The sequence below is a fragment of the Rhinolophus sinicus genome, linkage group LG11 (assembly GCF_036562045.2).
Source record: "Rhinolophus sinicus isolate RSC01 linkage group LG11, ASM3656204v1, whole genome shotgun sequence".
Taxonomy (NCBI): Eukaryota; Metazoa; Chordata; class Mammalia; order Chiroptera; family Rhinolophidae; genus Rhinolophus; species Rhinolophus sinicus.
The window spans coordinates 59,437,453-59,581,273 of NC_133760.1; the positions used below are offsets into that span (position 1 = coordinate 59,437,453).

Genomic DNA, 143,821 nt, shown 5'->3' on the forward strand with positions numbered 1-143,821 from the left:
TGCGAGGGTCCTGTCCACTAGGTGATGGGGCCAGGATGCAAATTCTGGTGTGTAATTCTTTGAACCGGTGCTCTCAGCTGCCATAACATCCTGCCTGCCCTCTATGACTGAGATGAAAAACAAGAAAATGAGGGCACTTGCTTAGCCCTGTCAATGAGAACTGATGAGATATTCTCCTGTGTTTGGCTTCATGGTCACTGGTGTTGAGCATAGAAAAAAAGGATCTGGTTCTCTTTCTCTCCCCTCCCCCCGCCCCACCCCATATTCTGTTGCTATGTATTTTAAGGCTTTCATTAGATTCTCATTAAAAGAGAATTTCTTGTACTTCTGCTTGGTAGACACTTGAACTTCCACCCCCCCAACCCCCACACCCCCACTACTCCCTGAGAGCCACCAAAAGCAATCAACAGGTCAGAGGTCAATGACAGGAGTCAAAGGACACCAGCCTGCTTCCCTGAACAATGGTTGAGGGTCAGACAATTGAAAACTGAAAGGGTAATAAAAACTTCTGTGCCTGTGAACCAATGAACTGGACTCCTCTCCCTGTAAAATGAGTACAAGCCACCTCAGATCCGGTGTGGGCAGAGCCGATGAAACACTTTGCTAAGGTAAAACCATCACAGAGAGACAAAGCTTTCCAGAAGGAGATTTGGCTTTTCGGAGACCTTCTATTACCTTAGTCATACTTCCATTCACCACTGCAAGCAATGCTCGTGGTCTGCCGTCTGTGAGCAGGGCGCAAGGAGAGGAAGGAAGGACATTTTATCCCTGAAGTCAGGAAACTGTGGTTGTTCCTTTCTCCACCTCGCCTCAGCAGGGCTGAGTACCTGTGACCTCTCAGGTCTGTTCTCCCATTGGCAGAGACCCACCAGCCAGTTCGGACTAAACTCACTTAGCATCCAACCAGACACCCTCTGTACCTTCCTTTCCTGGATAGGGAGTAAGTTCTGTTCTGGAAAGAGAGGCTTTGGGGCCTGCCAACTTAGGGCAACTCACACCTCAAAAGCTGATCAGGTTTGGGCTTTATAGTCAGACTCTGGTAGCTCAAACTTTGTAGGACCCCCGGAAAAAGGGCCGCCCTTGTCAAGCCCCTGCCTCTACCCACTCAGCGGCCATTTGCTTCCCACGGAGGAGTGAAAGGGGTTCTCTGAGAATCTATGTGGGTGTCCCTGACTTGAGCACCGATTCACCGGTCTTCATGCAAAAGTGTTTACCAAGTTAATAACAGTACTACTACTAATAAATATTCATCAAGAGAAGAACATACATATGCATAAAGAGGGGAAGACTCTACAACCGAAGGTAGGAGGTTATGCGTGAACGGGTTTTTTCCCCAAAGTTAAAACATTTTTTGTGATAAACTGATTAATTTTAAAACCAGAAAATACAAATGCTATTTTATAATATTATTGATCACTTGGATGGCCAAAGCAGTCTTCATGGCATGATGTGGAGACACACTTCTGCTTCTGGCCATAATAGAACCACAGGAACCATGATTACCTTCCCAAGTAAAACAATTGAAAAACCAGCAAAATATAGGAAAGTAGAGTCTTCAGACGTTGGACAGCAGGCAATGCAAGACAGTGGTACGTGAAACACTAGAAACAAATGAGGGGCCGTGAAATTCCCCCAGATGACTACCTGGAGAGAGTTTTGAGCTGCGGTGCAGGAAGGAGGAACTGAGATGGAGCCAGTTGCTGTCTGAGTTGAGGCAGCTGACGTCAGAGTTTGGAGAGGCTATGATGGTTAATCTCGTGTGTCAACTTGGCCGGGCCACAATGCCCAAATATTTTAGAGGTTTCTGTGAAGGTATTTGCTATGGAGTGAATGTTTGTGTCCCCCCACATTCATATGTTGAAGCCCTAATCCCCAGAGTGGTAGTGTTTGGAGGTGGGCCTCTGAGAGGTCATTAGGTCAGGAGGGTGGAGCCCTCATGATGGAATTACTGCCTTATAAGAAGAGACATGAGAGAGATGATTTCTGTCTCTCTGCCTTGTGAGGATACAGCAAGAAGGCATCTATCTGCCAGCCAGAAAGTGGGCCCTCACCAGGAACTAGCCTGGCCAGCACCTTGATCTTGGACTTCCCAGCCTCCAGAACTGTGAGAAGTAAATGTCTGTTGTGTAAGACACCCAGCCTGTGGTATTTGATATAGCAGCATAAGCCAACTAAGGCAGTACTTTTTAGATGGGATTGACACTGAAATGGGTGGACTTTGAGAAAGCAGATTGTCCTCCATTCTGTGGGGGAGCCTGACGCAATCAGTTGAAGGCTTCAGGACAGAGACTGACCTCTCTGCAGGAAGAGGGACTGGGCCAGCAGGCTGTCTTTGGGCTCACGCTGCAGCAGCAAAGACAGCCTGCCGGTCGACCCTGCAGATTTTTGGATTTGTCAACAAAACAAAACATTGTTTTATTCAGGGGAGGATGAAGACCCACTGAAGTGTCATGAGCAGGGCGATAGGATCAGTGAGGAGCTATGGGAAGGTGCCTCAAGCAGAATTGGAGGTGTGAGAGGCTGAAACTTGGGAGACAGTTCCGGGGGTGGGACTGCAAGACTCCAGGTGTGTGGTAGGAAGGAGGAGGGGATGGGAGGGATGGGGTCTATGAGGAAAAATAATCTTAAACACAGAATTCCCAGGGCCTGGTAGAGACTGTTTCCTATTCATCGGACTGAGGATGAGGGTGTCGAAGGTGGGGTGGCAAGGCCTAAATAAAAATCACAGAAGACAGAGGGCTGATGATTGCAATAGGAATAAGGAAGCGAAGTGGCCAAGGTTGGGAGCAAAGAGGAACACCTGAGGTTGGCAGGAGGCGCTGGAGGCTGGAGGCAGCGGAGATGGAGCTGGGAGCTGAGGGTTGGGGCATTCGCTGTACCAGGTGAGGGGCTTGAAGGCTCCAAAGGGGGCTCTTGGGGGGGCGGTCTGCAGTATTTCGAGGGTGGAAAGAAAGGAATCAGCAAAGAAGAGCAGACCAAGGAGAAGGCAATGCAGGGAAAGAGCTGTGCAGACATTCGATGGTATAATGGCTGCGGAAACCAGGGTCGCCACAGCAGGTGAAGAAGAGTCATCTTTAGACAGAGGGTCACCATCGCTGTCCCGTGCTGCAGAGATTGTGCAGAACGAAGATGGGAAAGGACCCCTCATTGGGCATCAAGAGGCCATTGGTGCCATTCCGGGAGCCATTTCAGTAATGTCCTTGTGGTACAGACCAGAATATGAGGGATGGAGAGTGATGGATAATGAGGAAATGGAGGCACTAGAGTTCCTTGTGGAAGAAGGGGACAGCTAAGTTGGTTCCTTTAGGAGTGACAAGCTCAGGAGCCGCTTGTTTAGAATTGCTTGTGGTTCCGTTGTCATTTTCTCTGGATCAGACATTTCTTGAACGCAGTTATTGCCATCAGACACTCTGCTTGGCCGTGCACAGGGAAAACTGGGCTTGTAGAAAGAGAGAGAAAGGGGTAAATGGGGAGCAGGAGAGAAGGATGCACAAGCCAGGAAGAGGGATAGGGCATAGACGGGGCTGGCAAGATGGGGGTGGGGGGGGGTGGGCTTCAAGGGTTATATAATCACAGGGGTGGGGAGGGCTAGGCTGCTGCTTCTGAGTCTAGAAAGACAGAGAAGGTCTGGGAGATGAAGGGAACTCAGAGGGCGGATGAGGTGTGGCCTCCCCTGTGGGGCATGAGGGTCCCTAGGAAGCCTTTCTCGCCCTTGGTCCCAGGCTGTTTTTCCTTCACCTGGGGACTGTTTATCGGGTCCTAATCACTGATCCCTGACCTTGTGGCTGTGCCCTGCCAATTTGTTCTCATGGGAAGAGGGCAATTTCTTGCCCTAGGTATTTCAGGGTGTGAAGAAAAGGTATGTTTGGGGCTGTAAAGAACTCGTTGCAAAACTTCCCTTAGGATGTGGAATTTAAACTTTTGTCACTGATGGGACTTTGCTCCTCATTTTCCTGAATGACTCAAATGTTTGCTTCAGACAATGGCAGAGTGTAGCTTGCTTGAATCATTGGATTTCTGTTATTTTTGTAAGCTGTGGGTGGGCAGTATGACTCAGTATTATTCCAAAAGATGTGAAAATTATATTGCCTATTTTGGATCATTTCATGCTGAGATCTGGAACATTTTTTCTTGAATTTCAAATCTTGGAGCTTTGGGAATTTTTTTTTAAATTTTTTTTGCCTTTCAGTCATTTCAGATCTTTTCCAGATACAATTTTAAAAGGAAAATTACGTAGCAATAGCTCCAAGTTATAAAGTATATTTTGAATTATAACTTGCTCTACGTTTTTACAGTAAAAGACTTGTTAAATCTAGCGGTGTGTTTGCCATCGTGATTGTGAGAAAATTGGAGACTGTGGGGTTAGCGGAGTCTTGAAAATCATTTAATTCAAAACCTTATCTGGTTTTCCAGATTCTCTGACAACTGAGTTCTGTTTGAATGTCATCAGGTGATGGAGACTCTTTGGGTACCAGGCAGTACCGCTTCTACACAGCACTTTCACACGAAACTAAAACCTGCTTCCCTGTAGCTCTCCTTTGGCTCCCTAGTCTCTATGAATCTCTATTGAATAATTACGTAACAGAATGGCAGTTTTTAAAAAATACTTAACGCTCTACTTTCCATTTTGATAAATCAGTCCTTTTCTAGTAGTCTTCTTACTGTTGATGTTAGGAGAAGAGGCTGAGGCTTAGTTTCTCTAGAAAGGATATTCTCATATATTGACGTCCTAACCACCAGTCCCTCAGAATGTGACTGTATTTGGAGATGAGGTCTTTAAAGAGATGATTATGTTAAAACGAGTAAAAACGAGGTCTTTGGGGGTGGGCCCTAATCCAAACTGTCTTTATAAGAAGAGGAAATTTGAACACAGAGATTGACACCAGGGGGCGCGTGTACACAGAGGGACAGGAAGAGGGAGCAAGAGGGTAGCCATCTTAAGCCAGGAAAAGAGGCCTCAGGAGAAACCAAACATGCCAACACCTTGATCTTGGACTTCTAGCCTCCAGAAGTGTAAGTAAATGTCTGTTGTTTAAGACTCCCAGTCACAGTATTTTGTTGTGGCAGCTCTAGCAAACGAATACAGATTTGGCAGCTAAGAATAAGAAAGCTATGGGACAAGGCAGTTGCTTTTAGCTCGGAGGATTGGAGAGGAAAGCGCTGTGTTTCAGAAGCCAGAGTAGCACCGGAGCAGAGCATTGGAGAAACATGTCAGACACAAGTGCTCTTACTGTCCCCCAGCCCCGTCTCCCTCAGTCATGGTGTCAACTGGAGCCATTGACGGGCAATAGGAATACACAGAAAGTTCTGGAGCAAAGGTGGATTTACCACAAAGCTCGCGAAGCTTAAGTTTCAGGGCCCCTAACTTGCTGGAGCTTCTTCCAAAGTGAAGAGGTGCCCTAGCACGTTGTTCATGTAATATTGCTTTAAAAAAAAATTTCAAAGGATATTTGAACTCTACTTAGTTAAAACTGCTGTCTCTTTTTGCTGTGACTTCCTCTCCATCAGACTTACCCTCCTGTTGAGTGATGTAGGAGTGGCCACAGGCACTTTTGGCATCCAGCTAAAGGAAATTTAAGTTGAGGTTTCATTTTGTTTGGAGTTTGTGGCACCTATTTAAGTAGCTTGTCTTCAGATCTGTGTATATTTATGCTGTGGCTTGCTGTCCTGGCTACCAGGACTGGCTACCAGGCAGTGGTGCACCGTAAATGTTTAACAACTAGATCAGTAGCGAGTGCTGATTCCTATGGTGTAAATATTCCCACCATGGCCTATTTCAAGCTGTCAGTGTTGCATGCAGAGTTGGGAACAGTATATACCATTGTATAGTATTTGCATCCTATAAATACAACAGACGTAAATAACGTTAAGCACATAGTAATAGTAAAATGTGGTGGAAATAATTGGGAAATGATGAGTTTTGAGTATTTATTATCTTTGCTTTTAGTATTATTTCTTTGTACGTTTATATGATTTAATCTTTCATAGTGTCCATGTTTAACAACTGCGTCTTGTGAGCCGGAATGAGCCAGCTGCATCACACGGCTGTGGCCCAGGCACACTCAAGCTGCCCACTTTGCTGATTCACCCTGTTTTGTTATGTGAAGGTGCCGGGCTCAAGTTAGGGACTTTATATGAAATATGTGAATGCAGCAGTAGGAACTAGGTTTTTAAATGTATGGAGCCAGAAGCTAGTCCGTGGAAAATTCTTACAATCATCAGGTATGTAAATTTGTACAGGGACGATTTGGTTGTCATCAGCGCTTAGTTAAAGCAGAAGTTCTTGCCTGTCAAGAATATGCTTGATAATGTAATATATAGAATTTATAAGTGCCCTGTGTATTAATAATGAAATTTGTGTGGTGTATTAATTTTCTATTGCTGTGTAACAAATTAGTCCAACATTTAGCGGTTCAAAACACAAACATTTATTATTTCAAAATGTCACAGAACCTCACTGTGGCTCAGCTGGGTTTTCTGGCTCAGGGTCTCTCACAGGCTGCAATTAAGGTGTCTGATAGGGCTGTAATTGGCTTGATAAGGGGCTTGATTCTTTCCCAAGCTCACTCAAGTGGTTGCTGGCAGGATACAGTTCCTCATAGGTTGTTGGCCTGAGGGTCTCAGCTCTTCACTGGCTGTTGACTGGAGGTCTCGAAATGAGCAACCCCCCTCATTCTTTAGGCATTTTATGCCCAGACCAAATAGGTCAAGTCTCTAGTGCTTGGTTTTAAAAGCTTGTCCCCCTCTATCAAAAGCTGTCCATGACGCTTATTTCTGCTGGGGTGAGCGACCCTTGCTACTCCCAGTGTGGTCCTCAGACGAGCAGCATTATATCATCAGGGAGCCTGTAAAAACTAGAGAATCTCAGTGGCCACCTCAGGTCCACTGAATCAGCATCTGCAGCCTCACGTGATCCCAGGTCATGCAAGTGCATGTCAATTTCAGGAGCGCGGTGCTCTATCTACTGTATCTCAGGGCTTTCTCTGGCCATCATGTTCAGAATAAAAACCGAAGTCCTTCAAAGAGCCAATAGGACCTGTGTGGTCTGCCCCGAACCCCTTACCTCTCTCATATCATCCCCTACAACACTCCCTTTTGCTTTCTCCATTCTAGCTAGTTTGGCCTCCTTGCTGTTCTTGTACTTATTGGGTACACTTCTGCCCCAGGGCCTTTGCACTGGCTGTTCTGTCTGGCATACTTTCCCTCAGGTATCCAAATGACTGCTGCCTCATCACTTTCATGTCTTTTTGTCATTTAATTAGTTTCTCAATGAGGCCATCCCTGGCCACCCAATCTAAAACTGCCACACATAAGCCCCCACACCCAGGCATCCCTTGACCTTTCCCTAATTGAGGTTTCTCTAGAATTTATCCCCTGGGATGTTAGCTTCCTACACTAGAATGCAAGTTCCATGAGGACAGTTTTTTGTTTCATTTTACTTTTTAAAGTTCATTGCCGTACCCCCAACTCATAGAAGAGGGTCTGAGACATGGTAGTAATTAGTTAGTTCTCTTGATCTACCAGTCCAGCCACCAGGAAATCAGGAAAAAAAGTCAAGTTCTTTGAGCTCTATTTGTTCCTACTGATTAATGCCTCCCTCTCTCTCTCATTTCCTTTCTTGCTCAACTCATTCTTAATTATAGAAATAACAAATGCAGGTAGCAAAATTAGAACGATACAGAAAGGTATAAAATAAAAAAATAACCATCACACTCCCCTCCTCAAACTGCTCCCTCGATCCCACTTCCCAGAAGTCTCCATTGTCAAGATTTTCTGTTTAGGATTTTTATGGTGGTTATCACAACCCCAAACAAGTTGCTTATACCTTTGTTTGTTGATTTATCGATGTAGAAAGTGTCTATTAATTCCCTGCTAGGAAAGTAAAGGGTTTAGTTCATCTGTAATGCCACCTATATTCCCTAGCCAGTTTTTGTTAGATATATTATTTCAGTTCCCTTATGGTATAGTTTATAACTTCAAGTGAAATAGTAAAACTTTCATTTCTGGATTTATCAAATTCAGGCAGAGCCTGTTGACTCTCTGCTATGATAGATAAGAAAATTGGCATACTCTCGTTTTCTTTATTCATCTGCCTCTCATTTCTTTATTAGACTTTTTTTTTTACATTAGCAAAGGTGATGATATTTACATTCTGTTCTGTCACACAATTATAGTTTTCTGTTTCAACTATAGATTGATTCTAAGAATAAAAATCATTTCAAAATCCATTACAATATTATAATTATTTAAATATTATTCACCATTTAACTGACAGTGATTCGCTCTATAGGGAAGGAATGTAATCCAACGTCACTAAATCTTTGAAGGTTAAAGAAAAATCACTTATGCATCAATATCTAATATATCCCCTAAATTCTTTTTATCTTCCTTTACTTCTAGGTCATTCTCAGCTAACACTGTTTCTGATATTTCAAGCCACTTTATTTCTTGGAGTCCTGGTTCCTTTTTCTGAAAGCTCTGCTTTTTTTAAAAAAAAAGCTACTTAAATACTTTTTTTCACGTAGGGTAGGTGTCAAGTGCATTTTCTAAATTCTTATAAGTCTAAAAACATCTCTATTTGCCCATCTACTTAATTGCCAGATTGGCTAAGTATAGAATTTTAGGTTCAAAGTGTTTTGCTTTTCAGAACTTGGAAGCAAGGCTGCCTTCATTGCCATGAGGCCTGTGCACTCCAAGAAAGAAAGTGGCATGAAATACTACACACATTGGTAGCTGGAATGACCTGGAAGTAAAGGAAGTACGAAGGAAATAAAAGGCCCTATGCTTAGAAGGGCCCTGTTTGGCTTACGGTTCTGCTGTTGCCATCTTGAAAGTCTTAATAATTTTTGATCATGAAGTCCCACATTTTCATTTCTACTAAGCCCTGCAAATCATGAAGCTGGCGCTGCTTAGAAGACAGTCACACATCTAGCAATGTTGATACGTCTGAAGTCAGACTGATTTTTATCCCTTGGTAGGTAACATGCTTTGTCATTCTGGAAACTTTTAACACACATACACACATTTTTATTTGAACTTTATTCCAGGTTTCCATCAGGATGCACGTTGCTATGGGTCTTGTTACACTGTTCTGGTTTGGCATTCAGTGGGCCCTTTCACTCTGAAATCATTCATTTCGTTCTTAAGCGTAGGTGATTTTCCCTTATTGTTTCTCTGATTTTTTTCCCTCTTGTCTATTTTCTTTCCTTGTAGAACTTCAGTTTGATGGACATTGGACTTCCTTCATCCTCTATGTCTCAATTTTCCTTACCTCTCTTCTGTTTCCTTGTCTTTTTGCATTATGTTCTGGAAAATGTCCTTAGGTTTCTATTCCAGATCACCAATTTGGCCTTTACCTTTGTTCATTATTCCACTCATTCACTTTTTCTTTTTTTTTTTTTAACTCTGCAGTCATGGTTTTCAGGTCCCTCAAATTCTGTGAGGAGCTATAAAGGAGCTATGAAGCCTTCTTTTTCCTAGCAGCTTGCTCTTGTTGCTTGAAATTTTCTCTCAAGTTTCTCTGAGATTACTCATTAGAATTAAGAAAAAGGCGTACTTCTCTTACGTTCCTGAGTTATGCTTCCTGTGGTATTAGTTGTCTGACGATATAACTAAAGACAACTCACTAGTTGTTTCTTTTTCATTTTTGTCCTTTTCTTTTATTCTGTTGACTTTCCTTCCATTCCTCTTTGTCCCTTCACATGTATAACCATACATTCTGTTTATTAGTTATCAGCTGGTTTGGGCCTTTGCTGCTGTTTAGCGACATGGTTCTTCCCCGAATGGGAGCCCTGACTGTGGTTTTAGATAAGTGGGTGAGGAGTGTGTGCTGGCATTCTCAGGGGCAGCTATGTGGGTAGCAGGCCAGCAGGTTGCGGACCCCTCAGTTATCAAAGTCAGAAGGTTTTATCCTGGGAGAACAGCACCTTAGTGTATTTCTCTCTTCGTCTTTTACTCCTCCTTCTGATCTTCCTTCTTTTTCCTGGCATCTGTGGTGGAGGCCTGAGTTACCTCAAGCTCTGCTGTGTTTCTCTCACAGCCCTCAGCACCCTCATTAGAAGCCCCCCTTAGGCATGTTGCCCATTTTCTTTAAAGAGCAGTTCTCGTGTCAGCTTAGATCCGTGGCTCTCACTGCGGTCCCACACCAGCTGCAGCAGCCTCACCTGGAAACTTGATAGAAATTCAGATTCTCTGCCCCACCCCAGACCCAGTGAAGCTCAGGGGGTGGGGCTCAGCAATGTGGTTTTAACAAGCCCCCAAACAGGCCCAGTAACTGGACAACTATTGGCCTAGGGAAAAGCCACTGCTGCCAGCAGCTCTGATTCTAAGGAGGAGAAGGGAGGGTTATACCTGTTCCACGTGGTTCCAAAGTTCTTTCATGAGTTATCCTGGTAATTGTCCCATGGGTCACTCCTTTTCTTTAAATGTCTTTTCCGGAGCTTGAAGCTCCTCTGAATTACTTTTGATGTGGTTTCCCATTCTCTTTTTCAATCCATCAGACCCCATCTACTTTGAAAAACCATAGCGATTTTGTCATAATAATACAAGGATATAAGTAATAAATCAAATAGTACGAAGTGACTTGCAATGAAACAAGTAGTTCTCTGCTGACATCATTATATCTTTCCTGCCCACTACTCCCCTCCCAGCCACCTGGAGCCATTCTCTGCTCAGAACTATTAATACTTTGAACTCTTTTTGCCACTTTTCCGTCGTTTAACTTGTATTTCTAAATACCATGCTTATCTGGCAATTTCTCAATTTATCAATTTTGGACACCACCTATTGACGACCTGTTAATGCCATGGAGAATTTAACTCTTTCACTCCATCCACCCCCTCTTCTCCTCTTTGCAGCATTTAAGAGAATCAATAGCCAGAGTTTAAACAGGATTCCCTACACGTCTCCATCATATGCTGATGGGTCCCTGTCTCTTACAATTTCAGTTCGTGCTAAAGTTAAAGTCAACTATTTTTTTATTTACTTATTTTTCTAAGTGCTTTTTAAATTAACTCTTCCCTAAGTGCTCCAATGTATCTGTCTGTCACGCTCTCATCATTTCCGCCCCCATCCCACCCCCAAGGTTAAAAAGACCATTTCAAGCAATCTATCAGTTTCATTCTTTTTTTTTTAATCCCTGGAGGCCTTTCTCTTGTCCCCCTTTTTTTCTGTCCCCCTCTGCCATCTGACAGGGTGTTCTCCAGACCTCTGCTCAGCTGTAATCCTGAGAATTCCCTTTCCCATTCTCCCGTGTTGCACGAATCTTGGCAGGAAGCACTTAAGCAGCTCGACAGCAAGCCATCCTTCCTTGAATTGTGTTTCAAATTCCTGGCCTCTGTCCTAGTCTCTCTGATTAGGTCATTCTTTGGATATTTCCAAGAGAACTTAGGCCAAGTACCTGACTTCGTTCTCGCCAGTTGTTGCCCAGGGAAAGTCACCCTACTCCTAAGCTCCAGTCCCATGACTGGGCCCTCCTCGCTGCTCACACAATTCCTTTATGCCGAGGGGCGCCTCTTATTCTGGAGTTCATTACCCCCTGAATTCCGCATGATTTTGCTGTCATCAGTACCTGGAGGAAAGACATGGATTGAAGTCAGACAGAACTGGGGTCAAATCTCACCCGTTCCTCTTGCTAGCGGCATAACCTCAGGCCTGTCTTATTTTCCACATTAGAAAAGTCCCAGGAGCGTAATACGGCTCTTACTAAGGTTATTGAGGGGATTAGATGAGGGATGTGTACTACGCATCTAGGATAGTTCCTGCACGTAAATACTAGCTCTACGAGTGGTTCCCATTCTCTACCCCTTTGTCTCTGGTCCCAATGCCAACAGCTTTCTTGGCACCATCATCTGGTTTTACTGTTTCCTTTGGGCCAACTGACCCTTCATGCGTCTTCGCCTGGGTCTGTCTCTCTAGCACCAGCTGCCCATACTTTGATCCTAAGCTTTACAAGAAGCATAAATTATATAAATGTCTAACCACTAGGCTGTACACCTGAAACTAATATAATATTGAATGTCAACGGTAACTGAAAAAAATAATTAAAAAAATAAAATGAAAAGAAGCTAAGTCTAGTTTCAAACAGAGAACCTTTCTTGGCTTCCCCGTCCTGCTACAGATAAGTGGGTCAAATCAATACTGAGTCCCACGTGTCGTCTTTTTTAGCAGAGTATTTGCTACCTCAAAGACATCTTGTAACAGAAAAACGAACTAGATGTTGAACAATTTTGCTCTATCATCTGTCAATATTACACCATCTGCCCCAAGCTTCATGCCGATACCTTCCTTGTTCTTTTTCTGACTCTAAATATAGATGAAAGAGTCCGTTCGGTTGTCCTTAACTTATTTTGGCAAGACCCAGCTCATCCTATGCTTTAATCTTCCTTGCACCTTTTATGTAAGTCTGTGCTGCAGTTCTGTATTTGTTCTGGATTGAATGTCCTTTTCTCCAAGTTTTCTGAAAATCTTGGCTTTCCAGGCTTCCCTGTGTACCTCATGCTTAACCCTTTGCTCGCTATTTCTGCTCTTATAAATGATAAGTTTCTTAAAAGCAGGGACCATTTGGACATTTCTTTCTTTTTTCTCCATGGCACCCAACATAGTGCTTTACGTGAAACAGACCTCAGTAAAATCTTATTAACCCACCTTATTTTTGTTACTACGTGTGAAGGTAATTTTTTTAAAGTGTGTTTGTTAAAAGCATCTGTAAAGATATTCTTTCTCAAACGTATGGGAATACAAACTTCTTTCCCATACCTGGCCCTGAATAGTAAGGCTAACTTGACGTTAATTCCTATTTTTAAGTACGTAAGCAAAAGATAGCTGGGAATTTGGAACTCTGTCTCCTATACTATGCAGAAAGATATTCAATGGTATTTTACAGCATTTTTTTGCAAGTAGAAAGCAAAATAAAAACTTCAAACCCCTCTGGTCTTAATGCTCACTTCTTAATTAAGACCTATAAAGGAACAAATCTGTGAGGCAATAAAATTACGAGGCAGGACTCACAATTTAATTAAATCTACAGACTCAATAGGTTGTAAGTTATCTACAGGCAAAAAAGTTTATAAGTTATATATCAGGAATGTAAAGATGATGAACAATATTTGAACTTTTTACAGATATATTTAATGCTGCAATTTTCAGGTCACACAAAAATTACCTGTCATTTGGGTTCAATTTGAAAGAGATTCTTTGTGTTTTACAAACATTTGTTTACTGATCATTAGGAGTGACTGCTGATTGCTCTTAACCAGAAAGGAGGATGAATCACCCCTGAAATAAGAATGGAAACAAAAATTCATCAAGAACTTGTCGGTAATTTTCTATCACAGTATTTATCAGTTTTTTCTTTATACCTGCAATATTGTTAACACACCGTCTTGAGTGCTTAATCAATGTTTGTGGGTAACAGTAGAGATTTTGCCACTGTCTCATTCGATCCCCTTTAAAGATACGCACCCCAGCCTCATTCACTAGTAAGTACTACCTTGATTATTTGGTTTGTTTCTTATAACCTGAGAAACCAAAATCCTAATATCTATTATCTATGTCTACATGTATGTTTACACCTGTGCCTGTCTCTCTTTCTCTCTCTGTTTCTATCTATTATCTAGTCCACCTCTCCTGGAGGCGGGAGTAAAAGTTCCTTATACTGCTTGCAAAGTAAAAGTTGTAGCATTTCAAAAATGGGGACAGTGAAGGACATAGAATTTCTTTCAACGTTTGTCTGTCCTTGAGTAGTGAACATTTCCTGATCACCCCCAGCCTGGATTAGATGTCCCTGCCACAGGCTGCCACATCTCTTTGTGTTTTCCCCCCACGGCACACTTAGCGTATTGTGTTACAATTTCATATTTACTTGTTTATCTGTTTTACAGTGAGAGCCCACTGAGGACAGGGAATGCCCTTTTATCTCTGAGGTCTTACCAACTACCGATGTGTATAGTAGACACTCAACAATGATGAATGGATGGATGGATGGATAAATAAGTTACTTTACTTTTAAATGTAGCCAACCCCTCAGGTTTATCCCAGGTACACAGACACACGGACCCAGACACGCATCCTTTTCCAGACTTAATCATTAATCATCTGCTGCTCACTCCACCAGGAATACTTTCCCAAACTGCATGGAACTACCACAGAACTCAGAATGGGAAACCATGATCTACTGCCCCGCGTAACTGTTTTTCAGTGACTGGGTTTGTGTTTGAAACCTGGGGGTTTTGTAGGTCATGCACACAACAGCATTTTGATAGACCAAAGTGATACACAAATTTAAAACATCTGTGATTATGCCGTAGCTCTACGCTCTAGGCCCCTGAAAGAGAAAACTTTTTTGTTGTAATTTTAAATAGATTTTATTTTTTAGAACAGATTTAAATGTACAGAACAGTGGAGAAGACAGTACAGAGTTCCCGTAGGCATACGCCAAAGTCCCCTATTATTAACATCCTCTATTTGTCTGAACATTTATTACAATTAATGCAGCGATATTGGTACCTTACGATTAACGAAAGCCCATGGCTTATTCAGATTTCCTTAGTTTTAACCTAATGTCCTTTTTCTGTTTCAGGATCTCATCTAGGGTACCACATTACACTGAATTGTCATGTCTCCTTAGGATCCTCCTGGCTGTGACAATTTCTCAGGCTTTCCTTGGTTGCCGTGATCTTCAGGTACTTCGGGGAATGCCCCTCTATTGGAATGTGTCTGATGGTTTTCTCATGGTTACACTAGGCACAGGTGAAGCCTTTTAGAAGGAGACACAGTCTAGCACGGTAGTTACGACTTTTTTCTCCTCCCATATTGCCCACACACACCTAGGAGCAAAATCTCCCATTAGACAAGGGATGGAGGGGTGCGGGCACAGCGCCAGGAACATTTAGGAGACTCTCTGGAGATATATACAGAGCGTGCCAGGAAAATGTATACACATTTTAAGAAAGGAAAAAACTGTATCAAAGTTGTAATACTCAATATATACGGATAATAAAAGATGACGACAAGTCACGTTTGACTTCTGCAATGACAAGAGGTGCTCAGAGTGGTTACCATCAGCGTCCAGACACTCCCGACTACGGCGAACTACTGCTTGAGCAATGCTGACCGAAGTGTCCACTTGTATACATGTTTTTGGCACCCCCAGTATTTCCTAAAATAGTACCCCTCCCTATTCCTGTTTAGAAGGACTAACTTTTACTTCCCTATGTCACAACTCATTTGGGTTGTAAAACTTAACAAAATAATATTCCCATAGCACTTTGATTTCTGGAAGACAGGTGTAACTCTAGAAGATATTATAACAAAATAAAAATAAATTGTAGAGATATTCAGAATAGGAAATCATCAACTACTTCTGAACAGACTCAAGAAAAGGCTATATTTTTAAACTTATAAAAAGTTTGCAAAATACAGAAAAATTGAGACTAGTACAATGAACACTCATAGACATATCATTAACTGGATTTAACAATTGTTAGTATTACTGTATTTGCTTCATTCATCTCCATCTGTCTTCTTCTTCTTTTTTTGCTGAATCTTTCAAAGCAAGTGCTGACATCATAATGTTTCATCTTTAAAAACTCAGCATGTATCTTATAAAAGTGACATTCTTCTACAAAGCCACAATAATGTATCCCACCAAAGAAAATTAATGTTTCCTTAATATCATCTAATACCCAGATTATATTAAAACATTCCCAATTATCCCCTAAGTTTCATAGCTGATGTTTATGGACTCAGGATCAAGGTTCATGAATAGTATTTGGTCATTTTCTTAAGACTTTTTATCTAGAACATTGCTCCTCCCCTCTCCTTACAAAAAACGGTTTTTATAAAATGACAACTGTTTACAAGAAACTAAGCCAGTCGTCTTGTGGAGTGTTTTACATTTGCCTAGATCTTAATTCCCTGTGGTATCATACAACGTCTTGCTTTATCTCCTGAACTCCCTATAAACTGGAAGTTAAGTCTGAAGGCTTAATTACATTTAGATTAAACATTTTTAGCGAGAATACCTCGTACGTGATGCTGTGTAATGTCTCTCTCAAGGACGTGTGTCATGTCGGGCTGTGTTTTGGATTCACTTTCTTGACCAGTGTCACTCATCAGCTGTGCCTCCATTTATACTGCTTTCTCATCACTGTTACATGCTTAGGTTTGCACTTTGAATACGTTCAATAGGCTAGCAGTCCTCCTTTAATAACATCTTCACCTTGGGCTGTCAGTTCAGAATTTTCCCCAGCTCCTGGTGCATAAAAAATCAGGCTGAATATTGGCAAAGCTGCTGACTTCTGCGTGTTGGGGTCCTGCCTTCTTTCGGGGACTCTGCTGTCCTTCTCCCAGAACCAACGATACATCCCTCTTTCAGATCTATTCTCCCGGGGCGATGTTTCCCATCCAGACATGTCCTCTCCCCTTCAGTGCTGCAAAATGAAAAGTTCTGTCTTCTCCCTGTAACTTCAGGCAGACTGTTCCCTGCTTACTGTGAACCTGATGAACAGGCTGTCATGAGGATCAAGTAGGTAAAGTGCTATCCAAGAGCAAATCACTGTCATTTAATGCACGTCAGTGGTTCAATGTAGCATTCCCAAACGACCGTTGTTTCCCTGAAAATAAGACCCAGCCAGACAATCAGCCGCAATGTATCTCTTGGAGCAAAAATTAATATAAGACCAGGTATTATTATATTATATTATATTATATTATATTATATTATATTATATTATATTATATTATATTAGACCGGGTCTTATATTAATTTTTGCTCCAAAAGATGCATTAGAGCTGACGGTCCGGCTAGGTCTTATTTTCGGGGAAACACAGTATGTTTGTTCCATGGGGCATTAATGGCTATTAGGAAAAAAGAAATACCCACAACTTAAGAGGTCAAACGACTTTGGGTGATGCTGAGTCAAAATTACACAGGTTCCAGGGTTGGTTTACTTGTTTTTACCTGTAGAAGACACATGATGTAGCCTAATCCAAAGGTACTTGGCTATGGAAACCCTCAGTCCCCAGAATATTTCATCGGGTTGGTGTTCCACAGAAACCACAATCAGTGGGAGACCCCCCCGCCCCCACAACTGGCATACCTGTACTTGTTCAGAAGCCTTCTGAGCATAGAGGACCCTACCTACCTCTGTCTTTGAGGGATGACTCAATAAGTAGGAATTTTATACACCCTGGCAGGCGGACGAGGAAAACCACTGAGGTGACTAACTTCTTTCAGGATCCCCAAATTGCATTGCATAGGACAAACAGTCTATAACCTTCATCACCAAAGAAGCATCCAGACTACTGCTCAATATTTTACCATTTTCCTGTCTTTTATTAAAATGTATTCTAATTATTCATGTTTTTCATGCAAGTATGTATAGCCTTTTGGAAACAGGTTCCTTTGGTTTCTGACTTTGTAAGAAGGAAAGTAACATCCCTTAGGGGGAAAATGTTATAGGCATTGATGGAAAACCTGAGTAATACACAGGTAATATGCAAATTAAATTTTATGTATGTAAAGAAACGTGGATGGTCTGAGGACTGGGAAGGTGGGGTTTGAACAGAGTTTTGAAGAAAAAGGAAGGAATACTAAGAAGAGACTAGCAGACGTGGTCATGGAGACAAAGAAGTGTTGGTAGTCGTAGGAAGCAGAGTTTTTAGGTTGGAGGAAACATTCCTTTTCAGAGAAATGGGGTTTATGGACAAGAGGAGTGTTAGAAACAGACAACAGAGTAGCTTAGATTTGATACGAAAATGAGGAAAGGTCTACTGCAGGTACTGGATTATCTGCAAAGAAGGCAGGCAGAGGGAGTTCCAGAGTTATTGCCAACCAACGCTGGCATGGAGCTGCGTGTCTTCCAGAAATTTTCTTTCTGAAATTCTCTCCCTTCCTTGTGTTGGGGATAATACGCTTTCAGTCTTCTCTCCTAACTCTCTAGGTGCTCTTCAGACTTCTGTGTTATTATTCATAATAAACAGATAACTATAATTATAGCTAACATCTTTATGGGTTATCAAAAATTGTGGCCAGCATTTTGTTATCTCATTTAATGCATTCGACCCTGTGAGGTAGATGTTCTTAATCAACCCCCATTAAAATAAGAAAACTGAAACTCAACAGTTAGTAAGTTGTCACAGAGATTGATTATGGAATCCAAGCATATGCTCTTAAGTACTATTCATGGAGCTTGTCACTGAAATTATGGCATTATTCAGAGTTCTAGCTTTCATCCCTTTCCTCTCAAATCTTTATTTCTTTAAACTTCCCTTACAGATTTGTGTGACGTATAGTGTGTCTATTCATGCTGATTTCTTGACATACCTTTAAAACTAGCTGCATTTCCAAAATGGAGACTCAACTCCATAGACCAGGCAGAAATATCCAGAAATGGTGCTAGTATTCTTTTCATTGGAGCCTATCGGGGGTGTATGATTTCGATTTGTTCCTTTACTGATGGCACTTGATCACTTAAGATGGTGTCTGCTAGCTTTCTCCACTGTAAAACCATTCTAATTCCCTTTGTAAGTAATAAGAATTCGTGGGGGCGATTCTTTGAAACTATGTAAATAGTCCAATCCTTTTCAAACTTTCAATTTGTTTATTTACATATGTATGATTTCCTATGCTATTTAATGGGTTATATTATTGTCGTTTTTTATTTTGAAGCTCAGTTTGTCCCAAATTCGGCCAGTGGGATACAACTTGGCCTGTGTCCTTTTGACCAGCCCCATTATTCTTTGAGCATGTCCTTATTTTCTGGCATAACTAGAGGCTCCAGGCTCATCCTGAACTTTCTCTTCTCCAGTCCTGGAATCAGCCATTTTGCCAAGAAGAAAAATGAAGAGGAGAATGGTGTTTAGAAGCCAGGAGTTAGGCTAGACGTACTCATTGTTTTGTTGTGTCACTACTCCTAGACCCTCTCAGTGGACAGGGCATATATGTACTTATACACCTATATATATTTCTATAAATAGAAATAGATTGATACATCCGTTACCTGTTCACTCCATGTTTATAACTTCTTGAGCCTCAATAGTGAGAAATCTGGCTCCCATTTTCCTTAATACAGTAGTCCTCTCTTGTTTGCAGGGGATATGTTCCAAGACCCCCAGTGGATGCCTGAAACCACAGATAGTACCAAACCCTATACATGCTGTTTTTTCCTATACGTACATACCTGTGATAAAGTTTATGGCTTCTCTTTGGCACATCTAAATTGCCAGCATCACTAGTCTTGTGCTTTGGGGTCGTTATTCAGTAAAATAAGGGTGACTTGAACACAAGCACTGCAGCACCAGGACAGTTGATCTGATAACCAAGACGGCGACTAAGTGACGAATGGGCAGGTAGTGTATACAGTGTGAAGACGCTGGACTAAAGGATGGTTCATGACCTGGGAGGATGGAGTGGATGGGTGAGATTTCATCACACTACTCAAAACAGCATGCAATTTAAAACTTATAAATTCTTTATTTCTGGAATTTTCAATTAATATTTTCAGACCAAGTTTGACTGCAGGTAAGTGAAACCATGGAAAGTAAAACTGCGGAAAAGGGGACTACTGTATATTTAATTAGATCAGTTCTCTTGTACATAACTAATCTCCCATCACTTTCTGTGCTGGGCTACACTGTCCCCCCCCCCCCCCATGCTGCCATTCCAAGGCCAAGTGACCCTGCCAGGAAGGTGAGAATACCCCATATCAGCCCGCTGTGGGGAGGCCCTCCTTTTCCCATGTCCAGCAGGACAGATTTGGCTTCCTCACCTTTCCTGACACACTGTTGTTCTGTCCCTTGAACAACACACATCCTCTACAATGTACTTCAAAAAATATGTTATCTCTTTTGCTTGTTATAAAACCTCTGTGAAGTAGTTAAAGAAGGTATTATCCATAATTTTTCTCTGAACACATCTTCAAGAATCTAGTTCAAGAGAAATGAAGTGACTTGCCCGAGGTTGCACAGCTTATATAAAGCGGCTCTGAACGTAGGGCTCTTTTCTCTCCTCCAATCCTTGATGCCTCTAAACATACGCCAAAATGACAGTAACTTTTCTTTGTTCTCCAGTAGAAGTATATTTCAAACTCATTCACTTTGTGATCAACTCTTATACCCAGGTGTTTCTTTTCCTGCAAAATATGTGCCAAGCAGTGGTGTGGTGGAAAAAAGATTGGATACAGAATCAAGAAACAAACTTTAGCTCCAGCTCAGATCTGAGACTTTAGGCAAGTTATTTGCTTTCCGCAATTATAAAAATACACCAGCGATTCTCTGCCTGGGGCTTGGTGAGATGGGAGCTACAGAGCTTTCCCCAATGATAGAAATACCCATAAAATTCAGCTACAAACATCTGATTCAATAATCGTCAACATCCCTTCCAATTGGTATTTAAGACCCCAGACAGGGAATCGGCCTAGTGTGGGGTATTCTCACCTCCCTGGAGGGGCCCCTAGGCCTTGGAATGTTAACATGGGGCAGGGGGGTGAAACAATGTAGCCCGGCAGAGGAAGGGACAGCAGCAGTGATGCGAGATTACTTATGTACAAGAAGATTGATCTAATAAGTAAATACACAGTAGTCCCCTTTGCCGCAGTTTTGCTTTCCATGGTTACATGCGGTCAACCTTGGTCTGAAAAGGCAACCTTTCTCTATTTAATATTTGTTAGCTACTGTTATTATCAATCTCATCCTTCATTCAAAAATATTTATTAATGGCCTGTTACGTGACAAGTACTACAATATCCGCTTTTTGCAGTCTCCCTTTTCCGAGGCGTGACCGTCATTAGAATTCGCATCCAAGGCATGCCATTTATAAACACGCAGTGTTCCTCTCCCGTCCTTTCTCCACCAACCACATTTCAAAGCTGGTCCCTCTCGGCTCACAGACATTAATGAACTCCTCTTGGGAACAACCTCCGTCACCTAACGGAGGCTCATTTCCTGGCTGGTCGGTGGGAATTCAGATGGGCGGTTTTCGAAGTTTGAATGACTCCTCGGGACACGCGTGCACCCAAAGGGGCAGGACCGGCTCCGCGTGCCATTGGCCCTCCACTCGGCCCCACGAGGGCGCGGGGCGCTGCTAATTGATGTGAGATTCTCTCTCCGTCCGGAGGTGGCTCTGGCGGGGCTCTAACTTCCTCGCCTCCCCTCCTCCGAGCACAGACGCAGCGTGTGCCGCTGTTCACTGCGCAGGAACTTCCCCGGCCTCGCTTTCAATCCGAAAGCCCGAGCCGGCTCCGCGCACACGCCCGCCGCCCTTCGGAGGCCGCGCTCCCCGCGCCACCGCGCGTGTCCTCAGGGAGCCCCGGCCTCCCTCCGCTTCCCCCGCTCCGCGTGCCCTTCAGCCGGTCCCTCCGCTCCACCAACCGGAGGGGAGCGGGGCGCGCGCGCAGGCGGCCGGACGACGTGCGCGAGACGCACGTCCCCGCGCGGAGCGCCGGAAGGAGCCGGGCCGGGGCCTCGCGCGCCGTGCGCGCGCCGCCTCCCACTCCCCCCGTCCCGCGGCCTCGCGCGCGCGCACTTCGGCGCCGCCGCCGCCGCCGCCGCCGCCGCCGCCGCCTGGGCTGCTGCTCCGGCTGCTGCAGGAGGCGGCGCTGGCTGGCGGCTGCGCTCGCTCCAGTCGGCGAGCGGAGTAGCGAGCGAGCGAGCGAGCGTGTGTGTGTTTTTTAAAGATGGCCGGAGCGGCGGCGGCGGTGGCCGCGGGAGCAGCAGCGGGAGCCGCCGCGGCAGCCGTGTCTGTGGCGGCTCCGGGCCGGGCCTCGGCGGCCCCGCCGCCCCCGCCGGTGTACTGTGTGTGCCGGCAGCCATACGACGTGAACCGCTTCATGATCGAGTGCGATATCTGCAAGGACTGGTTCCACGGCAGGTAAATAAACCCCCTCGAGCCCCGCCGCCGCCGCCGGCCACCGGCCAACCGCTGCCGCCGCGCCGGCCGCCCGCATCCCCTTCTGCTCGGCCGCCGCGCCGCTCCGAGCGCCCAGCGGCCCGGCCGCCGAGTCCCCGGCCCGGGCAGCCGGACGCACGGGGCCCCGGGCTCGCCGGGCGCCGGGCAGGCTGAGGGGGGCTAGTGGGATCGCCCGGCCCGACGAAGAGTCGCCACAACAAACGGGAACAAAGGCGGCCGGCCGAGAAGTTGGCTGCGGGAGACCCAGGCGAGGGGACACGGTCGGGGCAGGCGGCGGGCGGAGCGCCGGCCCGGCCCGTAGCCTGGCCGCCGCCCCGCCCGCCGGCCGGGCCACCCGCCCGGGGCTCCCGGCTGGGAGTCGCCGCCCGCCCGGCCGCGTTGCCCAGTCGACCGCCGCGCTTTGCTTCCGGCAGGCGAGCGGGTCGCCCAGCCCAGGGTCTCCAGATACCGCCCGCGTCCCCTCCCCCGGCAGGTCCCCGTCGCGCCCCCTTCCCGGGTCTTTATCAAACTTCCTCGGCCGGGGACGCTGGGACTGAGGCGTCGGCAGCGTCAGCCCGGCGGGGCTCCGCGGAGTAAACAGAGCAACAGATGAGGCTCTCGGGGACTCAAAAGATGCCGGTCGGAAGTTTGGGGCTGGGGGTCCGGGGCGGGGCGGCAGGTCGCTCGGGAGGTGCCCCTACCCCCCGCCCAGCACTCCCCGTCCCGCGGGGGCGGAGCGGATGGGGTGGGCAGCGGGGCCCGAAGCGACAGCCTCCCGTCCGAAACCCCCCGCGTCGCCTCCGCGCCGCAGCTCAAACTTTACAAAGAGTGAAATTTCCCGTCGCCCGAGGGGCCGGCGACACCCGCACGGCGCGGGGCCGGCGCCCGGGGGCCTGGTGCGGGCGAACTTTGACCGGCCGGTGGGTACTTGAGGGCGGGTGGCGGGGGCGGCGAGCGGAGCCCTGGGTCTCAGCCGCCGCCTGCGTTTCGGGTTTGACGTTTGTGAGAGCTCGGGCCGCCTCCGCCGCCAGGCCGCCGACTCGTGTGTTTTGTAATCAAAGTGTGAGGCTAATAAAGGGCGGCGCCACAGCCTCTTGACTCCGGCGTGGGAGGGATTCGCAGGCATTTAAACAAAGAAACTAGTTGGGGTTGGGCTCCCAAAGTCCTTATTTGGGTGTTGTGGCAAAGCCTGCGGTCACCTTTAGGTGAAGCAGGTTTCCCAAGCACCGTTTGGTGTTGTATCTTGGCGTGAGTCCGCTCTCGGTGTAATAGCAGATATGGTGACTGTGATTGTAGGAAGTGTCCTTTGATTGACAGCAGGACATTTAAATACAGCCTCCGCTCCCCCCTCCCCAATTTTACAGAAACACTACACGACCAGGCCAGATGTCTTAGTCTCCCTCTACTGGCCCTGGGAGAGAAAACCATTTAAATTACCCCGTTCTTTTAGGTGTTTAGTGCTAAGGGACAGTTAGTTTTACTTAATTTTCAAGAACAGTTAGTTTTAGTTAATCAATTTTCAGTTTGCACGGTTCTGACAGCACCAACAGAGAAAAAAAATACAACATAGTGTCTGTGTAAAAGGAGGACAGCGTCCTTATTTTTACATCAGATAACCTTTAGCAGTCTGGAGAGTATTTCTATAACCATGCCACATGTAACTAAGAATAAATTATCCAAGCTTCTTTTTCATTACTCCAAACCAATGTTTTTCTATGTTTTGATTATATGTAAAACTGAAATTTGAACACACCAAATCGTGCCAATTCTATTTCTACATCCTCTGCTCCCATAACATACCCTAGGCAACAGAATAGAGATTATCCAAAAATCTAGGTTACGTACAGAATAAAGGCAGAATCCCTAGTGATTATGTAAATACTTATTTTTCTCAAAGAACTATTTTAGCTGCATAAGAAATTTGTTCCATTGTGCAATGTGGAGATTTGATAGGTTAATACATTTTAGGCTACAATTTTATTTATCTTAATTTAGGTAACAACACTATAACCATTAAAGCTGCTGGTAGTTTATGGAGTATTTTGTAATACTTTTAAGTATAAATTTGAAAACAGGAAAAGTTGAAGGGAAAATAAAGAGGGTATATGTGAAGGAGGGAGAGAGAGGCCAAAACAAGTATGCTCTGTTTTGTCACATAAATTTGTGTCACTTCATATCTGTGGTAGTGACTCTGAAATATATTTTTTGGACGCAGGGTTTTTTTGAGCAGCAGTCCTTGAGAATTTAATGTGGTTCAGATGTCAAAAGTTAGAAAATTTAATGATATTACCCTGCCATGCAAAAGCAATATCTTATTAGCAAATTTAATTCCTAATGAAGTATTATTGGTAATTTGGGGTCTATATGTTTTCCCTGTGATCAATATTTGCTTTAATGTTTATTGTACCATGAAATGAGTGATTTGTTTTGAACACAGCAAAATGTTCCTTATGAATTAATTACTAAAAAAAAATATCACTTGTTTATGTGCAAATTGGCCCCTAAAGTACTAAGGTATTTGTTCAGCTTTCCTTTGGTTTCCAGGGCTGGTTCACCTGTGGAGGAGGAAGAGGTACAAAGGCTTGCCTTTACCTGGATAATTTTATTTGTTCAAGTAGAAGAGTTTTGTAAACTCAAGAATCAGTGAATTTTGATATAAATTTGGGTTTATATCAAACCCCTGGAGTTTCTGACATCTGGAAATCTGAAAAGTTATTGCCCTAATTTATTCTGACAGGAAAGGAGGGCCTGGGATGCTTTCCTCCCAGGCAGCAGGGTGGATGGAACCAGCCTCCTGCAAGTTTGAGGCTCTTAGAACTTTGACGGGGTCCTTGGTGTTCAGGAATTCCCATCCATGAGCCGCCTAAGGCTTTTTTGTAAGTGAGAGGGGAAAAGAACACTTGCCAGTGTACCATATATAAGTGATACCCTGGGGGTGATGAGCTGAGAAATTAATAGGATTTTTCTGGGAAGGTTCCTTCCAACCTAGAGCTGGAATACTTCCTCTCTGAGTCCTTGGTGGAAGTAAGACAATGGAGAACTTTCCTGATAATGTCCCACCCCCTAATGCCTAGGCAAGGTGCCTTTCTGTAATACACTTAATATCGTCCTATGCAGAACTGCATCTTTGCCCTAATTTAGTTGTATTTTAATGTCTTTGTCTTTCCGTTAGATTGTAAACCCCTTTGCTTGTTAGTCTTTTTGGTCACATTCTTTCTGACTGACAAAAGTAATATAGAAAAAAAATGGAGTATAGAAAACTATCAAAAATATGAAAAGTACCCATGTCTTCCAGAGAGTACCACTATTTTAGCATTTATGGTATAGGTATGTGTTAGAAAAACAAACTGGAATTCATTGTATGCATTCCAATGTTACCTAACTTCTTTTATTAATGCATACTTTTTCCTGTATCTTTAATGTTCTTTGAAAACATTTTTAGTGGCTACATGGTATTTAATTTCACAGAAGTACAATTCCTTTTTAAAGCGATTCCCCTCTTGTTAGTTTTTTACCTTGTTTACTACTTTTTCTTGTCTTTCCTAATGATGTATTAATAGGCTGTTGACATCCTTCTAAACAAATCATTGTGAGCATCTGTAATTGTTTCCTTAGAATAAATCAAATGAGTTAATACATGTAAAACACTTAGAAGAAGATCTGGCACGTGTAAGTACTCAATAAGAAATTTCCTTGAAGTAGAATTATTAGTCACAGGGCACAGATATTTTTAGGCTTCTTGTTCTTATGGCCAGATTGTCCTCCAGAAAGGTTATTCCAATTTATACTCTCACCAATAGTGTCCACTTCTAGTTCCCTGCATCCTCACCCATCTAAGGTATTATAAATGCTGTCCCCCCAAAAACCAACTAAACAAAAACTTTATCAATTTGCAAATAAGTTAATATCTCTACCAAAAGATATACCCAAGATTATTTATGGCAACATTATTTGTATTAGGTTGGTGCAAAAGTAATTGTGGTTTTTGCAATTTTTTTAAACTTTTTAAACTGCAGTTACTTTTGCACCAACCTACTATTACCCCCAAACTATAACAACCTAAATGTCATTAACAGTAGATTGGATACATTGTGGTATATTCATAAAATGGAATGCTACTCAGTGATTTTAAAAAAATGCACTACTCATGCATACAACAACATGGGTGAATCTTACAGATACAAAGTTGAGTAAAAGAGGTGAGACACAAAAGCTTATACTGTTTGTGTTTGATTCTACTTATATGAAGTTGGAGTACAGTCATAACTGAAGGAAAGAAGTCAGACTATTGCTTACCTCTGGGGGATGGTATTGACAGAGCAGGTCCAAGGGAGCTTCTGAAGTTCAGGAAACCTTCTATATCTTGATCTTGGGTGGTGGTTACATGAGTTGTAAAACCAGTGGGCTGTATGTGCGCTGAAGACTTTCTAAAACTTGATTTTAATGGTTGAAGTGTACTTCAATCATTTAAAAGTTTGAAAAAATGATAAATTTACCAGTTTGGTAGCTGGCATATAGTATTTTGGAATACATATAATACCTAGTCCAAACACTATTTTATACGTATCTTTTTTTGATATGACAGTTTGTCATAGGAGAACATACGAGTAGTCCCTTCATATGTTTCACTTATAAGGCTTTTATACTCAGTTTTATTTTGTTTCTTGTTACTATGATCGGATTGCCTCTGCTTCACCATTGAGTATGATGTTGGCTTTGGCTCGGAGTGTGTGGGCGCTGTTCTTGGTGCTGGGAACGTAGCAATGAACAAAACGGAGTTTTTGCTCCGTAACATATTCTAGAGGGGAGAGATAGATAAACACATGTATATGACAGAAGAAAAGAAAAATTGAGTTCGGGGAAGAGAGGGCTGGGGTAGCATAAGGCTCCTTTCATTTGGCATCATTGTGGAAGGCTTTGAGGACACATTTGAACACAAGAATATTTTGGATTTTATGCAGAGTAATTGGTATATTTTGAGTGGGGGAGTAAGCGATTTGATTGAACCTTTAAAAGGGTCACTCTGGCTGCTACATGGAGAACAGACTAGAAGAAGCCAAAGGTGACAGACCAGTAAGAAGGCTGTTGTAATAATCCAGGTGAGAGATGATTTTAAAAGTTTGAGTCAGTTTGGGTAATTTACAAATGTCACATATTAATTTTTATTCCTGAAACTTGAATGAAGAGCTTAGTTTATGAGAATGGAAGAATTTTACACAGAATCATGCCATTAGGTAAGAGTTTCTTAGGTACTCACTCTGGAGTCCCAGGAACTCAGTCGAACACTTACTGAAAACTTTATACCAAGTGCTAGACACTGTTCTAATGGCATTCGATGAATTGATTAACATCTGATTCTCAGAGTCACCTTGCTGGGTAAGTGCTATTATTATCCCCATGTTACAGATGAGGAATCTGAGCGTTAGAGCGGTCAGTAACTTTCCCAGGGTCACAAAGCTGACTCCAGAGCGGGCTCTCTCAACCAGTAGGTGATACTGGGTCTCTTTTCCTTCTTCTCTGTCTCTATCCTGGGATGGAGGTGGGGAGGGAGGCATGGGTGGCGCAGATGGAGCAGGCCAGAGAGCTGCCTCTGTAAATACCGTATGTTTGTTCTTTATTAAAACTATTGTTGTTAGCATAAATATGTTAAAAATGGTCATAACTGCCTTGGGAATAGTATAAGATATTTACTTGAAAAGTTTTATAATTTAACTCTGTTTTCTTCCTTGTTATAATGGATTTCTTATTGAAATGTATTTTAATTTTTTATTTAGGGATGGGAATTATTTTTAAAATGTGTTTTATATATATTCTCCCTTGATGATGAAGCCTTTTAGAGTATTACAACATAAACTTAACTAGGTACACATCTGTCTCCGCCTGAGAGAACAAAAAGCCCATTTAATGAATCTTGTAATATCCTTTTTTGATATGACAGTTTGTCATAGGAGAATATATGAGTAGTCTCCTCATGTTTCACTCATAAGACTTTTATACATATATTCTCAATTTCGCTATTTAAACAAAATGTGTTGTGATACGGGAGTCTTATCTCAGGCTGCTTGACCATTGGTTTGGGGCAGATTTCTGCTGGTCGGTCTCATAGTCTGTGTTCTTAGGTTTGAAATTGAGTTTACTGAACATCCAAGGGGAAGAAAGCCTTAGTTTTGATAATCTGAAGTGAGGGCGCTCAAGAATAACAGTGAAACCGGTGCAGAGGAATTGGATTATAAAGCAGGCTTTGGTGGGTTTGAGCAGTTCAAACTCCACAATAATTCGCACAGCTTTTCAACAGTTGGCCAGCGCTGATCTTGCAGCTGCTACCAAGTTTCTGATTCTTTTTGGCAGTTATGTTTTATTACTGTAGTGACTGTTCACTCACTTTTCCATTAATGGTAATATTACACTTTTCCCATTAATGATAGTGTGAATTAATGGTAACTTGTATGATTTTTGTATGTGTTTGTATGAGCTCTGGTTCCTTTTATTGGAGATGGTTTTTAGAAACCACGGTCTGGCACTAGGTTGGCTCAGTGCTTCTAGGCCTTCTCAGTGGACAGGGCTGGGAACTAAACGCACACACACACACACACCCGTAAGTTTTCATAATACCATTGATTCTAATCCAATACCGCAGTGTTCATTTTAGCCTTCCCCCTTCCATACTTGTAACTTTTTTGTCCAGCAGTGAGAAGCTCAGCTCTCATTATCTACAATATTTGTCCAATCCTAGTGTATATATAAGGTAGTTCTGGAATTGCTAACCTTTACCCTTGTAATAAACAAATTTTCTAACTAGACTACAGTATTTATTTATACTGCTTTTTATCTTTAGCTTTATAATATCTAGTCAAAACACTGTTTTCAAAGTTAACTCAGGTTAGTTTTTCTCTTCCCCACTTGACTGTGTTATGTCATTTATTTGTAGTACAGTTAGGTTTATTTGTTACTGTTTGTATTGCATTTCGGATTCCTCCCACATCCTGGTTGGTGTTAATTGTTGGTTTGTATTTTGAGTGTCTAAAACTTGACTGTCATTCTAAGAAATCAGAGTTCTATGAAAAGATGCAGTCAGAAGTGCCGTGCCCTCTCCATCCCGCCTCCGCCTTCACCCCTTTCTCATCCACCTCCTGTGAGTCATCAGTCTCTTTTGTTTCTGGTTCATCCTTTCTGTGGGGTTTTTTTGTTTGTTGTCCCACAAATGAGCAGATGCTTGTATGTTTTCTTGTATCTACTTTCTTTACGTGAAGGGTAGGTAGCTTATGATAAGTCCTCCTTACTTGGCCGTGTCTCACTTCATGGTGTGTGCTGGAAATCACTCCGTGTCATTTCATGGAGCTCTTCCTTGTTCTTTTTGACAGCTGTGTGGTCCTCCTTCCTGGGGACCCAGCCTGTTTTACTCATCTCTTCTGTGGGGGTATTTAGGTCATTTACAATATTTTGCAGATACAGACAATGCTATAAATAATCTTGTGCATATGTATTTTCATATTGTTGGAGGTGTATCTTCAGCTTAGATTACTAGACGTGGGATTGCTTGTTCAAAAGATAAGTGTATTGGTGGTTTTGTTGGGATTTCCAGATTTCCCTTGACATGGAGGGACTAGTGCGCATTCCCACAGCAGTACGTGAGTGTGCCTCTTCTCACACATTCTTGCCATCAGGATGTGTTGTCAGATTTTTAATTGTTGCCGATCTGATACATGGGAAATGGTACCCATGTTTTAATCTGCATTTCTCTAATTACAGATGAGTTTGAACAACATTATATATGTGTGGGGGTCGTTTTCTTTTCTTTTTCTTCTTGTTTTGAGAATCACCTGTGTATATCTTTTTCAGATCCTATCAGGTTTTTGGTCCTTTGTCGCTAATTTTTAAGAGCTCTCTATGTATTAGGGATCTTAGCCCTGTGTGGCATATATAAATATTCTGCCTCAGTTTGTAGTTTTTCTTTCTTTTTTTTTTTGTTTTTGTTTATGGTGATTTCTTTTTGCCATGCAAATTTGTAAAAAGTATTTCTGTAGTCATGTTTATCAATCTTTTATTGGCTCTGAATTTTAAGTCATAATTAGCAAGCCTTTCTCTTCCCCCAAGGTTAAGAGGATTTTACATATGTTTTCTTTTAGTACTTGTATGGTTTTATTTTTCACATTTAGATCCCTAATCCATTTGGAGTTTATTAAGGAGAACTGACGTTTTTGAAATTTTGAGTCATTCTATCTAAGAATAGGAATGTTTATTTAAGTCTACTTTTGTTTTTTTCAGATATGTTTAAATATTTCTTTATATAGATCTTGCACATTTATAAGTTTATTTCTAAAAATTTAATTTTCTTTTTTACTATTTGCTAATTGGTTTTTGGTTGTGTGTATGAAGACTTGATCTTTGAATTTTACTTTTATGTCCTGGAAGAATTATTACTGAATTGTTTGAGGTAGTTGTATCGTCAGTTCACTAGAGATTCATATCATAAGTAAATAGAGATAATTTCACTACTCTTTACCTGTTCTTATGCCTGTAAATGATTTTTCTTATCTAATTGCACAGGTTTATACCACTGTACAATGTTGAATAGTGGTGGAGATAGTGGATATCCTTCTTCCTGATTTTAGTGGAAATGCCTCTAATGTTTCCTCATTAAATAAGATACTAACTTTAGGCCTAACTCTTATCATATTAAGAAAGTATCCCTCAGTTCTTTTTTTTTTTTAATGTTTTTATCATGAATGGATGTTGAATTTTGTCAAAGACTTCTTCAGCATCTAAGGGGAGAACCATATGCTTTTTTCCTGACATATAATGTATTTTTAAGTACATTATCATTCTAAGAAGTTAGCTCTAAGAGTAGTCTCATGGAAAAATATTCTTCAGTCTGTGGTTCACTATTGGATATTTAAGTTGTATTCTGATCATGTTTTGTACCTAAGTTTAAAAATATTCTGTATCTCAATTTAAAAAGACCACTGCCTTTGGTAATTTTAGTATGAAACAAAATTGACAAATGTAAGTGATATGGGGAACAAATAAACACTGAGCAAGTAAATAAATATAATAGAAATCACTAATGCATTCATGATCCAGGAATTTCTCTAAAGTACCGTGTTTTCCCGAAAATAAGACCTAGCCAGACAATCAGCTCTAATGCATCTTTTGGAGCAAAAATTAATATAAGACCCGGTCTTATATCATATAAGACCGGGTCTTATAGTAAAATAAGACCAGGTATTATATTATATTAATTATATTATATTATAAAGACCCAGTCTTATAGTAAAATAAGAGCAGGTCTTATGTTAATTTTTGCTCCAAAAGATGCATTAGAGCTGATTGTCTGGCTAGGTCTTATTTTCGGGAAACACAGTAGCATTTTCTGTCCTGTGTTTTGTGAACCACAAGGGTTTAAGGTATCCGGGGAGTTCATTTTTAATTTGTCCTTTAAAAAGACAGTGATTATTTTCCTTTCAAAATGGATTAGTTTGAGAGCCTCTGAGTGTATATGAGCAAGCAGACATGAGTGGTTAGTGGAACTCAGCTGAATGTTCTCAAGATTCAGTTGCTGGGTTGGTTTGGTGTTCAGCTGAATGCTGCTGCCTGCCATGAAGATCTTGACTTTAATTTTTGTTGTTTTTAGAGAAAATTTTAAACATATGAAAGTAGACAGAATAGTATGATGTGCTCTCAGGTAACCATCACTCCGCTTCAGTGATTACCAATTCCTGACCAGTCGTGTTCGTTTAAGCCCCTCCCCACACTTCCCTTGCACTTCGTGTTATTTTGAAGCAAATTTGTGATGATATCATTATATTTATGACTATTTCAACATGTATATCAATAAGGTCTCTTTAAAAAAACTACAATACCTTTATTACAACTAAAAATAATTGACAATTCCTTAATATCATCAAATATTCAGTGTTCAAATTTCCAGTTGTCTCATAAATGTCAATTTTTTTTCTTTAACTACTTGTTTGAGTCAAGATCCAGTTAAGGTCTATACATTGTCATTAGTTTCTATGTCTCATAAGTCTCTTAATCTGCAGCAGTGGTTGTCAACTGCATGGGATTTTTGTACCCCGCACCCATGGGACACTTGGCAATGTCTAGAAACACTTTTTATTGGGGTGGGGGGGGCGTGTTGCTGAGGAATCTAGAAGGTAGAGGGCGGGGTGCTGCTAACCATCATGCACCGCAGTCCCCACGAGAAAAGAGTTGTCTGGTCCTAAATGGCAGTGATGCTGCTGATGGAAAACCCTCGTCTGTAGGTTACCTCACGTCCCCCTTTTCTGTTGCCATTTATTTGTTGCAGAAATTGGTTGTTTACCCTGTAAAGTTTTCCACTTTCTGGATTTTGCTTATTACATCCCTGGCAGCATCTTTTCACATGTTCCGCTCCTTCCTGTGAATTGGCGGTTGGAGCCAGAGAAGCTTGATGAGATTCAGGTTCTCCCCCGGCCCCCCCAAGAATATTTTATAAGTGGGAGGTGTAGTCGTCCACCAGGAAGCAGAAAACATCTGGTTGCTTCTCTTTTTGTCATGTTTGCTGCCATTGAACAGTGCCGATACCCATTCATGTATTCATTACATTAGTGGTTGCAAAATGGTGGTAATGTAATTATAAAAGTCCTCCTTTAATTAGCTGGAATACGTCTAAAAGAGGACATTTTCCTGCGTCTACTCCGTTGGTTACCCAGTTGGTATAGGAGAGGCAGAAATAAACGTTGGATTCTTTCCCTTTATCTCTAGTTTTGAAATTAATTGACTCGTTAGCATTTTTTATTGGTTATTATTTGAAGGAAAATTTAAATTTATAGTCAATAATATTGTAATAACTTTGCACGGTGAAAGATGGTTACTAGACTTAGTGTGGTTATCACTTCATAAGGTAGATAAATAAATGTTGAATCACTACACCTGAAACTAATATAATATTGTATGTCAGCTATACTTTTTAATAAAAGGAAAATTTAATGCATAGTATTTATTAGCTTTAAACAATAAATAGGAGTGAAAAAGACATGAATACAAAAAAGTGTTTGTGTCTCCTTTGACTGCATAGCCTGTAATTTTAAAAAAATGTGGTGAGAAATTCAAGCAGTATAGGAAGATGAAAAAGTGAGTGTCGTCTCTTTCCTGTAGTCCCCCTTCCCCATTGGAAGATCGCTACCAGTTTTGAGTTTCCATCTATAAGGAAAGATTCTATACCCTGCTCTTTTTCATTTATTAAAATATCCTGGAGGTCTAGGAGAGCTTTTCATATCATATGCAGACATGTCATTCTTTTCAATGGCTGCATAGAATTCCATTTTGTGGATTTACTCTGATTTATCCGTTTCTCGATGGATTCTTTAGCTGGTTTGTTTCTCTCTCCTTAGTACTTAAGAGTGCTGCAGTGTATATATTTTTGTATGTTTATCTTTTTTCTTGATGAGGTTACCCTTAAGGTAAATTTCTTGATTTGGTTACCCTTAAGGTAAATTTCTAATATACACTTTGAAATTGTTTTTATCTGTAGTCATATTTTAAAATTTATTTCCTAAAGGAACTGTTGATCAAAGACAGGAAGCATAAGGAACACTGATGTTGAAACAAGTTTGATGAGTGTAAACATACTAACTAAGCAAATTTAAGATACTTCTTAACCAGGATTGTTAATTACATTTATCTGATAATTCTAATACATCAAAAATCAATGTTAGAGAAAATAAAATGACATATCCAACACAATTTTATTATGGGGAGGGGGGGAATAAAAAATGTTTAGAATGCTTTGTGGAGAAGTGGTGGACTTCTCTACCTTTGTAGTTTAGAAGCGTCTTTTTCCTTGAGCACAAAAGAGGAATTCAGGTATCTGATATTGACTCCTATTTATCAGCTAGTATTCATAACAGTCTGACATCATGTACTGTAAAGTATTAAATTGCAAAAGCTGGGGGAACCTCTACCATTATAAATAATTTGGTGTTTTTATGTGTAAAAGCGGTTGTCAGATAATTGGTCACTATTTCACATAGAAATTGGAGTGTGATCCATTGTGGTCCTTTCGATTTATACAGTGTCTTATGGGTACTTTATATTAGTAAATATAAAAAAGAAAATAAAATGGTTCTGGAAATACTCCCACTGCTCAGGAACTCCATAGACTATTGAAAAAATACATGAACAAAAGTCAGAACAATGTAACAGTTTGGATAACATCCTAACTGATCCAGTAAGTGATAAAGTAGGGGACCCCAGGCGCTCTGGAAGCAGAAGCTTTCTGGCCAATTCCAGTCAATGACTTCAGAAACTTTCTGTGTGACCACAAGAGAGCTTTCTCCCCCAGAGACTGATTTGTGGGTTCCTGGGTTTTTCCTCCTCTCTGTGAACTCCCACAGTCACACATGCTACACTCTGTAGACGTACGGTCACTCCTTTTTACTTGACTACTTTATGAAGGAAACTTGGGGTAAACCGTCTGCAAATTAAAGCAATTTTAGTCTTTTTACTTAACTTAACTTGTCACAGGTCTCATCTTCTTTACGCTTCTTATTTCAGGACTTTTTTAAGGCTAATTTTCTGTGTGCCTGGTTTTTTGAGTCACTTTCCTTTTTTTGCTAGCCTGTCTTTGTTTTCTGTAACTATTAACATTTCCTTAGATCCCATGGTTACTAGGAGAGCAGGCTCCCTTCTGTTTGATTCAGGGACTTCTTTCCTCAAACCCTCTTTTCCAGCCATCCAAATGCCGAGTAGTCAGCCCTGGACTCTGCTTCCTGAATTTTTCTGTCCTTACCTCTAAATTTGTGGGCATACAGCCTATGGCGTAAGAGAACAGATTCCCTGATCTGAACTTGCTTTCTGTTTTCTTATTTCTTAACCCTTGTTGGAATTGATTATCCTCTGAAAGGGCTTAAGTCTTTCACACAGCTGTCCCTCAGGATCGCCTGTTAGGGCTGCCCATCTCTTCGGGAGTGTTCTCCAGGAAATCTCTCCACTTACCTCCTGCCAGTTGCGGGGGGTGGGGTGGGAGGGCTTGTTCTCAGCCTCATTCCTGGCCCCACACCTGCTGTATGGTTCATTCACCTGCTCCAATGCTATGCGAGGTTCTTTCTTTTCTTGGACAGGACAGAGGAAGACTATGCTACAAGTCGTAGTACTTGAAAATGTTAGGGTATGGGTGACTTTTCTTGCCTTTCCATCCCTCCCTCTCTACCACGTCATTTTTTATTGCCTCCGTCACATTTCAAGCTTTCATTGACCATCATTCACAGTTTTCACCATATCTGTGTAGTATTTATATAACGTTTTTTTTAAAACATCTTTAAATGAATTTTGATTTTTTAAATTTAGTTTTGTCCTAAACAGAAATAGCTGTTAAGCCATGTGTTTCTGATGCTCACTGCATATTTTAATATTTGTGAGAAAAGATATGTTTATTGAGTTAGTCTTTATCATATAAAATGTGTACATGTAAGTGTCAGAAGGGTGATGGTGGTTGATGAGAAGATAGTAACAGACATAGGGAAATGATACAGGTTTCTTCAATGGCAGTAAAGGATTGAAGCATTTAACCAAATGAGAATGGCTGTACAAAGCAGGAGGCCCTGCCGAGTGTGTCCCTTTGGCAGGACACGCTGCGCTGGCCTTCAGTTCCCATAAACTGGCCCTGTTGCCAGTGATAATACGGCTAGGAACGGGATCCCATCGGGCCCGCCATTTCGCAGTGATCTCAGTGCTATGGTCCTCGGGGTTCCTCCTGTTTTAGTGGCCACCTTGCCTGCCCAGCAGGTGTGAGTAACTGCTCACAACCTCAGCACATTCCTCGGTTTCTATGGTAAGACTGGCCGACGTGAAGATCGGCTTCTCCGACGTGCCGTCTTCCTGGCAGGCTTCAAGCCTGCTCGATGTCTGTTCCTCCAGGTTTGCATAACTCGACACTAAGGTAGACCTTGAGCTATGGCGCTAAAAAGTAACTAGAAGGCTTGTACGCACCCGCTGGAAAGAAGGGATCCTTAGATGAGTCAAAGAAGCATCTCTGTTTTGTCAAAATAGCATATTTTCTTGAAATGAATGACATTCTCCCCCTTAGAACTTTTTATTCTAGTCGTTGTTTTTGAAGTGTCAGCACTACACATCTTGCATTCCTCCACTGATATGTGAGCCACAGTTGCCAAAGTCTGCTTTACTATGGAGAGGTCTATTTTCAGATTTAGGAAATTTCTGGAAATGTAACTTCAGAAAGAAAAGGAAACTGCTAAGTCATTGGCAGTTGCCTTTGGGTGTGTTAGATCCCATTCCCTTTCATCTATTCGTGGACATGGCTTCAGTAGTTACCCACCTACCCCCAATTTCATTTTGTTTTCTTATTAGTGTGCCAATAGTATATAACCTTCACTAAAAGAAAAGCAAAAAAAAAAAAAAAAAGTTCTTTGACCAGACATTGTCCCTTCAGCTGCAACCCCATTTCTTTGTTTCTTTTATAACAAAATTAATCAAAAGAATTGTCCATATTTACTGTCTCCAGTTGTTTTGTTTGTTTGTTTCTCTGTCTTTTTTCAATTGAGGTCCCTTTCTCTCTGAGCCCAATCCAGTCAGGCTTTCAGCTTTACTCCTCCACTGGAATAGCTCTTGTCCAAGTTACCAACGCGCTTCACCTGACTTGCTTCTGGGCAGTCCCCACGCTGGCTCTCCCCCCTCCCTCCCCACTTCTCCTTCTCAGTCCTCAGGGCAGTTGCTTCTTAGCTCCTTGATCTTTCAACCCTGGAGTACCCCAGAGTCCAGTCCTCAGTAGTTCCCCTTTTCTAGCCTTTATCTGATCCTATGACTTCAGCTTTCATCTGTATGTGGATGATTGCTAAGTTTTTATCTCCTTCGTAGACCTCTGCTCTGAGCTCTAGTCTTGAATATATAATTGCCAACTTTTTGTTTCCACTTGGATGGACAATGTCATCCCATCCGCCAGTGATCCCAAGTCAGACTCCCTTCCAGGCAGCCCCCCTCCTGCAGTCAGTCTTCTCCTCCATCCCAGTGAATGGACTCTCCTTCAAGGTGTTCAGGCCACAATGTGTGTCTCTGGAACTGATACACAATAATAAGTTGCTAGGAATGTTTTTTCTTTTTCTGGAGAATTGCTGGCGCCCAGTGATGGTTCTGTCCCCGCTAACACAAATCAGGTGTGGATTTCCTCATCAAGTCGGACAATTTTGTCTTCAATCTTTGTTCAGGAATTAAGCATTAGCTGTTCCTTAGTATTACTTAGTATTATTTACTTGATCTATACCTGTTTAGCCATAACAACCTTATTATAGAATGCATGGAGTATTCTTGTTCAGTATGTCTCCCCGAGAGGATGGAGGAATGATGGCGAGAAAGGTGAAGAGCACAGTGAGTATGAAGATGAGCATGTGTGTGCAAAGACTGCACGAGCTAAGTGGGTATGCGTGTCAGTTTGGCTAGACTAGAATTTTACATGGATAGCACGCTCTGGAGGAGCCATCCATATCCCCTGTCTTTCTTTGTTTCCAGCTTTACCTCTACCGTGTTTCCCCGAAAATACGACCTAGCTGGACCATCAGCTCTAATGCGTCTTTTGGAGCAAAAATTAATATAAGACCTGGTCTTATATTAAATAAAACCCGGTCTTATATTATAGTAAAATAAGACCGGGTCTTATATTAATTTTTGCTCCAAAAGATGCATTAAAGCTGATGATCAGCTAGGTCTTATTTTCAGGGAAACACGATATCTCTATCTTCATCTCTTGAAGACTTCTTTTAAAAAAAAAAAAAACTTTATTGGGGAAGGGGAACAAGACTTTTATTGGGGAACTGTGTGTACTTCCGGGACTTTTTTCCAAGTCAAGTTGTTGTCCTTTCAATCTTAGTTGTGGAGGGCGCAGCTCATCTCCAAGTCCAATTGTCATTGCTAGTTACAGGGGGCGCAGCCCACCATCCCTTGCGGGAGTCGAACCAGCAATCTTGTGGTTGAGAGGACGCGCTCCAACCAACTGAGCCATCTGGGAGCTCAGCAGCAGCTCAGCTCAAGGTTCCGTGTTCAATCTTAGTTGCAGGGAGCACAGCCCACCATCCCTTGTGAGAGTCGAGGAATTGAACTGGCAACCTTGTGGTTGAGAGCCCACTGGCCCATGTGGGAATCGAACCGGCAGCCTTCGGAGTTAGGAGCACAGAGCTCTAACTGCCTGAGCCACCGGGCTGGCCCTCTGGAAGACTTCTTGCTGAAAGCACTTGAGACTTGGCCTGAGGGCCTTCTTCAGCTACTGGAGCTCAGCAGCTTGCACTTGAAGCAGGCAGGAAATTCTGGGACCTCAGTGGCTCTATGACAACCATCCAGCATTTCCTATTGGGAGACGTAGATAAATACCTAGCTCTCCTCTTCCCTCGGGTGGGACCACGCTGAAGCACTTTGTCCCAGTCTTCCCGATGGCCGCAGAGGGGCAGGCGCTCCTCCAGACAGCCTCCATGCCTTCCTCCCCGTCCCGCTCGCGCTGTTCCTCTCCCGGCCGGGGCTTCCAGGGCCACCTCCCCTATGAACACCTGCACTCAGATTCGTGTGTCAGAGTCTGCTTCTGGGAGACTCCCATCGAAACCAGTAGAAAATTATTCATGAGAAGAAAGGTCATAAGCAAGAGGTAATGGAGTTAAAGTAGAGTTTGGATTCCATTTATTAAATGGCAGATAACAGATTTTTACATGATAGTCATATTTGTCTATTAATGCCTGTATAATCAGTGTGCTTTCATTTCTTGTATCAATAAGCAGATGCATTAGGAGCATGACTCTCAAAGTAGAATATGAAAGCTGCTTACTTACCTCCTCGAATGGTTTGCTAGTCCTGTTACCTTGAAAAGATGTCTTGCCTTAAAGTTTATGTGTGATACGATTTTAATTTGAAGTTGTTGCTGTTAATTTATCTCTCCCTTCCGTTAGTGCTTTCGAATCCCTTCTTTTTCAAAACACTAGAAACATTCCGGAGCAGTAAGTAACCTTTAGCATGGGAACAATTGCAATGAAGTATTAACATTTCATAGATTAATTCGCATATGAAAAACTAGCAACCACTTTGCCGTCTTTGGGGAATGACCTAGCCTACTTAAATAAGATTTTCCTGTAACTGAAGGTTCTGCTTGTGAAATGTAACTGAGTGTCCTCAGAAAAATTACTCAGGAGATAAAATTGTTTATATGTCAACTATTTTTAGACAGATTTTCACAGATATATTATATTCTTCTTAATAGATACCACACTACTTAGTTTTGATGACTAAGCACCATGTACCTTAGTTTTCTGTGTTATATGGGCTATTGGCCTGTGTTAGACTGTGCACGAAATTGCTCCAGACTCCTGGGAATTTATTGATAGTGTTTCACCTTTTTCCTTGCTGTACTTTCTTGCTGTCTCTGATCTACTTTGGCCAAGTCCCACTGCTGCATCAAATCTTCTTTGTTTTCGAAACTAGAGTAAAATTGAAGATTTCTCTGGAGCATCAGACCACAGGTCTTCTTCAATTGCCCATCTACTCTGCCATCCTGGTACACGGGTGACAACAGAGGGGGCCCAGCCAAGAATGGAGGCGATGCTTGCTAACGGGATTTCACGAGTATTACTTACATCGGTCTGGCAAGCAAGGTTCGAATCTTTGAAGTCAGAGTGTCTGTGGTGCTGGCTAGCAGCCTTGAATTCTCATCCTAGAATCTTATTCTGCCTGGTGAATAAGGGGAGCTCTGGCTCATAAGTAATTTTACCCAGAAGACAATATTCAGCTGGCTGGCGTAGAGGTACGGTGTACCTGGCCTCCTATGGATAAGGCTTGAGCCTGAACAGCGCCCTATAAGTACGTGTTAATTATATTGTGATCACGGAAATCTGAGACAAACGTCTTTGGTAAGTTTCTCTTGAGGTTAAAAAGATAGTTGAAAAAGTTTCAGTGTGTTATAAGGTATTGACTTTTTGACTTATATGCGTTTCAGTAACGTGTGCAGTAAATGCTGTCACTAACTTGGTATCCTATGTTGTTAAGGAAATCGGTTTACAACACACTTGACTGACTGGTACTTTGTATCAGTTATACAATTGTAAAACATTACTTTTTTAAAATTTTGTAAATTTAAGTTGTAACAATTATAAAAACATTAAATTTGTAATTAACTTTTCACAGTGGGTGAGTCTGAAAATTAGCTTGTAGAACACGTTTTCAAGGTGGAAAACAATAAGTCCATGGAGTATTTCCTGAAAAAAGAAAGCCAGACCTGAGGTCCTATTTACCACTTATGCTAGATCCCCAGCGTGGATATGCAGAGTGCACATCCATTTGTTGAATTCTCTGCAAAGTCCAGCTGGTAAAGTGATTTGCTCAGCCCAGCATCTCCCAGTTTCTTGACTACGGACTTTTTGTGAGTAACCTTAACTCCTGTGAAACAGTTTGTTTAAGAAATGCTCTTTTAGGGATGTGATATGGCAGTCCTCACTTAGCATGGGTCTGAGATGCACCGATTTCAGTTACCTTGTAGGGAAAACTGTTTCTCTGCCTAACAGCATTTCTGACACCAAATTTCTGGGTTTTCTACACCAAGCAGTTCTCCAGTTCAAGTAGGCACCAACTGGGTGTCCTATAATTTTAATTCATTTCTGACACCACTTGGAGTTAGTGCAGACCCCACAGGATAAGAGCCCAGGTTAAGACTGCCCCCGACTTTGGACACCAATCACAAATAGTGGGTTCCTAGGTTACCTATGTATTTCTGGCTGACTTGGCCACAAATTGGGGATTCCCCTGACCCCCTCTTGAGGTTTGATAATATGCTGTGTAATGAATGGCTCACAGATCCCAAGGAAACACTTTACCTACTATTACCACTTTATTATAGAGGGTATTATAAAGGTTATAAATCCACAGCCAGATGAAGAAGTACATAGGGCAAGGTCCAGAAGGGTGTCACATTCAGGAGCGGAGGTGCCACCTCCGGGCATGTGGATCCATTCACCAACCTTGAAGCACCCTGAACCCCTTCATTTAGGGTTTTTCTGGAGGTTTTATTACTAAGCACGATTGATTAAATCATTGGCTATTGGCGATTAAGTCAGTCCCCAGCCTCTCTCCCTGCCTCCGAGGTTAGGGAGGTGGGGCTGAAAATTCTAACCCTCTAATCATCTGGTTGGTTCCTCTGGCAATCAGCCCCCCATCCTGAAGCTATCTAGGGGCCCACCCAGTTACCTCATTAGCATAAACTCAGGTGTGGTTGAAAGGGGCTTGTTACGAATAGCAAAATATGCTCCTTTCAGAAGGGTTTGAGGCACTCTTGTGCCGGGACTTTATTTCTTAATTATGTCACAATGTCACATGGTTTAGTTAAGTAACACTAGTCCCTGGCGAACACGATTCAGGTTTTAGTCACCATGATATATTAACTTGCATTTGTACTGCAGTGAAGTACAGAGTTTGCTACGAGCTCTTCAGGGTGCAGATCAGCGAGTGGGTGTGTCAGTGACAGGGCACATCTGCTCTGCAGGTCACACACACACACAGGAAAGGCTGCCTCCTTGTCTCCGTGTGAGAAAGCCATGTGACGTATTACACAGCTGGGTCATCGAAAGACGGAAGTGGCCAATAAAGATGAAAGTGTAGCAAAGAAACAAAGAGTGCTGATTGTGGAAGTGAAATTTAAATTGAGCATAAATGGAAGAGTAACTGAAGGTGGGGGGGAATGTTGGCACTGCCCACTCGGGGGACTCTAGATGTGCAGCCAGAAGCTCTCAGGGAGCGCACACGAGCGGCGTGGTGTGAACTCCGGCGTACTGCGTTAATACTGCTTTTACTATTTTCTTCAGTTCTCTGCACATTATAACCAGCAGTAAAAGGGCCTTTAATGTTTTGACAGACATTTTTAAAGGTCAGGAAACAATTGTAATTTTCCCTATCGATTACTAAGATAGCTTTGCATGGTCATTTTTATGGTCTTGCACTACTATGCAAAGCGAGGACTGCCTGTATTTTTCTTACATTTGCCAAACATCTATCATCTGACCTCTAGTGGAAATTAAGAAGAATTACAAAATGTACTTTGAGGAACCTGTAATAAATTATTTTTTAAGAGCATACACAGGTTTTTAATGTATATGTTAATAAAGGATATATTCTTTTTTAAATTTATTTTTTGATTACAGTTGACATATTAGTTTCAGATGTACAACATGGTGATTTGTTTTTTTGCATGGATCTAACATATAGATAGGTAAACAGTTTTTCTTACGTATTATGCACTTTACGTATTGCCCTTACTTGTATGACTTGAAATTGATGGTCTAGTGTTGCTGTTGACCTTCCCTGGACAGCTCAGTACTACTCATTCTGCTTTTGATGAATACTTCTGATCTGTAATTGTTTTGAAGTTCTTTGAGATCTTCTGGGTAGTATATACAATTCCATGTAGGGATATTTATTATGGATTATGTCAAGATTCCGTGGTCCAAACCTCTACTCTAACTCAGCCTGCACTGAGAATGAAGAAGCCTGCTAAGAAGTCAAGCGGTCCCCCTTAGAGTACTACTGTAGTTTCTGTCCCAACAGAAAGTTCTCTAATAGGAATCCTTTCTCTTGGCTTAGTTTGGAATGTGGTCTCTCCCCTTAGGTGCTGGCGGGCACTGAAGACTGTTTACAAGAGGAGAAAGGTTATTAGGGAACTAGATCTGCTTGACTTGACTCCTGTCCTTTGTAGCTGACTCATTACTAAGTGTCCTCAATATAAAAGTTTATGATTTCCTGTTATCTTTTATCCCTGGGGGTGATCTCTTAGCCTGGAATATATTAAATCTTCTGTAGGTGTCATTAGACCCTAGAAAATATAGCTTTTCTTCCCGTACTCACAGTGGGAAATAAAACTGTCAGCTGAGTTGTACTGGTTCTGATGGCTGTTGGTTCATCTTTTAAAAATCTAGTTATTTCTATTTGTAATCTACTTAATCTATGTATTCTCTTAACAGATACCCTATTTGGAGAATCAAGGTAGGGACACTTAGGAACCACATGAAAGGAAACAAATGGGCATAATATATAAATCTGTACAAATAGGACCCTTTCTGTGCAATAGGATTATACCTGTGACTGAACCTAAACAGTCAAGAATACTGCATTCTTTTTTGTTGACAAAATAAATATATGGACATTTCAAAGTAAGATCTCAAAAGAAAAATTCATCAGCTGTTTATTTTCCCCCCTTAAATCCGTTTTCTGTCTTTTGATATTTGCAAAATTCATATTTAAACAGGCTCCAGGATAGTACTCCAAACTAACGCCTCCCCACTGTGCTTGGAATTCCTGCTTTGTGTCAACCAGGAAATATTTTGTGAGCATCTATTCTGTAATCAGCTTTAGGTAGATCTGTGGGGAATAGGGAATTCTGAATTATTAAATATCAGTGATGTCTTTAAGGAGCTTAAAGTCTAATTGGAGTGACAAAGTTTTCATAGAAGCAACCGTGAAGGAGGTATTGTGCCAGCCTCTGTGCTAGGGTTTGAGATCAGTAGTTCCCCAAATGCCATTTCTCTGCCAAGCTGGCTGCGAAAGAATCACCTGGGGAACTTGTTAAAAATAAACATTATTGGGCTCCACCCATTAACTTTTCCCTGTAGATCTGAGGTGGGGCTCGGAATGTGTTTTTCTTTTTCTTTTTTTAAAATAAGCACCACACAGTACAAAAAATACACTAGAAGGTTATATGGTGAAAAGCAGTTCTTCCTCTCCTCCATTCTGCATCCACTCAGTTTTCTTTCCCAGAGGCAACTACTTTAACCTTTTTTTTTTTTTTTTGCATATTGTTCCAGACATATACTCTGCACTTACAAACATGTACGTGTGGCTGGTTAGAGGTAGAGGGGGCATATTATACAAACTGCTCTGCACCTGGCTTTTGTTGCTGTGCAGCATATCTTGGAGATCTTTCTATATCTCTTCCTACAGAGCTGCTGGTTTCTTTTGAAAGGCTGGCTCATAGCAGCTTGTAAAAGCTGTATGGGAGATTCCAATGCGCAGCCAGGTTTGGGAGCCACAGATAATGTGAAAGGAGTTTAGAAAAAGTTTTCTTGAAATGTTAATTCCTTAAGTCTTGCATTTCATGTACTTCTAGATTCAGATTGCTTTAGAACAAATTTTTCGTGTTTCTTCTTCCTGCTGCAGTCATTAAGTAGAATTTATCAGTCAAAGTACGTGAAGGCAGTAGTGTACACATTGATGTACATACTGATAACAGACTTTTAAATTTCTTCCTTTATTAAGAACATTGTCAAGCAAACCTTTATGAAATTGCTGCTGCTTCTCCTTTATCATCGTGACAAGTGTTTTCTCCCCCAAGATGATTTACTTTTGGGCTGGCATTGATTTGCTGTTTCACTGGTTATAAATAGAAGTATAGTCTGTCTCCCTGCAATAGCAGATCCGCTAGGCGTTGTTTGCATCATAGCTTCCCTTAGTCTCTATAGACCGACCCCATCCATGGCGAGCGCGGCAGAAAGTAGATTGCTATGAGGAGAAGCGAGGGTTAGCCTGAGAGGTTGAGTGGCTAGTGGAGTGACCACAGGATGGTGAAAAGCACGTATATTTAGCGTTTGTATATTTCAGAAATTTCAAACATCTTTTCTTTCTTTAGAACATTCTAATAGAAAGTATTACCTTCATGAGAGAATGGTTTATTTGTGCTTAGCTGTAAAGCTCCGTTTAATCCATTTACCATTTACATCACCTAGTCTGTGTACTTTGGGGGCCAGATAAAGTGACCAGCAGAACAAGCATGTTTTCTGCCCTCAAGAAGCAAGCAGTGTACTGTATCATTCATCATGTACATTATATTTGATGCCTATATTTCACAGATTCATCTTGGAACAGATTTAATTAGAAGCTTGTCAGCAGGGTTTTCGGCTTTTTAAGGGGTACATTTTGTACCAGTGAGCGCGTCTATCGGGTCTCCAATTCCTTCCCCCCTCATTTTCCTCGTGTGTTCTTTGTTCAGTTCCTTGTTGTATTGCCGTCCTCCCTCATCCTTATTAACGTAGATGTTCGTAGTCAGCTGGTTGGAAATAACTCAGGAAGCACTGGGACAGTTGGAAGCATGAGCCAGCTGTCGGAGGTAGGAACAGTGGCTCACAGTATACGTGTCATTCCGAACCCTTGTTAAATATAGTGAAGCACATAATACGTATGCCAATAAATAGCTTTAATGTGTCAAAATAAAATCTTCACAGAAGGTGAATTAGGCCATGTTCAACTTACAAAGAAAAGCACTTAAATTTATGACAGTGGTTTTATATGTCAGCAAGAAAAGTTGGGTTTTTCTGAACCACAGTTTTAATTATAAATTACCAGTTTGATTTTCACTGAAAATATTTCATATGTGTAAATTGTAAATTTTTACTTTAAGTGATATCTGATAATGAATTATCTCATGGTTGAAACACTGCATAAAACAATTTAAAAGTGCAAAAGGGGCCAGCCCGGTGGCTCAGGTGGTTGGAGCGCCGTGCTTTAATGCTGAGGTCGCCGGTTCCATTCACACATGGGCCAGTGAGCTGCACCCTCTACAGCTAAGATTGTGAACAACAGCTCTCCCTGGAGCTGGGCTGCCATGAGCAGCCGAGGTTGGCATGAGCTGCTGTGGGCTGCTGTGTGCTGCCACGTGACTGGCCACCGGACTGCATCAGCTGTGGGGGAGCGCAAGGCTCCTAATAACAGCATGGGCCTGGGAGCTGTGTCCTACACAACTAGACTGAGAAACAACTAGACTGAGAAACAACGGCTCTAACTGGAGTAGGGGGGAGGCGGAAGAAAAAGGAGAAAAAAAAAGTGAAAATGCCTATTTGTATTCTAGTACTTTGAGTAGGAATGTGAACCTATTAAGCCAATACTGGTTAGCAAAATCAGGGTTTTGAACCAGCAAAACCATTGTTTTCCAGTATCGTTCTAAGCATTTTATGTATATTAATTTAATTTTCCTAATAACTCTTAGTGGGAAATACTGTCATTATCTCTATTTTTACAGATGAGACAAAAACCATACAGGCAAAGTAAGTTACCCAAAGTCACCCGGCTACTAAGTGGGGTAGCCAGTATTCTAACATAGGCAGACTAACTCCAGAGAACTCAACCATCAAAAATTAATTAAACATCGAAAACAAATTCTCCTTTTTCCCCCTTAAAGAATGGTCATTTGAGTATCTAATTGAGTGTTCTCTGAAGAAACATATTTGAAGAAGAAATATATTAAGCCTAATCATTAAAGCAAAGTTTCCTGCTTAGTCTCAAACATCATGGATAATAAGCCCAGAGCTATATGAGCTGTGACTGGTGCCTAATAGAAACATAATAATATTAATGGCTGCCATTTATTACTTAATATATTTACTGTGCCATTGCTTACTATATGCCAAGCCCTATGCTCTACGTGTTTATATACATTGTCCTATTTAATCCTGGGGGAGAAGAGATTAAGAAATTCGTTCAAAGTCAAAATAGCAGAACTAGAAATCAAATCAAGCCATTCTAATTCCAAAATCTACACGTCCCACTGAAGCCACTTGACACTTGTTTGTCTGGTGGCATGGAACTAGGCTGGGTAGTCCTTGCCTGGCTTATAGCTGTCGGATGACCTCAGCTGACCCAGAATTAAACAATATGAAAGGAAATCTGAAGAGCAGGTTGTCAACTTCCTGAGTTAATTCACCTCAAAGGCCACTCCCTACCCCCTTTGATGACATAACTGTGGTGCTTTGGGCAAGAAAGTGAATTGTGATACATAGGTGAAAACTTGTACTGAAGCAAAATTTTAAATGAATGAATTCCATTACCACAGCTTTCTACCATGCTAGGAAAGACGAAAAAAATCTAATTTATATGTTGGAAGATCTTTCCCTTTTTACCAACTGTTGCCTTTGTTCCTGAACCGAATTCTTAAAAAATTCAAGCTGAACAGATTTCTTTTTAAGTTGCTTGTAATTTTACTACAGCATACCTGTTTTCAAATAAGTTTTCAGCAGTTAATAATCAACATAAATTTACTGGGGTCATCGTATTGAGGCCGTACCATACTTGGTACTGAGAAAAGTCTTGAGCTCATTTCAGGAAGTAGAGGATATATAAATAGCTCAATATTAGACATAAATGAGTGGAAATGTGTATCAATAAAATGTTGAAGGCCTTTCTGTGGGATGATCCAGTGCAATTTCACCAACAAGGAGGAATTTGAGTTGTACTTGGAGACAAGGTAATGTAAGGTTGGTGAAGAATGGGGGGAGCATTTGAAGCAAGGGGAATATCCAAGGAAGTCTACTGACAGTAAGATCATAAAGAATTTGGCCACCCACTCTTCTAACACCAAGAGTAGCATATAAATGGGAGCATTATCTGAGAAGAAAAGAAGGAATGTTTAGCAGATCCTGGGGAATTCTGGTTAGTCATTAATTCAATTCTGTTCTCATCAAGTGTCAAAAAAATGCCAGCTAAGCAACAATTTCAGAAGATAAAAACAATAGAAAGTGCTAAAGTCGTCACTGTCCCACTCACCAAATGGCATTGAGGCTGTTCTTCTATAGATGGAAGCTATTCAGCAAAGGTCAGATTGGCACCCCTGTAGGAAAACACTGCCCCCTACACACACACACACACACACACACACACACACACACACGTCTAATAAACATTTAACATTTTGCTGTTAGGAAAAAGGGTGATTTGTATATGAAAGAAAGTTTCGTAAGAGAAACAAATGGAGTAAAAGAGACTAAAGAAAGATTGAAAATGATTTTTACAAAATTTGCTTTCAGAATTCTGCATTTTTATGCCCTACTGTGTTTGCTCTTCTGTTAAAGCTCTGTAAAATTCTTTTAATGGAGGTTGAAGGGTGGGAGGTGTTTCCGAACCTCTGAGAGAGAAAACAAAATGTATGTAGTAGTTCCTTTTAGTACCCTTCAAAGATCTGAAATAACCTTGGTGTAGGAACATTTAATTTTTATGTTTCATTTGATTTTTTAATTGTATTTTATATGATGAAAGAATTTTTTTCAGATTTACTAATGTATCAAATTTACTGTTTTTACTTATTTACCAAGTTTACTATTCAGTTCCGCAATTTTTTAATAAATGTAAGCCGTAAATGTTTTGCCAATTGGTTAGAATTAGTCAAAACTTGAAGATAGCTCTGACATTGTAATAGAAGAGAGTATGTCGGGTGAGTGTGGGGGCGAAGAGTTTAGAAGCTGGAGAGAGGAGCCATGGGTCTCTGAGGACTGTTAGCTAAGTTTTGCCCAGAGTGTCCGTAATTAATTGGAATGTCCCGATCTTTTCTTTCTTCCCGAAGCCTGTGTGAGGCACCCTTAATCATGTATCTGAAATATTCCTGGGTAAGTTTATGATACATGCTGGGTTAGGTTTTCCAGGAGACATCTAACAATTTTTTCTCACTTAATTCTTTTGATGTAGCCATCCCTTTTTAAGAATAAGGAATGTGGCCATAGTCAAGGTATGACAAGACAAACCATGGGTTATGAGAAGTGTCAAGTTGGCTTCTGTGGCCTTGAGTTTCTGTTCTGGTCAGAGTGTAGCACCTCTTACTGACATCTAATGAACCTCACTTTCAGTATCAGGGAGGTTTGGTTTTGAACTCTGTTTCATGGAATGTAGAGATACCTCTCACACATCTTCTCACTTATGTCCAGTGAAGTTTTCTTTGTTCCATGTTAGCCACCTACTGTTAAATTTCAGATTCTGAACATGCTGCTCTTTGGGCATAATCTCCGCCCCTTGCACAGCATTTGCTCAAGGCCTCCCTCTGTGTCAGGGCTAGGAGCACATTGAGACCCCTCAGACCACCTCACTATCTCCTCACTACCTTCTGTCTTCAGGCCCCTTTTGTCCAGCTTAGATTTCACGGTTTGTCATTATACTAACCCCCTTGTAAATACCCTCAACTCCTTTCCTAGCCTTTCACTACAAAACCCCGACTGTGAATGGACCCAGCCTCCTCATCTGGGCCTGCACCACATGGTTGAACATTGCTGAACACAAAACAAAACAAAACACAGGCAGAAAAACAATCACACAACTGCGCAGAAATGGTTTCACTTAGAACTCATTGCCACAGACCTCAGGTGGACTCTCAACACTGCCTTAGCAATGCTATTGTTTCTTGGTCTTTCCTTTCATCAGATCAACTATTTTATAGTTTCTTTCTTCACACCGTCCTGGCACTTTTGAAACTCAGCTGATTATCTCACACCACAGTAAGCTGAGAAAACAGAAGCCTGGGGACTACAGTGTGATGTCCAGTTTATCTGTTTTTTTTCTCCTTTTGTCCCTTCTGCTTTTGGTGTAGGATCTAAGAAACCGTTTTATGATTCAAGAACATGAAGACTGCTCCTATACTTTGTTTGAGGAGGTTTATAGTTTTCGCCCTTACATTTAGGTATATACGATCCATTTGAGTTAATTTTTTTTTTATCTCTGTGTGTTTTTGTTGTTGTTGTTTTAAAGTTTTTTTTGGAATTTTTAAAAAGAAAATTATTGGGGAATATTGGGGAACAGTGTGTTTCTCCAGGACCCATCAGCTCCAAGTCATTGTCCTTCAGTCTGGTTGTGGAGGGCGCAGCTCAGCGCCAAGTCCAGTCGCCGTTTTCAATCTTTACTTGAAGAGGGCGCAGCCCACCATCCCATGTGGGAATTGAACCGGCGACCTTGTTGAGAGCTCGCGCTCTAACCAACTGAGCCATGAGGCCCCCCTGTGGACGCTCAGCGGCAGCTCCTTGTCTTCAATCTAGTTGTGGAGGCACAGCTCACTGGCCCATGTGGGAATCGAACCTGCAACCCTGTTGTTCACAGATCGCACTCTAACCAACTGAGCCATCCGGCTGCCCCATGAGAGTTAATTTTTGTATGTAGTGTGTGGCGGGGGTCCAGTTGCATTCTTTTGCATGTGTGTTTGTCTCAGTGTCATTTCTTGAAAAGATTGTTCCTTTCCCCATTGGATGATCTTGGCTCCTTTGTTGAAAATCATTTGATCCTAAATGTAAGAGTTTATTTTTTGATTCTCAATTCTATTCCATTGATCAGAATGTTTCTCCTTTTTGTCTTGATTACTGTACCATACTGTCTTGGTTACTGTGCCTTTGTAAGTTAGTTTTAAAATCAAGAAGTGTGAATCCTCTATCCGATGATTCTTACTTTGGGTTACGTATCTTATAAAAAACCATGGCCCCAGGACATTGTACCTAAATATATAGAAATTTTTTGTTTTATTGGTTTGGAAATTAATAGTCTTTGAGTTAAAAAAAAACCTTTTTACATGATTATTTAAAGCTCTCCATTCCTGTTTACAAGTTTGGTTATAGCCCAGTATATAAATCACTTGTCCATGTGTGCTTGAAAAGAATGTGTAATCTGTAGGTGTAATATTCTATAAATGTCCCTTACGCCATGTTTCTTAATCCTGCAGTTCAAATCTTGTATATTTCATAGATTTTTTGTTTTGCCTGTTTATTCTATCAGAGATTGAGAGAGTTGTCGAAATCTCCCCTTACAGTTGTTCCTGTTACATTCTCCCAGTGGTGAAATTTTTTATCAATATGAACATGTTTATCATATTTTTTGCTTTAGAGTCTGTGTTGCTTGATATTATTATAGATATACTTTCTTTTGATTACTATTTTCATGGTATGTATTTGCCCATCTCTTTACTTTCAGTCTTTCTGTATCCTTGTTTTATGTGTCTCTCTTATAACCAGTGAATTATATTGTTTAAGCCCAGCTGGATAATTTATGTCTTTTAACTGGAGTTTTTAGTTGTCTCCCCAGAAATTATAATAGGCATCCTCAACTTATCATATTATTGAAGTCTAATGTCCAATGTTAATCATCACCTTCCCTCCTTCCAGTGTAAGTACCTTAGGACCCTGGAGCTCCTTTGTGCCTTCCTGACTCACATGCTGCAGTTGTCCTTTGTTTTAGTTCTTTATGTTTTTAAATCTCACGTGGCATTATTTTGTTTTATGTAGTCAGTGTTTATATAAATTTACCCACATATGTATTACTTTTCTTAGCTTTTCATTTTTAAAATTTCATCCCAGACCTCTTAGTGGCTATTTTCCTTTGCAAGAAGTACATCCTTTGGCGTTTCCTTTACTGTGTGTTAGCTGGAGGTGAACTCTGTTTTTGTTTGTCTACAAATACTTTTCCCCTCTTTCTTGAAACATTTTAACTGAATATTGAACTCGAGGTTAGCAGATATTTTTTTAAGCACATTTAAGATATTCTAATGTGTTCCATCTACCATTATTGCTTTGAGAAGACTCTCATCTTTGTAAGTAATTGGTGTTTTCTTGTACCTTTGAAATTTTCTGGCTTTTGTTTTCTGCAGAAAGACTTAGACTTATTTTTATTTGTCTTGCTTGGGAATTGTTGAGTTTCTTGAATCTGGATCAGTGTCTTTCATTATTTCTGGAATTTCTTAGCTGTTATCTCCTCATTATATTGCTTCTGTCCTTATTCTTTCTTCACCTTCTGAGGTGAAGATTAAATGTTATACTTTCTCATTTTATCCTTTATGGTTCTTACCGTCTCATTTGTATTTCCCATCATCTAATTTCTCTCTGCTACATTCTAGATAGTGTGAGCATCTCATCCAGTTCACTAATTTTCTCTTCCATTGTTACACCTGCCAATTGAGTTATTGTCATAGTCTTTTGTCCTCCTTTCTCAACTCTGTGTTAGTTCTGCTTTGGTTCTTTTTCACATACAAGTTGTGGTTGTGCTTTTGTTTTATACTTTTTTGGGGGTACAAACACTTATAAAATTTTACACCTTGCTACTTGGGATGTAGCAAAGCTGCTGGGGTCATTCTTTAATAAATTACTCCTGTTTTCAAGATGTCACTAATGTAGTTTTTTTTGGTTCCTAGTTGGTTCCCTTCAATTTTTTTATTTAAGTGCCACTGCCATATAGATGGAGTATTCTAAGTACAGTGCCTCAAACTAATTGAACTGATTAATCAAGGCTATCAGACCTAATGTAGAACTGTTAGGACTCAGTGCTCTTGCCATGTCAGTGGTGTTACCCAAACTTACTAACCACCGTTAGCTGATGACAGCCATGTTTTAAAGTTAGTTCATGTCTTAGTTGGCTTGGGCTGCCATAACAAAATGGCGTGAGACTAGGAGTCCTAAACAACAGAAATGTTTTTTCTCACAGTTCTAGATGCTGGTTGTCCCAGATCTAGGTCCACCAGGGTTGGTTTCTGGGGAGGGCTCTCTTCCTGGCTTACAGATGGTTACCTTCTTGCTTTGTACTCATATGGCCTTTCCTTAGTGTGTGCATGCAGACAGAGAGAGCAAGCGAGCTCTTTGGTGTCTCTTCTTACAAGGACACTAATCCTGTGGGACCAAGGCCCCACACTATGACCTCATTTAACCTAACTCCTTCCTTAGAGGTCCTGTCTACAAATACGGCCACACTGGGGGTTACAGCTTCAGCATGTGAATTTTGGGGGACACAAATACTGAGTCCATAATAGGTGGCATTTATATAATGGTTGAGGGTCTAATGGCTTATAATTGAGTTACTTTCGATATTTCTACTACTGCTAATAGTGAATCACTTCCCGTGTATTGGGTGTATACTTCCCCACAATTACTAGCAAGTGTGAGGGAAAATATTTGTTAGTGAGATCCTTGTACATTTCTCAGCTAAATCCCAACCCATGTATTATAGTTCAGTAGAGATTTTCAGCTTACTTACATGTTGCCTTTCTTTCCCTGATCTCAGCTGTGTGGGCGTGGAAGAGCATCACGCTGTGGACATCGACCTGTATCACTGTCCCAACTGTGCACTTCTCCATGGTTCCTCTTTGAGTAAGTACCAGGGGCGCAAATCAAAACTGAAGTTTAGACCTTAATGTGTACATGATAAGACTTTAAGTGATACTCTGAGTAGGTATATTACACCCACCAAGGACTACAGGGAAGATTTTTCTGAAGGTATCGAGAATGAAGTTTTTGTCTGACTTATTAAGTAACTTATTAAATAAGTCAAAATATTAAGGGAAACAAGTACTGTCATTCTTAATTGCTAGTGCAAAGCCCCCAAACTCAGGTACATATTTTCAAAGCTTTCAATTTGGGAAGTGTAGTAAAGTAAATTTTTTTCTGATTTTGGAAACTGATTTCAATTGTTCTTATCTCTATAAACAATGTTTTAAATGATCTTTCAGTAGTATTTTGGGACAGTGTACAGAGTAAGACTACTTGCATGCACACACATGCATTATATTTTCAGGAGAAATTTAGGGCATTGATATGCTAAAATATTACTTCCGTTTTCCGAATTTGATCATCATGTTGAGTATGGCCTGGAGTCCTGCCAGCCATCCTTTCTGCTTGAAACCTGTCCGCCATTGTCACCATCCCGAGGGAGACAGAGGCCAGACCAAGTCTCTGCCAATACTCTTCTTCCTGAGCCGGCAACACAGGCAGGGACGCTCCCATCCTCCGGAGAGAACCAGCATCACATAGAAAATGATATCTATTGTTAGCCTTTCACAAGTGCCTCAGAAAAATCGATTGAAATAATTAATTATTGTTGTACAAATGTGAAAGGAAAGATTTTAAAGGCTTTGGATTATAACTACTTTTTTTCCTTTAAAATGTAGACTGCAAACTAGAGTTTTTGTGTCCATTAAACAAAAGGGAGAAACTGTAGACTTAATCATTTTAGAACTGGAAGGAACCTTTTCCCGAATATGCCTTGATAACAAGGCGTAGTCAGATGAAGGTAACCTATACAACTTCTTTATTTTGAATGTAGCCTTTTTGCTAGTACTTTTGTTTTTAAACAGAAATTTTGTTTTGAGGTTATGGGCAAGTAATTTTTAAAAAGAGACTACTAGCAACTGACTGCTCATATGTTTTGTTAGAAACGTTAAAATTTACCAAATTTCTTTGTAAGGGATTTATAAATTTAAGCTATACGAATGTATTAAAGTATTTCCTTGTAAAATACAGAATACCTATTTTTTTGTTACCACACAGTACAAAATTTGAGGTTAGCAGGTTGGTTAGAATTGTTACATGTGTATTTGGCTAATTTCTTGTCATAAATGTTTTTAAAGGTTTTTATTTTGTGTAACACTGAAGTATGTAGATATAACCTGAAATAATTATTGACTGAGTGTAATTCTCGGAGGAAGTGAATAATACTAGGTTGTTACCTAAAGAAGAAAAACAGAACTAAAATTGATAATAGTTTTAGTTCAGAATTTAAGTATATAATCCCAACATGAAATAATTTAAATTTCATTCTGTGAAAGATGAAGTGGGTTACTATGAGGCAGAATAGTGTTTAAGATATTACTACATGTGTGCACTCTATTTAATTTTTTTAAAAAGCTTGTCATGCTCACTAAATTGATTTCACAATCCATAATGGATCACGCCCTGCACTTGGAATGACAATGCTTCAGAGGGAAGACAGCATTAGCTGGCCCTCCCTGGGCTCCTTGTCCCTGACTAACATAAGACCAGGCAGTGCCTCTCTCCTGGGCAGAAGTCCAACGTGAAGTACCCATAGGGAAAATGCCCAAGAGCCAGTAATCTCTGTTATCATGATTTAAGGCTCACCTTCCCCACACCTTACCCTCCACCCCAACTTGCGTAATCCCTTTGGCCCCTTGCCCTCTGCTCTTAAGCCTTTCTTGCTTGCCACCCAGGGATTCCTGTTCCTTTCAGAGTTCCCCAGGAATCCTTGTAATAGATACCATTTGGATAGTATAATACCCACTTAATAGGGTGAATTTAGCGTTTACCCTTTTAATGGGAATTAAGAACTCTATTTGCTGGCAGGTATCAAAAAACAACCTAACACTTAAACATACACTCTCAGTGTTTTTCAGGCATGTGTAATCCATTCAAATTGTTTTCTCATTTTCCTATGGCCACTACTAAAATATTCACTGGCCTCCTTCCTTTAAATTCAGTTAGCTCTTGCAGTGGCTGATTTTATGTGTCAAGCATGTTGGCCCAACAGGACAGTTGTAGCCTTCAGTGAACATCCAGCACATTTAAAAGCAATTGGCAGTTTACTGGGCACCAGGCACTATGCTAAGTTAGTATTCTACCTGCGTATCTCCTTTGATATTTATAACAGCATGATGGGAGGAAAATGATCTAACTAGCTCTTGCATGTAGCTGTTTGGCAGAGCTGGAGTTTGAACCCTTAGTTGTCTAAACCAATCTAATTAGAATCTAATCTGTTCTGCAAAAATTAACATTAAAACAATGTAATATCATAATTATCATATGCACTGGTAAGAATGTGAGTTACCTACCACTTTTCTGGAGGCAGTTTTGCAGTATATACAAGTATCTTTATAATACTGAGTCTTCTAGCATCTGTAGGAATTTATCCCAAAGAATTAATGAGGGAAACAGATTTTTGTGTATGAATATTAATCTTTGTTCAAATCAAGATTTAGAAAGAATCAAAAAAATAATTATAATATGATGCATCTATATCTTAAAATAATTCTAGGCTGCCTTTAAATTGCTTTTAAATATTAAAGAGAAAATACTCATGATATAATAAGAAAGGTGAGCAGAATAAACATAATGATCCCAGTTGAAAATAAAATGGGGGTGTGTATCTATATATTTGTAAGGAAAAAAGCCTGGAATTAAACATTCTTGAATTATAGAAGGGATTTTAAATGAGGGGGGAAAAAAAATAAAACCGTGCGCGCACACACGATGCCTTAAAGAGATTTTCTAGGAAGGTTGCTTTATGATTCTCAATTTTTCTCATGAGGTTTTTTAAAAATGGGATTTTCTCTCTTCCATACTGAGAGTCTGACTCCCATAAGTTACTTGGGAATCTTGTTTTAGACTTTTAGATATGAATAAACCTGATTTCCACCCCCATTGATTATTCAGTGTGGCTTCTTACCCACATGAGGATCCAGGATTATTACATTATTACAATCTTTGTAAGGTGAAGGTTTGAAGTAACTAAGACTCATAGAGTTGTGTCCCCATGCAACATTTTATTATGAAAATCTTCAAACATACAGGAAAAGTTAAAAGAAATTTACAGTGAGTACCTTGAAACCCCCCATCTTCTGGCCTTTAACTATCCCACTATCTATCCAATCTGGGTTTTTTGATGCATTCTAAATAAGTTGCAGACATCAGTACATTACCCAGAATCATGGAGGTTTTAGGTTAAGAGTGATTTTCAAACTTAAAAAAAAACAAAAACACTTGAAATCTTACTTTAATACCAAACAAAGGGTATGTAGCTGGTGCCACCCTGGTAGAAAGAGGAATGCGGTCCAGAGTCCCCCTCAGCCTCTTCTCCAGCTTGCCCTTCATTAAGGGTTCCGCAGTGCGGTTGGGAAAACAGCACTCATTCCCTTCGTTTGCACATTGAGGAAACCGGACCCACATGTGTGAAGTGACTTGCCCAAGATGGCAGAGGAAGTATGGCTGAACTAGGAGTCAAATCCAAGTCTCCTGATTCTGTTGCTGTGACTATTCCAGGTTGTAGCCTCCTGGAGCTGTGGAATCACAGAATCTTGGTGTTAAAAGTAGCCATAAAGTTATGTATTCTGTGAACCCACTTGTCTTCCTTTAATTATGATGCAGTCACCTGCTCTTCTTTGTGTCAGCATAACCATGCTTATTTGGGGAATAAATCTTGGCATAAAAGAGAAGGGAACTGAACTGTGCTGTTGAAATTGATTTCCGATATGGGATCAAAGGCCCTATCCTGAGAGGATGCTTTGGATGGTCCATAAAAATCATATTATGACCTAATGTCCTAGTGAAAAATCAAGATTTTAAATAATTGTGAGATTTTATAGTATGTGTAATGTGGATATTATGAAAAGCTCCAGCTGCTAATTTGAATTCCTTGATTTAATTTTTAAATCATTGTGAAATAAAGAGTAGACTTTTAAAAAAACAGTTAATTGCCTATAATTGGAACATTATATAAAGTAAAATTTACTTCATCAGCCTAGAAGTGCATTAAAAATGTGTTTTTATTGTACTTAACATTTGTTATTTCTGATTATATAGAATATAATGATTAGAAAGTACATAGTATCATCAGTTACCAAACTTTTTTTTTCCCCTAAAAATCTAGTGAAAAAGAGGAGGAACTGGCACAGGCATGACTACACAGAAATTGATGATGGTTCCAAACCAGTACAAGCTGGAACTAGAACTTTCGTGAAGGAATTGCGTTCTCGAGTCTTCCCAAGGTATGGAAACCTGTTCTGACCAAAGAAAATACAAGAACGTTACCTGATAAAGTGACATTATATAAAGTAATGTTTTCAAATGCCAGGTTGCAACCTATTATTATTCTCAACTGAGGTTTTACTTTTAAAAAATGAAATAGAAAATATTGGCACATTGCAAGTAATAGGACTAAATAAGCATAGTTTCATGGAACTTTTGTTACATGTATGTGTCCTGGATCACTATGTAAAAATAGATTTCTTAACTGTGGATGTCAGTCCCAAAAAGTTTGATATACACTAACCTAAGGGAATTGTTCCCAGAACTTTGTTCCTTATGATATGCAGCTATTGCTTTCCTTATACCCCACCTACTCCTATTTTCAAATTATTTTTTTCTTAGGAGAGTTGTTTCCATATCTGTCTCCACCTCAGGTCTACCGGAAGTACCCACACCGTTGCTCAGCCTCTCTGGTGGCAGCAGAACTGAGTTTTTGATTTTTTAAAGATATGGAAAGTATTTGAGTTATCTGTGGCTCAAAGAGAGTCACAAGCATTACACAGCATTTAATCATGCTAATTTAGATCATTCCCTACTCACTGCCTGATGTCTATTTAAAGTGATAATGCTTAATAGGCTTTTACACAAGATCATTTCCAGGCTTGTTAAAGAGGGGAAGCACAATTTAAATTACAATAGCACATGCAGCCTATTATGGAATTATTTCAGCTCCTGTAACTGTAAAATCCTTGCTATCTCTTCAGTCTTTAGGATTCCTGTCTTAACTCCCTCCGCCTTAACCCTTAAACAGAAACATAAAAGTATAAGTACTGCTGGCTCCCTCGGGTCTGCTGAGAGAAAGAACAAACACACTGTTAACACAGTGGTTTTACATGATTTTTGTGATATTAATGGTCCTAGTCTCAAATATTCTCCTTTATCAGTTTCAAAGTCATTGGAAAATGTGTTTGTTTTCCTTGATTGGTTTGGAGCCTAGGGCCAGTGTTTTCAGCCTGGGTTTATGTGCTGGCTTCAGAAAGGCTTATGAGTCCTCTACAACTATATTAACAATTTAGCGTCAATGTGGGAATGTGCGTTTTTCAGGGAGAAGAGCCATGGCTTTCGTTTTTTTCAAGTAGGCTTGTGATCCAAAAGAGTAGTGTTAAAAATCCTGGCTTAGCAATTCCTATGGCTTCTCTGCCCAAGTAGCCACAATGGTCAAAGATGTCCAGACTCTAATTACAATTAGTTAAAGATCTTTGGTTGTGTTTTAACTCCACAAACTTTCACATCATTAAAATCATAGTAGGGTGACAATAATTAACTAATTTACACATACTTGATGTGATGAACAGAGAAGTTTATAAAATAAAGTGAAGAGGTTAGCTTCCTCCTCCCCTATTTTGAGACTTTAGTGTAAGTCTTTTGAGACCCTTTTCAACATAATATTTAAAGCATAGATCTATGGATGTATATATTCATCTAAGTTCTAAAAATAAAAAGGTGTTGTATTATGCATATGTGGTGCAGCTTGATTTTACTCTATTTCATCAATACCTTTCCACATGTATACAAAAATTTACCTCACTCCTTAACTTCTGTGTAGTATGCAACAGTGTGTATGTACGGCATGATTTACTTAACCATCACTCTATGATGTTTGTTTAGTTTGTCTCCAATTTTTTTTCCTTTACAAGCATCGAGTGGCTTCTGATCTTGTTACTTCTCTTAACTCCTACCACTCATTACAACTAATTGTAAAAATCTGTTATTCTGTTATCACTTCTAGTGTAGTTTACCTGAACATTTACATACTGAAATATATTTTGCTATGAACTAATTTGTTTTTTTCTCTTGTTATAGTTAAGGCATTTTATATAATATATAATATTCAATGATATGTATTGAAGTAATTACCTATCAATTTTACTTTTGGATAGTAAAAAGGGCCCTATAAAAAATTCGTTATAAGAAAGAGAATTAGGTATGACTGATTGAGAACCACTGATTTAGATAATAACCTTGTATAGAATTAACCCACTGCCAGAGGGTTAAAACTGAACTTACCAACAAAGATATTTTCCTCTTATGTTTTCTTTAGTGCCGATGAAATCATTATAAAGATGCATGGCAGCCAGCTGACACAGAGATACCTGGAGAAGCATGGATTTGAAGTCCCTATTATGGTCTCCAAGTTAGATGATCTGGGACTCAGGCTCCCTTCACCTACTTTTTCTGTTGTGGATGTGGAACGTTATGTAGGTACGAACTCGATTCCATTAAGTACTTGGGAAAACACGGTAAAAGCAAAAAAGATGCTGTCCTAACAGTATGAAGAGTATTAAGAGTTGAATGAAAAGGTGTTAATTTAGTTCCCTGGGTCACAAAAAGTGAAAGTCAGTATCACCTATGTTGAAAACTGTTTGTTCTCAGCAAACCTACAATTACAGAAAAACAAAACAAAACATTTTGCCTATTCTTATTTTCTCATCCTCATTCTGCTGCTTTTTTTGTTGTCATCGCATTTTCTTGCTAGAGTTTCTTGAAAAACTATTACTGAGGGGCAGCTACAGATACTGGGAAGAAGACATTGGGAAATTAGATCGGTTCTAGGCCTCTGTAGCATTCAAGTGCAAGATTTCTGGATCCTGCTTTAGTGACCTCCTGTTCCTTGGAGAAAGGCCATGAAAAAAAGGAGATATTTTCATATCTGTTTTTATATTAATGGTTTGGTGACATTGCCATTTAATGATGTCTGAATTACGTTATTATTTTGAGGCCCAGAAAGGCATAAGAAACAAGGGGGAAATCCTTCACCTATTTCAATATTATTGACATTTTCAGTCATTTAATTCATTCTCATCATGGTATTTATATAAGGTTGGTGCAAAAGTAATTGTGTTTTAAAAGGTTAAAAATAATGTGCAAAAAAACCGCAACTACTTTTGTACCAAGTAATAGATAAAGCTGACTACATGTAGATCTCATTCCTTGTCAGCAATAGACAGATTATTTGAGGATTAGATCTCAAATCTACCTTGACTCAAAACTGTACATCTACTACAATACGTTATCTCCTGTGCATGAAATATCTGAGAACTTGCGCCTTTATTCAGCCATTGGGCATTGGGTAACAGTTCTCATTGATAACTGCTTTCACTGAGGAAATCTAATTAAATGTCATGACTTCACATTCAGCTAATTTTGAATATTTGATAAACTAAGGGGTGAGTCTAAGGCTTAACCTAAACTTGTTTGCCTAGATAGCACTATAAAATAAATGGTGAATGTTATATAAGTATAGGAAAAAATGATCAAACTCCTTGACAGCTAACTTTTTAGTACTGCAAAGCCCTTTAGTTAACAGAATTGTCTTGACTCTTAAGTGTAAAATAAAGTCTACTAGGCAATACTTCCTTAACTTTTATTAAGTTACATAAAAGTAAGAAAATGCCATTTATTTGTGTCCTGTTTCAGGTTGATTAATTATTGCTGTATTTTGAATTCTACCTTATCCTATAGGACATTTTAAACTGATTATGCTACCTGGGGTAATGATGCAATGGTGTGTAAGCAACACCTCAGACAGTTTTATAGGAAAATTACAAATTAATCCCAGTTCAGAACTCAATCCACAGACACTAACATGAACTGATTTTTGCTTCCTAACCACTAATTTTTTTCTTGAAGCAGAATATTAGAAGAGAAGACACTCCCAGGCAAGCAAAAATTGTTTGTCCTACTTAACTTGTTCCCCAATGACTGACTTTTTACACAATGGTAGAATCTTAGGTGTTACAGAAGTGAAAGGGAAAAATCAGTCCCCTGGTATTATGCATGAGGAAATGGAAACCCAGAGCATAAGGCAGTTTCCACATTCCAATCTAATGCATTTCGTCATGAGCTGCACCCAAGAAATCATTGGTATATAGAAAGCTTTGTAAACTTAGTTTTTATGCTCAGTGTTAATTATGCAGCTCTGTCTTAATTGCTTTATTCTTTCCTTCAAAGACCATCCCTTTTTTCAAAAGTTCCAGTTGGACTTAAAAATTAAGGCTACAGGGAGACTCTTTGTCTAGGCTGTGTAGTTGTTATAGTAAATACAGTCTTTAAAATATTTTTATTTAGGGCATCTGTTCATGTAACTCTTAAGCCCAATAATAAGACTATAATTTTTCTCTGCAGGTGGTGACAAAGTGATAGATGTCATTGATGTGGCAAGGCAGGCAGACAGCAAAATGACACTTCACAATTATGTTAAATACTTCATGAATCCTAACAGACCAAAAGTGTTAAATGTGATCAGCCTTGAATTTTCAGATACAAAGTGAGTAGTTCTGGACATTTTGGTTTAGCCTTCTGAATGTGAGCTAAATGTAGTTAAATGATAAATTTATTTTAGTAAGAGACATAATTGTGACTTCTAAAGTAGTACAGTGATAGCTACGTTGTAAGTTTTTGCTTTGGATGCTCAGAGACTGTTTAGAAATACCACGCATTTTAAACTTTTTAATTATTGTTAACCTTGAGTTCCAGTTAGTTTTTTAGTTTGGGTTGAAATGGGAGGTTCAATTTTAAGAAGTTTTAATTTGCATGACGTGGGCGTGTGTGTGTGTGTGTGTGTGTGTGTGTGTGTGTGTGTGTGTGTGTGTTTATTTTCTTAAAGGATGTCTGAATTGGTGGAGGTCCCTGACATAGCCAGAAAACTTTCCTGGGTGGAAAATTATTGGCCAGATGACTCAGTCTTTCCCAAGCCATTTGTTCAGAAATACTGCTTAATGGGAGTTCAAGACAGCTACACAGATTTCCACATTGACTTTGGTGGAACTTCAGTTTGGTACCATGTCCTCTGGGTAAGATTGGGGTATTTCTTTGTTCTCTTATTGACAAAAACGTAACAGTCCTATTTTTCCATGGGTGCATTTATTTGCTGTAAATGACATTTGTAAAGAGGGAAGTTTTTGTACTATTTAAGTAGGATCCATTACCTTTAAGCATTATAATTTTTTTTAAATCCCAAGTAATAGAGGAGCCATGAGTTCTAAGTTTATATTTAGATTCCTTTTTTGCCCCCATTTTATCAGTTGGCCTCTTTGAGCCTTTTGTCTCTTTTTGTTTCCTCTTTCCCTTAGCCAAATATCATTTAATCACTGAATCAAATACTTGAGGAGCAAAATTACAGTAATAATAATTGCCTCTGACTTGAAGGTTAGTCTAGGACAGCTAGTTGGATAAGTTAGGAATGCCCATAAAGATACCAGTTCTTCTTGGCAGCTTATATTCACCTTGCTTTATCTGTGCTATTCAATACCACGTGTGGCTACATTTAACTAAGGACAATTAAATATCATTTGAACTTCAGTTCCTCATTTATACTAGCCACATTGCAAGTGCTCAGTAGCCAGCTGTGGCTTACAACTGCTGTGGTGGATCGCACAGATATAAAACATTTCCGTCATCGTAGGACATTCTGGTGGACAGTGCAGATCTAGAAGCAAATCTTCGTCTTATATTAAATGCCTGTGCATCCAGCAGTGCTCTGTCTGGACTGTATATGATGCTGTGTCCTGAAGTTCCTGTTCCTTTTCCCCATGAGAAAGCAAAGGGTTCGTTCATTAAAGGAAGTTTATTTGCAGATCTTTAAAAATAATCATTATATTATAGATCTTAGTAGAAAGGCAGTTTGCAGAGATGACTTTCTCTAACCTGGGGCCTACTAACATTTATTTACTTCTATACCTTGAAAATGAGATCAGTAAGATGTTTATAATTTTTGTTTTAAACCCCCTTTCCTGTAACTATTTCTCCAATGCTCCATTATTGATTCCTTGTCATATTTGGGAGGGGGAGCTTTAGCGCCTGTGAAGATGCTTATTACGAGCAGTAGCTCCTGATCAGGTATGAGAAAGGTCTTGTTGAGCCTAAAAATAATCTGATAATTACTTAATTTAGATCATTATATTGGGAAATTGCATCAATGTAGGCCATCCTAAGAATGGCTTTTCCTTTTTAAAAACTGTGATTACTTCCTTTTAGGGTGAGAAGATTTTTTATTTGATAAAGCCAACAGATGAAAATTTGGCACTCTATGAATCTTGGAGTTCATCTGTGACCCAGAGTGAGGTGTTCTTTGGCGATAAGGTGGATAAATGCTACAAGTGTGTGGTAAAGCAGGGACATACCTTATTTGTTCCTACAGGTAAGGTTTTAACCTCACCCCCGCTCCCCATAGTTGATACTCAGTCACATGGAGTCAGCTTTGAATTAGCACATCGGGCTTTAACATGTTTGGAAAGTAGCTTTGCACAGCCTCAGAGATAATTCTGATGTTGGACTTCTCACTTCTTTGTCCCTTAGAGGGCTTCTCTTGTAGTTAAGACTTGTTTTGACATGGTATTTTATGTCATTTGCCTTCTTTTTAATTTTTATTCAGATAAAGTTCACATACTATAATATTCTCCTTTTTAAAGTGTACATACAATTCAGTGGTTTTTAGTAGATTAACAAGGTTGTGCAACCTTATCATTATCTAAATCTAGAACATTTCATCACCTCACAAAGAAGCCCCATCCCAACGAGCAGTCACATCTCCATTCCCCCCGCATTTGAGCTCCTGGCAACCACTAATGTACTTCAGTCTCTGGATTTGCCTAGTCTGGGCGTTTCATGTGTGTGTGAAATGTGTGGCCTTTTGTATCTCGCTTCTTAGTGAGCATGGTGCTTCTGGCCTCGTCTGTGTGCATGTATCAGTACTTCATTACCTTTCTATGGCAGAGTAATACTCTGTTGTACACATACACCACATTTGGTTTATCCACTCTCAGTTGATGGACATTTGGGTTATTTCCATCTTTTGACTATTGTGAATTGTGCTGCTTTTGAACCTTTGTGTAAAGTTTTCGTGTGGAGGTATTTCATTTCTCTTGGTTATATACCTAGTAGAGGAATTGCAGGGTCATATGGTTTATTGACATTTAACTTTTTGAGGAACTGCCAAACTGATTTCCAAACGGCTGAACCATTTTACACTCCCACCAGCAATGTACAGTGTGTTCCGTTTCTTCACATGCCCTCCAACACCGTAATTGTCTTTTTTTTTTTTGCCACATTTTAGTGGGTGTGAAGTAGTGATGTCTCATTGTGATTTTCATCTGGTTAATGAGTAATGATGCTGAGCATTTTTCTTGTGCTTATTGGTCATTTGAGCATCTCTTTGGAGAAATATCTACTCAAATCCTTTGCCCAGTTTTAAATTGGGTTATTGGTCTTTTTATTGTTGAGTTGTAAGTGTTCTTTATATATTCTGTACACTAGACCCTCATCAGACACATAATTTGCAAATATTTTTCTCCCATTCTGTGGGTTGTTGTTTACTTTCTTGATAATGTCCTTTGCACAAAATTTTAAAATTTTGATGAAGTTCCCTTCAACTTTAACTGGACAGCTCTACATTGCTGTGAAAGGCTGCTGTCCTGGGGCAAGTAGGTATATCTTGAGGGACCCCAGGAAGGAACTGAGTACAGTCTTAGCTGTAGCCTCAAGTATAGGTATCAGGTGTCTCATTTTGAGAAGTGAAGCAATGCAGGGTATGGCCTCTCCAGGTCAGTGCTCTTGAGAATTGTGTTCTGATTTGGGTGACCCTTGTCACAGGATCTGTTACCACAGGCCCTGCTTTTTTGCCTTGCCTCTGATGTGTATAATAATAAATGAATATGTGTTGAATAAATGGACTAATACGTGCTTGGAACTACCAGAATTTATGAATCTAGATAAGTATCATTATTTTCATTGTGAATGGGCTAAGCTCTTCCCTTACATCCTCTTCCCAATATAAAGAAGAAAAGATAAGTTATAATAAAATAGTATTTCAAAAAGTGTCTGCTCAGGCACAGCAGCCTTAGAAGACAGAATGAAAGTTAGATGCATAAGCCAGCAAACCCATACAGGTGTGTGGTTGGCAAGTCAAATTCGATAGTGTTTAGATTAGGTGTAAGTTAATGGTTCTCAAACTTCGTTGAGCATCAGAGTCATGAGGGCTTGTTAAACACAGATTGCTGGGCCTCATCCCCGGCAGTTCTGACTCCATAGATTTGGTGTGGGGCTGAGAATTTGCATTCTAACGAGTTCCTGACGTTTGGAGACTTGGAGAACCACTGCTGTAGGCATTGTGGTTTTTTTCCAAGGTGGTTGGCAACTGATAACCTTCCAAACAAACTAAAGTACAGTTTCCTTCTATTTATAGAGTAGTTGTATTTCCCAGAAAGTTATGCCCAAACCATGCAAAAATTACTTCGTTTGCATATATAATGGGGTTATAGCTTCTAGGCTCACATAGTTCATGACAGGTTTTTGTACTTAGATGAATGCCCAGCAGAAATTCAAAAGTCCTGAGTAATTGATGCAGGGCAATTTCTTACTGTGTGGAACTGTCCTGCATTTTGTACCGCTGGCTCCTGCTCACAATATGACAATAGTGCTTCCTGATCATTGTGACAATCAAAAAAGCCCCCAAACTTTCCCAAACACCCATGACAGGCAGTACTGCCTCTATTGAGAATCACTGATCTATAGGATTTGTAGCTGACAGACTTCTAATTTGTGATTTCAGGATCAAGCTCATGGCTTTGTGCCTTTGAGCACACAAATGGGCACCACTTGAAAACTCAGCCTTTGAGGAGCATTTTGATATTGTCTCACAATGAGGGCTCAAAAAATGAAAAATATAAAGAAAATGGGATCTATTTTAACAGCTAATTTTTATGGGCAAATATATGTGTATATAGTATTTATACTTACATAAAGTCTTTATGTTTAGTCTATAGACATTTCTTTCAAAAATTAGGCATCTCTTAGAAATGATTCTCACTTTGAAAACATTTTTATGGGAAAACAAGACATCATTCTGATTGCCAACATTTATATTTATAGCACCCAAACCCTCCATAATGAAATGTGGGTGATCTACCTTTTCCTCTTTAGGGGCAGGTCTGGGTTTGAGTCCCTCTCATCCTCCTCTGCTTAGTCCCCACGGGTCCTCATTTCCGATACAAGGGAAATGAAGTGTTCAGCCAGGCTCAGTGTTCACCTAACGGAAATTTGCTTGCCTCATTCCAGCCAGATTTGACTTGTCTCAGAGTAAAATCTTTAATGCAAAGTTGGATTGTGTTTTGAAACTAAAACAGCAACAACCACCAAAACCTTCACCTCTCCTGAAACAGGATTTTGTCTGATTGGATCAATGCATTTGTTTCCTCAAACTCAGCACAGAGCCTGGCATATAACAGACCTTCATTAAATATTTGAATGAATGAATATGGGTTTTATAGACATGAACTTCTCTAGCACTGGAGTGAAGTAAACTGATGTTGTCATTTTGAGTTTATTTCACAGGTAGCTATTACATTTATTTGGTTTAAATATTGATAAATCACTGATTTATGTACTTTTAACCATTTCAGGGTGGATTCATGCTGTGCTCACTTCTCAGGACTGTATGGCTTTTGGGGGGAACTTTCTGCATAACCTGAACATCGGCATGCAGCTCAGGTTTGTGTCATCAGTATGTAAAGGCTTTCTTGTCCTTTCTTAAATTGGACATTGTTTAAAAGTGTCAAAAAATATAATTCAGGTTTTGTGGAGATAGGTCTTGAGAAATTACTAGGAATAGGAACTTTTAACAAAAGTATTGTCTTAAAATTTTGTCAGGGGGACACCTTGATGCATTTCAAATTTAAAGCAAATAATAATAATTTATTCAGTTTGAGACTAAATATATCCCCAAATTTCAAAATTTTATAAAACTGTGTGGGCTCTCCTCTGGCTGTTTTTACAATGAGGAAAATGAACTAAGTCCAGTCAGACCCAGGGGTGACATAAGGTGCTGGGGAAAGGCAGCCCTAAGTTAGGATTGCTGTCAAAACACCTACTTGAATTCTGCTGTGGGAAAGGATTAACAGCTAGTTCCCTTTCTGTATGAGCATTTGACCTTTCGGTAACGCTGTGCAGCATCCGGGTAGCCTAATGGGAGTAGAACGCTACTAGGCAACACTGCTTATGATAAATGATTCTTGATACGCTGCAGCAGGATGGGGAGAACTAGAAGTACCTAGTACGAAGCCATATATTTGAGCATTCCTGAATGTGGCGACTCTTGTAACTTGGTTTGCCCATGTGGAACCCTGGGTGCTATGTGTCTGTGGAGTTATTCCAAGAAATACTGGCTCTGTGGGCCATGAAGCTTTAAGCCAGGGCAACTCTCACACCTGCCAAGTGGGATTTCTTGTTTCTTAGTACCTGAGATGTCCCTGGGGGAAATATGGCTCCTGGCTGGCCATCTTCTTCCCACAGAAGACTAGTACGGTGGCAAGCTATGGTTCCTGTCTGCTCTCCTTGACAAGCGCCAAGTGTGGTCTTGAGCTCAAATGCTGAGTATATCCTACAGGAAAGCTGAGTGGCTGTTGCCGTGTTGTCCAACACATGGGGTTGCCTTCTAAACATATTCTTTTATGTATTATAGTGGAGCCCTTGTAAAATTCCTTCCATTAAAACTAGGATGCAAATCCCAAGGCTTGATCTTTTTGAAGGCCAGTGTAATTCTTCATTATACTGTCAAAGTTGTTAAAGTCAGACCTGGGTCAGATCACAACTCAGTCTTATTCAAATGTGGTGCTAAATAATATGCAGTATTTGATTGGTCTTACATATTGTGGCCTACCTATTTTATTTTCCTTAAGTTGGTTGCCTCCATTTAACTTTGAAATGCTAGTATTAATATTAAATTTCTTCAAATTGTTTTTATTCAGGTGTTATGAGATGGAAAAAAGGCTGAAAACACCAGATCTTTTCAAATTCCCTTTCTTTGAAGCCATATGTTGGTTTGTAGCCAAAAACTTGCTGGAAACCCTGAAAGGTAATTAACAATCTGTACATTTTGTTGTGTGATATACATGATGTTTGTAAATTCACTAAAAGCACTGATAGAAAGAGAGGCCCTTTTTTAGTATGGTTAGGCCTTTGCCATTTTTGTTTTTTAAATGCTTGATTTCCCCCTGCCAAGAACCTCTTTAGCAAGTTAGAGTCTCGTCCATAAAGCAGCTGTATGAAGAGCTGCATCAGAACAGGTATGTTTTAAAATGTTCGATTCACCTGGGCCTCTTGTAGCCTCACACATTGTCAGCCATGTCAAGTACCTCACTTGTGAAAATGCAGTTTCAGCCCAGAGACCATGCTGTGAATTGTGTTCCCAAATATTTGCTTTTAAAAATCAAGGGAATAATCTTCACGTCCTGAGAGGATCAGGTAGCGCTTGTGCCATCATCATTATGACCCATTATGCTGGCTAGCTAGCAGGAGGTACTTTTAGCACAAACCAGCTGAAGGTCAGGCTATGAGTCTGTAGTTGAAGAAAAATATTTTTGTTTTTTTTTGGGGGGGGAGGGAAGAGGAGGGTAGTAATACGCCTTTATTTAAACTTGAAAGCTACCTTCTTTGTGTGGAATTTTCAAATTCTGGTACTTTATCTTTTGGTTTAATAATCTTTTGAGCAGTCATGTTGGAAACTGAATGTACCCTTTTACTTTGTCCTTTTTTTTGGTTTGTTTTTCATGCACTTACGCACATGAGAATATAGTCGTCTTGTTTTCGTGTGGTCTCACTTTTCAGGTCAGTTTGAAAATAGTGCTACTACCGTGTTTTTCCGAACATAAGACCTAGCAGGACAATCAGCTCTAATGCGTCTTTTGGAGCCAAAATTAATCTAAGACCCGGTATATTATATTTTATATTATATAATATTATATTATATTATACCCAATCTTATAGTAAAATAAGACTGAGTCTTATAATTAATTTTTGCTCCAAAAGACTCATTAGAGCTGATTGTCCCACTAGGTCTTATGTTCAGGGAAACATGGTACTATATTAATTCCTAGAAGAACAGATATAAAAAGATTAAACAGTAAAGTCTATTCTAAACATTTGTTTCTTTTTCCATTGAAAAGTTACACAAGAAGAAAAGGTAAAATGAAAAGAAACACCACTGATTTACTTAATTCCCAGGACAGCATGCACAGGATTCAATGATAAAATGTCTGTGGTCTCTTTGCTCAAAAAAGATGGGGGGCGGGGGGGCTCACTCTCTTTGGAAGGAAAGAGTAACAGAACCCCATCCACACCTTACAACTCAGTGTGAACGGCGGTGCCGGTGTCTATAATGGAGGGAGGGTCCACGGATGAGGAAGAACAGGTGCTTTATGCATGAGACCATCTCTGCTCCAGAAAAGCACCCTTATCCCGAGTCCCTGAATTGTTCAGTGTTTCCAGGTATTTTTCTATGGTTACCATGGACCACAGAGTTGCCATATATAGTTTCAAGTAAAAAACTGGAGTTTCAAGTTCATAGTCTTCTGTTCGAGTAGAAGCCTAGAAAAATAGGAACACTTTTAAATCCTTATTAAAATGTTTATAAATAGTCTTGTTTTCTGGAAATAAAACCCAATTATTGAACCCTCCAGATTGGAGACTGGTAATTCAGTTCTCAGGAAATTCAAAGCACTTTTTCCATGTTTTCTCTTCTCAGCAACACACATACACACATACACACACCTGGGGTGATGCTTTTTTCTTCATGTCAAAGAGGGGCTCATCAATCAACTTTCTAGAACAAATTAAGAATTTATCTGAAAGAAAATCTTTCCATTCTTCTTGTAGCCACAAGCAGCAGATTACTTAGTCTTAGAATAACGATTTAGCCTTTGTTTTGGGCAATTGAGAGTTTAGTACTATTGAGGTCTGATCAAAAACATACCTCTGTACATTAAAGAGAAAAAAAAATTACTGTAAAAGAATTATTTGTAGGTCAAGTTTTAAAATGTTTTCATTTCATCAGCCAGATCAGTACAGGATACCTGGCAATACTGTTGTGTCCTTCTGATCCCACTAAGGCTAGAGCCAAATTACCATTCCCCCAGTTGCTGTCATCCTAGGCATTCATTCCGGAAACAGGAACAGTGGTCTTGTTACCCCATGTTATGTTGTATTTTCATCCCTGACCTGTTAACTTTCCACTGTGACCTGTGATTTGCCAGCTCTCAGACTATTGTTATAGGCTTATATGAAGAGTTAAATGAAGGTGGGTTGTGTGAAACTCTTAACTGTGTTTAGTGTCAGTAAGAATAAAACAATGAACCAATTTTGGGTTTATGTAAGTAAATTAGCCACAGGGCAGAAGTGAAATCTTTCACTTTTGCTTCAACTTACCTGAGTTGTAGACCACATCTAACATATTTTATGTGAGTTTTAGATAATCAATTTGGTTTAAAAACCCAGAGAAGGCATGCACATGCGTGTATATATTTACCTTTACAATGGTGACGTGTCATACCCATAGGGGAGTGTATAGATCGCACACTGCATACACTACACTCTCGTACAGTTTAAAGAATGACAAGACTGGCACTCAGGTGACCTCTGCCCAAGGTGAGCAGAAACGACCTTGCCAGTAATCTGGTCACACCCCTTACCTTTCCCGTTGCACCCTCCTCCTCCTCTTCTAGACGGAACCACTATCTGACTTTTGTAATAATCCTTTTGTTCTGTTTTGTCACCTGTGTCCCAAACTAAAATAGTTTAATTTTGTCCATTCTTAGATGTCAGATGAGTAGCTTCCTACTGACATTCTTTTGTGGCCTGTCTCTGACTCATCATTATATTTGTGAGCCTTCTTTTAACTGGAGCATTTAGTACAACTACATTTAATGTAATTCTCTTTTCTTTTTCTTTCTTGCCTTTCTCATCGATTGTTTATTTCATTTTTTTCCTTTCAGTTAATTTGGAAGTTATGCGGTTTGATATTGGGTGGTTACTCTAAAGCTAATCCCTTTGTCTTCAGAACAGTTAACTCCTTTCTCTATTCCTCTTCTATTCCCACAGAACTGCGAGAAGATGGTTTCCAGCCTCAAACTTACCTAGTACAGGGCGTGAAAGCACTGCATACTGCTTTAAAATTATGGATGAAAAAAGAAGTAAGTAGGTTTGTTTTTTTTTGGTGAAATAACTGTTACTTTTTCTATGGCAAGGTCAGGAAAACAGAGTCCTTATGCTGTTGTGGCAGCGTTTGTGAGTAGCTGTATTAGGGGTAATGGAAATCATGCTTTAAATACAACTTACATTTTATTTTACAATACATACAATTGTATTGATTTGTGTTTCTATTTATGAGAGTAAAGTACCTCAGTATTTCTCTAAGCTGGAAAAGAAAGAAAGTCAAGTATATCTAGGGTATTGACTAAGAAATGAACATGAGGATGTAAAATAATAATAAATAACTTGGAGCTCTCACAGTGCTGACCACTGTGCTTAGTCTTTATATCCATAATCGCATGTAATCCTCAAAGCAACGATATGAGGTCTGGGTGCAGTTGTTGTCCTCTTTTTGCTTGTGGGGAAGCTGTAATTCAGAGAGTAACTTGCCCAAGGTAACTGGCGGAGCTAGGACTTACACCTGGGTCTCTGTGACTTCAAAGCCTATGCCCTTATCCTTCTGCTAGACTTCTGTAAAACCGAAGGAAAAGGAGGTCAAGGTTCAAGCAGGAGCTCTCCGTTTTCACTAAAATGTGGTCTAGTTGTTTGCATTTGAATCCCACCTCCTCCAAGAGGCCGTCCTGGATCTCCATTTGGAATCAGTACGTCCTTCCATAGCCTATGTCTTGTGCCAGGGGACTAGGATTATTTCAGTGCCTGTGTTCGCCTTTACAGTGCCTTATGTATTGTGACTTAAATGTTAGGCTTCATTAGTTACTTCACTAGTTACAGTAGTAGTTAGAATAGTGGACTTTGAGGTATAGAGTATGAGGTTGCTACCCAGTAATTCTCTATGAGACAAGTCTATGCTTAACTCAGTCTAAGAAGATTTTATAAGGTAATGAGAGTCTCCTTAGAAGGTATCACACCAACTACATGAACTCTGAGACCTGCCTTATTAATATGTGGCTATGTCTTTAAAATCTAGAGAACCCAAAAATAGGTTTAATAAATTAGTTTTTACATGTTAAAGTGTAAGTAACTTTGGTTGTGTTTTCTTTGTTAATCCAAATACAGCTTGTATCCGAACATGCCTTTGAAATTCCAGACAATGTTAGACCTGGACATCTTATTAAAGAACTTTCTAAAGTAATTCGAGCAATAGAGGTAAGAATAGAAACTGTCATCTAAATGCCTGTTACTATCTGCTTTGAGAAGCAAATTGATCTACCACCACACTACAGACATTTGAGAGCTCTTATGTACTTAAAAAAAATAGAATGAGCTAAGTCTTAGAAACAGTCTCAGGTTTTCAGGCTTCTAAAGCCCTAGAGAGAAATTAGAATATTGTATTATAATGAAGTAATAAAGAAACAATTATCAGGTTACTTCAGGATACTCTAAAAATAAAAACTACAGAAAAAAACAAAATGTTGAGATCCAGTTCAGCTATCTGGAGATGAATCCATGTTGAGTAATTAGATAAAGAGAGGAGATGTAATAATGTAAGTGAGTCGAGCTAGGTGAAGCTGGGTTGGAAAGGCGGATGTTAGTGGGGTGGGGCAAGGATCCACTTGATTGGAAATATTAGAACAACTTGGTTAGGTACATGCCCTTTGATAAAAGCCCACAAAATCTGAGATTAGGCATTTTAATTTATTAATTAGCATCTAGTCAGAAGAAAGGAAGTCTCAATTAAAGTAATTATTCAGGAATATGGTTCTGTTGGTGTCTAGCTTGAACTGAAAGGAAATTAAGTGGAGAAATGAAGTGGTAATTGAACAGCTTAAATTAGGTCTGTGTTTGGGGAATGGAAAAAGGGATACATCTAAGAAATAATAAAATGGGTTTAATATTCTTGGACAGAATAGTTCACATAATTCTCAATATGTCCAGATATAGTAGAAAAATGTTTTGTTTTTTAAAGTAATAGTAATTGCATATAGATTTTTAATTGTCACATATAGAATCATAAATATGTATGTTAATGTACAATAAATACATAAATGTCATATGTAACAGCCCAACTTAAGAATAAACTCAAGAGGTATGGGTCTATTTGAAAAACTATAAATCTTTACTGAGGGAAGTAAAACAATAGTTGAATAAATGGGGGTGTCACTTCTGAAATACATCAACCCCAAATTAATATTACAAATTTTAAACGGTGAAATATACCTGAAAGAATATTGGACAAAAATAGTCAACATAGTATTTATTTTTTCATTGAAGGGTAGGGAGTACATAAGGCAGCAAGATGACCAGTAGAAAAATGTGCAAAGAAAACATGTTATTTCACTAAAGAAATAAAAATGGCCAATCCAATAAAAATGAGAAGTAATCTCAAAATGTATTTAAGCACATTTTGCCAAATAATTTTATGATTTCATATGATCCTTTATCAAATTGGCAAAAATAAAATTCTATATTCGAGCCCTAATGGTAGGAGTATAGATTAGTTTATGCTTTCTGAATATTATATCCCTTGACCTAGCAGTTTCACTTTAATAAGGTAAATATGAAGATTCCAATTAAACTTGGTAGAGTGAACATACTTGCTTACCACCAGCGCCTCTTGGGACCAAAATGATAGCAAAAGAGTAAAAAAAGACATTCCTGAAAACAAAGAGAATAATAGAGATGAAGATTCTAACAAAGTTTTGGAAGCTGGAAAGGAAATGCACAAGTGGTAACTGATTTAGCAGACCAAAGAGCTGACCCCTGTGTGGGCAGTGGGCAAGACCAGGACCAGGTCTTATTTGTACAGAACCTTCAAAAAGCTCAGGAGTTAGGGACACTGGGACCCTCTGAATATGAGAAGGGAGATGAGACTGAAAACAGGTTTGACTAAAGGTCTATTTCAGACGCGAATTGATCTCCAAATCCCTGCCTTAACACATTCAGAAAACTAGAGCTTTAATTGTTTGAGAGGTTAAACTTGAGACCTCTCAAAGGTTGGGACACTGAGTCCAGCTGAGGGAGATGAGATGGGTGCCATACCGAAAACAAGAGGATTAAGTGACAGTTTGCATAGTGAATGACTCTTCTCCCACTTGACTCCCCAAACGCTGGCAGTCTGGCCTCTACCTCCCCGGCCCAAAAGATGGTATACCGGTACGGACTCCTTGAAACCTTCCCATGGAACAACCCAGACAGATCCCTACAGTGAAACCCACCCCTTGACAAAGCTCCACTCACACAGAGTTCCCAATTTGCTTTTTCTTTTTACACAAAGTGAAATGTACAGATCGTAAGAAACAATTTGTGTTTTGACAAATGTATATCCTGTATAGCCAAGGTTCCAGTTGAGATATAAATCATTTTTATCACCCCAGAATGTCCTTTCTTGCCCCCTTCTAGTCAATCTTTGAATACCATAGGCCACCACTGTTCTGACTTCTGTTGCTTCCATCATAGATTAGTTTTGTCTGTTCTTGAATTTCAGATAAAGGCAATTGTTGAGCATATACTCTTTTGGTGTCTGGCTTCTTTCACTCACATTATGCTTTTGATCTTCATCCATGTTGTTGCATGTGTCAGTAGTTTTATTGCTGAGTGGTACTACTGAGTGAATATACCACAATTTGTTTTCTTCTGCTGATGGATATTTGGATTATATGCAGATTTGGCCATTACATATCTTTTGTGTTAAGTACCTGTTTTCATTTTTCTTGGATAAATACCTGGGAATAGAGTTGTTGAGTCACAGGGTTAGTGAATTTTAACTTTGTGAGAATCTGCTAAACAGTTTTCCAAAAATGGTTGTACCATTTTACACTTTACACTCTCAGCAGTAATGTGTAGGCATCGTAGATAGTCCCTGTCCGCACCAATATTTGGTGTTCTCAGTCTTTTAATTTTTGCCATTCTAGAGAGTATGAAATATTGTTTCATTGTGGTATTAACTTGCATTTTCCTGAAGATTAATGATGTTGAACAGCTTTTCACGTGCATGGCGTTTGTGTGTCTTCTCTTAGGAGGTATCTGTTTGAATTTTTTTTTTTTAATTAAAGTTTATTTGGGTGACAATTGTTAGTAAAGTTACATAGATTTCAGGTGTACAATTCTATATTACATCATCTATAAATCCCATTGTGTGTTCACCACCCAGAGTCAGTTCTCCTTCCATCACCATATATTTGATTGAAATTTTTGACCGTTTAAAAAATTGTGTTGTTTTTTTATTTATTTGTAGGGAGTACATTATACATTCTGGGCACAAGTTCTTTGTCATTTGACAATCATTTATTCATATATGTATATATGAATAAACGTTCGTATATATAATACATATAATAGTCAATATTTACCCACAACCTATGGCTTATCTGTTCATTATCTTAAAGGAATCTTTTGATGAGCAGAAACTTTTAATTTTGAAGTTCAATTTATTCTTTTTCTTTTATGTTAGTGTTATTTTGTGTCCTCATTAAGAAATCTTTGTCCACCCCAAGGTCTTAGAAATACTTTCTATTTTTTTTCTAAAAACTTTTACATTTAGGTAAATGGTCAATCTTGAATTTTTATGTATAGCGTAAGGTAAATCAAGACATTTCCCCCCCATATGTTTATCGAGTTTTCTTAGCATCATTTATTGAAAACAATTTGCTGTTTAATGCTTCCCTTTTAAAATGTACAGAGAGCCCAGAAGAGTTTTGAAGACACAGACCAAAAATAAAGGAGAAAAAATATTCAAAGGAAACAATAAATAAGCCTCCAGCCCAAAACCCAAACATAATTGATATCCTCAGGAGAAAAGAGTGAATATTGCCTCCATGAAAAAAGAACAGGAGGCTATAACAAAGGAATATTCGAAGAAGAAAGAAAAGGGGTTCTTGGAAATTAGAAATATAATAGAAATGGAATAGAATGGTTGGAAGATAAAATTGGGAAAATTTCCCATAAAGTTAAAAAAAAGAAATAGGACAGAAAAATTAGGGCATTTTATACAGTCATCATCAAAATAATAGGAGCTCCAGAAAGAGATACCAGAGAAAATAAGATTATCAGAGGAATAATCAAATAAAATGTTTTGTAATTCAAGGACACATCTTCCCAGACTGAGAGTCCTACAAAATGCCCAGTGTAGTGGGTGAAAAAGATCTATGCCAAAGCACGTCATGGTCAAATTTTAGAATATATGTAATAAGTATATTCTAAAAAGCATTTGGGAAGATAATGTGGGTCATACACAAAGAATTAAGAATCAGAGTAATATCAAATTTCTTAATAACGCTGCATACTGGAAGACAGTGGTTGTCTCTGGCGAATGAGAATTGGGATGGGGAAGGGTAGACTGCTACTTTTCATGATATGCTTATAGAATTTTAATTTTCAAAACTACATAGGAGTGTGACTTTGCTTTAAAAAGCAATTATTGATTTATGCAACTGTGTAAGTGAAAGAATGTTCATCATAGCAAAGGACTGGAAGCAGCCTAAGTAGCGACCAGTGAGGATTAGGCCCATCAGTTACGCGGTATCTATTCAGGGGAGACTGCACAGCCTTTAAAGTGATAGGGAACATCAAAGAGATACGTTCACGGTATAGTACACGGGGGAGAGAAGGAATCCAGGTCTCAGCGAGTCTGTTGGATGATTTGGTCTTTGTGTTTATGGAATAGATTGAGTAGTTTTTGTTTTCTAAAATATTTTTATGGCTGATTACTCAAGTATGTATATAGCCTTGTCATAAAAATACTCTGAATTTAATTCTTAAAGGAGGAAAACGGCAAACCCGTTAAATCTCAGGGAATTCCTACTGTGTGTCCAGTTTCAAGATCCTCAAATGAAGCAACTTCCCCATACCATTCCCGACGAAAGATGAGGAAACTTCGAGATCATAATGTTCGAACTCCTTCTAACCTAGACATCCTGGAGCTCCACACAAGGGAGGTCCTCCGAAGATTAGAGATGTGTCCATGGGAAGAGGCAAGTATTGTTTCATGATTACAAAAAGAGACTTGGCTGTTCCTTCAAGTTCTTTAAAAGGGTAATAAAAAGAGAACAGTCTGACCATTCTTGTTCTCTGATCTTTGCTTATTTAGCATTGTAGGGATCCACGGTACTTATGCCCACGATGGGGCGGTGCTTCCGTTTTCCGGGCACCAAGGTCGGAGTAGGATGACTCGGTCTCATTCATTCGCTGACATGTTTACTAAGTGCCATGCTCTCCTAGGCTCTGGAGGAGATGCCAGAGTGAGCAAACTTAAGTCGCTGCCCTTGTGTAGCCTCCATCCTAACTCAGGTTGGAAGGGTGGGAGGCAGGGACATACGTTAAAATAATGTCATTTCAGGTAGTAAGTGTCACAAAGGGAGCCCAAACAATAGAGCAATAGAGTAAAGGGGCTTGGGATGGCCGGCTGCTGTCGCTGCTCAGGTGGTGACGTCCCGACTGAGAAATGCTGCCTTAATGGACAAAGGGAGAGTGGGGTGTAGGGGCAGATCAGTGTCGGGCCTTTGTAAACATGGTGATGAGATTTCGATGTGAGCCGTGTCATCGCTAACGTTACATCTTAAGTAGAGTATAGGCATAATTTAAAATGAACAAGAGAGAGATATCGGAATTAAAGTACTTTTCAAAGTTATATAGAAATTATAACTTTCTTAAATATTTAAAAGTATATACTTGTATTTATACTGTTTTAAGGTTTGGTTGTTATTCTAAATCTCAACGCATAGCCATCTGGGAAAAGATTTAGCATATTATGAAATGTTCTGTTTATTATTAAAGAAAAAGATGACCCCAAGAAGGAAGTATTCTTCATGTATTAAAAACCAGCTGCTGTGCGCCTTATGTCCCACGGTGGCCTTTGTTCCTAGTGATAGCGGTCTGGTGACCTGTAAGTTGCTGCCTGTGCCTGGCAGGGGCACTAGGCATTAGGTCAGGGATAGTGACTGGGAAGGACCCAGCAGCTAGTATTTCGTCAGAAAGAAACAAGGGAAAGAGAATTAAAGTACATTAAGTCAGTGTTTCTCCAGCTTTCCAGCTTTTCAACTTTCTGCAAGAGTGAAGTGTCTTTCTCTGAATTTGTTTTATGCAAGTTTTATATTCTGCTTTATAGAATGTGTGTTACTGTTGATGGCTCTATGGAGAGAAGAACCACATCCTGCTTTGGTTTTAGGAACCATTTAGTTTTAGTGCCACATCCCTGTGTGTTGCCTGGCCAAGCAGCCACCGTGGGGGCGGTACCCTGTATTTCTTTAGTCAAGAGACTAAAGGGTGGAGGTTAAATAAGTTCTCTTTTTATACTTCTAGGACATCTTGAGCTCTAAACTGAATGGAAAATTCAACAAACATCTCCAGCCATCTTCCACGGTACCTGAATGGAGAGCGAAAGATAATGATCTACGATTACTGCTGACAAATGGGAGAATAATTAAGTATGTAAACCAGATCAGAGTATCAAACAGATTAGTTTCCAGGGGATTCCCTCTGTTCACTTAATCCCTAGTCCATACTGTTGCACAGCTGACTGAAATATGGGGAAAGTGTCTCAATGTCCACACTCTCTGCAAATTAAGGGTCCTGTTTGGCTGCACAGTTGCTTTATTTTCTGATGATTATTTTTCCTCCAATATACAGAGATGAAAGACAACCCTTCGCAGATCAGAGTCTTTATACAGCAGATAGTGAAAATGAAGAGGATAAGAGAAGGACAAAAAAGGCAAAAATGAAGATAGAAGAGAGTTCAGGAATAGAGGGGGCGGAGAATGAAGAATCTCAAAAACCACTTAACAGTATGTTTGTTTTAACGGTCATTTTAAAGATCTGTTCATTACTAATGTGATAATATGTGAAGGAACGTACTAATTTTAAAGTTCTTAGATTTACATTAGTAGGATTGAAAATGCTTGTATTTCTAGTACTCGTTTGAGAAATCAGAAGTATTTCTGAGTAGTTTAGCCGTCAGGGAAGCGCTGCATGTGAATGCCAAGTGGTGTGGAGCGCAGGGAAGGTGTTATTAAGATGGGACATGTGCAGGTCAGTGAAGTTGTTCAAGAGTCACATGAAAGCTCATGCATTTTATGGGCCTCTGCTCCAAATACGAAAACAATTGCAAGTTTAATGCAATTTCACAAGTAATTTTAGCTAACATGTATATGGTTTTCAGAATTAGGAGACGTGTAATTGGTTGATCTGAAGCTATTAGTAATCCATGTATTGTTTTACAATTGTCTATTAACAAGAAGGCCTGTAATTGGTTATTAATTGGTTGTCATCAGTGTGACAAATAGTAACACCTCCTCCTGTTGGAGGTCTTTCTTTGAACAAAGTCTTAATTTCTCACCATTTTTCAGGGCCTCTCCATACCCTTCTGTTTTAATCCAGATAATTAATATTATTGAATCCATGTTGAATACCTCAGTTACTGCTAATTTCAGCTATATTTGGTATTGCTGTAGTTGGTAACTGCATTTGTTCACATGCCAGGGGAAAGGTGGCTAATCAGTGGAATTCATCCAACGGTTGCTAAGTGGTGATACCACGTGGAAGAGAAAGGCAGTGTTAGGGCCCAGTGTGTAAGTTTGTTGAATTCACTATTTACTTGAATGCTTTTTAGGTTTAGGAGAGTTATCTTTTTGTTTTTTCTTGAGAGAAATAATGCAAAAGGGAAGGTGAAAAACATCTTATAGCTTATTTTAATGTTGAAGGTTTTTTTCTGGAAAGAAATACTAAAACCTTTTCCAAATAAGGAATATATAATTATGTTTAAAAAATTTCAGAAATGATTTTAGAATACACTTCCATCTGTATCCTGGTCAATTAGGGAGCAAGTCCTTGGGGAAAGAAAGAAATGAAGAAGGTATAAGCAGTGAAAAAGGAGGCTAGAGCAGGAGTGATGGAGACATCATGAAACTGGACAGACTTTCGCTATCATCGTGTTCATAGAATTCTGATGACCATCTCTTTTTCTTTTTCCCCATCCCAGGGTTTTTTACAAGTGTGAAATCAGAACTCAGGAATCGATCATCAGAATATTCTGATATTTCTGATTCAGAAGACTCTGGACCTGATTGCACTGCACTGGTGAGCCCCAAAGCCTGTGATTTGTGCATTACTTGATATAAAGATGAACACCCACTTTCTTTCACCTAGGAGGAAAGTGAATGACAGCTTTTCCCAAAGCCTGTGTCTCTCTGACCTTCATAGCACGAGGTCTTTCCCTCTAGTGATGGTATTACACATGTGCCTGCACGCGTGCGCACACACACACACCATCATGTGACTACGTGTAATAAACATAGCTTTTGTGTGATTTTGGAAAGGGTGGAGGGAGATACAGTTCTTATGTTTCTCATATTTCTCATAGGTTATATTTCATTTTACCTTAAAGAAAACCTGTATTGTGTGTTTTTTACTAAAAAATTATGTTACTATAGTTACTAGAGATTTTCACTTTTTCCACATGAAAGAGAAATAATTCCATGATAATTAAGATTCTAATTTTCCCTAGATGGATACAGTATTTTTTGCTAGTTTGTACAACTTGGTCAGATTTCTTATATAGCTTTGCTTCCATTTAATTATTATCTCAGAAAAATAATTTTACCACTGAAGAGTCTGAAAGTTCAGGTGATGAAAAGAAACAAGAAATAACATCAAACTTTAAGGAGGAGTCTAAGGTGATGAGGAACTTCCTTCAAAAGAGCCAGAAGCCATCTAGAAGTGAAATTCCAATTAAAAGGTAGGCTTGCTGATGGTAGTAGTCTCATGACACTGTGATAGAAAGGACACGAATACTTCTTTAGTTTTAAACTTGACCAAAATATCATTAGAGTAAATAAGCTCTTTCTATTTATCTGCTCTTTAGGGAATGTCCTACCTCGACGAGCACAGAGGAAGAAGCTATTCAGGGCATGCTGTCTATGGCAGGGTTGCACTATTCCACATGTTTACAAAGGCAGGTACAAAGCACAGACTGCAGTGGTGAAAGAAACTCTCTCCAGGACCCCAGCAGCTGCCACAGCAGTAACCACGAGTTTAGGCAGCCGTATCGCTATGATAAAGCAGTGGAATGTGGTAAGAAACATACATTATCGGTCTCTAAAAAGTAACCCATGACCCCCAATTTAATAGCTGTATAATCCTAGTTGAGTTTAGAGATTATGAATAAGAACTGTTCATTGCACGTTTTTAGTTGGAAATAGTACTAAGCATATTGGCCAAAAAATACGTAATGTTAACAAATTATGTAAGATGCAAGTATAAGAATGCAAAATGTAGATTAACTGGGATTGAGAGTTGTGTTCACCAGCATAATTTTATCATTACTATTGAAAGATTGTATTATTTCCCTTTCATAAGTTCATCAGAGTGGAAAGAATGTTGGGTGCTTTAAATGGTCTGCTAAGCTTGAACAATTAACCTTTTTTCCTTTTATGGGAGGGAAAATGAGTTTTGAACTGTTTCTGACTGAGGATGTTCTCTTTCCCACTTGTAAAGGAAGTATTAGGACAGAGAGAAGACTTGATGGCAATATCAGTGATGCCACGTAGTGTTTTCTCTGTGCCTTTAGTGAAAAATTTGTTTCCCTAACAGTCTGAGGAGGACTAGGGAAAAGACGGTATTTTGTTAAACGTCTATTAAGCAATATGTTTGTTCTCACATAGTTAAATGTCAGCTGTGTACCAGGAGTTTGACATCCATTTCACTTAATTCTTGAAACAACATTTTGGTGTAGGTACTATAACCATAGATAAGGAAATAAGATTTAGTGAGGTCAATTTATTGCCTATACTTAGGTAGCTAGTGCTCAGTAATGTTGGAATTTGAACACAGGACCATCTGATCTCAAAAATCTTTATATATTGTTTAAGAGGAAACTGAGGTTTAGAGGATTAAATAACTTGACCTAAAGATGCATTGCTAATGGAAGAACTCAACTGCAAATCTAGGTCTGTCTGACGCTCCACTATACCGTGTGTCTGCCTATCGTCTCTTTTGTCCCTTGAAAGGAAAGCTTCTATGGAAATACTGCAAAATTCAGGCAAACATATGCCTTTTTTCTATATGGGAAGATATATCATTTTTAGAGAGAGTGTATTGCATTTGGTTTTACATCTACAACAGATGGCCATAGAATTTTACTCTAGGTCTTCTAGCATCTGGCACAAAACCTGTCATATAATGACAGCCTTTGAGAGAATTGAAAGAATTAACATGGAAGATGGTGAGCTGGTGACTGTTTGTTTTTGAGAGGGGAAGGAGTGTGCTGAATGTGTATGAATAAATATTTAAAGAGTTAGCATACTCATTTTTTAATAAAATACCAATACAAATTTGCTTTCAATTTTAAGCATTTGGCTAACTTTGTTCTTTTAAAATTAAGCTTGTGTGAAGGTAATTGAATTTAAACTTCTCTTTAGGATACCATGTCAAGACTGAAGATCAGGATTTGAGGAGTTCTTCCTGGATTAAACAATTCAATACAACTTCCAGATTTAATCTTCAGGTATATTCAAGGCTTGAAACATGAACAGGAGATTTAGAATTGTCATTAACTCTGTTTTTGCTTTCGTTTTTTTTCTTTTTTTTTTCAATTGCAGCTAGTTATCAACCACTGGATTTAGGAAGGTAAAAATTACAATTAAATGCACATTTGAACAACTACCCATTTTTAGAGATTCTGATATAATGAGTATGCAGAGCTCATGGGTAGAACGTGATCTTGAAAAGAACAGTTTATTCAAGGAAGTAGTTAAACACTACTGTCTGCTAACACCTTTAGGTTTATGTCCAGTTAGAATGAAACCTGAAAGGAAAGAGAAGTACCAGAATATCTCTTTTTAATCTCTGACATTGTTTCTCAAACATTTTTAGATACTAAATTTCTTAGGGAATTAGATGAAAATTATAGATTTCTCTTTCCAGAAAAATATTCATCATAAATACTGGACTTTGCTTATATTTTCTCATAGTTTGTGTCCCACCCCCACCCCAGACCACCCATTAACTCCAGATTAAGAATCCCTGCTCTAAGAGAAGACACTTTATGTCTCAGGTTCCCAGCATAGTAATGCTTACACCAAACAAAATGAACCCAAAATAGGTTTTTTTAAAAGTAAAACTTCTACAATAGCACCAAGCAAGGAAAGCGATACAAACTTTTGCTGCAAATCTTAGAAAATGACAACCAACGAAAGAGTCAAAATTCTTATGTGGCAGGGGTCCCTAAACCTCCTAGACCCTAAGCATACTGCGTAGTGGAATCATGGGTGGTTTTTATTTTCTTCATTTGGCTTATCTATATTTTCTAAATATTTATCAGGTTTACAGTAAGAGCCAAGTTTTTCTTTTTAAGTCAAAATTTTGAGTGTACAAGTTGTAATAGAAGGATATGCTCCAGAGTCTAAGATCAAGTAAGAAATCCCTTAACTTATAATTCACTTATTCAATATATGATTTTATAGTGCCTCACTGTAGCTGGTCATGAAGTTTATAACTTACTAGCATTATAGGATTCCGTGTGAAAAGTAGCTATTACTGAAATCTAGCTGTTGTTTTTATAGTTGTCTTTGAAAATAAAGAAGTAGAGGATGGATGATTAGCATGGTCACCTTAGAGACAGCAAAATATCTTTTGCCTGTAATCTAAAGAGAGATTATAGAGAGGCATGTCAAATCATAACAGTTGTTTCTTCAGGCTCAAGCATATTTGTAAGACTAATTTAAAGCAAGTCTATGTTTAATGCTGTTTTTAAAACTTCCTTGACCATTACAGAATCTGCGATATACAGAAATGGTTCAAAAGAAAGGAATCACAGATATATTTTACATCTCACACACACACACACACACACACACACACACACACACACACTTAAAACTAGTTTTATGAAACATTGTATCTGTAGTATGCTCTTGTCTTTTCAAGTTTATCTTTTCCTTTCTCATTTCAGTTCTGGTCTTGACCCTCTCCATTGATTTCAGGACCCACCCATCAGTGGATTGTTTTTTACCTGACAGTTCACGCAATAATCTTAAAAGACTGAAGGAAGAATTGTTAGAGAAAAACCAGACTTGGGGCTCAGGATCTAGGGATTTTTTTCTTTTTTAGCAAGCAACTTAAATACAGATGAACATTACAGAAGTTAGGTTCTAAAAGTGATAGTACATTACGCCATGAGAGGTATTTGGGAACCGTGACAGGCTGAGGAAACAGAAGTCCACATCTTCCACCCCACATGCTCACCGAGTTCAGGATGGCTTGTTGAAATTATGTTCGTGTTCTCTCTCTCCCCTCCGCTCTCCCATATATAAAGCTTTCTTCTTGACTTAAGTTATGCTATAACTTCAGTACTTGAATCCTTCAGAGCTGTTAGGTTTTGGGATGAGATAGCCATCATGAAGGGTGGTCTTCTCTGGCCACTACGTGTGAAGAAAACCAAAGTTCAGTGGTCTATTTCTTCTCTCTCTTGCTAATGCATAGAAAGGTTAAATACTTCACTTTTCTTAAAGGGACCTTAAAAACTCAGTCTTGTTTTCATCTTTCTCCTTTAGGATCTAAGTAGAGGCCAGAAATGCATCAAAAAGGAAGGTTCATCAGAAATGAGTCAGAAAATACAAAGTAGGAATTCTGTGGACAGCAGTGGTTCAAGCCCTCAAAATGGGAAGTATATGCAGAACTCGAGCTCACTTTCGGGGCCGTGCCGGATAAGTAATGACAGTGGAAGCCCAGAAAGGCCGCTTGCTGAAACTTCCTTTTCAGTGCCCCTTCACCCCACCAAGAGACCTGCATCAAATCCCCCGCCGATCAGCAACCAGGCAACAAAAGGTAACATTACCCTCTGTACGTTACTTGTATTTCTGACAGTGGCTGTTGGTGAGAGGGGCAGCCTGATGCACTGGACAGTGCAGGGATCACAGTGTGTCCGGGTTACTATGGGGACAGAAGGACCCAGAGTGGCTGTCGGGAGGAGGCAGTTCCTGAGAAGGATGATAAGGGTTAGCCAGGCTGAGTAGGGCCAAGTGACAGGACGACAACACTGAAGGAAAGTGATATTAGTACGACCCACCGTACAAAGACAAGAAACAGTATGTGGGGTGTTGGTGAAACTGCAGTCAGTTTTGCTGCTGAAGCAGTTTGCTGCAGAATATGGTGAGAGCTTGTCTTGAGGACACAGGCAGGGATCAGCCTGTGGGGGGCCACGCTCTCCGAGGAGATGGAAGGGTTTAAACAGTGGGGTTCCAGGAGTGTGACTTTGCCCTCAGAGCACCTGACAGCCTTGCTTACCAGAGCCCTCCGTTTACGTCTTGCAGGTCCTGGATGCCAAGTATGATTTTCATTATTATTTACACTGCCTTTGGTGTTTTATAGGTAAACGTCCAAAAAAGGGAATGGCAACAGCCAAACAACGTCTTGGGAAGATCCTTAAGTTGAACAGAAATGGCCATGCACGTTTTTTTGTGTGACGGAGCTGCTGTTGGAGCCACTCTTCCCTTTGGAGACCAGTCTCGGGGGTGCGGGAGCCTGGCGCTTCCGCTGTGCATGTAGAGAACACTGCCTGAAGAACAAAATGAACCTGATGCTGCATTTTCACTGTGCCACACCCACTCAGCAATAACCATTGGGACCTGGTGGGGGAGAGGAAGAAGGAGGGTAGAACCTTAAAAGGAGACCTTGAACTGGAAGGGGTCTCTTGTCAGGGCTTGAATTTCATTTTGTTGTTGGTAGTGTGTTGATTTATTTTCAGTGGTAGGGTAAAGAATTATCAATAATTTATTTAACAGATTTTTTTTTTTAAAGTTAACAGCTTTTAAATTCTTTCTTTTTTAAAGCTATTTATTTGGAAGATTTCTGGAGAAATATCTCACTAATTTAGATTTAAGAATGTGAAGGTTTTTAAATTATTTTTGATAGTGTGTGTGTTACATGTGGGAAGAGCCACAGTAACCGTAACTAGTCTGGACTCTTTAAATTTGATATTCAGGTTAAAGTCTTAAACAGGGATTTGATGCATTAATTATTTTAAATTAAGATGTATATGAAAATCATTTTATTTTATATATTTCATGTTTTTTATAAGCTATTAGCTTCGCTTTTGCTAACATCCAAGGTGCGTACTGTTATCCAGGTTGACCTAATATCCCACTTCCCCTCTGCACTCCTGACGGTTGTGACCACACAACAAGACTTCTCTTTGCAGGGAAACACTTTCATAGCCGATATGTAAGAGCCACATAAAAGACCCCACATTGATCATTTCAGTTGACATTGCAATTTTCTTCTAAATAGAAAAAAAGGCTTCTTGCATTTTCATTTTTGCCGATGATATCTGGGTCCCAAAGAGAACAGCTTTAATATCTTTTTCCTACTCATGGGAAAAGTATTATAAGTTTGGTTAAATTGCCATATTTGTAGTTTTTCAAATACATTTGTAACTACAGAGGGCCTTCTTCATACTGCTGGTGTTGGAGGGCAGGGCCACCACCTGCCATGGAGGTTATATTTTATGACAGTTTTACTCTGTGTACCTAATTTGTTGGAGAATATGATTTGACTTAGTTTATTCAAATCTGCATAATAAGCCGTAATATAATAGGACTATACTATATTAATTGTATAGAAGCAAGCATGTTGGAGTAGATATTTTGTGGTGTGTGTGTGTTTAGTTTTTTATTTCTTAACCTTCTGAAGAATTATTTAAGACATGAAGTTGGAGTAAAATGGGTGCTTCTTGCAGTTTCTTCCATCTGTCCTAACTTAGCCAGTGCATTTGAGGATAAGTATCTGGTTGAGTTTTAAGGTAATTAATCATTTATCTCCTTAATGCACAATGTTTACTAAATGCCAGTTGCTAATAATAGCTAATATTTTTCTTTGTTTCCCCCATGGCATAAAAATAAATGATTTCTGGGAGTGGGGTGGAGATACTTCCAATTCTGACAACAGAGCATTTTACAAGTTCCTACAAAGAAAACATAGACAAATAAGATCGAATTTATTTTTGTGGAGAAGAAATATGGCCATATTATGGACGTGCTTTTTTTTACTCAGCAAGGACTTTCCCTTCTACATTAAGTATCACATGTAGCTTAAGAAAAAAAAAATACACTATCATCTTTCATGGTTGCATTCAAATGTGTCTTTTCAAAGAGATATTTCTTACTCTGTCTTCACTCCAGTATTTCATGGAATAAATATGAAACTGCTTATGAATTAGCCTTTTTGGTCCAAGTGTTTGGACCAAAGTCTGGATCTTTCTGGGTGGCAGGAAGAATTTTTATGGAAATACTAAATGTCTGTAAGTGGCCTACTTAAACTCTGTCTACATTATGCCAAAACTAGTTAAGAGATGAGTACAGTCAGTCATTTGATTGGTTATCGGATCCCAAATATCAAAAATTTGGGTCTGTTTCTCCCACCTTCCCCACATAATATATTACTGTGATGTTTTGGTTTTCTGTAGACACCATTTTAATATTGCAGTACATATGTTTTTGTCTTGGTTTAAGAAATAAGAGTTGTAATTTCTTTTTTTCAGTTACATCATGATCTGGGTTCTTTTTTGTTTTCTTTACATTTTTCACAGCTCTAAGTGTTTCTAATTACCTGACTTTTTTCTTTAGCTATAAAAATTAAAATAAAACAATTTATTTTTATGAATTAAAATTGTGGCCAGTATCCACCCTGTGTACTTAGGCTGGTAAATAGTAAATTTAAGTAGCTGGTCTGTGGAACTTCTAAGTGAAGGTACTGTGGATTCATTATTGGCAGTTTTAGCCCACTAACTGGCTAAGTTAAAAAAACTTTCAGTAAGGTAATAAATACAACCACTAACAGGATACATGTATCTTTTTCTGAATTGATAAAAATTCAGCCACTGATCCAGTGACTTTCCTAGTCTTGTGAAGTTACTGGCTGTGATGCATTCCTTTATCTCATGGAAATAACTGAACTTGGAGGTGACTGCAGCCAGTATCTGGACTCAAGTGTAACAACCTTTCATCTTCCCTCAGTTTGATATATAAACAATACTACTGTACAGATACTGCAACTTAGACAGACAGCAGTGCTGGCATTTAGCTAGTTATAAGCAAATACCATTACATAAAACAGAATTATGATTTAATACATGCAATCTTAATTGTAGTAGGTAATTTTCCTGTATTGATTCAAATAAGTGACTTCTGTTAACCTGGGATCCACTGTACTGTAATTCATATTGTCACATAATATAATGCTCTCCAGTATTGATTAATGCTGTAAACAGTACAGAGCTGGCATTTATAATAGTTTAATATCCTAGAAATGCATTGAATTTCATAAGCATCAGTTAATTTTTAAAGCATACAAAATTGAAAATTCTGACTGAAATTTTATAAATTCAGAGAAAACAAGCCCATCTTTATCAATACTTAAATACTTAGCTTGAATAGTGTTGTATTTTTTAGTAATACTAATTATTCCCTTTTTAATGAACTCTACTGTATTCATATGAGATCAGCAGGTACTTGTCAAACACCTACTATGTGCCCAGCACTACTTAGTACTGTGGGGAAATACAAAGTTGAAGTGTGGTCTCTGCCCTTGAAGGTATCTTCTCCAGGAAATGAGCAGTATCGTTTCACTTCTAAGCAAATTTAAGCAAAAGAGGGCCCATTCGTTTAAAAAAAAGCATAACTTTATTAGTTTCAACTGAGATATACTATGCTACTGTAGAAGCAGAAGTAAAAAATATTTTAATTTAAAAAATTTTAAAAAGCATTTCACAAGTTAATAATTTAATGTTGTAGTAATAGAGTCATGATTTAACATGGAAGAGAGCAGAAGACCTGGATTTTTGTCCAAGTTCTGCCATTTGTGTATCACCTGTGTGACCCTGAATAAGTCACTTATTCTTTCTGAGTCTTAGTTTTCTCATTTATAAGTTTGGAGAAAAATGCAGTTAAGAAAAACATAGAAAAGCATTCCTTAACTTATGAATATACTTGCAGATAATTTATCATTTAAATTACAACTGATAATGAATACACATTTATATGCATTTTTAAATGAAAACTGCTATTACTTATAAAATTTGTTTTATGTCCAATATATGCCCATGGCATGCTACCTAAAAAATCTGAAGAATCTCTAAAAAGGTGCTGAATTAAAGTCAGAATCAGTGCTTGAAGTGAAAGGAAAAGTGGAATCGTTTATGGATAAGAGTGAGAATGTTTATCTTCAAGTAAGTAATGTTTATCCTCAAGTAATCATTAAGGTGATTTAAAGTAATGGAAATAGTTGTAGATTTTTCTCAAAGAGGAATTAGGATGGTACTGCTCCCGGGGGTCTACGTACTCTTCAGGCACTAGATGGTCATGGAATTAAAATGATGGCAGCAACAACCCATAGGACTAGGGGGTAAAAGAAGGTGGTTCCAAAGATGGGAATCAACAGGCAGCTCAGTGCTGGCTAAGAACGATTTGCAGGGTTGAAACCACTGTGGTAGTGTAGGAAAGGAGACGGGGTGGGACATCGTCAAAAATGAAGATTCTTTCTGCTTTTTTCAAGAGACGCTCTCTGTAGTGACAAGACTACTCCCTACAGAGTTCATGAGTAAGCATACAGCCCAGTAACTACTGCCAGAAGGAACTATTGCAGTGGGTCAGCATTTTACAATTACACATTGAGACGAGGGCTTAATAATGTTACTCTGAAAAGTTACCAGAAATTCAGTTTCCTCATTAAATATTAAGCTAATTGCTCCCTTCAAAAAGAGAAGCTAAAATCACCCGTCATTTTTGGATGCCCCAGACCTTTTTAAGCAATCTTGAGGAGGTTGAGCCTCAGATCTTTAGCTTAGGAAAAAAATGTCACCGATAAGGAGACAAATGAAACCCAGATATGGCAGTGATTCGCCTGGGGTCACAATGGATCCTAGACCTTGCCCGACCACATGCGTCCTACCACCAGCCCCGTTCTGTGATGCTATGTAGCCTCTGCTGTCCTGTGGTGGATGGTGTTGATATGCTTACTAGAAGCCAGGCGGAAAGAAACAGGAAGAAGTAATACACTTACTGCATTGCTGTTGGACTAAGGTAATTTTAATACTGTAGCCTTACTAAAACCCCTGCCCTTGTTTTCATTTGTTTTTCAGTGAACATCATGCCATAAGTCAGATAACTGATATCCCTTAAATACATTTTTTAAACTAACATTCTTAAAAAGCAAATGCCTATTTCCAAAGCAATTAGCTTATCATGATTGACTGTGGTTTTATTATTTTATAGTATTTTTTTCCTCTTTAATGGGTAGGGGAAAATAATACTCATTTACCTGCATTCTACCCCTCAGAGTCTCCCTCTTACTTTTGGTGCCCTCTCTAGTGTCCTAAAGCTTTGTCTTAACAAGTACAACATTAAATTTTGTGTTAAAACCTTTTGGAAACTGTATTCAGTGATTCTTCCAACAAATTTATTTGTTCTGCACTATTTCACTAATAAACCCTGGCTACCACGTAGCCCTTGACCTCCAAATAGTTTACCTATGCAAGACCTGTGACATTCTGAATTTACTTTTCCTTGTTTCAGAAAGCAGTCCTAAGTGGAACTTAATGATAAAGTTAAACCTTGCCTCCACCCAGTTTTATTTTGGCCATTTCCTTTTCAAAATGTCAGCTATTTTCCCCCAAGATTTTTCACCAAAACAATGATCATAAGTGCTGGAATATATATAATATTTTGCAGAAATAAACCCAGACATACTCTTATGTTTCTGTGGTGGATTTTGGTTGGTAACAGTTACCAGCATTAAGTGAATTATATAATGAGGAGTTAATTCCTTGCCTAGAATCATTTCTTCCCTCTGATTCATAAGTAACCTTTTATTTTTACAAAGCATACATATAACTTCCACATTATAGTCAGGGACCTGAGGTGTAACTTACTAAGTGAACCCCCAGGTTATTTTTTGTCTTGCAAAAGAAACCTAAACCAAACTAAGGGCCTTACATTTATGGTTAGACTAAATCGAAAGCTATAACCTCAATTTTTCCCCAAACAGCTTCTGACTGCAAAAGCAAGTCACGCAGTTGTTAGGTATAAAATAGCACTGATCAGGAAATGCATTTGCATCTTTGCAGATGGTATTTCCTTCCGAAAACGCTTTTCTACTTTTAATATAAATTAAGCCATAACAGTTTGATGCTGTGGAAAGAGGGTGAAAAGGTTCATTTGAAGAGATTATATATGAATTTTCACATTTACTGTGAAATGTCTAACTTTGCCAGTGCTTCAGCAGGTTTTTTTTTTTGGGGGGGAGGTGGGTTTAAGGGAGGTGATGGGGTGGGGTAGTATTGATTTTAGGGGTTTCAAATCTGTGAAATTTGAAAAGGGGACAGTTGTTGGCTATGGTATTTACTAGTTTTGTAGTAAGGTTTTGCTAGCCTGACTGACTTTCCTTAACTGATTTTTATGCCCATGGTCCAAGGTGACTGTTACCCTTTCTTGTTTGGGGTGTCTGCGGAGTAGTGTCTGTACAGGCAGTCAGCATGTGTGCACACGTGTTCTTTGAAGCAGAAGCACGGTGTGATTACGGAGTGGGGTGTGGCTGGGAAGTGGGATGCTGAAGCTTTAAGAGCATTTTTTTTTCCGATTCATAACAGTATTTCCCATCTTTTGCCTGCAGGCAGGGAAAGTGTACAGTATTTATTTTGTTTCTGTTTTAAATTTGTAAGTCTTTAAATAGCTTATGTTGGTTATTAGAGGGGAGGACAAGTGACTTGTTTAAAGTTGTATTTGGTATTCTTACTTTCCAATTTCTGTATTTTGAAATACTGAAATTAAAATTGTATTACTTCTGTTTTGATTTTTTTAGCGCTCAGTGTATTTTTGGCTCATTTTGTTTGAAAGTTTAAATGTTGAAAGTTGTATAAAATGTCTTTGAAAGAAAAATTTGAATTCTATATCCTATTCTGACTTTCTGTTCCCTTTTTCTGCTTATTGAATCATGAGAGAATTATTTTGAGTATGTGAAAAACTATCAAATTTAGGCTCCTTACTATTTCTGAAGATTTAAATTGAAAAGTAATGTGTCATGTTGTTTTATTCGATGTATTGCTGGGGAAGCAATTGCTGACAGAAAAGTACACAAAAGGATAACTGGCAAGATGAGACTATGTGTGGCCATGGCTGTGGGTGCTACTGATGGACATTTACGAACATTTGTGGTCCCCAACCTGGGCACCCGACACATACTGAGCACGTGCAGTATACCAGGTGCTGCTCTAGCACTGAAGCTACAGGAGTGAACATGACACAGCTCCTGTCAGGAGTGGGTGGTGGATGTGAAAGGCCCAGGAGAACGAGGCTGTCACCTGCCTGCCGAGGGAAGGTGGGAGTGGAAGTGCAAGTCTAGTGAGAAACATGAGTTCTGTTTTGGACATTGTGCTTTTGAGGGGTCTGAGAGCCGGGCCTGGGAGGAGCTGAATGTGGTGAGGCCTTGCCTTGAGGGAGGAGCCCGGACCAAGGAGAAAGCATTGGGTGCAGCACTGCAGGCAGAAGAGGGGCCTGGGGAGGGGCAGGAAGCGGGAGGAGGAGAAGGAGCCCAGGTGCAGATGTGTGGAAACCAAAGCGACAGAAGGACCAAAGGCCTCTGCTCTTGCCGTACTAATACCTGACAGAGCAGGTGGTCCAGAGTGCACGCATTTAAATGCACCTCAACCGCTGTTGCAAGAGTGGTACCCAAAGCATGCTCACCCTCCTGTTTCTTACTGGCCTGCTTTCTTCCAGCTAATTGAAAACTAAATCTAAACAAATCTGTCTTTTTGTAAAAGTCCACATACTATCTGTGAACCTGTAGGGTGTTAAACCTTTGTCTGCTAGGAATTAATCACCAGGACTGCGTTCCTTAGACTTTTAATCTGATTTTCCTGTGTCCACCAAGCAGTGAGACTGAGATGATCACTGGGATGTGGGGTGTTACCCACCCCTCAATTTAGAGTGGGAAGAATCAGGTGCTATGTTGCAGACAGGCTTTTGGATAGACTCCCTCATTATCTTTGTTTTATTCCATTGCAGTACATTCTGTGTACGGGGCATATTTTCAGTTCTTCCTCACAATGAGCCAGCAAGGTAGATGGTATTCTTCCCATCCTGCAGATGAAACGGAGGCCAGTAAATAATGTGGCCAGGTTCACAGTGCTAATGAGTAGAACTGAGATTTTAATCAAAAGCCTAAGTCTGAAGGCCATGTCATTTCTTCTGAACTATTTTTCTCAAATTATTTTGTTATACACTTTCAATTATTAAAAGAAATAGATGGTCTTTAGAAATGATTTGTATTCTAAAATTTTTTGTAAGCATCCATTTTGGATTGGAAATATATTTTCTTACAGAAGTTTTCTGCCCTGCAACTAAACTTTGAGTCTGTCCTTTCCCAGGGGCTGGGCACACGTGAAAGAATACTCTTTATTTTCTAGGATCCCATTTTCTAGTGAAGAACGGGTCGTAAACGAGGGACATGTGCTACTGTTACACTCCCACATGAATTCCCAGAGTCACAGAGCTAGGCTGTGCGAAGAGGCCACGCCTAGTGCACTCTCCACTGAATGTGGGCCCTGTGGGACAGCACAGCTGCCGCCCTCGCTGCTCTGCCACTGCCCTTCCCACACTGAAGCCTCTTCTGCCATAGATTTTCTGCCCGTCAGCTCTGGGAAATGGATCAGCCCAGATAAGGAAGGAGAAAGAAAAGTAGAGTTTCTCTCTCTCTAGAGATTGGGTAAAAGTGAAAAGCAGAACAATGGGAAAAGAACTCTATCCATTTTGAGAATTCCATTTCTGTCACCTATTAAGATAAGTAGAAACTCATCAGTAGGGTGTTATCAAGGATAGATGTTTGAAGTTTCTTTACAATAAAAAGATAGTATGGGTTTTTCTTTAATAAGATAAACTGATTATATAGCTCACTTTGAACCTAAAACCTAAAATTTTGTTGTAACTGCTTTGTAAACTTGAGTGTATATAGGTGTGCTTGCTTTGAAAATACAGAATAGTCATTGTTAATGTGTAAAACTACAAAACAGGTGGTATCTAATTATGAAAATACTCTTTTCTACGTAAAGGGGAAAAAAAAGTGCTTCCTGAGAGCTACTTGATTCCACAGAGCGGTCTTTTCAGAGCTTTGAAGCAGGACCCATCACGGGGGCTGCTGCTCTGCTCTAATTCCTGGGCTGTGTGATGTTCAGGGTAGGAATTGCTCAGGGTTTTCGCAGGGCTCACCTTGGAAGACAAAGCACACAGCTGGCCTGGGATGGACGAGGATGTGCGTCTTTGGGCTGCCAAGGTTCCCAGCCAGGAAGAGGAAGTGGGCCACGAGCAGGGTGAGCAGAACATGAGTTCCAGGCTTGGCTCCTAAGCTGCACATCAGTGTGTGCTGCTGGCGGGGGCCGCCTGAGGGAGACACTGAGCATTTCTCTATCAGACCCTAGATGCCCACGTTGTGGCCCAAATGTGCCTCAACAACCTTCAATGGCCAAGCCGGATTCCCGGGTGCTCTTCTCAAACCATCCCTCTCCCCTCCCCAGCCAGTGATTCACAAAGGCCTGTCAGTGTGTCCTAACGTGCCTTTAGTCCATCTTTTGATGGCCACCACCCACCACAGTCTCTCTTTAGGAGCTCTTAGGGTCAAGACCAAAATCCTTAACGTAGTAGATCAGTCAGAGGTAGAGTCAACTGTAAGGGAAAGAAAACCCCGAACACTAATGGCTTAAACAAGACAGCAGGCATTCCAGGACTGGTGACTACTTCACAAACTTGTCAGGGGCTCAGATCCATTCTGTCCTGCTGGCCTGCCATCTTTGGCATATGGCTTTCACCTCATGATCCAAGATGATCCAGCCAGAAAGGGGAGGAAGGGTGAAGCTGTAATCACTTTATAATTTCTTTATTCTTGAAAGTCCTAAAGCTGGGACTTTGGAGGCCACAAAAACTGAGCCCCCTAATGTCTGGGTGACCTTTGGCAAGTTACTGAATCCCTCTCAGTTAAGTCTCAGTTTTTTCAGCTCTAAATGGGTGTAATGGCAGCTTCTACTTCATATGCTTGTTACGAAAAGTAGATGAGATGTAAAGCATGTAGCGTTGCACAACATGCTCAATAAATGTAATAGTAGCTTTGTATTCTCTCATTTTTCAAGTCCATTGATCTCTTAATTACTTCAGAATAACCCCGAGGACAGAGAACAAAGGTACCCTTATTTCTGGACCTTCCACGTCTTTGCAGAGCGCTAAGCACATAGTGGGTACTGCCTGAGGACACGCTACGTTAGATACTTATCACTGTATGGCCTCCTTCCCTTGGAGCTTCACTGGGCTGTGGCTGCCCTGGAGTAAAGGCACCTGCTTCACATCTGCTAAGTCTTACCCCTTCCCTTGGCAGCTACTTCCTGTTGCTTCATGCCTCATGGAACACTTTAGGTCTTGGCTCTGCCTAGATCTCTAGGACACCACTGTGCTCTAGAAATGGTTCTGCCAGCCCACGCTGGCCTCAGCAGAGGGAGGAGCAAGATGGGAAGGGCCACACTGCCCTTAACAGCCCTTCCCTTAGCTTCCCACACGTACAGCTAAGCATACTGACAGGAGTTACAAAGAGGGTTTGCACAGTAGAAAGAAATTAAACCTTGAAGTTTGTCCATTAAATATTATCTCTCACAGCTCAAGGGAAAAATGAACCATTTTCAGAAACACCCCATTTCCTGTCCTTGTTTCTATTTTAAGACCCTCTTTTTCCACTTTCTTCAGTCTGTTATTTGTTGGGTTCCTCCAGAAGATGGTAATAATGGTACCCTCAACCTGCATAATTGGGAAGAGCTTAAAGGACTATTAATAAATGAGTGTGCAGGGGCTAGGGAAAGCAACAGGGATGGTGGGCATCCTGGGGCTGGCAACAGAGAAGGAGCCATTCCTACCCCCGTGAGATCAGGGAAGGGAGAAGTTACTAGAACACAGAGGAAGAGCAGTGTGGAGAAGCCTTCCCACAGGAGTGGTGGCCTCTGGCACAAGGAAACAGCCAACCACCCAGGAGGATAGGCAGATGGGTGAGTACCCTGGCCTCACCCTCTATCTCTTGCCAGGCCCTCTCACTTGGTGGGTACTGCTGGGAGCTGAACAGCCAGGAATCCCCCTCAACCCCATCAATAGAGGCCAGCCTTTGGGAACACAGAGCAGGGTGGAGGGGAGTGGAGAGTGGACCTGGAGGGGCCAATGGAAACGATCCAGCACAATTCGTCTACTCTTGGAAATTTCCACACCCACCTCTTGAGAAAACCAGCCTCTTCTACCAAGAAAGAGTGATTTCACCCCAGGGCACAGACTTCAATAGTCTGCAATAACCACCAGCAGTGCAGTGATTCTCCCAAAGTCTGAGTTAAGAATAACAGTCGAGAATAAGAATGTCAGTCAATTACAGTATTGGGCGGGGCAGGGGAGGACAGGGAGGTGGACTTTGGCCAATCTGTGAGGTTGGAGAGGACTTAGTCCCTCCTGAGGGTTTTTTTTTGCCAATGGGAGGTGAAGGCGTGCCTTTTCTCTTCAGTTTAAGGGCTAACTACTTGTATTAGTTTGCTAGGGCTGCTATAACAAAGTACCACAGACTGGGTGGCTTTCACAGCCGATTTCTCATCGTTTTTGAGGCTAAAAGTTGGGGTTAGCAGGGTGGATTCTATCTGAGGGCCATAAAGGAATGATCCATTCCAGGCCTGTCTCCCGGACTTGTAGATGGCCAACTTCTCCCCACGTCTTCACATTATTTTCCCTCAGTACATGTCTATGTCCACATTTTCCCTCCTTATAAAGATACCAGTCATACTGGATTCAGGCCCATCCTAATGACTTCATCTTAATTTAATTGTCTCTTAAAAGTCTCTGTCTCCAAATACAGTTAACATTGTGAAGTACTGGGGGATATGACTTCAACATATGAACTTTGAGGGGGACAATTCAATCCGTAACACTACTGGAGCAAGTCACACATATACAAACAATAACAGACTAAGTTTATAAATCTACGTTTTAAAAAAGAAGCAACATTTTTCTTACTACCACATTGTCTGCTTAGACTCTCCTGACCACAATAGTGGTGACTAAGTGCATAAGAAATATGTTCCTTCCAGAGTCGCTGGCCTGCTCAGAACCCTTGAAATGACCCCTTTACCTTCAGTCAGATGAAGTTTGGGGGCAGGGCTTCTAGCCCTACCCATGTCCAGAGCAAATCCCCAGGGATAAATACAGTTTTATTTATGTATTCTGGTGGTGGCATTATGGTGACATTTGCTTTCTTCCTTCCTCAAATACTGGGGGTGTCAAAAAAATGTATACAAGGGGACAGTGTGGTCAGTGTTGCTCAAGCAGTAGTTCGCTGTCATCAGAAGTGTCTGGACGCTGATGGTAACCACTTTGAGCAACTCTTGTCATTGCAGAAGTCAAACGTGACTCGTATTCGTCTTTTGTTATTGGTGTATGTTGAGTATTACAATTTTTTTTAACTAAATTTATTGGGGTGACACTTGTTAGTAAAATTACATAGATTTCAGGTGTACAATTCTGTATTACATCATCTATAAATCCCATTGTGTGTTCATCACCCAGAGTCAGTTCTCCTTCCATCACCATATATTTGATCCCCCTTACCTTCATCTCCCACCCCGAGTATTACAATTTTAACAGAGTTTTCCTTTCTTAAAATGTATATACATTTTTTTCACACCCTCTGTATTTACTGAGTATCAGGGACTAGCCAGGCTCTGTGGAGGTCAGTGGGAACAAGACAGGGTCCCTTCTGTGAGAGCAGGGGTTATAGCCAAGGAAAAAGCACTGTGCTAGTCTTTTGGATAGCACCACAGGCTGGTCTGCGGTCACATGGGTCCCATGCCTGGTATCGAGCCGAGTCAGCAGTGCAGACTTCCTCTTCCCTCTGTAGGAATTATCTCTGCCCATCAGTGATGTTCCCATGACCTGAGCCACAGAGCGTGCCGTGGACACTGTCTGCTCTGCCCAGATGCATTCGGATCCCTTTTCCCGTCTCTGCACCCATTTGCACCTTTTGCTACCCAGGTGCAGGTGCAGAGCACCAGAGGGTCTGGGGCTTTCTTCCTGCCCCTGCGCCTGCTCCCCCACAAGCCTTAGCCCATGCTGGATGGATGACTGGATGATGGTACCGGGGTCTTCTAGAACCAGGGGAGGGACAAATTCTGAGTATTTACAGTCGATCCTCCTATTCACAGATTCTGTATTTGCACATTTATCCTTGCACTAAAATTAACCAATCACTATGTGAGGTACTCCCATGGGCACACACAAAGTGAGGCGGCATTCTGCCTTCTGTTTCAGCTCTTACTGGGTAAACAAGTGTCCTTTCTGTGGTCTAGTTAGTGCCATGTTTTTCACATTTTGGTGCTTTTTGTTGGTGATTTCACTCTTTAAAATGACCCCCAGGTATAAGTGCTGAAGGGCTGTCTAGAATTCTGAAGTGCAAGCAGGCTGTGTTGTGCCTTATGGAGAAAATACGTGTGTTAGGTAAGCTTCATTCTGGCATGAGTTATAGCGATGTGGGCTGTGAGTTCGATGTTCATGAATCAACAAAATATATTAAAGTGTCTTTAAGCAGAAACATACACAAAACAAAGTTGTGGGCTAATCCAAATTGCCAAAAACGTGACCAGAGGCTCGCAGGCAGTGTACTTCCCCTAGGAGCAATGATTTGGTATTGGCTAATTCAGTGTTTGCAGCGACTCAGGAGAATCCACTGTGAGGCATGCCTGTGGCCTTCTAGATTCCTGGAAATAAGTTGGAGCTTTTCAAAGCCCCAGTGGACGTCTCATTCTGCAGCTTTTCCTTTTAAGCTTTTTGGTTGGTTTATTATTTGTTCAAAATGTTATCCATTGCCACAGCATGATGTTACAACAGCCCATGGGGAGAAGCCATTAGGATTGGGCTAGTTCCTTCCCGGCAATATGGACTAAATACCAGCCTTTTTAGGAAGTCTTCCAGGGCACCACTGGACAGGTCAGATAATGACTTACTTGGGACTGAGGCTTTGAAAGAGGTCCAGCTCTGTTCTGCTTGGTCTGGGTACAGGTTCGGGGAATGTGGGCTGTTAGTTTTCAAGGCTGCCATGAAGCTGGGAAGAAGACAGGATTAGGGTTAAGTTAGAATGCTACAAAGCTTGATGTGCTTACTTAGATTCAGCTGTTTTTCTTGACTAAATGCTAAATGAATTGCTGCAAGACTTTGGTTAATTTCCAGAATTTTGAAAACATTGATTCTGACTATTTTTGGAGTTTTTCATTGCTTGAACAGAAGGGCAACCTTTCTTTTTCCAGTATTTACTCCAGTATTTTCACTGACATCACCCTTACTTTCTTTAAAAAATATTATTTTATTGCAAAACAATATTAAAACCATAATTACAATTACATTTTTAACTAAAATGAATTTTTCCACACAAACTGAAAAAAACACACCAATTAAAATCTGAGAGAAAAACTGCCCCTCATTCATTCCCATTTGTCTATCTAGTTTTCATCCATACACTTAGCAGATTTTTATATTTTTGTAGTAATATTATAAATAGAATTTTATGTTCATTTTAACATTGTAAATATTTTTTTCACAATCTTTCCGCCCCTCATCTTCCTTTTTCCACTTTCCTAGTACCTCCTGCTGCCTACTCCCGACAACCAGTGTGAATGCAAACAGCACAGTGTGTGGCCTTCCTTAGCCTTCTCCAAGCTCATTCAGAAATATCCTGCCACATTCACACACAAATAGGATTCCCGTTTTGCCATTGACTTCGCCGTCTGTACACAGCTTTTTCACTTAACAGCACATCATGGAGATGTTTCTCCGTCAATAACGTACTTGTCCAAGCTTAGTCTGGACAACAACCAACCGGTTGTTCCCAGTACCCACCCCCCCCCCACATAATTTACGTACTGTTCCTTTTACATCTAGAAGATTCCCCTAAAGATCGCTGGGTCAAAGGTCACGCACATCGCAAATTCTAATAGCGATTCCGTGATGCGTGTCCCCTAAGTCTCTAACAATTCACATTTCCATCCACAACTCAGATCGTGTCCCTAACTTCCAAATGGTCTTTCAATGCTCACTCTTTATTCAGCAGGGGTGCGGGGACACGGTTCGGTTTTTTAAGCGGACATACTGTATACAGCTACCCTCTCATGTTTAAAATGAGGGCTTCGCTGCCAGCACCGACGAGAAAGCGGCACTCAAGCCCCCGTCGCAGGTCGGGGTGATACTTTTCACCTGGGCCGCTCCCCAGGGTCGCCGTGCGCGTCCACGCGAGCCGGCCGCGAAGCGCGCGTCGGCGTCGGCGCCGTCTCGCCGGGACCCAGGGGGCGTCCCAGGGGGCGTCGCAGCCGCTCCGCAGACGCGCCGGGCGCAAAGGCGCGGGACTTGGCGGGAGCGCCATTGCCACGCGCTCGGGCCTCCAGGGAGGCGGCTGCGCGAGCTCCCGGGCATCGCCCCTCCACCTTCGAGGTGAAGCGCTTCGTGAGGCGCAAAGCACGGCCCCCAAGGCAGGGTTGTTTCCTTCCAGCGCTTCGAGGGACCCGGTGAAGAGCCCGGGAGGTCGTCGGAGCCCCGCAGCCTTCCGACCGAGCGATGTTCCCCGCGGGCTGGGCGGGCGCCTCACCTGCGGGCCCTGCGGCCGGAAGGCGCCGGGACCCGCTCAGCTGCGGGGCCGTGGGCGTGGCGAGGCAGCACCGGTTCTGTTTTCCCCCGACCAGGGTCAGCTTTCAGTTTCGTTTCCCGCTGCCGTCTCCACCCCGCGGGAGCCGCCAGGCCAGCCGGCGGTCCGACGGGCAGCGCATTCCCGTCCCCGCCGCCGCGGCCATGGCCCAGGCCTCCGTCGTCCGCGAGGTAACCCAGGTGCTGTGCGCGGCCGGCGGCGCCCTGGAGGTGGAGGAGCTGCAGCGCCGCTTGCGGGAGCGCGTCGGCGCGGACGCCCTGGAGCGGCTGCTGCGGGCGCACCCGCACTTCATGGTGGCGTCGCGGGCGGGCGAGGGCGGCGCGGCGGCCAAACGGGTGGCGCTGGCCATCTCGGAGCTGCGCCTCTGCCGCGACCACCATGACACCAAGGCGCCCTGCGCGGGGATCTGCTCGCAGCTGCACCTCTGCAAGTTCATGGTCTACGGCGCCTGCAAGTTCGTGCGGGCCGGGTAAGGCGCCGCGCCGGCCGGACGGCGGGCGGCGGCGAGGGAGCGGCGGGCGGAAGGAGGACCCGGGTGGCCTCCGCTCCCGGCCCGTGCGCGGCTCTTTTTAGACATTGAGGAGGCCATTGAGTGGCCGTCCCCCTTAATTCTTCTCATGGAACATTTATTGAGCGCCTACTGAATACTTGGTACTGTGTGAGGGACTCGGTGGAACCCTGCCCTCGAGGCATCTGCCGTCTGAGTGTGACTTAGGGCGCGGTACCCGCTGGGACACTCGGGGTGTGGAGGGACGGGGTGGGGGTGAGGCGAGTGGTCACCCATGAGGTGGGGGAGGGGAGAGTTCTGCAGGAAAGGGGCTGCTCTGGCCTCTCAGCGCCCCACGACGCCCGGTTTCCAGAGCTTTGAGGGCCACGCAACCCACGGCTTTCTCGCCGGCAAGGTCCCTAGGGGACTGGTTTCGGCTGCCCTCCAGCCATACCCCTCCTGGGTGCCCTTTGGTTTCTGGAACATTTCCAGCCGTGGCTCATCTGGTGGCCTTTGCTCTCCCTGGAATGCCCTTCCTGGTTTGCCCCGTGAGTCCTTCGGGCCTCGCCTCGAACGTTACCACTTTCCTTTTGGGCCCTTTCTTCCTCCCCATCACATCGTCCTGTGTGGTCACAGCGCCCATCACATTCCCCTCCCCTCAGTAGAATGGAAATTGTGCGGGCAGAGGCCCCCCTGTCGTAGCCATGGCGGGTGGTCTCCCTCTCTGCACACAGCAGGTGCTCAGTGACATTTGTGCAATGGAAGGACTAGGGTTGGGACCTCACCCTGAAGGTCTTAGGGGCCCATCAAGTGGCAGGAGAGAGCAGCCATCAGGTCTGCGTTTTAGGAAGAGATATGTCAGGCAGGGGTGTGGATGCTGATTTTACAGGAGCATGTGACGGGGACCTGTTTGGAAATCAGTCCACTTCTCTAAAAACATGAGTTCCTTTTCTTCCCGTTTGTTTGGCTTAACACAGGAGACATTTCTTGCTCTTGTCAGGTCCAGTAGTCAAGTGTGGGGTGGACGCTTTGATTCACGCAGTCGTTTGGAGACCAAGGCCGGCTGAGCTAGACTCTGTCCCCTTCAACCCTTGGCTCTTAAAGCCGTTCTGGGGATCAGGTTCCAAGAAGCAGGTGGGGAAGATGCACAGTAGGGGTTGGACAGAAGTTGCTAGGGGGCAGGTCTAGAAGTGGTGGACTGTCTCCTGACCCGCCTACATGGGGGCAGGGGGTGAGGGCTGGGAAATGGAGTCCCTGGGAGGCGGCTGCCCAGAAATACTTACCTTAGAATATTCCAATGCCCAGATAAGGCTTTAAGAAGAAGGGATGTATATGTGAGAAATTTGGGAGACATGGCGAGTGGGCGAGAGTGTGGTGACAGGATATGAGAGAGGTGATGACTCAGTTTACTGTTGACGAAGAGATAACTTATGTTTCTCGTATTGTTGCTGAGAGAGCAGGAGAGGATTTTGTTTTGAGGTTTCCCCAGGGGTATGACGCTTGCGAGGACGGCCAGGGCTCCGATTGGCTGGTTTGGAAATTGTTGGGCAGTGTAAGGCTGGGGCTCCAGGAGTGGGTCAGGTCTCAGATGGGGCCTGAAGTTGGGACCCTGGGGAAACGGGGCCTTCAGGGACCAGGGAAAAGGGGCACCTCCGGAGAATCAGGAGCAGCAGCTGGAGAGGAAGGCAGGCACAGTAAGTGGTGGGTGGATGGCGCTACTGATGCGGATAACAGGCGCATCTTGTTAATGTCTGTATTTAGTAAAGTAAAGATGGCAGCCCTAGTCAAGGGTAGTTCCCACAATTTGGGGTCAGATTTTCCTTGTCTTGGAAATCTGGACTTCTGGTATTTACTGGCCTGGATGATTCTGAGTTTTAGTCATTCCTCACCTTTTTTTTTTTGATGTTCGTTCACACAAGAGAGTTCCTTGAACCTTCTCCAACTGTTTCTGGGTCACATACAGGGGGAGAGTGTGTGTGATCGTATTTTCTATGCTTGTCTTGTCTTCCTGAACCACAGGTCAGCTGTTTCAGAAATAGATCCTCTCTGCTGCTTTTGCTCATTGGTTACATCTGGGGAGGGTCCCCAGTCCCTGACTTCCGTTCTGTGCTTGGGGGGCAGTAAGCACCATGGTCAAGAGCACAGTCCCAAAGACAAGCCTGCCTCCTTCCAACCCTGCCTCTGCTCCTTGCTAGCTGGGTGATCTTGAGCAAGTTGCGTTATACTCAAGCCTCAGTTCCATCATCTGCAAAATGGAGATAATATCACCTACCTCATAGGCTTGGTGAGGACTGAATGAATTAACGCAGAAAATGTTGGGCAATCCTTGTTCGTGATAAATGCTCAACAAGTTTGAGTGGCCATCAGCATTATTACATCATTACACTGGTTAGATAGATTTGGCTCTGGCAGTACCGATATTAGCCCCTCTGCCTAGCACGTTCGTCCCTTCTCTCCTTGCCTGGGTCCTCCCCAAGCCTAAGTGTTTGGCTCAGGCCCTGTCGTTTGCTTCTCCATTTCCATCAGGCTCAGGTGTCCCTCCTCTTTGCACTGATACATTCAGAGCACAGCTGACCTTGCACTTCCCACTCCATTTTAGAGTCATCTCTGTGTCTTTCACCTACTGGATAGAGAGGGAGAGGAGGCGGGATGACTCAGGATTTTGGCCTGTGAGGTGGAAGAGGGAAGTTGCCTTTGACTGAGATCGGGGAGCCTGTGGAAGGTGCAGGTTTGGGGGAATCGATTAGAGGTTCAGTTTTCTTTTGAGATGCTTATAAGCATGTGTCTGAGTCAAGCAAATGCTATTTGCCTGACTCTTCCAGGTCATGTTGACACAGGTGATCGTTTGAATTCTTTGGTGGGGGGGGCGGCATAGTGCCAGGTGCCAGTGCTTGGCTCACAGTGAGTGTTTAACAGGGGCTTGTTGATCTAAACAGTAGAGCCGGGGAGCAGGGAAAAAAGGGCTGGGCCTCAGGGTGTGTCTGTTTGTAAACACTTATGACCATAAGGGGTCAGCATTCATTTATTCAGCCAGTGTTTAAGTGTACAGTGATTGGTACGTTGTGACTCTTCTTTGGGAAATAGCCCTGCCATTCTTACCAGAAACCTGCTGAGAGGTGCTGTCCTGGGCTCTAGAACTCACCTTACTATCTCTTCCTCTGTAAATAAGCATTATGTTTTATTGTTGCATAGCCATGCTGGTTTTTCTCCGATGCTTCGAAACAATGTCAGGACCTGTTCTTGAAAAATTATATATTTTCCCTCCCTTTCCTCCGCCCCTCCTCACCCCCAGCTGTTGTTTCTCAGTCTCCTTGTGTAGGACACAGCTCCCTGGCCCAGCTGGAATTAGGAGCCTTACGCTTCCCCCAGCTGAGGAAGTGGGTCGCTGGTCCCCAGTCATCCGGCGGCGCTCACAGCGGCTCTCGCCAGTTGCCGGCAGCAGCTGCTGGCCACTGGCCGCTCATGGCGGCACAGGGCAGCTCACGGCAGCCCAGCTCCACGCAGAGCTGTTGTTCATAATCTTAGCTGTAGAGGGTGCAGCTCACTGGCTCATGTGGGCATCGAACCCTCGGCGTTAGGAGCACGACGCTTGTGGGGAGCCATGGTTTCTTGCAACCCTGAACCTTGCAGACTGGCTCGGTTTCTGCCCCCATAACATTGTCTCTGCCTTATCTGAGAGGCGCCTAACGGCTGCTGAGGAATGTGGTGGAAACAGCCAGTTCCCGGACACAAAAGACTAAGGGCTTTCTGAACAATTGGTAGGTTCTGTCTCCTTGAGATATTTACTTTTGTGAGTTTCAGTGACCTTGTATCTTCTATGTCAAAGTAAAAGATTTACTTTCACTGAGATAATGCATATCTTCTTCGTTTAACTGCACGTACTCAAACTGCATATATTGGTTAGAAATAATAAACTCAAAGCTTCAGCATGACTGAAGACAGGCCACATTAGCATTTGTGTGTGTCTTTTATTCATTCCCACTCCCCCATTCAGGTACTGATCGACTCGTGGCGGCTGGCCCGTCACAGACGCTCCAACCACCTGAGCCACTGGGCTGGCCCGAAAAATTATCTTAAAGACTGATTTTACCAGCTCGGGCTGCCATGACAAGTTACCACAGGCTGGGTGGCTTAACCAATCAGAAATTTATGTTCTCAAAATTCTAGAGGCTAGAAGTTAGAGAGATCAAGGGTTGGTTTCTTCTGAGGCCTCTCTCCTTGGTTTGTAGATGGCCGTCTTCTCCCTGTGTTCTCACATTGTCTTCTCTTTGTAGCGTCTGTGTCCTAATCCCCTCTTCTTATAAGGACACCAGTCACACTGGGTTGGTCCCCTCCCAGTGACTTCATTGTAACGTAATCACTTTAATAACTCTTGTTTCCAAATACAATCACTTCTAAGGTACTGGGTGTTAGGACTTCAGTGTAAGGATTTTGGGGAGACACAGTTCACTCGTGACACGAGCTTTGCTCTGCTCTGCAGGAAGAACTGTAAGAACAGTCACACGTTGACAAGCGATCACAACCTGAGTGTGCTTAAGACTTACGGCGTCGACCACCTCAGCTACAGTGAGCTCTCCCAGCTCTTGTTCCAGAACGACCCCTGGCTTTTGCCGGAGGTAAGTGCCGGGAGGGAGTGTGCAAGGAATTGGGGAGAGGCCAGAAGGTTGGAAGATAGGAAACGTTATGGTAGAAGAGAAGCCAAGGCCGCCATCGTGACCACTGGGGTCTGCCTGAAGGAGACTGAGATTGAACTCCTGGCTCTGTGACCTTGGGCCAACCTTGCCCCTTGACGCCTCCCTTCCTTCTGTATCAGTTGTGCTGCTACCTCCTTTACCGCGCTTCTGTGACGTCAGGGGAGCCTGCTTGGCCAGTGGCTGCAGCAAGATGTTACTTCCACAGAGCCAAGGGGAGGAGAAACCCCAGCCAGCCCTCCCTGTCTAGCAGGGCTGGAGCCACGCAGGTGTCACGACCCAGTGGGTCTGTGGAGAAGCTTCCAGGGCTGCTGACAGACAGTGGATGTACTTCCTACTGATTTAGTTGCACCCAGGGAAGTTGGAGCTTTAGTTGATATGAATTCTCATATTGCATTTCAGACATTAACCACTTGTTTCAAAGCTCACTGCAGCGGTCATAACATGAGTTCGAATCCTTCTAGAAGCAGACACCAACATGGGATTAGAAGTGTGAGAGATTTTTGGGGAGGCAGCAGAAGAAGTTGGGGTGAGCTTTCAGGCAGTGATGCGGGTCTGACCTCTTTGGAAGGAGAGAGGGAGGGAAGAGGACCGGATAGGAAGAGAGCCTGACTACAGTTCCAGGAAAGCTTCTGCGTGGCCAGCTGGCAGTTCTGAGCTAAAGGGCCCTTGGTAGTCACTGGCCTGGTTCCCATTTACAGGACTTTGGGGTGTAGAGGAGAAGGAGCAGTTGATTGAAGTTCAAGTCCCAGCTTTGCCAACAACCCCATTCCACAGCCGTGGTATGTGCCAGATGGCTGTGTGAGCTAGGGCAAGCCAGTTAACTTCTCTGAGTCTCAGTTTGCTCCCTTGAGAAATGAAAGGGCTGTATTTGGCCTTTTCTAAGATTCTTTAAACTCTCAGAACCTCTATGACCCTGGATTGTAGAAAAAAGAATTGGGAAAAACGGGGGTCTAGGCAGGGGATAGTTGGTGAATCAGGAAAGGGTGTGGGTAGAGTGTAAGGGTTGTTAGGAGCTATTGTGCAATTTACATTAAAATGTCTCCTATAAAGGGAGCAACTCTAATCAGCTGGGCGTTCTTTGGATTTTTCCAGTGGAGGGGCTTGTTCTGAGCAGTCTGCTGTCCACCCGGTTTGCATTTTGGCCAAGGGCATATGTTAACAACCATCCATCTAGAGTGAGGGATTTTTCTCAGCTGTGTGGATAACACAATCACAGCAGTGACTAGATTTTTAGAAAAACTTCTAACCAGTGAACTGATCAGTAGGAGGTAGTGTCTTGTGAGACTTTCTTAAGCTGCTGTCTTTTTTCTTTTCTGTCAACAGATCTGCTTTCACTACAACAGAGGAGATGGACACTATGGCTCTTGTTCCTTTAAGAAGCAATGTATCAAACTCCATGTCTGCCAGTATTTTTTACAGGGTGAATGCAGGTTTGGCACCAGCTGTAAGAGAGCCCATGATTTCTCTAGTTCTGAGACTCTGGAAAAACTGGTGAAGTTGGGCATGAGCTCAGGCCTGGTGAGCAGGCTGCCTTCCATTTATAGAAATGCTCACGACATCAAGAATAAGGACTCCATGTCTGGCAGAGGGCACCTCCCTGCCCCTGGGCCTTCTGGTAAGTTCTTGGGCTCGTGCCCTGGATTCCAGCTGGATAAGTGTTTGCTTCTTTTGTAAAATGCAGTTAGTGATCCCTTCCTAGCTCGTGGGGGTTGTGAGGATGAGTTGAAATCATGGCCATGAACAAGCAATACGTTCTAGAAAGCTGCCAGGTGATGTTGATGGTGAATGAATTCCTAGTGAGCCTCCCCTGCATTGAGATGGGAGACTGCTGCTCCTGTGGTGTTGTCCCTCTGCCCCCTGGAGAGCTTGCCTTTCAATGAGGGACCCCAAAGTTAAGAATGATGTGCTGCACAACTCTAGGGGTATCCTTTGCATTGCGTTCTGTTTCGATTTTTTAAAAATGAGTGAATGAAGCATATTTTAGTTTTGGCTCTCTTCTTGATATGAATGAATGGATTTTTGTTTTGTGTGTGTGTGTTTAAGTCGTAAATATGGTTTGTTTACTGCTCATCTTCAGCACTTGGACAGTGCCTGGCACACAGTAGGCACTCACATACTTGTTGAATGAATGAGCATTCTAGAACAAGTATTACTGTTTTTTTTGTTTGTTTTTTTCCTTTTTTTTTTTAAATTTATTGGGGTGACAATGGTTAGTAACATTACATAGATTTCAGGTGTACAATTCTGTATTACATCATCTATAAATCCCATTGTGTGTTCACCACCCAGAGTCAGTTCTCCTTCCATCACCATATATTTGATCCCCCTTACCCTCATCTCCCACCCGTGTTACTGTTTTTTTAAAGGAATGTCAGGCTTAGTGATAGGCACATGTGGGTTCTGAGCAGAGACTGTTTATGTAATAAGCGTTTCTTGAGTACCTGTTACGTGGGAAGTGAATAACGTGGTCCCTCGGGGAGGTTCTGACACCTTAGTGTCCTTGTGCATTTCACAGTGTCAGCTATTGGCTGGCCATTCTGGTTATCTATTCTTTCATTCAACAAATGTGAGTGCTTGCCATGTGCTAGCTACTGTCCTGGGCCCTGGTTATGCCTTGGTGACTGAGGCGTGGCTTCCCGCAGGGATGCACAATCAAACCAGCTTGTTAGCTACAGTGATATCTAGGATTTTGAATACACCCCTTCCTAAAATACCAGAGAAGTGTCTGGACTACCAGCAAACAGACTTACCCGCTAATCTTATCTGATTTTTATATCTTAAAATTGTCCTTGCCATATGTGTTTTGTCATTACATTTTCTTTAATTAATTTTGGTTAATTTCCTTAGTGGTATGAAGCCTAGAAGTAGACAGGTTTTGCTTTAAATAGCTCTTGAAATATCATTTGGATTATGGCCTTATTAGAACCAGAGGGAAGCATAACCTACCCTTGGGGACAGGCAGGTGACCTCCAGGGCCCCCCCGGTGTGGGTGTTGAGGCCCAGCCTGTGGGTGTCTGAGGGGCCCATGAAAAGAAAAGGGAAGGTGAGTAACAAAATGACAGGTGATAACTACATAGGGAGGGTTTCCTATGTACTGACAAGGTGGTAGGTGGGGCGGGGGAAATGCGATTATTAGCGGAGGGCTCGTTGGAGCACTCCTAGTAAAGGTAAACTTGGAAGTCACTTACATGCCCTTTTTATATTAAAATTCTGATAATTAACCGAAAATTAATTGAGATTTTTATTTTGAGAGGTAAGCTTTCCATTTATTGCTTTTCTCTTGGTATTGGTACCCAATTCTAATAGCTCATTAACAGGTATTTGCTATTAGAATCAAATCCAGTTTATAAAATGCAGCCCTTCACTTGCCCTCTGGTGTCGTCACCGCCTTAGATCCGGAAGGCGTCTTAAGCTGCCTCAGCGTGTGGGATAGCGGTTCTCCCCAGGTTCCACCCTGGAGGTTCTGATTGAGTCAGTCTGGGACAGAGCGGGTACTTGTGTTTTTAAATGGGTCTCCCAGTGAACTGGGTGTAGAGCCTGAGCTGAGAAAAGAGCCGTCAGGGTGTCCTGGATTTGGCAAGACCTGAAAAGCAGAGACATACCCCCATCTGTGTGTCTGGTGCTTTCCTCCCAAGCACTAGAGGCTTTTGTGACGTACCCTGCCCACTCTTGTTTTGTGCAGGGAGATGAATGAATCCTCTTTTCTCCTTTATGTCTTGAACTATTCCAACCTCATAAATAAAGCTTCCATGGAGGCTGATAGGTCTTTGTGGTGTTTTTTTGTAGAAAGAAGAGACAGTTCAGGTTCTGTGTCCCCAACTACTACTAACCAAGAGGAGAATGAAGAGATCTGTTTGTACCATATCCGAAAAAGTTGTAGCTTTCAAGGTAAGTTGGCGGAAACCCTTCATCCATGTGCTGGTGGGATAACCGTGTCTCATTCCTGGAGCTCTGCTCTGAGGCCATCCTGATGTTCTCTCTCCCATCCAGAGAAGGTCGGGCCTTGTTAATCATGAGCTGCTGTGGTATTTGGCCAAACCAGTTCTGAAGCAGTTTTGTTGGCAAGTTGAGGATGGGAGGAATTAAATTTGCATTTCTAAAAATCAAATTGTAGATAAGTTTTGGGGAACATAACTGGGTCTTGCAGCAAGTGAGTGTCAATTGTTGACCCTTAGTCAGCTTAGCATGAGGTTGCAGACGTGCATAAGACATGGGTGCCCAGTAAAGTGAGAACAAAATAAGTGTCCTTCATAAAGAGGGGTTGTAGCCTTAGAGGTGGCTTAGAAACCCGGAAGGCCCTTCCTGAGAAGGAGACACCCGTGTTCGCTCTTGGTGGGATGAGTGATTAAGTTGGGCTTTTCTCTCCACAGTCCCTCTTTTACCAGAAGTAACAATTCTTGTGTGTATGTATCTGTATTTTCACTAAACCTTTGTTTTCTTCTTACTGCTGTCCTGGGCTTTGATTGAAGAAAGATTCCTTCTTAAAATTTGTGACTCCTCCTAAAAAACAATCACCACAACTTCCTGTTTCATTTTCAGTCTTTAAAAACTATCCAAGCAATTCATGAATATTTTACTTTGTAAGAGAGTCAAATAATACAGAGTAAAGTTTGAAGTTCTCCTTCAGCTGTCCGTGAAGGTAAACACATGCCGTGTGGTCATGATACTTGTTTTAAGTATTTTTCGACAGATGGGAGCATGTGACACATATTTAACCTGCTTCCTTTACATTATATCTTGGAGGGTTTTTTTCCACGTTAGTGTCTGTAAGTCCACCTTGTTTTTAAAAATAATTGTGCAGTATTCAATTAGAGTGATGTTGCATTGAGCATCTGAGTACACAAGTATTTCCATAGATAAGTCCCTGGAAATGGAATGCTAGCTAAAGAAATACGTGTCATATATACACGTAACGTAGGTTTTTAAAATCAGCGTGGAGGTCTAATTTACACACAATAAAATGCACCCATTTGAAGTGTACACTCTGAGTTTTGGTTAATATGTCACCCGTGTAACCATCACTGTCATCTAGATAGGGAACAGTTCCCTCATTCCAAAAATTTCCCTTAGGCCCCTGGACAGTTAATCTTCACCCCCTAATTTTCTGACCTCAGGCATTCCTTGATCTCCTTTTTATCACTGCAGATTAGATTTGCCTTTACTAGAACTTCCTATAAATGGAATCATACAGTATGTGGTATTTTGTGAATTTTTATGATTTTTCCCATTTTTGAGGGGTTCTTTGAGCTCTCATATCGAGTTGCAAGAGTTTTGATTATTCTTTATACAAGTCTTGTCAGGTATAGGCATTGAAAATATATTCTCCCAGTCTGTCTTTCATGTTCATTTTCTTTAGGGTATCTTTTGAAGAATGCTAAGTTTTAATATTGATATCTATTTTAATATTTTTTGATGGTTTGTGTTTTTCGTACCTTAAAAATCTTTGCCTATTCCAAACCCACAAAATTGTTTCACCTGTGGTGTTTTCTAGAAGTTTTGTAGGTTGAGCTTTTATGTTTAGGTCTAACTGTAATTTGATCTGTTTTCTCTATTTCCTTAGTTATCGATTCTTCTGTGTGAGTCAGCTTCCTGTCTGTCATTTTTCCTTGGTTTTGGGTGACTCATGGTTGTCTGCTCGTGTTGGTACTCAGAATTCCCATGGCAGGCTTAGCAGGGAAGAGGCAGTGTGCCTTGGTTGCGGGGTGGGCTGCTGGCATGTATCCTAGGACAGGGCTTTGGTGACTCACTCGCTCACACGCTTCTCTCCCTCTCCAGCCCTTCTGTCCACATTCCCATTCCATGGGCAAAATAGCAAAGTTGCTGAGTACAAGCACGGCACGGAGGAGTGCCTGCTCTTGGGTGTTCCCGTCCTTCTCATGGCCTCATGTCTTCCTGTGCTTGCTACATTGAACTCTGAGTTTGTGAAGCCCCCGGCCCTTACGACTTCTGCATACTTTGTGTGCGTTTTTCTCTCTCCTTTTTCTCTTATCAGTTTGATTCTGTCTGCTTCATAGTTTTAGGAATTCTTCAACATATTTGATCTTTTGATGGAACGTTTCATTGTTTTCTAGTGCTTTTGAATTTATTCTTGTCTGTGGCCTGTCATTTCAAGGGCTGTAGGGAGACAGCGGATGTGGATGTGGGTACTTGGCCAAGTTGATTTGGTTTCTGTGGCTCACCTGGAAAGCCCAGACTCTGGAATGCTGCAGTGGGGTGAGGAACATTAGAAAGAGGGAAGGCAACTGAGGAAGGGGACAGGAGGACCAGGGCAGGTGTGGCGAAGGGGCCTCATGCTTTCATCGCTGAGCTGGGCCTCAGCTCTTGCCAGCCACGGTGGCTGTGATAGCCTGTGTGCACCCTCCTCTTCCTGGCGCCTGCTGGCTTGGGGGTGGCGGGGGCTCCACGCTCAGCTAAGATTGAGATTGGAAAGCAAGCACTTGCTGTTTGAGCACAGTGCCTGCCTTTGGCTCCCATGGCCTTCCCCAGGAAGTGTCAACCTGGAAGGTGGTGGGTGTTGTGCCTTCTTAAGGGGAGAGCCTTTCTCCAGGCCATCCAGGGTTCACCTGTGGCGTGGTGTCTGGAGGCAGTGACTGAACACTTAGCAAGGATCATTTCCCTTAGTGCCCTTAGGAGGGGACAGAAGAGCTTACTGGGTTGTAACCTCTGGACCACAGCTTCAGCCTCATCTATGCAGACCAAATATGTGTATTTAGTCAGGGTATCTCTAATTTTTTTTTCCTATTTCTTTTTTTTCCCCAAAAAGAGGCATTCTGCACCTTGTTGTGTGTCTTTCTACCTCCTAGCATCTGTCTGGGAGGCAGGTCTGTATCAGAGCGCACGGAGCTTCCCGTTCCTTTTCTGGCCTGTCTCCCTTCGCACTCACAACATTCCTCTGTGTGGACATACCAGAACCTCAAAGGATATAGAAGGTCGGGGGAGGGTGTGGACAGCATTCCAGGGGAGGACCCTGTATGAACCCTGGCGAGGCAGGAGGGAAGAGCTAGGAGCAGTCGAGGCCTCGGGGAGCGCAGGGAAAGGGGGAGTCATCCGCTGGAAACCATAGATCTGGGCCAGTGTGTGTACGTCTCCAGGGGCACAGCAGTGTGTTCAGAGACCTTCAGGGTGTGTGTTGTGTGTTGAGGCGAGGTGAGTATGTTAGCAGGCAGAAGGATCAAAGTGCTGGAACCACCCTGCTGATGCCCCTGTGCTTGAACGTGTTGGGGCTGGGATGGCTCTAGTAGAGATAAAGCTGGCTCAGTTTTGATGTGACCACTGCTCGTCCACCTGCCACATGAATAGCAATGATGCGTAGTCAGACTGTTATCTGCAGGGTGGAGCCTTCAACCTTCTTACGATCAGCGTCTTCACTGTCATGAGATGAAAGTCATGTATAATGTAACCTGCCGACGTGTCTTTTTAAAAATCAGCATAATGTCCTGTTAAAAAGGGAGGCATAAAAGTAAAATGTATATAATAAAATACGTAGTACTTCAATGTCTAAATGCTAAGCTAGCTCTGTACTAAACAAAGTCTCCCCCACAGATTTCCAGAACGTTCCCCGGTCAGCAATCAGAACTACACCCGTTGAGAACCACGGGACTAGGCCGTGCTGTCTAATGCCAAGGGGTCTTATTTCTTTATGTTTTTATTTTAGATAAGTGCAATAAAGTTCATTTCCATTTACCATATCGATGGCAATTCTTGGATGGAGGCAAATGGAAGGATTTGGACAAAATGGAACTTATTGAAGAGGCATATTGCAATCCCAGCAAAGAAAGGTCGGCAATACGTCACCTTTTGTCTGCTTTGTATCTGGGCTTTTCTGTGTGGTGTGGGAAGTTTTGACACAGCAGTTTACTTTTGATCACACACACAGACACTCACTCACTCACTCAGTGAGCAGACTGGTCTGTAGGTGGAAGTTCTGGCCTGGGAATCGGACGCTAATGTTTGTACTGGGTGTCTGATGCCTCTATTCCTTCTTTCAGGGAGCATTGTGGGCAGGGAGGTGGTGGTACCAAGTGAGTTCTGAATTATTTGCTGTTGGAATTGATCATGTACTTATTTCCTCGTTGATGAGTGCAGAAAAATGAGAGGCAGTCATTTGTGAAGTTTTAGCCTTTGCCTGTGAAGTCGTATGGCTGTAACTGCTGTTTATCCAGCCATTCACGTCCTTATTTTTCTAAGTGTGTCCCAGTATTTTAGTCAATTCAGGGTAAATGGGGAAGGCCTGGGTAGCCTGATTTTCAAACACTTACCATATCTTGGATTGAATTTACTAAAATGTGTTGCCATGAGAATTTGAGCCTACTTTTTGAATGGATGAAATAAAATTGTGCTTAGAGTGAAATTATGTGCAAATTGCTACTGGCAAAGTATGTGAAACAAATTACTCCCCTTAGGAGGATTAAATGGCTCACAAACCACACCCTTGCTCTCTCTCCCTCTCTTTTATTCTGAGGCAAAATTTACACACAGTGAAGTGCACAGATATTAAATGTATAGTTCAGTGAGTTTGACAGCTGCATGCACTCGTGTAGCCAACAATGATCCAACAGTAGCTCATTTTCATCACCCAGTAAGTCCCCCCCTGTCCCCTTCCAGTCAGCGCCAACCCCTGCAGGCCACCATTATTCTGATGTCTGTCACCAGAGATTAGTCTTGTCTGTTCTTGAACTTCATCGGAATGGAACCATACACTGGACTGCTGTGTCTGGCATCCTTCTCAGCACTGATCCAAATTCCCAAGACTCATCCAAGTTGTCTTGTCTCCCAGGCTTCCATAGGGCAGATGTTCAGGGATGGAACTGCTGCGGTTAGGCTGGGTCCATCCTCAACTCTCTCAGGTGATGCCACATTGTTTTCCAAAGTGATCGTGCCACTTTCCACCCCCATTAGCGGTCTGTAGTGTCCCATCTCCCTAATGTTTGGTCCTGTCTGCCATCTGAACTTTTCCCAATCGGGGGGTGAAAATTGATATCTTCGTTTGCACGTCCTATGAGGTAAAGTGTCTCTCCATATATGTTTGTTGGCCATTTGTGCTTCTGCTGTGAAATGTCTGTCCTACTAGACCGTTTTGTGTGTCTGGGGGGAGATTGTGTTGTGTTTTAGTTGTTTAGTTATATTTATGTAGTTTTAGGAATTTAAAAAATTTCTGGATATTAAACGTGTGTTGAAAATAAACTCTTCCTATCAGATTATGGTATCTTTCAATGAAAGAAGTATTTATCCGTCTTTATTGTTTTATACTTTTTGTGTCATAAGAAATCTTTCCTTGTCCCAAGACCGTAAAGAAGTTTTCCTGAATTTCCTTTAAAAAGTCTTAAGGTTTTAAGAACTGTATTTAATTTCTCCCTGTATGTGGTGAAGCATGGATCTAGTTTCATTCTTAGGCAGGTGAATTACCAGTTGTGCCAAAAATCACTTTTTAAAAATTTATTTAATTTAAAATTTTAAAACTTGTGGTAAAATATACGTAACATAAGTATACATAACATAAAATGTACCATCTTAATCATTTTTAAGTGTACATACAGTTCAGTGGCATTAAGTACATTCACATTGTTGTGTAACCGTCACCATTAACCATTTCCAGAAGTTTCTAACATTTTTCTCCCTTTTTTTTCTTGATTAGTCTTGCAGAGATTTATTAATTTTACTGATATATTTTTTTTTGGAATAGTCAGCTTTTGTCCTTTTATGATCTCATATTAGATGACCCATGGTTTATTTCTAAGTGTATTTTATTTTATTTTTTATTTATTTATTTTAAAGTTATTTTCATTTATTGTGATTACTTACACATTTGAATTAATTTTTATTGTCCGTCTTGATTTTTGCTATTTGACATGCTTTTTGTTTCATCTTTTTTTTTTTTTTTTAACTTTTATTTATTTAAGTGTGTTTTTCCAGGACCCATCAGCTCCAAGTCAAGTAGCTGTTTCGATCTAGTTGTGGAGGGCACAGCTCACAGTGGCCCATATGGGGATCGAACTGGCAACCCTGGTGGTATGAGCATCACGCTCTAACCAACTGAGCTAGTGGGCTGCCCCTTGACATGCTTTTTCTACATTTCTTTTATATCTTTGGTCTTAGATAAATTTTCCTCATTTGATTTTTTTTTTCATTATCTGCTAGTTTGGAAGTTATGTACCAAATATCTGTTCTTTCAGTGGTTACTCTAGAAATCTAAATAGGCACTTTAACTTAACAAACTTTAGTGTAACAATTTAAGCTAGTTTATACTTTTAGTCATTCTTTTGAACTATAAAATAATCATGAACATTGAATTCTGATTAGTTCCAATCAAATTTATTTACTACTAGTACTATGAATTTGGGCAAATTACTTAACCTTCCTGTGTCTCAGTTTCCTCATTGTCAAGTAGATAAAATAGTAGTTTCTATATCAAAGGATTATTTTGAGAATTAAAAGTTGATATATGTAAAACACGCAGAACAGTGCAAAGCATGTAAAATGTGCTATATAAGCGTTACTTCTATTCTTTTTCTAATCCCAGGAGTTAGAAATTAGCATTGTTTTACACAGTCAGTATTTATTTGTCATTTTGTTTTGTGCTCACCATTCCTTTGCTATATGTTTCCTTCTGGACCATTTTCCTTATTTAGTTCATCCAAAAGTTGCTTTATTGAGAGTCTAGTGGCAAATGTGTTTTTTGTTTGTCTGCAAGTGTCTGTTTCATCTTCCTTCTTGAAAGATAGTTTTATTGGGTATTTTCTTTCAATTCTTCAAATATTATACCATTGTTTTCTGGCTTCCATTGCTTCTAGTTAGGAGTTAGCTGTAAGTCTAAATGTAGGTATAATAGTTCTCTAGGGCTTTCATAGCAAACTTGGTGATTTAAAACAACAGAAATTTATTTTCTCACAGTTCCGGAGGCTAGAAATCTGAAATCAAGCTGTTTACAGGAACACACTCAATAAACACTCAGCATATGTTAACTGTTGTTATTTCGGTTTCTAAGGATTCCCTTTCTTACCAGCTCAGCTGTGCATTTTAAGAAAGAGTATTTTAACCAGCGTTTTCTGTGTAGTGAAAGAAATGTCATGATAAGGAGTTTTCCATGTTACCTCGATTTCATTATTTTTGCGTGGCAAACTATCTGAAAAGCAGTCCTCCCCTCCCTGCCTTGGAAACACTTTTTTTAAATGTGCATGTCACGTTTACGTTCATCTACCAGCTGACGGTCTAGAAGACCATGGATAGAAGCTGAGGGGCCTGTGTTCATTTGGCTGGTGGAGTTTTCAATGTGCTTCTCCCGTTCTTTTGCAGGATCCTCTGTGCTGAGTCTGCGACCTTTCACTTTGATTCTCTGAACTTTCAGTCGATGACATTTGGTGCTGCCCGGGCTCGCCGCCTCTCCACAGCCTCCTCAGTCAGCAAACCTCCACACTTCATCCTTACCACCGAGTGGATTTGGTACTGGAACGATGAGTTTGGTTCTTGGCAGGAATATGGAACACAAGTAAGTGTGATGGAAAGAGGGGGAGTGTTTCCTCCTAAGGATCCATATGGAGGAGCCTTTCTAAGAACGGCCACAGGATTGTTCCAGGGGGTCAGTGATAGAGCCAAAGAACTCCTAGGTTGTTTTCTCCCTGAACTCAAGATGTAACCTCAAATTTCAGGTCCAAATTACTTCCACCCATATTAACTTCCTAGGGCAGCCGTGACAAAGAACCACAAACTAGGTGGCTTAGAACAGAAGTGATTTATTGTCTCAGATTTCTGGAGGCTGGAATTGAAATGAAGGTGTTGTCAGGGTCATGTTCCCCATGAAACCTGCGGGAAGTCCTTCCTTGTGTCTTCCTAGATTCTGGTGGTGAGCTGGCGATCTTGGGTGTTCCTTGGCTTGTAGCTGTATCACTTCAGTCTCCTCCTTCGCATAGCGTTCTCCCTGTGTGTGTCTTCACATGGCCTTCCTTCTATAAGAACATCAGTCATGCTGGATTAGAGGCTCATCTTAACTAATTACATCTGCCGTGACCCTGTTTCCAGATAAGGTCATGTTTTGAGGTACTAGGAGTTAGGACTTCAACAGATCTTTTGGGGGGAACACAATTCAACCCATAATCTAATCTTATATTTAAAAGAATTACTGTTCTTGGCCCACTGAAGTTTCCTGCATCACTTGTCATCCGTGAGGTGATGGGCTCCAGGATGCATTGCCCCTGTCTGGATCCCCTTTGGATTATTCTCAACAGGTTTCTCGTGTCAATTTACCTTTTGCATTTTCCCCCTTTGCTATGATCAGCTTTACCTTGATCTAAAAGCTCCACAATTACCTTCACCCTTTTGTACCTAAACAATCCATCCATCTGCTCGGAAGGAAAGACCCCCATTTATTTCCCTGCTCACCATAATCTGACTTCTATTCCCATTACTCATTCCTCTGGTCACTGTTCACGGAGCACCTGCGGGAGGTGGGATCCAGGCAGACACAGCCCTCATTGTACTGTGGACGCCAGCAAGGGGCTCAGGTGCCAAATCCCATGGCATTGCCAGCCTTTGCCCAGCCTGCTGCCCACTCCCTTGTCACTTTGCTGGCATTCTTGCTCCTCCCTTTGTGGGCGTCTTTTCCACTTCCTTTTGTGGATTTGGGGTTTCCCGGGGTCCATCCCACACCCCTGTTCTCCCCACTTGTGTGTTTGCACTGCGTGATCACCTCAGTTCTCCTGATAGTGGTGGCCCCCTCCAGTGAACTCTGTGTCTGTCTCCAGACCAGATTCCTCTTTGAGTGCCAGACTTGTGTGCCCAGACACCCACCTGATACTTCTGCAGCCCCTTTGCTTTTTGTTCTGGGCACTGTGCTAAGTGCTCTGTGTGCCTTGTTTTAATTATTTTCCAAGCCTTGGAGGATGGTATGACAGTACTGTATAATGATATGAAGGTGACTGAAGCAGTTATTAACCCTGTTACAGAATTGAGATAATTGAGGTTCAGAGAAATTAACTTGCTGGGGTTATAGAGTAAACAGGTTTGGAGCCAGAATTCACACTCAGTTAGTCCATCCCAAAATATCAGATATACTGTAGGTCATTGGAAAGATGGTGACAGACCGAAATGGATAATTGAAAAAAAAATAGAAGAGCTCTCCAAGGACCAGAAAGAGAAAACGAGATGGCCCTCTGATTAAAGGGTGGCGGGAACAAGACTCCACAGGGAAGAAACAGTATTGCTCAGGCCGTCCAGTCAGGCAGCATTTGAGAATCCACTGTTGATGTGTCACCTTCATTTGAATGCTCGTATCATTCATCCGTTACGAGTAATTGAATGCCCTCTCTTCTCTTCGTTGCTCCCATCGCCGTCACCCTGGTTAGCGACACCCACGTGTACAATCTTCTGTTTTCCCTGGTAGCTTTAGGAGGCAGTCGTGTTGGCTTCTGTTCGGTGCCTCCCTCTCCTGCTACATGCCTGCTCCCTCCTCTGCGTCCTGCATGACACAAATGTCATTGTGAGCATGTGTGCAGCAGGGTGACGAGGATGGCACCCAGTGTGTCCCCATCATCGGACGGCCTTGCCTCCATGAAGTAGTCCCTGGTTTCTCCCCTCACAGGGCGTGGAGCACCCCATGGCCAGTGTCAGCAGCAGCGACCTGGAGAAGGCCTACCTGGCGTACCTGGAAGCAGGGTCTGACGCCCAGCCAGCCACTTTGAAGTTCCAGGCTGGGAAGCACAAGTACGAGTTAGACTTCCAAGGTACGTCTGCCCCGCGGCCCCCAGCCAGCAGGGCCTGGCCATCGCTTTGCTGTGCCTTTTCCACGGGAACCCTGGAGGAGTTCTGTGTACACACTGAGGGCCAGGGAAGGAGTGAATGGGGGGTCTGTCTGTCCCGGGGAGACAGACCTGTAAGCAGGTGATGCCAGCCCAGGGCCTGAGGAGAAGCTTCCTGGGGGCTGAGGAAAGAGGACCCTGAGGAGGGGGCGGGAGCCCGGAGTGTGGAGGGACAAGTGGGCGTGTGTGCAGTGGTGCTGTCCTGCTGGCCATGGACGAGTCCCTCTGCGTCCGCGGATTAGCAAGTGCCGTAAGTGGTTCTGCTGTGTGGCTTGGCCTCATGCTCCCCGGGGTGGCAGCATCTCTGTCACCTTCTCTGTGGGCGCCTTCGGCACAGACGAGCTGCAGGTTACACACGTGCTAGGCACACACTTTAATTAAAAGTTGCTGGGAAGCAGATTTTTGTGTGCTCGTCGTGTCCTGAAACTGGGCCTTAAGTGACTTGTCCCAGTTGTCTTGACAGACAGAAGCAGGCCAAACACTCTGGCCAGTTCTTCCAGTGGCTGATATTGGAGGATTTTTTTTTTTTTTTTTTTTTAAGTTTTAGTTTTTCTGTAACTTCTCTTAAGCTATTTCCACATAGATTTATCAGCCCAACCTTGTTCAATTCAGTTTTACCTTTAAATTCACGTCTGAATCCTTCTGGATGTTCAGCAATTTTAAAGAGAGTTAAGTGGGCCTTACTTTAAATACAGTTTACTGTTTTCCCTATTTTTGTGGCCCTTCATTCTCTGGAGGGCAGCAAAGTGTCTTCAGTGAATTACCCTAAAACCACTTTAACTGCATGCGTCTAGCCAGTTGTTTTTGTTGGTGGTTTTGTAGCACTTGTGGTTTTGCTTAAGGTAGAATCGTTTCTGCCTTGATGGGCCCTTTCAGAGATTCTTCTTTGTTTCTTCTACTCTTTAATGAGAACTATTGCTCACCTGCTTTTGGCATCTGCTGGAAAACACCAGCCATATGTGACATTGTTCGCAATCCAGTCTGATAAACACAAGTGCGCTAAAGGGGACAGTGAGAGATACGTGAAATAATAAAAGTTAGAACTGCCCTGAAAATCAAGTCTACATAAATAGCACCCATCCGACTGCTGCTGACAACAGTCTGAAATATTTGTTAAAGTATTTGGGGACTAGCCAAACAAATAAGGCAAAAATGTCCGATGCAGCCTTGATCACTGTCACCCTAGGCTGCACCCCGGGGGCAGAGCAGAAAGTCAGGTGAGGGTGGGGACGAGGTCGCATGCAGTTGACTGCACACTAGGTGAAGCATGCTCACCACAGACGGACCCAGGCTCACCTGGCTGGGCACAGTTCTTTTTTTTTTTTGTTAGTTAACAGGAACCATAGCAGTTTGAGGGGAGTTAACTTCTCACAACCTCACTGCTAGGTGTAATGAAAGCAAGTCTTGGACCCAAATCTGCCCCTCACATTTATGAATTAAATACTGATTAGGAAGCAAGTACACTTAAGAAACACACAAGCAGGCCAAGTGACTTGTTCTGTAGGATCAGGGAAGACACAGCTCTATCCTTTTAGGGAATCTTGTCTCACAAGAGTCACTCAAGGCAAATGCAGGATTCCTGATGCCAGATTCTGACATCTGTTCGTTGGCACGAGTCAGGCAGAGCCTCCAAGGTCAGAGCTTGCCTAGGAACTAAGCCTCGGGTATCCTCCTTAAGGGTAAAGTAGGAAAAATGCTTTACCCTGTCCTTGGGAGGGCAGGGAACGGATCTCGCATATGTTTAGCCAGTCCACATATCTTGAATAACTTTTAATTTCACCAGTGAAAGCCCATTTGAGATTCATCATAACGTCAGTCAACAGGCCAATAAAAACCCATGTAGTGTGCTAGCAGAGTATTGGATGGGAGTTCGAACGGCGGATAACAGAAAGGGTTGTGGTAGCTGGGTCTGGGTTATGGATTCCTGATCAGAATGTGGGAGACCTCTCAGATGTGCCCAATCTTGACAACCACCTGGACTGCAGCATAAGAGGCACACACCTCAAAAGCAGTGAGATAAGTTATAGACATCTACAAATATTAAAACTTTTTTTAATGAAAACAATTATTTTTGTACTCTTAAGTGCAGAAAGTAAGACTTGACAAGGTTTTCATGGTGGGTGGAGACTTGTAATCTAACTTGTAGGCATTTGTGGTTTTTCAATTCAAGGGCTGGTAACCCTTCCACCCTCAGGGTAAATCTGAGAATCTTGGGGGTGGATGTGGGGCAAGAAATTTGTTTATTAAAGATGGTATGGGTTTGAAAAGGTTGAGAAATACTGCTATAGTCAGTTTACTCAAAGGAAGGAAAAGTCTTGAGGGTGAAATTATTATATTCTGAGTCCCACTGGCTCAAGATGTTGTAATTCAGTCTCAGGCTGGGCTGAAGCTTTTTTATATCCAAACTGGGAAAAATTGCTAAGCAAAATAATAGTTTAAACAAGATTGGAAGGAACAATTTAAAAGCACTCATGTATAATTGATATGTCAATTACTAATCATTCATCTATTCATTAAAGCCAGTCTCCTAAGGATTCCTATGTTCTTTATTAATGTTTGAAATGTGTAAAAGTGCCTTATTTTTAACAGACTGATTCTGGGCTTACACATTTGGATTAGCTTTCCAACCCATTTAATTTGTTTATAAAACATTGCCATCCTGTGTGTGTGTATAAAAAGTTATATTTATATATACATATATAACTTTTTTTTTCAGCCTTCACTCAGAAGAACCTGACCTATGGCACCGTCAGAAGGGTTTATCGGAGACCCAAATACGTGTCTCCTGAGGATGTGAAGATGAAGCAAACCTGGTAAGTGGCGTTTGAGGAACTTGTTACGCAGCGTGTGTCAGGCGGGGCAGTCTCTGCTGAGTACAGACTGGTGACAGCATTGAGGAGGCAAGGTGGCTGTGTGACTGAGCGAGCGCCTCAGCGCTGTGCCTGAGTTTTCTGGGCCTCGCCCTGGATCCTCTCCATCTTTTGCTGTTATAAATAAAACGCCCCAAAGGATGATCTGGTGTGCGTGGTGGTTCATATTTGTGGAGATGGGTCATCAGGTTAGAGTGCTAGAAGGTCAGTGCGAGCTCCTCTTCCTGGGCTTGAACCATTGTGCACTCGGCCGGAATGCATGAGGTGCCAGTTTCCCTCGGCCTTGCCAACACAGTGAGTCCAAGCGCTGAGATTTTTGCCATTCTCATAGGTGGGAAAGGGTGTATCAGTATTTTAATTTGCTTTCTCTTATAAGTAAGGCTTACTGTTTTTCCCTAACATGTAGACCATTTGCCTTCCTTTTTCTGTGAATTATGTCTTTTTGTTTATTTTTCTATCAAACTCGTATAGTATTTTGATATTTTTCTTAAATAGAAGAACCTTTTATTTATTAGGGAGACCAGCCCTTGGTTTGTTTTGTATATACATATATAGCAAATATTTTCTTTTGGTGTATTTATCTTTTGGCTTTGTTTATGAAGTATTTTACCATGCAGAAATATTTATTCTATTCTATTTTATTTAAATGTATCAGTCTTTTCTATGTATTACTTCTGGATTTAGAATTTTGGTTAACTATGACTGCTCCTACTTCTAAAGGTCATTTTTGATTCTTTCCTTCTCCAGAGCCTACCTTAGGCACAGTTTGGAAAAATCTATCCTATTTCTGAGACTAGGTCTCTTTTGTCATCACTCTGACTGGGTCTTCAGGGGGCCTCAGGAGAAGCCACACGTCAGAAATAAAAGTGATGATTTGGGTCAGATTCAGACTGAGATCTGAGTGAGTCAGGATTTCCGTGCTCTGTCATCTGAGGTGTGTGGTTCTTCCCTCCAGCTCTGGTGACAGGAGCTGATCATAGTGACAGGCATGTCTGCTTGGGCCTCCGTGGCCAGCTGGAACTCGTAGACTGGGTCATTTTCAGAAACAACTCTGTTTACCCAGTTCACGGGGTCGCAGAATATGATCTCCGCATTCAGAAGTGCTAATGCAGGAGTTAAATGGAAAGTTCTGACGGCTTTTATATACATCAGGTATCTGTTTTAGTTCCTTACTATCCTTCAATCCTCCATGAAAATGTTTTATTCATGTGATTGGGTCTTATTTTTTCTTTCCTTATCTTCTTCTGGATATTTTTTGCCAGTTTGTTTTTTCCCTTCCACTAGTTTGGAAGTTACATGCTGTTACGATTTTTTTTTTTGAAGGCCACCCTAGAAATTACAACATGTTTTCTTCACTTAGTTGTGTAAGTCAATCAGTATCTTTGCCCTCCTATCAACTGATACAAGGACCTTCATATACTTTATTCCATTTACTGTCCTCTTAAGTTTTTAACTTCACGAGGCACTGTTATTTTATACTGTGAATGTTTCATTAAATTTACTCACATTTTTACCACTTTCTTTGTTCTTTCAAATTTCCTTAGGTGAAGGTCTGTTGGAAAACTGTATTTTGTTTGAATATATCTTTATTTTGCCCTCAATCTAAAAAATAATTTTTACTGGGTGTAGGATTTTTGTTTATAGTTATTTTCTCTTAGAACATTGGTGATGTCAGTCTACTATCGTCTGGTTTCCATTGCTGCTTCTAAGAAATCAGGTGTCATTCTGGATGGCGCTTCTTTCCCTGAATCAGTTGTTTTTCCTCTGGCTACTTTTAAGATTTTCTTTTTGTCTTGGTGTTATGGACTCTCACTATGGCGTGTTTGGGTATGTGTTTTTATCCATCCTGTTGGAGATTCTTTGGGCTTAAACCTGTGAATTGGTGACTCTCATTCTCTTTAAAGATTGCCTCCACCATGTTCTCTCCTCGTTGGATTTCAGTTCCGTTCTGACCAGATTCAGACCTTTTCACTCTCTTCTTCAGGTCTCAGCTTCTTCCCAGATTTTCCGTCTCCTTACTGCTCTAGGCCATGTTCTGGAGAATTTCATTTCCCACGTGTTTCAGCTCACTCATTCTCTCTTCAGGTGGTCTAATCTGCTAGTAGGCCTGTCCATTGAACTTTTACTATCAAGGATTGTATTTTTTATTTCTAGAAGTTTTGTTTGTTTGTTTTCAGATCTTCCACGTCTTTTTACAGTTTCCTATTCCTTGCATGTGTTTTTAGTTTATCTTTTGTTTCTTTAAACATAGAAAAAATAGTTGTTTTATACTGTGCCTGATAATTTCAGCAACTTAAGTCTTCTTGGGTCTGTTTGCTTTTGGGATCTTGCTTAGTTATTTTTAAACTGTGCCATTTTCCTAGAAATGTTATTTGTGGGAATTCTTTGAGTCTTAGGATAAAGGTCTCATGCCAGCAGAAACAGAAGGTAGATCTACTGTAGGAAGAACAGAACATTCTGAAACTGAGTAGCAGTGATTTATTAGGTTGGTGCAAAAGAATTGCGGTTTAAAAGGTTAAACATAATTACAAAAACCACAATTACTTTTGCACCAACCTAATAGAACTAGTTTCCCCATCCTTGTTCCTAAACCCTGTGGGCCACACATGTCTTTTATAACTCAGTTTTTATTTATTTTTATTTTTAGAAAGAGCACGGGCTGCTTATATTGTGTGACCCCCTGTAATTAATATTTCTGCAGTCAGACGTCTGCAGTCACTTTAAGGAGGAGATACAGGGGACCACAAGTAGCCTCTTAGCAAACTCTACTGCCGAGTTGAGTTTTGACATCCATTTTATGTTTTTTGAAAAATGTCTTTATATGCCTATGCCAATTACACCTCATTGAGGCTATTTTAAATAATTCAGAGCTCTTTAATAACAGTTTCAGAGCTCTTGGAATTTCAAAATCATGGATAAGGGTCAGTGTGTGCTGCTTTAATCATATGCTCTCCCCCTTACATGCAGGAGTTGGGATGCAGGTGAGACGTGATGCCTCAGGCCTGGTTGGTTGAATTTGGGCCACTTAGGCAAAGAGGGAGGTGTTGTCACAAGGTGGTAGTGTGTGTCTGTGCTTCCTGTTCTCCCTCCTTTTACAAACTGAGCTGCCGGTATGGACTAGTGGAGGCCACCTGTGACAGTCTGCTTGTGTCTGAGAACTAAAGGTCAGAGTGTGTTTGTTTATGTTTTGTAGCAGTGTCAAGCTTCAAGGCCCAAAGAGCATCCCCGACCATTGGGACCCCTCGGCCCTGCCAGACATTGGCTTTAAGGTATGGGACTGGCGCTGCCTGGGGCTGGGGAGGGGAGTGTTCTCAGCGACAGGTGAGTGTGAGCGACTGCGGTTTCCTCTGCCACTGACAGTGTCAGGCCAGGGCTCGTGAGGGAGGAGGCGGAGGGAGGTATGTGTGGGTTGTTTATTATTTTTTCAGATCTTGGGGATTTCAAGGCTGGAGGTCATCCAGGAGATGGCTGTGGCCCTGAGGGGACAGGATGTATTGTGGATGGAGGATGAGGAGCTGGACGTTTTCTAGAAAGGGCAGCAATAAGGCGTTTAAGGGCTGGGCTCAGCCAATAAATACTAGTTTTACTAAGCAAGGAAAGGAAAAGAAACCGGGGGATAGTTTGAGTATGAGGGACACCTAGAGGGGAAATTGCTGTTGGAAGGTGCTAGATAACTAGAAGACAAGAAAAGGAACAGTCAGTTCAGTAGCTCATTGAGGGCCTGCTAGGTGATGGGTACTGCACTGAGTTCAGTAGCGTGCCCAGACCAATGTCCAGGGCTGCCCGTCTGTGTGGGGCGCTCGCAGTGGCCTCTGACGGCCGACCTGCTGCCAGGCAGTGTGCGGCCCCGGGAGGACTCATCCAGTCGGGTCGTGGAAAGCTCACACAGACACCAACCGCACAGGCAAGACGTGTGAAGGGTTGGGCAAGTGGACAGCAGTGCTCTGATGTCAGCAGACAAGGCCACCATATTGAGGGGCTCCGGGAAGGCGTCACTGGGTCCACATCTGAATGGTGGCTGGTGCTTGTACAGGCAGAAGTGGGAGAACAACATGTGGGTTGACGGGAACTGCAGGGGGGGCAGCCCTGTTTAGGACAGAGGTGTCAGGCGTGTCTTGGATGGAGGGTGTGCACAGACATGGGGAGTAGGAGAGAGGTCAGGGCTGTGCCGTGGAGCCCCTTCCTTGGTCATGGGGCCAAGCAGCAGCCATGGCAGGTGGGAGCCCATGACGATTTCTGGCTTGGGAGGGGCAGGGCTGTTTCCATACTTGAGGAGGAGGAGTTTAGCAGCTTCCAGTGAGATGGGTGCAGAGAAAACAGGCAGGATTTGAGTTGCAGGAGACCCATGGACATTCATGCTAAGCCCTGATCATTTAGGACCTTTTGGGGGATGAGGTGGTTTTTACGAGGCTGCACTTGGAGTAGGGGAGGGGGATGGTGTAGAGGGACTCCCCAGAGATCCCCAAACTGGCTGTCACTGGTCAGACCTGGTGGAGCTGAGAACAGGGAGGCTGATGAGGTCCAGGCTGCAAGTGCAGCAGTTTGTGGGTTACCACGCTGCAGGAGGCTGCCGATGGTCAGGGGCCTCCCCGGCCCATCACAAGTCCTGTTTCCCAGAGCAGAGGCTAAGGGAGAGGCGGGCTCAGCTGGCAAGGATGCAGTGGCCATGCCCCTGAGTTGCTGTGTGCCCGTCTGCCAGCCTGGCCTTCCTGTCAGCACTGGCGGTGTGGGGTGCTCGGGCAGCACTGCTGCCCATGGCAGCGTCTGCCTCCCTCCACCGAGCATCTGCACTCCATGTTTACTGACACAACTTGGGGGCTTGTTGACCATGGAGTCTGCCTTGTGTGTGGTCAGAAGAGCAGGGACATCTGGGGACACCCAGGAGGGTGCTGATGTAAGGAGCACATACTGTCCTGCAGACAGGTTCACAGTGAACACAAACCGCACACATCCTGCGCCTGCGGAGACGCCTCGGCCCAGAGAGCAGAGGTGACCGCTGTCTGCGCTCCTTCTGCACTTCGGTCACTGTAGGAGCAGCCTTGGGAAGAGTTTGATTTGCATTCTACACTTTGATGATACATAATAAAAATATTTGCTCTTTGCAGAAGATATCCCTCGATTCCTCCTCAGAAGAATATCGGAAGGTCTGTGATCTCTTTAATCAGACGCTGCCCTTCTACTGTGTTGAGAAGATTGAGCGAATCCAGAACCCGGCTCTGTGGGAGGTCTACCAGTGGTACGTTGGGGGCTCACTCTTGGAAGGCTGCTGACTGTCCCCTCAGACCTGTACACAGGAGGCTAGCTGCTGACCTACTGTGCCCTGAGCTGCAGGGGCAATCCCGGAGAGCAGCCACTGCTTGCCAAGCTGCTGGAATCGGGAGCAGTGTCCCTGCTTTCCTAGCGATCTCATCATCTTTGTAGCGCATGTCCCCTCAGAGAGCTGGGGACTGAGGCTTCCCCAGCGCCAAAGCCAGCATTTGCACTCAGACATTCTGTCTCCCCAGAGATGGACGGCATGGATCAGTATAAGCCACCCACACCCTGGGGAACATAAAGCTATCGTCCTGACAGCGAGAGAGCAGGGGCCTCATTTTTGTGCCTGAGGACCAGCCTGCTCTTGGGCACTTGTCCGTGGGGAGGAGGTCCTCAGCAGGTCACCATGGAGGGCCTGGGGTCCTGCTGTCCTGTCCCCACAAGAGGTTGGAGCAGTCTTATCTGTACTCTGGGCCCAGTGATGAAATCAGGGTAACTTACACGAGAGGGGAGATGGTTGGCCCCCACTGACCAGTATCCTCAAGCTCCCCTGGCTGAGCTCCACCTGGAAGCAAGGTGGTGGGGACGAAGTGTGCCTGCGTCCCAAAGGTTGGTGCCTTGGGAGTTGAAGGAGCTGCTGACCACCACCCCAGGCTGTGGAGGGAAAGGCTTCTCTCTGCTTTTCACCCAGCTCCTGCTCTCCGCCTTTCCCTTCACTGGCCCATGGCAGGGGTCTGATGGGCCTGGACTCGCATCTCCTGGTCTCATGACACTTCTAATAAAATGTGTTGTCTTGGGTCAGGTGGCCTATATTTGGTGGTAAGTGCCCTCTGCCTTCGGCACACATTTCTGTTATTCTAGGCAAAAAGGGCAGATGCAGAAGACAAATGGAGGGAAGACGGTGGATGAAAGGCAGCTGTTCCATGGTACCAGTGCCAATTTTGTCGATGCCATCTGCCAGCAGAACTTTGATTGGCGGATCTGTGGTCTTCATGGTACTTCCTACGGCAAAGGTAAAAGTGGGCGCGCCCACCACCGGCAGATAGCGGCCTTGCAGTGCTGTTCAGGGCTCGGGAAACGATTTTAAAGCCATTGATGGTGGGGGTCAGGGGGGCCAGCATACGTTGATAAGCTGGTTCATGCTCCGTGAGGACTGGCCGTGGCTGTCTGTAGGGATGCCCAGCCTTGGTGTGCAGTCAGGAGCCGGGTCCAGGTTTTGAGCAGGGGCAGCCCTGCTTGGATGGGGTTTTTGTTTTCCTGAGATGGGCCTGCGTCCCTGTGGACTGGAGGCCCGGGAGATGGTTAGCACGAGCTGGGAGAGGAAAGGGGTGTTGTCCCAACCCTGTACCTGCACTGTTTTGTTAGAATAGAAATTGGAACACCTCAGATGCACTCATGTAAATATGTCATTCTAGCTACAATGTGAATTATCGGGGTGTTTTCCTGTCTCCTGGTTATTTTAAAACTTTATATTTGGAAATAATTTCAAACTCACAGGAAAGTTGCAAGAATAACATTAGGAAAAAAAACACTCCTGCCTAAATTCCTGTGTATGTTTACCTAGATTCACGTTGGCTTTATCACCCCCTCATTTTTTTAACCATTTGTAAGTAGGTGGCATATATCATGCCCCTTTCTTACCTCTTAAGAAAAAGGACATTCTGTCACCACAACATAGTTACTAAATTGAGAAAATGTCATGATGGTGTGATAGTGACACTCAGCAGTCCCTGTTCCAAGTGCAGTCGTCGTCCGTCGGTTCGCCTTGATCCCATGTGATGGCTGTGGGGTCAGGATGGACGGAGCAGTGGGAGGCTGTAAGTCGGAATGGCCAGGTAGCAGCTTCCAGTAGACAGAGTTCCTAATTCTATACAACGGGCTGCCAGTGTCAATGGAGTGGTTCCATTTATGGGATCTCGGTCACTTTCCACACCAACCCTCCAAGCTTGGGCCTGACAGTCCTGTTTTATGGCTGAGGAAACTGAGGTGTGGGGTTAAGTATTGTTATGCCCAGAGCGCCTTAGGATTTGAGTGACAGATTCCGAACTTGATAGTTTCCTGTCTCAGAGTTTGGTTTCTTCTCTATGTTCTTCACGAAAGAAGGCTGGAGAAAGGGAGGACAGAAGGAGGGAGGGAGATTCAGTGACAGAGGAGCAGAGGCCCTTGGCACTGCCCGGGTGACAGGATGCCGAAGCCAGCCCTTCCTGGCCACGCTGTCCCAGTACCCACCTGAGCTTGCGCATGTCCTTGTAGGGAGCTACTTCGCCCGCGATGCCGCCTATTCCCACCACTACAGCAAGTCCGACTCAAAGCTGCACTTGATGTTCCTGGCTCGGGTGCTGGTGGGCAGTTTCGTCCGAGGCAACGCCTCCTTTGTCCGCCCGCCGGCCAAGGAGGGCCAGAGCAGCGCCTTCTACGACAGCTGCGTGAACAGCATGTCCGACCCTTCCATCTTCGTGGTCTTCGAGAAACACCAAGTCTACCCGGAGTACGTCATCCAGTACAGCACGTCCGGCAAGCCTGAGGCAGGGGCCTCCACGCTGTTAAGCCTGGCATCCTTCTTTGGCCTCCGGCAGTGAGCACGGGGATGGTTTTTACGCCTTTTTAGGCTCGTCGTCTTTTGGGAAAGCTTTTTTTTTTTTTTTTTTTAACAAAAAGCTTTTCATAAACTGTTTAACGTTGACTTCTCGATGAAGTTACATTCTTAATCTCTCACTAATGGTAGTTTTCGGTTTTAAGTCAATTTAGGCTCGATAGTGGGCTAACCAGTAGTGATTGTAGGTGAGCCCATTACTGCTTTTTACTAAGGTGTTAAGTTTTATTTTTTACTCTCTTTGTTGACTTTGCTGGTGATTGGCACCAGGCACAGAGTTTCCAGATAGTATTTTATGGATTGGTTTTAATTTTTAAGAAAGTCCGTCTCTCAATTGCTTTGGTTTTTTAGGGTCTCGGTGGCATCTTGTTTTATTTTTGTCAGGATGACACAGTAGCCCGTGGTCCAGGAAAATCTATTGGGGCCCAGGGAGGCACCGTCATTGGGTCTGTTGCTCTGGCTGTAATCCAGGCAGCTCTTCTGCTGCTTCTCCTGCACTTCTGGCCTTGGAATTGGTCCATTTATATCCCATTGTCAGACAAGTGGCTGCTGTGGGCTGTCATTGAGTCCCTGCCTGTTTCCCTTTGTCACGGGCCCGGCCGTGACTGCCTGTCCCTGCATCTTCTAAGCACACTGGACAGCCTCTGAATATGTTTTATGTTCCCATGAGATTTGAATACCTGTGTTGCAAATGTCACAATAGAGTATGGAAATAAAAGAATATTTATCTCAAGTGGGTGACAGCTGAAGCCCATTCTTCACTGTCTGTGTATTGAGCACTTTTCTGGGTGTCGGGATATAACAGAGCTCCCGTTACTGGCCTCGGTGGGGGGGCGGGGCTGTGTGTGGATTTATCACGAGCTGAAGGGTCAGGGCCGCTCACTTGTTGGGGCCCTTTCCACAGCCATAGGAGGGGCCCCTGCTATGTGGCCACATAGTCATATATTTTAGTTAAATCTTCAAAAGTTATGTATTTGTATTTTTTTCTTTCCCCCAACTCATAAGTTCCAAGCCCCACAAAGCCAAGAATCACTGTTGAGCAGACTCTCGTGGACATGGAGGGGATGGGTGTGTCCTGTGTGTGTCCACACACAGCAGGTGATGGAGTCTGCTGGGCACGGGCTCTGGCCCCGGGTAGAGGGCCTGGCAGAGTGCCTCCATGTTATGAGGCAGCCTGACCCCTCACAGGTGTGGTACCTGTTGGCCTGTGGGTTTAGTCTTCAGTAACAGGCTTCTTTTCTCACCTGTACCCTCCCTCCCGCCCTCCCCGCCCCCATCTTCCTAATACGACATGTTTGTGCTCCTGGCAATGCCTCCAATTCAGTTTGTTTTGTCCCGCGGTTCTCAGCTCCAAGCTGTTTTTTCATCTTTGGAACAGGGGAGAGAGTGATCTGGAACTTTACATAGGCCAGCTAATCAAGCCAGAAAAGAACTGTTAAATGACCAGAAAAATGAAGAAGCAACGACAATACTACCTTATCTGCCAGCAGGACTTAGTTGTATATGGTATGATTTTCAGAGCCCCCAAAATATTTCCCCCACATCCTGACTAATCCTGAAATTTCATTCAGTGATTTTTGATTAAGTCGGTCCTACCACAGTGTAGGTGGGGGGCCCAAGGGGTGTCAGAGAACCAGTAAATCAGGTGTTTGCCAGCTAAGTCTTAAATGTAGATGAACTGATCCCGTGCTTGTTAACCATCTGGCTGCTGGGAGCTGAGGAGTGGGACACAGGAGCGATTCCGTTGGGAGTGTAGGTGGGGAGGATGACAACGAACCTGGGATGGCAGGTGACCAAATGCTCCGGAAAAGGCAAGTGAGCTGTGTATGACGACTGCACACACTGATGGGTTCCCTGACCTTTGCGAAAGCAAGTCAGGGAGAGCAACTACTTCAACTGGAAATTCAAGAGAGGGGCGGGGTCCATGTGGCCAGGTTGTGGGGTGGGGGTAGGGGGAGCTGTTCCTGTGGGCACAGGAGGGGTTGAGCATTATGATAGAAGAAGGCAAAATAATCGTGACCCAGAATCTTAGTGCAAAGAGGTAGAGGGACCTGGGGCAAGTGTATGGTGGGTGCCAAGAAACAGTTCCGTGGGCCCAGCTGGGATGCAGCCGGGGGTTTGTGGAGAGCCCAGTCAGAGCCACTTCCTCTCCGTGTTTGTTGGGGTTGGATGTGAACAGTGGGATGAAGCACAGCTTGGGGCTGTGGGTTGGGCAGCCAGTGATTTAGCGCATGAAGAAGCCTCACTGCTGTGTCTAAAGATGGTGACCACCTGGACGGAGAAGGTGAGGGAAGCCAACAACGCTGGCGGGCTGGGGGTGCAAGGTGCAGACCTGCGCTCCAAGTGGTGGGCCGGGTCCTCGGGGGCCTTCTGCAGATGGGGGTTGTGGGGGCGGAGCCCCAGAGAGTAGTTTCCAGGCTCTCGGCCTCACATAGACAGGTGCTGGCTCAGGTAGTAAATGGCCAACTGTGATTGCATGGCCATCAGCTGTGGCTAGTTGGCCGTCAGCTGTAACCAGTGAGCCATTGGCCACAATATAACTGCTGTGGCTACGAGAAGGAGAAGAAAGGAGAGAGAAAGAATGGGAGCTAGCAAGAAGATGGCGGCGAGGCTGGCAAGCGTGGATGGCGGTTTGCGGACAGTGTGTATCCAGCCTCCAGTGAGAGTATAGTGCCGCCAGAGAGAATATAGTGGTATGACTCCCCTACCTATGGCTCCGTGGGTGTTCCTTTTTGGCCTCACCATATCCTGCGTTCTTGTATGGGGAGCGGGAGCAGAGACCCCGCGGGTCTCCCTGCATGACAAATGGCGCAGCAGCGCAGGGTCTCCCGCACGACAGGGGTTCTGTAACGGCCGTGGTGGGCGGTGGTCAGGGGAGACAGTGGGTCACCAGGAACGGGAATGGATGACTTTCCCCAGTGAGCGAGCCCCCGGCCGGGCCCCAGAGATGAGCAGGCAGTGGCAGCAAGTATGTGGGAGGGCTGTGGGACCCTCACCCTAGTTGCTGGGACAGTGCGAGGGAACAGGGCTGCCCTTCCTCCGCGAGGCCAGAGAGGGGGGCTCTCGGGGAGCCCTTTGGGGGAAACATGGAGTGCTGGGGGATGGGGGGCAGGACCACCCGGCAGAGGCAGCATTCCCAGCCATGAATATGTGGGGACCCGTTCTGCCAGCTCCCCTGAAACAGCCAGAGCTTTCTAAAGGGGTAGCCTCCATGCTTACAGACTCCTCCATTACCCTTAACTCTGCTCAGATGTCACATACAGGAAGGGGTCTTTGATCTAGGTCAGTCTCTGTTTTACAGATGAGGAAACTGAGGCACAGCGAGGTGGAAAGACCAGCAGCCACAACCACACGGCTGCTAGCTTGCAAGTTCTTTGTTGAATTTGAACTTCTCGGCAAAACAATACTTTTACTAAAAATCACCTCTATATTTTGATTCTTTGATCAAAATGAAGAAAAGATGATTTTCTTTCAAGGAAACAGTACACTTGGGCCTCTCGCTTTTCTGTGCGTTGCAACTTGCTACAGCGTTGGTATTACCCCATCTTGGCTAATCAGCATAATAAAGCTTTTAAACAACTTTGAAAGTAGAGCTTCTGATAAATGTCATTTTAAGTCAAACCCCACGACACACCAGAAGCTGAAAAGGCCCACGAGTTGGTGCCATCAGGACAGTTCACCGAAGCAGCCCCTGCCCTGTAGTTTCCTTCCATCCTGAGACCGTTCTTCAAACCCCAAGTTCTCATTTTGTCAAAACTACATTTTTGCTTGTTTATCAGCAATCCCTCATTGGGAGAGGTGCATCAGTGGTTCAAACACCTGTGGCAAAGTGAAACCTAAGTGCAACAAACATTTATTAAGTAGGAAATGGTACATAAGTGACCTCTTTTACATTGCATGCCAGGCACCCTTTCAATTGCTTACATGATGTTTTCCCCCAAATCTGAATTTCCACATGAGGGTTTGCTTTGAATTAGGCGGTGCCCTCATCACTGTGTCGGCGGGAGACAATCTTGATGTAGATGCCATTTTTTGGACCTAGGGCCGATTTGGATTCTAGCTGCAGTGGCACCTAAAATAGAGGAGATTAAGATACTCGTCACAGTTAACCACAGCGACAGGAAAAGTCCTCGGAACCAGGCCTGAACAGGCTTGTGGGAATTCAGCTGAGGGCTGAGGGATAGTGGGCCAGGAGTGAGCAAAGCAGCCTCCAGCGAGACCTTGAGAACCCAGCACAGCTGCCTGTCCGGGACAGGGCCCCGGGGCCCCAGCTGCACTGGTGCTCACCCCGCTTTTCTGTGTTAATCCTGCAGGCGAGGAGGGCACTTCATCTCAGGAAGCCTGCGTAAGAGGTGGTAGTGGCTCACTTTGCAAACGGAAAAATGGAGGTTCTGAGAGGCCAAGTGACTTGTCCAAGGTCACATGCCTGGAAAGTGGAGAGCAAAGCCTCAAACGCATCTCTCCTCCCTCCCTGGTGCCCAGCCAGTAATTGAGCAGCCCCCTCTCTTTCCAAGGGGCTTTGAAAGGGAGAGCGGCCTCACGCTGTTCCCTGTTCATGCATGGTGTGTTCTGGCCTCACGGCCATTCAGAAAGCTTTCATTATGTCCAACTTACAAGGCAGATTGATGGTGGACTGCAAACTTGGAAGAAGAACCAAAGAAATAAGCAGGTATCCCCTTGAGAAGTGTGTCAAATGATGGTTCAGTGGCTAATGGGAACCCTTTCGAGAAAGAAGACTCAACGAGCCTTAGTGCTGGGTCCTTGGCGGGCTTTTCAGGTGTCTGGGGGTGAGAGTTCAGATGGGAGACCAGTTTTATGCCCAAGAATCAAGATGGTCTAGACGTGCGCTATCGCCTGTAGTAGCCACTAGCATGTGTGGCTGCTGAGTGTTTGAAATGTGGTTAGTGCAAATGAGGGGGTAAATTTTTATGCAATTTTCATTAAAACTTGAAGTGGCTACTGTGTTAGTGCAGATCTAGACAAACTTGAAACTCTACTGGACTTCAACAAAAGGAGAGGTCAGTTGGGGCTGGCAAAGTTGGGGCGGGTCCTGGAAGTGATGCCTGGGGTGGGGCGAGGGATGGGAGAAGCCATGTGAGCAGGACTTCTCAGGGGCCCCTGGGATTTGAGGTAATAATTCCAAATGATTTGGAGGATGGGATTAGACTGGGAGCAGGAAGTGGGAGGGATGACATCCTAGGTCAGGGCAGCAGCCAAAGCAGGCAGGGAGGGCCATGTGGAAACCTGTCAGTGGGAAGTTGGGGCGGAGAACCCAAAGTGGGCTCAGATGAGCGCTCCCTGGACCCTGCAGGCTGGGTACTCATGGCTGGTTCTTCAGCTGGGGAGAGCCAGGGTTAAGCAGGATTTGGGGACATTGGTCTGGCTGCTGTACTGATTGTCACGATCAAGTGTAATTGAGACAAACTGCAGAAGGAGCTCCTGCACACATCACACCTCAGGCAGTCAGGGCCTGTGTTCTCTCTGCTCCTTCATCTGTCTTGGTTTGGCCCTGTGCTCCCCATCTGCCCCTTTCTCTCCGGCCGTGACCATCAGACCCTTGTGGACATTTTCATATCCAGTACCTTAATCTTTTCTCCCCCAAACAAATTCATTATTCCTCCTGGACCAGCAGCCTGCCCCAGTCTCTGTTGGGGGCAGTACCACTCTCTGGACTTGGAAGTTGTCACCATCCATCACTGTTTCCTTACTACCTGTCCAAGCAGAAGGGTCCCTAAGACGCATGCTGGAGTTGTGTAGGGAACAGCTAACATTGTGCAGAGGCTGCTGGATGTAGAGAAAAGTGGGAGGACTTGGGAGGGAGCGAGACCTGGTTGCACTCCAGTTTCTTCACACGCTGGCTAGTCAATCATTCACTCATTAACGTTTGTTGAATGAATGAGTGAGCAACTGCCATGTGCCTGGCATAAAGCTGGGTACTGGCACGTCCAACCACGAATGACAGACTTTTGGTCCCTGATCTCATGGAGCCTGCAGTCCAACAATGTGACCTCCAGCAAGTTACTTAACCTCTCTGAGCTTTATTTTAGCTCCTCATCTGAAGACTGGAAATAATAAAACCTACTCCGCAAGATTATTGGGTTCTCTTTTCCCAGAGAAGAGCTACAGCATCGTGAGGCCCAGCCCCCCTGTACAGAAAACAATTAAGAAGAATAATAGTTCCGCTCCAGTGTAGAGAACTGTGTGAGCACGCCTGCGCCGGGAGCAGCAGCTGGGCTCACCTGCAGGGGGCTCACCTGAGTTTCCGGGCAGGCTTCAAACCGGAAGTTGGTCAGGACGTGGAGTAGCGTCAGCTTGACCTCCAGCAGCCCCAGCCGCACCCCGAGGCAGCTCCGGGGACCCGCCCCAAATGGCAGGTACGTGAAGGGCCGCCGGTGCTGCTGGGCCTCAGCCGTGAACCTGTGGGGAGGCGCGGTCAGGGTTGGCCCATGTCATGCGGGGCGTCATGCGGGGGTCTCTGGTCCCGCTCGCCACATAACGCAGGACATGGTGAGGCCAAAAAGGAACACCCACGGAGCCATAGTTAGGGGAGCCATACCACTATAGTCTCGCTGATGGCTGGGTTGGAGACACAGGAAGCAGGAGCAACACGATCTGCAACCTGCTGTCCGCTTCTCTGTCACCCACCTCACTTACTGCAATCCACGCTTGCTAGCCCAGCCACCACCTTCTTGCTAGCCCCCATTTTCTGCTAGCGCAGCCACGGCAGTTATATTAGTGGCCAGTAGCTCACTGGTTACAGCTGACGGCCAACTAGTCACAGCTGATGGCCATCCAATCACAGTTGATGGCCATTTACTCCCCGAGTGAGCACCTTTCCATGTGAGGCCGAGAGCCTGGAAACCATTTCTGGCTCCGTCCCCACAGCCCAGGACACCACCTTCCTTTTCGGGCCTCTTCAGCCATTCTGTAGGGCTGAGAGTCCCCTGCACCTGAGGCCATGCTCCTACCAAGCGGGGGCTAAACCCCACCGGGGTCAACAGAGTCCTGTTTTCTGTGGAAGGTCCCTAAGACTCGGGAGCTGGTGGCTGCTAATTAATCCACCAGCTTCCTTCACCTCCAACCTCCCTTCCTACAAAGGCACTGCTGAATTAAAAGAATCACCTGGAAACTGTACAGGGCCTTCCAGCCCTCTCCTTAGGAATTCATTGTGTTGTTAATGAGCCTGCAGCCTCACTAGGCTCCTGAGGGGTGAAAGGGTCTTAAACCACAGCCCTTACCTAGACCCCTGGCCCCAACTTGCCCACCAGGCAGAGGGTGACACCAGCCATTTCCACTTCCTAGGGAAAGTTCTTAGGCACCAGCCCTGCTTGCCTGCCCTCCCTGGAGGCTAGGTCCTGCCAGTTTGTCTCCCTGGCCCAGACTTGCTTTCTGGTTCAAGCAGTGAAATCGAACCATTGGGGGTTGTGGCATTTGAACCCCTGGAAGCCCTTCCTCAGAAGACTTGCCTATCAGTTACCAAACGGCAGCATGTGCCACGTGTGTTCTGTCACAGTAAAGCTAGGTGACAACCACTATTTTGTAGTAGCCAGCTCATGTCTTCCTTTTCTGGGTCCAAGGAGCCGTGAACTCACCGTTTTTGAACCTAATATTAATGCACTTTTGTTTTCAAAGGTGATGCTGTAAGTTCTGTAGCCACAGTTTATAGTTCTTGATATTTACCGTATTTCCAGGAGGTGCTGTGCAGCGGGATATATGTATCTAGGTCCCACTGCCCATAGTTTCCCAGTGACCCGGGTGGTGGAGCTGTGGCTCGTTCCACAGGAAGTTGGAAGTGTTAAAGGGGTTTGGCCAGCCCGCTCCTTGCCAGATCGCCCAGGAAGGGATGTGGCTGGATTCTGACGAGGAGGGGTTGTGGATCCCTGCACAAACATTTTAAATCGGGGTCCCCAGAGATGAAATTTAGACAGTAGACTCAATCCCTGTAGGTGACAGGAGAGGGACCCACGTCTACCCCGTTAGCATAGCTGGATCTCATGAATTCCTGGAGAAATTTGGTTGATGCTCTTGTTTTGGGATAGGCTCCACTTTTTAAAAAACGAAAGGGTATTTAGTTGCTTTCCTGTGCACACCTGAAATGTGATCCTCTGTCCTGTTCCTTCGCGTGGACAAACAGAGGACACTCGTCTGAAATTGCCTCGTTCTTCACACGTAGTGCCGCTGAAATGCTAAGTGTATGGGTACCGTTTGGGGATTTTTAAAAATGGCACAATTATTTCCTTCAGAAATGATGCCTCACAAACGTCTGCCCGCCGTGACTGTTGACTGGGGACTTAATCTTCAGGGTCTCCCTGCAGCTGCCTCTAATTCCCTTGTACTCACCTCCCTCAGGGACCCAGCTGAAAAGGCGGGGCTCACCTCTGGGGGTCGAAGGTCTCCGGGTGTGGCCAGTGCTCAGGGTCGTGGTGCAGGGCACCCACGGCTGTCTCGACCACGGTGCCCGCGGGAATGCGCTGCCCCAGGACCTCACAGTCCTGCGCTGCCTCACGTGTGAACCTGCGGGGACACACGGGTCACCCCACCTGGATGCAGAGCAAGGTGAGGAGAGCGCAGGGGGGCACACCGGGGCAAAGGGGGTCTGAGTTTGAAGTGCAGAATGAGGCTGAGCGGTCAGGGGGACCAGAGACCCAGTCCTCTTTCCCAGTGACTCCGATGGCAAGCAAGCCCCACCCCCACTGCGTTAACCCTCTACTGCCCAGGACCCTTCAGTCTCTAGGCTCTTTGGACCCCCCTGGCCCTTGGTGAATATGCATGTGACTGTCCCTTCATCCATCCATCCAGCCTGAAGAGCCCATTTCTGCCTGGTGTGGGGGGCGCACAGGTGTCTTTGAAGGGCTTATTTCTGGTGGGGACTTGCAGGCTTCTTCCCCAGGCCGTGTTCCCTCTATAGTCAAACCTCTTTAATCTTCCTCACTCACCCCCTTGCTTTACCTAAAGGAAGTTTGCGTTTGAAAATCTGTTCCCCATTCGTAATGTTTCTGTGGATGACTTCTACTAAAGAGGAAAACTTCTGGTCAGATTGTTTCTTTTATCATATGGCCATGGCATAATCCCATTTCTCTTGTATTTTTAAGGGTTAGACTGTCTGTGTTTGCATATGAACGTACACTTTCTGGAAGAATACCTAAACTTCTACGATAATCTATCTCCTCTAGGGGATGGGACTGGGGTGGAGGGTGGCAGGGGACCAGGGGCCAACTTGTGCTTTGGATCTTTCCGTATTGGTTAGGGTTGCCTTTTTCTTCTTCTTCTTTAAGTATATGCGTATTATTTTGGCAATATAAATAATCATTTTAAAAATAAAAAGTAATCTTTGCCGGCTTTTACTTCAAGTGGTAGGACTGGGCTTCCCTAAATATCTTAGAGGAGATAAAATTATTACGCTAGTTACTGTTCTACCCTATTCCTGCTTATAAAAGAAATTAAGAGCAATCCACACTTCCTTGCAGCGTTCACCACTCTGTTATGAGCCTTTGATATAAGAATCAGGAACATGAAACACCAGGGCTGTGGGACACCCCCATTCAGATCCTGAGTTACTAATGCAATGAATATGTGCTTGGAGCTGGTAGCAAAACACCAGTGCAGGTGGGGGGCTCTGACGGGTACAACCTCAGTTCTAAGAGGTCAAACTAGGCTATCCCCTGGCGTGCCTTCTTTTTCATCTTTACCACAAATAGCTTGGACCTGGATGTAAGATCCTCCAAGCGCCGGAAAACGGGGACTTCCCTTCTGTACATGGTTAGGCCTTCTGTCTGACTAGGCTGCCTAAAAGGCCAGAAAAATCCGCTAACTTATATATCACTGCATAGAATCCTGGATTCACATTAGTAATAGTTCACCAAGAATTGTTATGTTTTCCAGAAGAGCCATGTACTGTCTCACTGATTCTCACTACAGTCCTGTGGGGCAGGTGGAGCAGGTGTGTGTCCCCACCGGACACGCGGGAAACAGAAGCCCAGAGCAGTACAGAACTTAGCCGAGATCACACAGCAAACTAAGGGCCCGGCCAAGACTGTCTTGACTTTCTGTCTAGAGCCGTTCTGTCATTATGGAGCACCGGCTCTATATGTGACTTTCTGAGGGAATTTTAATAAATTCATCCAGGCACTGTGGTGTCTGTCCTGCCCTCAAGTGAGATCACCAGTTTGCTGCGTCCCCAGAGCAGAGCCTTCACTGACTTTCTTTGACTCAATGCTGTTTATAAAACGAGTCAGTAGGATAATTGGCTGCAGCATTTCGGTGTTAAAGCGACAGCTCACTTTGTCACTCAACACATCGTCTATTCAAGGTCTCACGTGATGAATCCGCGATTGCATTTAGATCCAGGAAATGATGTGTCTGATGAGTTTGTACACTTTCCTCCCACTAGCGAACACGACCGGTCAACTCCCCTGGGTTCCCTCTGTGCCAGAAGCCGCAGCACCCAGCCGGGCCTGACCCCGGTTACTGGCCATCTCTGGGGTCTCGTAAAGGCTTCTTTCCTTTCGACAGCCTTTGTTCTGTTTTATCCCTGAACATCTTACTTTGAATTTCATTTTAATGTGTATAGCAGCTGCCCATAGTTTCCTTGGAAGGAAGCTGGATATAAATCATTAAAAACAAAAGATTGGATCCAGTTTGCTCTGCGGCTCCCCCAAAGTCAGGGAAGGCCCATAGAATCAGCCTTGTAACATTGGCGTCAGGAGAGCAAGACAAGCTGTGGCAGGACCGCTGCTCCCAGAGCAGGAGACGGAAGCGATGTGTGTGCCTGAGGCCCACACCAGGGGTGCTTGGACTCGCACCCCTGGAGTTCTCTATGTGTTCTGGGTCTGACCATTTGGGACAATATCTACAATCACACTCTCTAGTGATGTTTTCGGTTTGGAATATACTTTTACGATACCTTCAAAGAATTCCTATTTTCTCTCTTAAAATGGGAAACCGTATCTCCATATGGTTTGTATGGTGTATTCATTCATAAACATGCCAAAGGAACTTATTGATATATAGTTCAATGCGTTGTGTTGCTTCTGTCTCTAGAGCCTGAAATCCAGCCACTGTTTCACTCTCTAAGGGTCTGGGGACCCGAGTTAAGACCCCGTGCTCCCTGAGATGCCTCGTTTACGGGGAGTTTGAAGAAAAGCAGAAGCCCTGATTCCTGCTCTCAAGGCACCTACAGGTTGGTGTGACTGGAGGTGCATTGGAGACATGTTGTGGCAGTTAAAATGTGTCCAAGAATATAACATGAAGTATAGTTACAGCAGGAAGGGCTGGGGGTGGGGGAGCAGGGAGGGCCTGTGTGACAGGGCTGAGTTGGACCTCCTAGAGGGGAGTCTGGGCTTGTGGGTTGTTGGGGAGCAGGAAGGCACATCCCAGGCCTTGGAGTGCCCCCTTGGAATGGCAGCTCCCAGGGCATGGGTTTTATGTGTTTTGTATGTGGCTGATTTCCTAGCCTTGATGTTCCATAAATAGTTGCTGAATGAATGAATGGGAAGGGGGACTGGCAAAAGCCATCTAAAGCTAGGAGGCCGAAGAGACTGGCTTGTGTTGGGGAGGAAAGTCATGATAAGACAGGACCAATGACACTTGGAGCAGGTAGTTTGGATACATGACAATGGGCCAGACGTTTATTGCTATGGTTACTGTGTGGAAGTCTTGTGTCTGTGCCCTGGGGATACAGAGAAGCCCAAGACTCACCTTACCCCCAGGAGCTTGAGTCCAGCACTGGGGATAACGCAGGTGGTCACAGACTGAGGACTCACGAACACCCTGAACAGTGATGCTGAAAGGGGCTGTGGGGTGCAGGGCGGGGCGGGGGGGCTGCGGGCCTACCTGAAAGCCGGTGGGTACATCCGCAAGGTCTCTGCAATCACCATGTCCAGGTAGGGCAGGCTTTCCTGGAGGCTGCAGTAGTCGGGGCTCGTCTGACAGAGGGGTCGTGACAACGGAAGAGTGTGGAGTTAGACCGAGCCACACAGCCTCTGTCTTTTCCCTTTACTTTAGAGTCCTCCAACTGGAGCGAACACTTAAATGGGAACCCCACTAAATCAAAAGTTGCTTCTACCCAAATTGCATTTGATTAGCAATCCTCATATTCTGTTGTGCAGAATATTCTGTTGTTCTTTTTCATGGTGCTGTCTGTTATTGAGGATGAGCAGACCCCATGTGGGAGCTGGAGGTCTTTGAGTGTCATAGAGAGAAGTTGGGTTACGACACAACGCTGGTGTTTGCCGAGAGCTGATGACACGGCAGGCTACGCATTGTACAGACGCTACCGTATCTAATCCTCCCAGCAAACCAGCCAGAAAGCTCTTCTCCCATCTCTTAGATGAGGAAACTGAGGCTCTGAGAGGTACTCACAGAGGTAGTAATTGGTACCTTGGAAAATTAAAAGACAGATAGTGAAACAGCAAACAAAAAAGAAAAAAGGTTTGCAACATCTATAAAGGATCGATAGTAACCAAAACCAAAGAACTACGATAAATCAGTAAGAAGGGAAACTCAGTAGAAAAGCAGACAAAGGCTTTGAAGAGGCAAAACACAGAAGAAAGGGGACTCGTCATAATGCCTAATACAAATTAAAACACGGAGAGTCCACTTATCACCCATCAGATTAGGAAAAGTTGGGAAATATTGATTAGATGCTAGGAGTTGGAGGTGTCAAGACAGCAGAACCCCATATTGGGGACCCTGACACCCCCCGGGACAACATCCACTGGTGTGACGCTCCCTCTTTGGCCCTCACCCTATGAAACAACATGGAACGAAATGACATTCCTTGAGGACCTGCTGTATCCACTATGTCCTGGCAAGAGGCTTAAAGATCTTTGATGGGTCGCAGCCTCCTGGGGTTTGGGAGGCGGGCCCATGGGAAGCGGGATGCCTCACTCACCTTCCCTAGACTCAGTCCCAGGATGGGCCATGTGCATGGGCCAGGTGGCTGATGGGAGTGAGTCAGGGTCCCTGGCAGCGGTGAAAGCCTGACACCCCGAGCCCAGCCAGTGTCCCCACACCTGAGGGACTAGCCCCTTAGGAAAGCCTGGCATTCCTTCTCTTCCTCCTTCCAGTTCTCAACAGTTTGGTTTGCATTTGTCTTTTCTGGCTTATGAGTCAGAAAATACAAAATATGTAATTTCAGTGATTCTGCATCTGAGTTAAATGCTCTGATACATTTAAAAGTGCCATTGTGTGATATAAAGAATGAATGGTAAAATTCATGCTAATAGTTTCACATGTAGATTTTTCTTTATTTAGAATGACAGTAAATAGGAAACAAAGTACTGTGA

At 42.5% G+C, this 143,821-nt stretch overlaps 3 protein-coding genes and 2 long non-coding RNA genes across 5 annotated transcripts in view; 3 read left to right on the forward strand and 2 right to left on the reverse strand.

Moving 5' to 3' along the window:
• The first annotated feature begins 4,893 nt into the window (after window positions 1-4,893).
• On the forward strand, window positions 4,894-16,394 carry LOC141567582 (uncharacterized). The gene is made up of 4 exons (XR_012490349.1): window positions 4,894-5,013; window positions 5,989-6,222; window positions 13,230-13,317; window positions 14,579-16,394. It is a non-coding gene; the product is annotated as an uncharacterized LOC141567582 (long non-coding RNA).
• On the reverse strand, window positions 8,121-13,382 carry LOC141567581 (uncharacterized). Its single transcript, XR_012490348.1, has 3 exons — window positions 13,163-13,382; window positions 11,399-11,569; window positions 8,121-10,506 (listed from the first exon to the last, which is right to left on the reverse strand). It is a non-coding gene; the product is annotated as an uncharacterized LOC141567581 (long non-coding RNA).
• Window positions 16,395-21,531: 5,137 nt separating the features above from the next.
• KDM7A (lysine demethylase 7A) lies at window positions 21,532-85,721 on the forward strand. The gene is made up of 20 exons (XM_074315293.1): window positions 21,532-21,868; window positions 52,673-52,758; window positions 57,044-57,161; window positions 59,243-59,403; window positions 61,327-61,468; window positions 61,808-61,994; window positions 63,178-63,340; window positions 66,600-66,687; window positions 67,944-68,050; window positions 71,071-71,162; window positions 72,238-72,327; window positions 76,881-77,090; window positions 78,418-78,542; window positions 78,745-78,899; window positions 80,093-80,190; window positions 80,700-80,848; window positions 80,975-81,183; window positions 82,530-82,615; window positions 84,663-84,936; window positions 85,480-85,721. The coding sequence occupies exons 1-20, from the start codon at window positions 21,675-21,677 to the stop codon at window positions 85,572-85,574; spliced, it is 2,829 nt and encodes a 942-aa protein (XP_074171394.1). The 5' UTR covers window positions 21,532-21,674; the 3' UTR covers window positions 85,575-85,721.
• A 14,805-nt stretch (window positions 85,722-100,526) lies between these two features.
• On the forward strand, window positions 100,527-131,268 carry PARP12 (poly(ADP-ribose) polymerase family member 12). Its single transcript, XM_019750170.2, has 12 exons — window positions 100,527-101,317; window positions 105,816-105,951; window positions 107,353-107,644; window positions 109,816-109,917; window positions 113,684-113,807; window positions 117,322-117,514; window positions 119,603-119,744; window positions 122,536-122,632; window positions 125,883-125,958; window positions 127,795-127,925; window positions 128,804-128,955; window positions 130,196-131,268. Exons 1-12 carry the CDS (start codon window positions 100,761-100,763, stop codon window positions 130,519-130,521), a joined length of 2,328 nt encoding a protein of 775 aa, XP_019605729.2. The 5' UTR covers window positions 100,527-100,760; the 3' UTR covers window positions 130,522-131,268.
• Window positions 131,269-134,368: 3,100 nt separating this feature from the next.
• Window positions 134,369-143,821, reverse strand: part of TBXAS1 (thromboxane A synthase 1) — a 133,058-nt gene continuing 123,605 nt past the window's right edge. The window contains exons 10-13 of the mRNA XM_019750183.2: window positions 142,368-142,459; window positions 138,912-139,049; window positions 136,790-136,952; window positions 134,369-134,607 (exon numbers count right to left, since the gene is read on the reverse strand). Coding sequence (XP_019605742.2) covers window positions 134,509-134,607; window positions 136,790-136,952; window positions 138,912-139,049; window positions 142,368-142,459 — 492 coding nt within the window. The 3' untranslated portion in view covers window positions 134,369-134,508. The remainder of the gene's footprint in view (window positions 134,608-136,789; window positions 136,953-138,911; window positions 139,050-142,367; window positions 142,460-143,821) is intronic.

Coding starts and splice junctions, on each gene's coding strand:
- KDM7A (XM_074315293.1), top strand. CDS start 21,675: ATGGCCGGAGCGGCGGCGGCGGTGGCCGCGGGAGCAGCAGCGGGAGCC. Junction 61,469..61,807: donor CTTGAATTTTCAGATACAAA/GTGAGTAGTTCT, acceptor ATTTTCTTAAAG/GATGTCTGAATTGGTGGAGG. Junction 81,184..82,529: donor TGATAAAGCAGTGGAATGTG/GTAAGAAACATA, acceptor ACTTCTCTTTAG/GATACCATGTCAAGACTGAA.
- PARP12 (XM_019750170.2), top strand. CDS start 100,761: ATGTTCCCCGCGGGCTGGGCGGGCGCCTCACCTGCGGGCCCTGCGGCC. Junction 107,645..109,815: donor CCCTGCCCCTGGGCCTTCTG/GTAAGTTCTTGG, acceptor GTTTTTTTGTAG/AAAGAAGAGACAGTTCAGGT. Junction 122,633..125,882: donor GTGAAGATGAAGCAAACCTG/GTAAGTGGCGTT, acceptor TATGTTTTGTAG/CAGTGTCAAGCTTCAAGGCC.